This window comes from Cetorhinus maximus, chromosome 26 (genome assembly GCF_964194155.1).
Source record: "Cetorhinus maximus chromosome 26, sCetMax3.hap1.1, whole genome shotgun sequence".
Classification (NCBI taxonomy): Eukaryota; Metazoa; Chordata; class Chondrichthyes; order Lamniformes; family Cetorhinidae; genus Cetorhinus; species Cetorhinus maximus.
The window spans coordinates 21,631,404-21,775,582 of NC_135904.1; the positions used below are offsets into that span (position 1 = coordinate 21,631,404).

The following is a 144,179-nucleotide window of genomic DNA, read 5'->3' on the forward strand; positions in this document are numbered from 1 at the left end:
AGTACTGGCCTCCAGTTGCTGTTTTCATTCATACCCATACATTGCTGCTCACCGATCCCCATTATTCACACGACCATACATAGCTGCCCCCATTGCTGATGCCCTCCAATCCCTGCCAATCACTCATGCCTATGCCTTGCTGGACCCGATTGATGTTGCCCTCCAACCCCTGTCATTCAGTCATTCCCATGCATTACTGTCCTGTATTGCTAATTCCCATCAATCCTGGTAATTCACTGCTGCCCAGACAGTTTTGCCCCCCCACCCCCACCCCCACTCCCACTTGCTGTTGCCCTGTTTATCCAGCTGGTCCTTTGGCTTCTGGCAAAAGAAAGTAGAGCGCGTGCGTCGCCCTGCTGCGGATGAAGCCGCCGGGCTCGGTGCTGCGGCCGCCCGGAGCACCGCCGCGCGTGTCTCCTGTGAGTGGGTGCGCGTGCGCGGTCGGCAAGGAGTCCGCAGTGAGTGAAGGCGGAGGCGCTGGAGCTGCGGCAGATTAGAGACTGGGGGGGGGGTGGGGGAGAAGAGTTTCAGGGTGAGGGCTTCTAGCATGAGCAAAGAAACTGTGGATTAAATGGCGACTTTCCAAGGGAGAACTTGTGGTGGGACTGCACTGGTAGCTTTGCTGTTGCCTATTTCAGGTGAGTGGGTTTTTTTTTTATATGGGTTCTTTTATTTTTTTGCTGCTGTTGCGTTTTGGATGAAGAGGAGCTTTGATGTCCGGAGTGACCAGTGTCCATTGCCCCTGTCTCCGGCCTCTTGCTCTCCGACCCATTGTACCCGGGGCCACTGCTCTTGGCTCTCTGCCTCTCCTAAACCACGGAGTGTAGGTTCCTGGGGGGGTGGGAGGGAGGTGTATTGTTGTCGGTGTGAGATGGTTTACTGAGTGAGAGGGGGAATGGGGAGGGTTAGTCATCTCTGTAGCCACTTCATGGCCGGCAGTGTCCGCGCGCACACACACCGGCTTTTGTGTTGTCCACCTCCAGGGCGCCTCGTATCCCTTGTGCTCACAATGTTGCCACACACACAAAAAAGTTACTCAGTCTTTCTCTCGCTACAAAATGTTTCTCGCTCCAACATTGTATCGGCTCCTTGCCCCCACGTGTATTTATTTATTCCTTTCCCTTCTCCCATTCACTTTGAGATAAGAGTGAATCTCTTTCTTCCCCCGCTCTCTCTCTCTCCCCCCCCCCCCCCCAATAACCCAGCGTGGGGTTTCTGGCCACGCTGACTCCTCTTCTTTAAGACTTGTTTTTTTTTTAACTGGACAAAAATGGGGAAACTATTTTGAACTTCTAAAAAAAAATATATATATATATATACACACACATCAGTTGATCTCCGCTGTGAGGTGACGATGCACATCACTGAATATTTGTAAACATTGCCTTTAAATTGATGCCAAATATCAATTCGATGAATCTGTTGCTAGCTGAAAGTGTATTTTTGTTCGTTTTTAGAAAAAAAAATGTACTCGGGCGTCTTAACGATTTTTTTTTTTGATGAGGAATTGCAAAAAAAGAGGCGAAGTTTCCCCCCCCCCTCCTCCTCTCTCTTTTCAAGAGTGTTGGTGCAGTCTCCTGTCGCGTTACATTGTCCCTAACGGAAGGATTCATTTGCATCCCAGAACCTGAACTGATTAATTCAAGTCGGGGGGTTTGAAGGGGGAGGGGGAGAGAATCTGTACAGATTTGTATTGATGGAGAGAATTGATCAATTGATGAGAGTTCTTCTCGATCACGTACATCAAATTCACTCGGGACCTCTAACCGATCCCCACCGCTGTCACCATAATACGACAAATTAAAAATACGTTACATCTCTGGAATCTTTTTTTTCCTTCCCTGGGACCCGTAAACATGCTCATCGATCTCACTCCATAAAGTTAGTGTGACTGCAGCTTAAAGCTTTGCGATGTCAGCTTTTCCCCAACTCGGTGCGTGGGTTTCGACTCCACAATATCGAAGCAGACTCTTTAAAACAGTCTGAAACTGCCCACCGACTTAATGAAAATAAATTGTTTTGCCCGTTCGCAGGCACATTACCCAATCCGTCAGCGCACTTGAGTTGATTGTCAGGCTCAAGAAATGTTTGAAAGCTTTTTAAGTCGCACCATCAGCGAGAGAGACGCTCTTTTTTTTGTGTACTTCCTTTTGACTGTTGATCAAGGGAGATATGAAGATCCAAAACTAGATGTAGTCAGTTCTCTACACGTGGTTCGTCCAGTTTTTAGACAAGAGTTCAAAACTGGAAAAAGAAAGGCGGCGAGAGCTTATTGATACACAAGGACAGCCTGTTGCTAATGATTTCTCGTAAAATCAGACTTTTATGACTTCGCCTGTTCAGGCTCCTTTTTGACAAGCTTGTAAAATTAGCAAACATCTTGTGCGAAGTCCGCCCTGTATAGCAACCGGTTGCAACTTCAGATTGGAGCAAGTCTTTCTATCGGCATGGTGTTTAGAATCAAAATAATAACACGCTTTTACAAGAGTGCGCTCCTTTTAATTCGGATCTTAATTGAGTTTTCTGCTCCATATAAAAGCTCAATAAAAGGTTACCACCATTGTAATGCGCCCCTGCAGTGATTTTAACACCGGTACTTCGGTGTACTGGCTCTTCAATTTGTTTGAATTAATTAGTACTCTTGGATTAGTTTTTTTTCTCTCTCTCGTGGCGTTTGGAGATTCAGCACATGGTGCTATCCAGCCTTGTAATCCCCCCCCACCCCAGCACAGAGAGGCGCTATAGTTTTGATTGCTTTCTAAACACAGTTGCACATATTTGATGAGAGAATTCTTCGTTCACTGCTCTCAAATTTAAAAATATATTTGCAGAATTTTGATTCCCAAATTTGAACTTTCGTTTTAAATTTGAGTTTTACCTTTGGATCCTGCTGGCTCTCTGGATCTTGCAAGTCTTAAGAATTGAAGAGGTGTATTGTTGATGCCAGTAAGTGATTATAAGCAAATTTAAGTTGATAACTTGTTATATTCAGAGACTCAGTTTATTCATGGGACTAAAACAAAAAAATAGTCAGCGATTTGGTAAGGCCTACTAAATCTTCAACTTAATCATATAATTGACATTCATTTGTGGGGATGGGGGCAAGTGGAAGAGAAATTCTGAAGACAAGGAGAAGAGTGGAAGTGAAACATCTCCCAATTGAATAATGGTTGCAATATAAACTGTCTTCAAAACTTTTGGGTCTAATTATAGTGAATCTTTGACATTTTTGCCAGTGTCGTCAGTGGGAACATCATTCAGCAAGTGAACTTTGGTTGTACAGACTTTGGGATTCCAGTAGGGCTGAGATGGGGATAGAAGTTCTTCCTTGAGATTATAGACTGCAGATTGTGATGAGCTGGTTGCAGCTAATGACTGTTGCTTACCGATATGGTGGATAAGACTTAAAATCCTGTTTCAGAATTTGAGGAGCGGGGAGATTGAAGATAAGGATGGACCACAAATTCATGGGTTTGGATTGAGGACCCCTTGAATAGAAGCTTTCATCCTGATGTATTATCAGAACCAGGAGTTTATGTAAAGCGTGCCTAAATATATATTTTAGAATGTTTAATCAAACACTTGTATGCCCAATGGAAATCTCAAACTCATCTTCAGACCATTCAAATTGATGCAAAAGCAAAATTCAGAATTAGTCATGCATTATTGAGCACAACATTCCCTGACAAATTGCACTGCCTCTTGTAGCCTTGGTGCACCTGTGTGATCAATTAGTGACTGGGTTCAGAGGAAATTATTTCATTTATCAAAAACTTTATTTTATCAAAATCTGAATATTCAAGGCCTTGTTAAATTTGAGATGATTTGTATTGTGTTTTCCAGGTATTTGGTGCTTCACTGAGCTTTTTTTCACGAGGGAGCCCCAGGATGTCATTGCTTTGCGGAAAGACCCTGTGGTTCTTGATTGCCAGGCTCGTGGAGAACTTCCAATTACCATTGTGTGGCTGAAAAATGGATTGAAATTAGTGGATAGTGAGCGGATATATGTCTTATCAAATGGATCTCTTTACATCACTGAGGTTGAACATCGTAGAGGAGAGCGATCAGATGAGGGCTACTATGAATGTTTGGCTCAAAACAAGTATGGGGCCATTCTGAGTCAGAAATCCCACCTGTCTGTGGCCAGTAAGTATTTCTTTCTTTTGGTACGTTTAACCTGACCACTTTTCCCAAGATAAAGGTCGTATTTAGCAAACCATTGTTCAAAATAGTAGGATTCTACACACTCTGGTCAGGTAAGAGCAAAGGATATTTTGGGAGTTTGGTAATAACCTGATTGAGCTTTGGTGAAACTTAGGGCAGGTCTTTGTGACTCGTGCTGAGGATGACTAAGAAGCGAAGGAATAACTGGCCACGTCCAGCTCATTAGGCATGCAAACTGTGCCCGCTGCATCCCCAAAGACAAAGCCATTAAGAAGTTTGTCATCTGCAACATTGTGGAGGCTGCTGCAATTCGAGATATTTTGGAAGCCAGGGACTTTGATGCATATGTGTTGCCCAAGCTGTATGTGAAATTGCATTACTGTGCCAGCTGTGCCATCCACAGCAAAGTGGTAAGAAATCGTTCGCGAGAGGCCAGGAAGGACCGAACTCCGCCTCCATGTTTCAGGCCAGGTGTCAGCATCCCCCGTGGACCTCCTCAAAAGCCTATGTAAACACGAGTGAATCCTATAATTTGGTTTGAATTAATAAAAATGTTGGACCATTTTTAAAAAAGAAGAAACTAAGGGCAGGAATTTTCCGATGGCAGAGTTTCCCATTCTGCCACCTGAAGAATTGGAGGGGAATGTATCCACACAGATCATAGCAGCCTCGCAGTTATTTAATGCTCCTGAACATTAATTGGCTGGAGATGGGACTTCTGCCCCTCACTTGGGCAGAAGCCCCGCCTCAGAACTGCCAGCTAATCTGGTCAATTAGCTCTAGCCCCAGCAGCGCCAGTGGCAGCAGTGGCCAGGACTGGGACTACAAGCAGTCCTCAGATTCTAAATCCCAGAGTCCAGGACTGGGTACGCGGGGAGAAGAGGTGAGGCCTGGGATGGGTAGGAATAGAGGGGAATGGGGTCTTGATGGAGAGATCATTTTGGTGGTGGGAGCCTCAAAATTGAGGGTGGGTGGGAAACACCCCTTAAGTGGCCATTAAGTGCCTCAATTAGAACGACGGAGGCTGGGCTTCCCATGACCTCACCTGCCCTCCCGTAAAATTGCAGACAAGTCATGGGTGGGGTGGGTGGCCTTCCACTTGAAATTCTGCCCTTACTATGAACATTACACTGCATGCAACTGTATTTATAATCTGTAAGTATAAGGGAGTAACTTGTAGTGTTTTTACAAACATGTCAGCTTTTTAGTGTTGAGTCTTGTGCATCAGTTACAGGCAGTTCCCATTTTGTGTTGAAGCAAAAGGCTCTAAAATGACATTTTAAAGGTGAAAGAATAGTTGCTTTTCAAATGTCAGTCATATTTTATTTCTAATGGAAAATGAATTTAAATTATATTTGTTTATACATTCTGAAACATATGAAAATCAAACTGTTGGGTAAAATTCCTGAGATCTGATGTTTTCCACCACATAGGCAACAGGCATCCGAGTTGGCTGGATTTCAGCTATTGTGATTTCTGCTGTTTACTATTTCTAGTCAAGTTGTAATGTGTGTGTTAAGAATGCATTTATAATTTTGCTATTAATAGTAAATGAAATATTGTTCCTCCTTCCTTGGGTAATTTGGGAGTTAAAAAGTATTGAGCCTTAATCCTGACCAAAAACCTGCTCTTGCTTTCTTTCATGTAGATAGCATTCAGGTTTTCCTGCCAATTTTCAAAGCAGTTTCTTATTCTGTCGATATAGCTGCTTCATCTCAAAGTCAAACATTGAATGTGCTTTAATAGACCCTTTGGTCTTTCTTTATACTGAAAGATTCTAGAAAATAGATCCAAAATGGTAATTTGTAAGCATGGCACACAGTCATTGTTTAGGACTGTGATAAAGTACTTTGATCTATTGTAAGCAGATTACATTCATTGTTTCCAGTCATGTGGTGTTATCAGCAGCACCAGTATTCAGTGATACCTGTGTGGCACTTCTGAGAAAATCAAAAGTCTATAGGCAGAAAATGCTTAGATACAAGCAAAGTAATGGGAACATGACTATAAAAAGACTCCTGAAGCTGTGTAACAGCCTCATTCAGTATAGGTTCATTACATTGAACATCTTTCGCCATATGATCTTATATCTGGTACATATTTATTAGGCTTAGGTAAAATCATCATTAAAATAGTTTCATTCCTTTTGAAACTTCAAACACTCAGTTTAGCTTTTACACTTGTCAGTTCTCCAGGACTTGAGAATAATTCCATTGCTGATAATTAATTATATTTCTTCATTTAATATACTTATTACAAGCCATAGTCATGTGAGTTTAAAGGTGATGTATCTGGTTTGGCATTCTTATGATTGTATGCCTAAAAGTCCATGAACCTTCTTCAATATCTGTGCTTAAGTTAATAGAATAGTAAAACCCCAGGTTTGACCCTTGGCCTTGAAAAGTTAGCTGCTCCCAGTAAGAATACTGGCTAAGGTGTCCAGAAATGCTGGTGGAAAGGTGAGGGTGTGAATGGGTTGGTTGTGATCCCTGTCATAGGTGTTAGGTTCTCACCTTGAAGATAGATCATTTCAGGGAGATGCTTTAGGTTTGTGGACCCTTACTCCAGCATCATCAACTTCAGGTGCCTATTAGAGGGGAAAAATAAACCAACGATACTCATTGATCATAATATATAACATAAATTAACTCACAACTAACTTTCACTGTTTTGGCTAGAGTTAAAAAAGGCTTTAATTTATATATTAGGTAATCAAGTTTTCATACTATTGTACTGAACAATTAGTTTGGGTGATGAAAAATCAGTACTATTACAATATATTGATGTACCAATATGTAACATCTTTATTTAGACCTACGTTTCCGGGCTTGTTTGTTGGTTTAATGGAGGTACTATCTTCAAGTTTGCAGTCATACACAAAACATTTAAAGCAAGCAGTGAAATGGTAGTTTTAGTTTGAAAAAGAAAATGCATCCTGGACCAGGGTCCGCAGTGGGGCGAAGGAATTTTCTTTTAAGCATATTGTTTCTTTTAAGCATTTGCCAGTAAGGTTATCCTTTATCACAGATGTTAGGCGTCTGGTATAACATTTAAAACTCTGATTTAATCCATACAAGAACTGTTAGAACTGAACACACTGGGAGGTGTCACTGATTCCAAAGTTAGAAATTAAAAGCTGATACTTGCACCGTGGTCGAGAAATTGATTATTCATGTGCAAATTAAGAATTCTTTGGGTTAAAAGGTTAGAGGCTATGCAGGATGAGGTTTAGCCCTGTGATAAAGAGCAGATGACCCTTATTCATTGTCCATAGCTTTCATGTTGTTCCTCCACAAAGTTCGTGATTGCCAGGAATTGTTCTTAAGGAATGCAGGGAATCGTATGCCTTGCCTTTAGTGTTACTGTGGAGCCTTATCACATAAGGACATCACAGCAGGTCTTTAGGGACAGTTTCTAGCTCTGAAACCCTTAAGGCTCTGTTTTCTGGTGTTCATCCATGCATAAAGGAATTTAGCTAATTTTGCTTTCTTGAATTCCCTTAAAGTAACTTTGAACACCAGTGTTTAAGGAGATTAAGATATAAAGAAAGAACTGTACATTTAATAGATTTTTTTTCTACTTGTAACTAGGAGACAATAGGAAGTTCTTTTCACTGCTGTTGTGTTCTTTGTGGGGCACCCTGCTGGGGAAAATGCCAACTAAACAATTGAACGCCCATATGGGTTGCTTCAGGTCTGAGTAAGATCACAAGTGAAAAGTCCTTTGCTACTGATAAGGAGTATGTTCAGAGTGAAGAAGGATTTCATTTTTCCTTTAAAGAATTCTGGCTGTGTTTTAAGAGGACACTAGCAATTTTTTCCAACTCCAGAAAATTACTTTAGAATGTGTTAGTTCTGAAACTCTCAGACCGTGCACACAGTGCATGATAAAATGCAAGCTCGTAATTGTACTTCTGGTGGAGGAAAAGATTTACATCTTTGTAGAATAAGAAATGAAAATCACGGAGTTTAAATTGTTTCAACACTCCATTCTTTAGATTTGTAATTTTCAAAGGTGGAATATATTTGGCTATAACGTCAAGTAAAGTTTTGGTTTGCATAACCAGAAACTTCGTTATTTGACAATCCTCTTAAGAGGTTTTCACTCTCTTTTAAACTAGCTCTGTTTAATTCAGCCTTCCCTTGTGATGGGATCATTTTGACATGTTCGTGTTGAAATGATCTTTTTCTTTGATTAAATAAAGTTGATATCAGGGTTAATTACTGTACTTTTGGAGATAAGTTGTTAGAGTACTCTCCAACCCTTTTTCCTGAGGTTCAACATGTTTTGCAATTCACAGAGCAACATAAGTGCGTTTGCATTATCTATAGCTTTGAGCGTTTTTGCTTCACTTGCACCAGTTTTGATGATGCTTGGGCTGCGTGAGCATATTGCAACCTGTGGATATGGACATTGCCACATATATTTGTATATTGACCTACTTTGCATTAAATGCATGATAAAACTGTCCTGATAAGAATGGGCTTGTCTGCAAAACTGCTTTCTCTGTTTCCTTTACCTGTGGATCATGTATTAGCATCAAACTCATTAAGACATTTTGTTTCTCTCCCTTCCATTGTAGTCATTACTGAATTCTTTAACATCTACTGTTATGTATTGCTATTGATGGCAGTTATGTTATGGTTTGGCAATCTGTTATGTTCAAACTGTAGTTGATAAAAGCTGCCTGTGGGTTTTTTTTTTACAGGTTAGCTTTACTCCCCTGTATTGGAAGTTCTGTCCAAAAGCCCATGAAATTTGCACATACCTGAGAAATGGAAAGTGGGTGATGGGGATGGGGCTGTATCTCCTGACCACATTGCCACCTTTTCTTGTTGTTTAGCATCCTGCCAAAAGTTCCCTGTGTGACTAAGTGTCTAAATTGTAGTGCTTTATTGCAAGGCAACTCGCTGAAGCGCAGGATAGTTCTGGTCCTGCAATTGTTTTACAGTCTAATACTCCAAGGGGCTGCTGAAAAGAATTGATTCTGGTCCTTTTGTCTGTTCTGATTATCCTAAATAAAAGGGATCTTTTTTCTTTGCTTCTGTTTGTGCAGGGATTCTAAGGTCTCCATAATTTAACAGCTGGACCTATTGATTATGTGCAGGACAATCAAGGTGATGATTAAAGAGGAACTAGAAAAAAACCTCGTAATATGAATTGGGACACATTACCTTTTAAAGATTTAGGAGAGACAATGTTTGAAGTAACACTCAGTTACTTTACAAGGATAAAATTGATGTGAAATGTAATAAGCTGGACATTTGAATGGCAGCTTAAATCTGTTTTCCAAATAGCTCAGCCCCTTGAGTGTGTCAGAAGGAAATTTTTGACACATCCATGCTATTGTAACATAGGATAAAGAAAACAGTTGCTTAGTCCCCAGTGTGTAGAAGGGATTTTTAACACAGAAGCATTCAGCTCTGGGTAATCCAGGATTCTCCCTGAAGGAGCAGCTCATGCAGCATATCCGAATGGTCTTTTTTTTTGTTTTATCTGCATTCTTGTTGCAGCCTAAACTTCATGCATTCATTGGTGTCATCAAATGACCTTTTGCTATGTTGTGAAAGATGGCTTTTCTAAACTTAATTTTAAGGGGTTAAGAACTGTGTAACAAGCACATGCTCAAAATAACAAAACTTTCATTTAATTGTTTATCACTGTGTTTGAGCCTTACATTTTATTTAACATTCTTTATAAAAAAGAGAAAGAAAGACTTGCATTTATGCAGCACCTTTACCTAAGCACTTTGAAGCCAGTGAAATACTCTTGAAGTGTAATCACTGTTGTAATGTAGGAAATCCAGCAGCCAATTTATGCACAGTAAGCTCCCACACACAACAATGTGATAATGACCAGATCACCTGTCTTTGAGGTGCGGTTTGAGTGATAAATATTGACTAGGAGACTGGGGATAAATCCCCTGCTCTTCTTTGAAATAATGCCATGGGATCTTTTACATCCAACTGAGAGTAGACAGGGTTTGGTTTAATGGTTCATCTGAAAGAAGGAACCTCTGATAGTCCTGTGGAGTACTGCACTGTCAGCCTAGGTTTTTGTTCTCAAGCCCTGGAATGGGACTTGAACCCACAACCTTCTGACTTGGGTGAGAGTGCTGCCAACTGAGCCCTGGTTGACACAAAAAGAAAATAAATATGACCAAATTTGGGCATATAATTGGGTCCCTTGTTGAATCAATATAGTAAGCTCATATGAATATCTTGCCCTTCATTGCAAAAGCTATGTTTCTATTCTTCCCCCTCAGCTGATGGTGCATTGTTGTGATGGGATTCTGTTTCATGCATGCTGGATGCTCTACATTACCTCACCCAAGTGGCCATTTTTGTGTGCTGTACTCGGACAGTGAATGCTCGCAGACTATTTGTCTATGGGGCATAACAGTCGACAATGATCCAGTCTTTGGATGTGATCAAGAGCAGGAATCATGAGCTGATCATTTTTAATCTGTCCCACCTCATTCCCCATTTGGGATCCCTGAGGTAACTGTGTTCCCATTAGTACCCTGCCTGAAATTCGCTAACTCCGCGCAGGCCAAGAATGGGATATTTTACATTTGCCTCTTAAGCCACGGTGGGCATGTGTGTTTAGGATATGACCTGTTCCTTGGTAGATATCTTGAATTCAACATGAACCACACGCTTGAGATTGAATGTGTTCCATTTGGAATATGAGGAGATTTAACACCACCAGTGACTCAGCTGGTTGAGAGTGTCCCATATGGGCTGAGCAGGTCTCACATTGACCCTCCTTCTGTGCTGACTTGGTATAGCTCAGTCAGGAAGCAGTGGGGTCTGCTATAATTTACTTCCCCAGGTTAGGGAAGGGAAAAATGTCGTCAGCGTTTCCGTTCTGGATGAATCGACACCTCACAGCTTTTGCTGGAATTGTATGTGTTGGGAGGCATTGCTTTCATGCCCCCCTGAATCAAATGTCCTGGCAGCACTCATTGTCCAGTATCACACATGAAAAATAGCCATGAGGGTGATACACCAGCAGGAGTCCAACAGCTGTGATGCTGTACCCTAGAAAAGATGGTTTCAGAAGAAAATTGATGGAGAGAAATCAGATTCCAGGGGTGGGGGGATTGGGTGGGAGGGTAGAATATAGGAATTAAGAAATTCATGGTATAGTCGTATTTTAGATAGAATATAACTTTGTAAAGGATTCATTATTTGACATAAAGTAGGGATATACTTTTAAATCCACAATTGTAAGGTGGGTGGCATAGTGTGTATGGGATGTGGTTTGGAATAAAACCCAATTTTGGGATTAACGCATGCTGTCTGTCGAATACTAAAGTTGGATATGAAATGAATTTGGGGCAGTTGGGATCCAGTTCATTGAGGAAGCTGGCATGTATCTCCAAACTGAGATACAACTTGACTCTAAAAGGAGACTCTATAGGTGGAGGAAATTGAAAAACCTTCTGTGATGCAGAAGGGTCCAACCTGCCAGTGTTGGTTAAAGTGTACCAGTTGAGGTAGAGTAGCCAGAACAATAATCTTCACCTGGAGCATAAGTGGGACTACTTTTTATTGACATTGCTTATCTTGACAGGGCACAAAATTAACTTTTTGAAAAAGAAACACAATGGATTAGATTTCTCCCCATTCATTGTCAAAGGGACTAGAAGTTGGTTGTTAATTTCCTGAAAAAACACTATCTTCTTCTTTTGGTAGATTTCAGAGAATGTTTTGTTCAGGCACACTTCTTGAAGTCATTCTACATTCAAGTTGTTTGGGGGATTGGTAATTAAGATTGCAAGAATGCCTCGTAGAAGAGATCTGAAAAGAAAATTGGATGGGCTCTTAAGGGAAATAAACTTGCAGGACAATGTGGTTATAGCAGGAGAATGGGACTGAGTGTATTGCTCTACAGAGAGACAGAATGGACGAGATGGGCAGCATAGCTTCATGTGCTGTTATGACTCTTATGAATTTGCTCATGTTGGGGAACTTCAATTGTTGTGTTGCTGGTTTGGGAACTTGTCTTGTTATGACATCACAACACAAATTAAGGTCTCATATCAGATCGCTGCTTCCAGCTCCTTAGCAGAACTTGCAGCTACTTCTAATTCTGCCTGTAACCCAATTCCAGTCTGAATGGGGAATCCTCACTTTCAGTTAAGCTGAGTCAGAAGCAATCCAGATGAGTTCTGATGAAAGGTCGTCGACCTGAAATATTAACTCTGTTTCTCTTTCCACAGATGCTGCAGACCTGCTGAGAATTTCCAACATGTTTTCTTTATTTCAGATTGAAATATAGTTTTGGGAGGGCAGGGAAATCATTACAAATTAAAAGCATTTTCTAGTTGTGTTTAGTTACTACTTTGTTTCATTAAATTATTGTAATGTTTGATCTGTTGTGTAGGATTGAATTTAATAATTTAATTTCTGGTGCTGATGAAGGTGCAGTGTTATGTAAGAGAGCAGTCAAATGATGGTTGTTTTGAATCAAATAGTTGACACAAGTTGAATAATTTTATTTCGGAACTGGTTTGAAACTGGCAGCATGAAGGTGTTGATTGATTTTAGACTGTTTTACAAAGCAGAACAAACAAATTGCTGCTGTGTGTGTATGTGATGTGTTTTAATTCAAAGCAGCTGTGTGTGTATGTGCTGCAAACTGAATTAGCAGCTGCCATGTAAATGGGATATTAGATTAAATGTGAAGATGAGCCAGTAGCACCTGCTTGTTATAATAGCAAATCTGATAGATTTCCTTTAGGCTTATTGGAAGATGCACAACTTTTCCCCCTCCTGCTGGTGGGGGAGAGCAAAACATGAAAAACAACTATAACCATATTTACTGCTGTTATTTTTTTAATTGGTTTGTCGCTTTATGGTACCTTGTATTATAGTAGTATTAGGAATAAACACACACTGCACATGAGACATGTTCAGAAAGATGGTTAATATTGGTCCCTTTTGTAGGATCAACAAAGTCCAATTGATCTGCTGGGTTACGTTTGCCAGCGTGTTGCTCATGGTAATTTGTTTTAATTTTCATTTTTAAGTAGCTGTAGGGCTCTCCACAATGGTGTGTAACCTGCTTTCCCCTCGTTCTCAAAATTGCAGTTGCATCTTCTGGAATTTGCAGGTGCTCTGGGGCTTGAAAGGTTGAGCACCTGGACAGACTCTGCACCTCGTTTTGGGGGGCACATCTCAGTTTCGTCACTGGCTTTCTATTCTGCCTCAATTTTAAAAGAACAGCCTTTGCTTCACCAGTGTTACATTCTTCCCTTTTGCCAAGAGGCTGGATTGAAGTAGCACAAGCTGCACCTTGTGGCCATCAGTCAGAGGGGACCTTCACTCTATTGAATTTGAACCCAAATCACAGATAAAAAGCAGGGGAATACCTACAGTGCAATTCTACCTCTGCCATCTCATTCCCCCACTCACTCCTAAATGTAGATAAGGGAATGGATCATTGAATGTCTACTAGGGACCCTCAATAGATGATACTGAAATTTCTTGGCTTATTCACCTCTATTTTGGCATTGAACCCAGAACAGTGTCATTTCTGCAGAACTCTACATTGACTTCTCCTGTTAAGGGGGGGTGAGGGGGTGGTTGTGTGTGTGTGTGTTCATTCAGCTGGCATGAGGAAGTGCAGAAGTTAACTTTTGTTCAACTTAACCTGGAGGATTATAACATTGACTTTTTAAAGCTGGGTTTCTTTGAGGTTAGGAGACTTTAAAGACTACTTTTCGCACTAGTTTTGACGATGAATATTTTGGTACCCCTCCAGAAAAGTTTTAGAAACCATTTTTAATCTGGTTGTGTATTTAATGGGTAGTCTTAACCTTTTGAGGAAGGAGGATTATTGGTAGGACTTGTTTATGTGTGATGTGTAAACGTGGTTAGAATGGTGCATTTATTCCAGTTTAATTGAGTTTTATATCAAATAAAATAATGCTAAATCAATTAAAGAACAGGAACTTGTGCATCATGAAGCTGTATTATGGCCAGCTGTTATAAGTTTAACCCCAAAAGTCATATTCAGTGTGAATAATGCACGTAGGAAACCTAATGTAAGTGAATGGCGGGTTAGTTCAGTTGGCTGGATGGGACGGCTGGCTTATCATAATGAGTGATGCAAACAGCGTGGGTTCAATTCCTGTACTGGCCTTCTCAACCTCGCCCCTCATGTGAGGTGTGATGACCCTCGGTTAAACTCAGCCGTCTCTCTAATGAGAGAGCAGCCTATGGTCCTCTAGTGATCAGGCACAGCCGTAGCCCTATAGTCTAAAGTTGTATTAAATTAGCTGATCTTAGCTTAGCTGATCTTCGCTAAGCTGACAGTTATGGTAGTGCAGTTGCATTTGAGGTCTAGGGAGGGGAAAATCTAAATTGTGTGTCCTCGCATCCCTGCCCCACCCCACCAAGAATGAAATTTGGATGGGTGACAGGATTGGGGGTGTCTTTAAAGCCTCCTGATTAATAGTGTCTTGACACTGCTGTATAGCCTGTTACATACATAAAGGATGGCTACATGGCCAAGGTACGAAAGGGCTGCTGGTACCTGTACAAATGTGCCATTCCACACTTCAATCCTGAAAAGACAGAAGAAGGAAGACTGAAAACTCATTTGAAGTGTGGGTTGGTTTTATTTTGGAATCTAGCCTGCACTAAATAGTGAGACAACATATGGGACCTTTCACCTCCTGGGACTTTGATTTGCATCTCGCCTAGACTAATGGGATGAAAGTCTCCTGCCTTGATGACCAAAAATGGTCAGTCAAATGAGTTTGGGCAGTGTGAACTCAGCTTCTATAGGTGCAACAAAAACAAAAATTCCTGGAAAAACTCAGCAGGTCTGACAGCATCTGTGGAAAGGAAGACAGAGTTAACGTTTCGAGTCCGTATGACTCTTCATCAGATTTTTGCTTTTATTCTCTAATGCAAGTCTGCAGTGTAACTGTCCTGTTGATGCTCGAGTGTGACTGAAGATTTTACTGCTGAATTTACCCCAGGGGCTAAGAAGATGGGTAGAATAGGAAATGAAGACTTTCAATGGATGCTGTAAATATAGTCTCGTTAGAAAGTTTACCCTGCATCGAAGCCTGCTGTATCTGCCTTGGAAGTCCATGATGTTAAAGCTGCATTTGGAGTGAAAAACACTTATTTTCAACAGTAATGACAACATCACAAAAAAGAGTTCAGTTGATGTTGGATCAGTGGACATCCCAGTAATCTTTTACTGATAGTAAAAATGATAATCAAGTCATATCTGAGCACCTTGTTACTCTTTTACCATCAGTCTACAGATTTTAGTTAAACTGTGCAGAAATGTATGTTCACATTGGAGGATTTTTAAAATCTGTTTCCAGTCTGGCTAATTAATATTTACAAACATAAACTCACCAAATGGCTTGTGCCCTACAATGAATTATATAGATAAATTGTTCAGACTTTCTCCCCTTGTTGATTTTCTGAAAAGGTAAAGGAGAAATTCTGATGCAATTTCGTGTGGGGTTTGTCATATGACAATGTGCTTCCTATAGCAGTTTTAAAACTGCTAGAAAGGTAGCCAGTAGGATACCCAAGAATTAAAATTTAGTAGCCTGGATATCAGGTTACTGTGAATTTCAAACACTGATAGGGTTATTGACATTTAATCAGTGTAACCTTTTGCCCTCAGCAGGAAAAATGGCTTCCGTTTAGAATGCTGACATTTTGACGAAAACATGAGACATCTGAAGATGTGAATTCATTTTGACAACAACTATATATTTCCTAAACTAGCATTTATGGTTACATCACCAACACTTTTTTTTGAGAGCAGCATAACATTTACTTAACAGACAAATAATTTGATGAGTTACTGTACCCGTTTTTAAATTGTGGTTTTCGCTCCGAAAGCCCTCTTCATTGTTGGCCTAATAAGTGTAACATAGCCCAGAGGCTATAACTTGTGTTATCACTGCCTCACTTCAATAGCAGTCATTGAGTTTATCTACACAATGACAGGCATTCATCATTTTATGTATAAAGCTTGTGTATGTCATTCAGCCATGGGCAAAAACTGAAACGTCAAGCTTTGTTAAATCATTCATCGGCCTATCGAGCTGCTTTTTAGTCATCTCCTTCCTGCATATTGGAATCTGGCTACTAATGAATTCATAGAGAAAATATTAATTAAGTGGCAACTTCTTTGTTTGGTTCCAAACATACAAAGCTTTAAATTACTTCAAAGCACGATTATATGCAAAGGCTGCAGTCAGAATGTTTGAAATGAGAGCAGGAAGACAAAGTTATCTTACTCTGTTACTCACGATGAAAGAGACTAATGAAACCCGAGTTCTGCCATTATTTAAAATTAAGTGACGGTCTGATCCTGATATGCTGGCTGGAGTGTTTGTGCTTCTTCCATATTAAGGTGTAAGTGATACAAAATGTGACTGAACATTGTTTTTAAGTGTGTTGAATACAATGTGCTGGAAATACTCAGCAGGTCGGGTAGCATCTGTGGAGAGAGATAGAGTTAATGTTTCCAGCGACAATTAAGCACAGTTTTGTCAATTAGGGTAGAATTGTGGATCTCATGACGTGTATTATTTTATCAGAATACTGGCCTCCACTTTGGAAACACAAAAACCCAGTCTCCAGTTTTCTACTTATCTCTCTTGAAGGCTTGAAACCAGTCCCATGGGCTCTGTCTGTCCTCTAGTGTCTCTCCCAATGGGCATTCCTTATGTATGAGCTGGTAGGCTGTTCAATTGTGACATCTTGTGTGATCCTGATCCCATTCTTGTGTAAAATCCACATATGTGTATTTTTATCATTGGACAACAGTCTTGGAGAGGTGACTTCTGTTTCTACCCCCTCTCTTCCCTCACCCAGGGTTATCAGACTGAATTTCTGGTTCATTAAGCTCAGTTCCACATCTGGGGAAGCTTCTTTTTTTGGGGGGCGGGGAGTGGGGGAAGGAGAAATTATTTCAAAACAAACTACTGCATGTATAATATTGCATTTTCTGCTATGATTTCATATGTATGAAATGAAAAGTAATATAATTCATATTGTTTATACATTTTTTGAAAAACATAGGGGCATCTTCATTTGGTTTTGATATTTTTGATGATTTGTCGGTCGAAGAGGTGGCTGAGGCTGTTGACATATCAGCTGGAAAATACTGCTGAGAGCATTTTATACAAAATGGACTAGACAGCTAAAAGCAGAATTTTTATTTTGCTAAAGACGATAGTTCTTACTGTAATTGATCTGGCTATTAAAGCTAATTGTAGTCCAAACCTTGGAAATCAATTCTGATTGCACCTCTGCAATACTGTAGTACTAAATATTCCTTTTGGCCTGTAAAGAGCTGCTTCTACACCATAACTGATGTCAGGGAATAGCCTGTAAGTAGGCAAAATCTAAAAGCCCACATTGTTAAATGTCTCAAAGATCAAAATTAATTCATTTTAACACTTTTAATAAAGTAAAATATCCTTAGCTTGAATGGTATCAGGTTTTTTTTAAAAAAAGAAATGTTCTTTTCTGGAACAAAGAGCTGTAGGAAAGTCAGTTCCTTCCCCCTGTGGCAATTCATTGACATCTTAAAATGATGGTATGGCCAGCACAATAACCTGAAAACTTAGGAACAGCAACAAAGCCTTTGCAGGGGCTACCCAATGACCCCTGGGTTCTGGGGCCAGACTATTCATAGGAGAATTTGCTTTGTTATCTTTTGGCAGTGGTCAGTGAACTCTAGCAGGCTCTGCTAACCACCCTAGCAACAAACGATCGTCTCCATCTACCTCTGATTAATTTAGTTCATTCCACTGGCACATTCATTCCTTCTAGTATCTTTCTTTCTGAAGGAATCCATTTTTGAGAAACAATCATTTCATGTAAGAAAAGGGCTTGATTGATCAGCTTGTTGTTTTGCAAATGATTTAAAAGTTTTTAAATTGCTAGCATATCCTATCAACTCCCTCCTAATCAAAAAGACATGCATGTTTTGGCAGAATCTGTGTTGGAAGTTAAGGGCAGGCATGGTTTGAGCAGAGACAATTTACTAGCAAAAGAAAAGTTCACAAATTTTGCCTGATCATATGTGAGGACTGTGTGTTCTCTTCTGCTGGTTTGCCACTCTCCATTTCCCTTGATCACAGCATGCAGTAGGTTTATGGCTATTTGCATATGAAGTGACAAAATGACCCTTTTGAGTCAGCTCTGATTTGTGGAAGATCAGGCTGCATTCCACTGCAAAGTGAACTCAGTTGGAGTCAGAAAAAAGGTAGTATCTTGAGCTTTTGCAGTGGATGTGCTGGACTTAAGATTGTCTTGTTCATAAAGAAAGCAGGGTGCTAAAAGTCAGTATTTTGGCCTCTGTCCACTGTGAAGGTTTTTAAATTTGAGTCAGAATGCTGGACTACCTCTGACAGAACTATGAGGTTTATCAAATCAACTGATTGGAATAAAGGTGTTGGGAGACCGCACCATTCATGTGCATTAAAATATATAGGCAAGTATTTCAGAATATATTATTTGAATATTAATAAGACTGAACTGTATTGCCTATCTTTTTGGTAGGAATTGAGCACTATAATTAAAATCAGTAAATTATTTCTAATGTCCAGCTGTTGTTTAAAACTATTTGTATTTTTTTTCAACTTAAAATTAAAAATATACATTTAACTGTTATAGCATTATTTCAGCCATTTTTAAAATTAGGATTCCAAGCTGTGAAAATGCCCCTCATGCTTTTCAGCGACCTGGTTTTATATTTTTTTACTCTAATTTACCAACTGCTCAATGAGATCATTATTAAATGCACCATTTGCTATGTTGCTCAGCTGTACAAATAAGGTGCTACATCAAATTATTGGTCTGTCCTGATCTTGTTGATCTCAGCTCCTCTTATTTGTGAGGCATTGCAGTTGGCCTCAGTCAGAAGGTGGGGGAATCAACTACGTTTCCTGTTCCTTTCCAGGAACGTAACCTGTTACAAAGTGTAAACTATCCAGCGATTTATTTTCCCCCTCCATTTTTGTTAAAGATTCATCATTATAGCCTGGGGCTAATTCTAATCTTTTATGTAGATGTTATAACCTTGAATGTGGGTGAGGCCAGCACCAGGCTTGGTTGTAAGGGCTCCCATCCTCAAATTATGCACTGATACTCTGTCTAGGATCACACGAAGAATGACCACATGAACATAGCACTGAAGGACAATCACTGCACATAGAACCAGATCTAGCTGGAGTTGGCATCTTTAAGGGAGAAGGAACGTTACCAAAGCCACTGCTTGCATTTTTTACAGGAATAATTGGTTGAATTTGAAAATGTAATGATCAAAACACCAGTAAAAGTCTAGAATGGAAGCAGGCTTTGACTCGCTCAATCAATATAAACCTAAAGACACTAATTATTAAGGCACTTAATCACAGATTACAGTATTTAAAACATTGACAAGGATCTGATCTAATTAAAAATAAAATTTTGGGTTAGTTAGTCAACATAAGCCAATTGCATTGAATATATAATTTATAAATTGCTTAAATAAATATTGTTAGAAAATGTAGGTAAACCATCCACTTTTCCAGTTTAAAATATTTGATTCATGCTTAAAAGAATTTTCATTATCTAGTTATAATGTTCTTTGTGGATGTTGGCCAAGTAAATACATATTATGCATGATCATTACTTTGCACTTCACAGCTTTTCTTTAGAAGCTCATGTTGAATGATCACAGATGTGGTTTCGTGTAGCATTGATGAAGTTGATGTTTTGCTTAGTGTCCAAACTAATGCTGATGTATTTTATTGATCTTCACAGATGGCAGATAAGCAAGTTGCCTTTTTCCCCTTTGTTAAGCCTGAATAAACCTCAATGGCAATGTGTACTACTTGTTCACTGGTTTAGAAATGGTCAGTTGTCAATGATTAATTTCTCATTTTTGACTTTTTTTTAAAAAAAAAACTTTGAATTCAATTACACTTGCTGGATGTAACTTGCCTGAGCATTTTTGAGAAAGTTGTTGTTGGGCACGTGCACCGTATGAATCTCTTATTTTTAAAAGCAAGCATTCACATTCACTGTTGAAGTAAATTGCTTATTTTGAGGATCCCATTTCCTGCCACTTGCTTATCCAATTGGTTTCCATTTTCCAGGGGGGGCTGACATGTTACTGCTGAGAGCACTGGTTTTGGATTTAAGGAACAATCTATCAGCAGTGTCATTTGTCAGCTCTGACTGTGGCAGCAGATAGTTTCTTTCTCTCTGATGTAGGTTTCACTCGAGCAAAACTTATGAGCTGCTGAAGAAAGAGACGCTAGCTTTTCCTTCCAGTGGACCTAATGAGCATTAAAAGGCAGATCCAACCATTTAACCTCCTGCCTTTGTTTGAGTGAACCTGACAAGCAGCACCAGATGAAATATGATCTACAATAAGTTCTTTACCTGCAACATTTTTCAACAGTATGTTGCTTTATTCAGCTTATTTACGGTGTTCAACAATAATGACTAAAGCTGATATACATTGCGGTTCAGGAACTTTTTAAGTTCTGGTTATAGGACAACAGTTTGAGGTCTTATAATATCTTAGGGCTTAATTTTGTTAAATTCCTCTGCCAGTGTTTTTCCCTTACTCATTTTCCTGGGATGTGGTCCTAAAGTGACCCTCATTGCTGCCTGTTGGCAGGCATTTGATACAAGGAGCAAGACAGCCAAGTCTTCACCCAATATATAAATGCCCTTCCTGCAGTAGTTGCTGGATAGCGATGTGGAGGGCAACACACTAGCCAGTTTTTGCTATCTCTAACTTTTGTAGCCCTCGCTCTACTACTAGCTTAGCCAATAGTGCAGAATGAGGATTAAATTTATCTACTTGGACTTCCAGAAGGCCTTTGACAAGGTGCCGCACAGAAGGCTGCTCAGTACGATAAGAGCCCACGGTGTTAGAGGCAAGGTACTAGCATGGATAGAAGATTGGCTGTCTGGCAGGAGGCAGAGAGTGGGGATAAGGGGGTCCTTCTCAGGATGGCAGCCGGTGACTAGTGGAGTTCCACAGGGGTCAGTGTTGGGACCACAACTTTTCACTTTCTACATTAATGATCTAGATGAAGGAACTGAGGGCATTCTGGCTAAGTTTGCAGATGATACAAAGATAGGTGGAGGGACAGGTAGTATTGAGGAGGCGGGGAGGCTGCAGAAGGATTTAGACAGGTTAGGAGAATGGCCAAAGAAGTGGCAGATGGAATACAACATGGGGAAGTGAGACGTCATGCACTTTGGTAGGAAGAATAGAGGCATGGACTATTTTCTAAATGGGTAGAGAATTCAGAAATCTGGAGTGCAAAGGGACTTGGGAGTCCTAGTCCAGGATTCTCTTACGGTTAACTTGCAGGTTGAATCGGTAGTTAGGAAGGCAAATGCAATGTTGGCATTTATTTCGAGAGGACTAGAATATAAAAGCAGGGATGTGCTGCTGAGGCTTTATAAGGCTCTGGTCAGACCACATTTAGAATATTGTGAGCAATTTTGGGCCCTGTATCTCAGGAAGGATGTGCTGGCCCTGGAGAGGGTCCAGAGGAGGTTCACGAGAATGATCCCAAGAATGAAAGGCTTAACATATGAGGAACGTTTAAGGACTCTGGGTCTATACCCGATAGAGTTTAGAAGGATGAGGGGGGATCTGATTGAAACTTACAGAATACTGAAAGGCCTGGATAGAGTGGATGTGGGGAAGATGTTTCCATTAGTGGGAGAGACTAGGACCCGAGGGCACAGCCTCAGAGTAAAGGGAAGACCTTTTAGAACAGAGATGAGGAGAAACTTCTTTAGCCAGACAGTGGTGAATCTATGGAATTCATTGCCACAGAAGGCTGTGGAGGCCAGGTCATTGAGTGTATTTAAGACCGAGTTGGGTAGGTTCTTGATTGGTAAGGGAATCAAAGGTTATGGGGAGAAAGCGGGAGAATGGGGTTGAGAAACTTATCAGCCATGATTGAATGGCGGAGCAGACTCGATGGGCCGAATGGCCTAATTTCTGCTCCTATGGCTTATGGTCTTATAGATGTTAATTATTTTTTTCAAATCTTCTTTCCAGCAAGTTGGTTGATGAATAACTATAATTAGTGGAACTTTTGTTTGTACGTGAGTTTGAGGAAAAAGTGAACATAAAGACAGACAGTATGTTTGCCATTGTCACCTAACATTGTGCAATAATGAGACAGTGAACAGCGTGATGCATTTCCTATTTTTGATTCAGAAATGTAAGATATTAGATTAAAGTAATAATTACTAACTGCTAAATGGGCTTAAATCGAAAATGCTTTTTAAATTAGCTAAATTCATTGTGTGGTTCTTATTTGGAGCAAAATTCCAGTTAATGTTTCTCCATATGCACGCACTCAGGATTCAGCAGGCTTACCTGCTGTATGTGCCATGTTCTTTGAAGATTTGATTGAGGATGGTGACTCAAGCAGTTTGCTTACAAATTATGCAAAACTCCACTTTGCCTACCTAAGCTGTTTGCCATTGGTAAGGGCAATGTTGTGTAATTTAATCCTGAAGTTGATGCTTAAAAATCTGATTGAATTTATCCAATCTGAACAATTTCAACCTCTCAAATGTTGATATCTGTCAGCTCAGAAGTGACATGGAAAAAAGTTCATTGCAGAATTTTGGAGCACAGAATAAAACTATTCGGCCAATCATGCCTGTACTGTTTAGGTCAACATGATTTGCAAATTGATGATGTTGACCAGTATCTATCTTTCTCCTGGATTTGAAGAATAAGTTGTGGATCACATTTGTAGAGCTATGGGGAAAGACCAGGGAAGTGGGATTAATTGGATAGCTTTTTCAAACAGATGTAATGGGCCAAATGGCCTCATACTATTCTATGATTCAATGAAACTCAATGTTCAAAATTCAATGACCTCCAGCTCTTTTTAGTGTTAATTTGTAAACTACATATTTTTAGTTTTGGTTCACTATATATTTTTGACAACCTATGCCATTCTCCTTTTAAAAAAAATGCAGTGTGAAAACAATTAGAAATAAAATGGCACTTTTCCCTTCCTCTTTTCTCCCTCCTCTACTTCTAAAGGCAGCAGCTGCAGGCTAGTGTGCCTACATGGGTGCCAAGTACCCTCCCCATTCTGCCCAGTGTCAACAGACTACCTGAGTCCAGGTGGCTTGATGAATAAGGCAGATGTTACCTCATCCGGCATCCGAAAATGCATTTCTGACTGGGGTTGCTGGACAGCGGTTACAAGTTGTATACCTGTTTGCGTTTTCAAACTGAACTCTTGAGGTACTGAAAGCAATTGTACTGTTGTGTACTATTTCTGCTCTGGTTGAGATTGTTCTGGAGAGCAAATAAATAGATAAGTAATAGAAAGTAGAGTGGTGACAAATCTTCTTTTGAGCAGTTGAATTTTTTCTTTCTGTAAAAAAAAACAAATTTTTCTCCTAAATTTTCTTCCTACTTTTTAATAGAAAGGTCTTATGCTCAAGTATAATTACACAAGTATTTTAACTTTCCAGACAACCCAGGTTGGCTACCCTTGGTGAGCTGAGACAATATCAGTAAACTGTCTCAACCCTGGAGCCATCATAGCTGAATCTCACCCAAGATCCATACACATTTGGTCTCCAGCAGAGGTCGCTGGGTAGTGACCAGGTGGAGGACATTCTGATTTGCCACTTTTGCCTCCACACCCCCTCCCCCAAGCTCAGGAATCCTGGTTAGTTGTTGTGCTCCTCCTGCTGGTCTGCCTGATATCAGCTCACTCAGTGAAGACATTTCTGGTCTTAATAGCCCTGTATTCCATGACACTTAACTACCTGAGCTGTACAGTGAATCGCATGTTTTCCTTTCTCTATTTTACCTTTTCAGCAATGTGAGCCGCAACTTGTATTGTATGATATGGTGTCCCTTCTCCATTCGCATGATATCATGGACAGTATAGGCTGGTTAAACTTCACGTAAAGGTCATTCATGAAGATGAGATTATTTATGTTTTTAAAGAATCTTGCATATTGTTCTTAAGGATTTTAAATAGGTGCTTTGGGGTGATTTACTATGATAAATGTGTTGTACGCATACAAATTATTCTAAACTTTTAACATGCTATTGTTTGGGATGAGATATCCTTTTCCATTTAATCAGACTCTCCATACAAAGAATTTTTACCAATTGTACTTTCTGCATGGTGAAGTTATTCTAGGGCAGTGGATCTCAAGAAATGTGTAGAATGCTAAAAATATTTCCTGATTTATAAATGCATCTTAAAATCTAACTCACCAGTTTAAAAAGCACATTTTGTTCATCAAATGCTAAAAGAAACATTTAAAAAAATTTATTTTCCAGTTTTAACAATGGGGTTGGCTTCTTGCTGGTTTTGTAGAGATTCTTGTGAATCATAGGTATAAACACCTGAAAATCAAAGACAGTGTTCATCTACTGTATGAACTGTTCCAGCAGTCACTGAAGGGCCCCAGTAAATAGACCAGGCAGAGTAAAAGCATGTGCTTTTGCTGAATGAACAGCAGCCACACAAGTTGAAATGCTTTGATGCAGCCTAATGTGGCTTATTGGGTGTCACCCTGGCCATTTCCTGCTTTTCACAGCCTAGGAAAGAGCCAAGAGATTTTTGATTAGTGCTTCAGTTTTATTACCCTCCTCTGTGGCGAGATATTAATGCTTATTTAATATATGGGGTGCTGAAGAGAACAAATTAAAGCATTGTAGAAATTTATGTGTCAGACTGTAGAAACACTGTTTTCTCATGCAGTGATATGTGAAGAATGTTAATTTGCATGCAAATTAGCCTTTGTGGCAACGATGCTATAAGATCTACCTCCCTTATCCAACAAATGCTCTAGTTGACTTAGCGTTTATCCAGTTGTAATGGTCATTCCTAAATTATATCATCCATTTTTTAAAAACACGATTTGATTCATTTCTAGTTTGTCAGCAGAATAGATGAGTGTTTCTTGTGGGTGTAGTTAGTTGCCTTTTTTTTTTGGGTTCAGGAGACAGTATTTTTCTTCAGGCTTCTCCTTTGAGAGCTGCTGAAGCAAGAACCTCCAAGAAATGGGCAGGATGGGATACCACTGTTGCAAGAAGAATAATGAGATTGCCTTTGACATCTCTGAGGAAACCTTTGTTCTGTGCTGACCTGGCAACTGACCTCTTGTTTACTCTGTTGCTTTGCTTAGTGTTTCAGCTTCTCGGGTTACAGAACAATTGAGCAAATTAGCAGTAGAGTTTCAATGGAGAAAAAAATACTACTGTTTTCTGTGTGAAAGTCTTAAGAGATGCCTCTTGCTGTTTTCAAAGTGTGCAAGTATGAAAACAATCAAAGAATTTTGTTCAGTAAAGCTCTGAAGGGTTTACATAAGCAATTGGATAATTTAGGCAGTAAAGGGCTTCAGACGATTTTATTGAAGAAAAGGAAGGAAAAGCTGTGATATGCACAATGTGTCTTAAGAATCCCAGTGGAGTTGGGCCCCTGCTTGTGATTGATTGGCAGTTAGTTGAGAACGAGGAAGCCTCATGTAATAAGGCCTGTGAAGCAACTCTGCCTTTGGTTTACTAAGCATTGCTTCAGCAAGGATTTGTGGAGGGCAGAGGTGATGGGGCAGGGGCAGCGGAAGGGGCAGATGGTTAAATCCTCTTTCAGTACACACGGAATTCTCCAAGCGATTACCTCCTGAAAGCTTTCTGAAAAGCACTTCTGAAGACCATGCACATTTTAGACTGCTAACTAGCTCTGAAATTAACAAAGTAAAATGTGAGAGCAAGACACTAAACAATCAAGTATGCAGTTTAAAGTTAATGCAGTGAGGCCACATAAACTAATGTTAACCCAGATCGTTTCCTCAACCTTGCCCAGAGCCCCCTCTCTGTTAAAACTCCTAAGTGACAGAAAATACTAGATGAGTACTGAGAATTTTGAAGAATCTGAGTGATGAAAGTAGGTGAGCAATGGTTAACTGCAGCCCAAGAATGGTTATTGAGGATGGAGAAATATCTTAACACTCTAAATATACTTGGAACTTTCAAAATGTGTATGTTTGATATTATAGCAAACAAATATCATCCTGAACATAAAATGCAATTTAAAAAGAAAGACATTGTTATATCAAAGTAACTAACTTGAATCTGCTAAAAATAAATTATATTATTAGTTGTAAATGGCTAACCTCAATACAGGAAATTGCCCAAAATAAAATGATTAATAAGTTGCCCCAGCTTCTGAACAATACAGTCATTACCACAAATGTTGGGTTCTGTGCCTTGCTGTTATATTTGGTGATTGTTAAGAGCCCCTCTATCTTTCATTAGTGTGAATCTTCATCCTGTCTTGTATCTGTAAAGTTCTTCTGTAATAACATCCCTGTCTTACCCTCGGGGCCTGTGCTGATTTGATACCTGCCTGGTGAGAATCTCTTGTTGTGCAGCAGCAAGGAATTTCCTTTGAAGTTGATTAAAGGTCTCTACCCTGTTCTTTACATAGTGGGGTGGGGGTGGTGAACGGGGAGGGCACTGGACAGGTCTCTGTGTTCTCCCCACAGTTACGATTTCAGGGTGCTGAGAGAAATGTAGGCTTCAAAGATCATGGGACAATTAAATGACAGAAGACATTCAGAAAATCCAAAATGGCAGATAAGTGACTTAATGCTTGACTGGTAGAAAACAGGCCAAATGTCATCAACACTGCAGATACGATAACTGTCTAATTAAAGAATATCTGTGAACTGGAACCATAGCTTTCACCAAGAAATCATACCGTTTATATTTATCTATGTAATAGAAGGACTATTTGCTCGCAATTCTTTTTCAAAAATAGTAAATACAAATGTGGATTAAATCATCTCACGAGAACCCATGTGCAGATGCTTTACACAACAATATATTTTGGAGTTAACTATGTGACTAACCTCAGTCAAAAGAATCACAAATAAAATGTTTTAGAGTCAGTATAACTTATGGTGGAGTGACAATCTCACACTGCCATCGGTCAGTACTCTTGGATCTACGAATGAGAAAATGAGAAACGTTATTTGATGTGGGGATTGTTGCTTTGAGACTATTGTTATTCCTTGTAACTTGGAGAACATGTAATTTTTGGGTACATTTAAATGACAGTTGTAGCATCGGTGAGAAAGTATTTTTTAACTGTGCACTGATGACTGCGGTTGTCTTGTAAGTGTAATTTGAATTTGCAGTCAGGGCTACCAACACGTTGATATCGAAGCAGAGTTTCCACAATGTTGGAGTTGGGGTAGAGCTGAACCAACTTCACATTGCGCTAAACTCATAGCATAAGTGAGTACTTAAACTCTGAACAAAAATTATCTATTCTGCAGTAATACTAGCACCAAATATCCTGAACACTACTGATGTGCAATGTAGTTCCCATTTGTGACTGAATTTTAATGGGATTTTAGAGTGACATTGGAATTGAAGTGTGGATACTAAAATCTCTCCAAGCACAATTGTTTATATCAGAGGACAAGAGTGTCATATTGCAGACAGTATCTATAGGTAGTGTATTATTCAATAACCTACTAATTTTCCATACTGAGTGCGTACCTCGCTAAGTTGTATTTCACTGAATTACCTTCAAGTTATCTCACTCAAAAGTGATGGAAGACAGTTCTATAGTAACAGCCATTTAAATCCTAGTGAGAGGCACTGGCCAATTTTATTAGCTATGATGATTTTGTGTCAATCAGAGTTAACTGTTTGTATGCTGAATTGAACTTCTTGTGATGTAATTGCCATTGATGTAGCTCTCTGTACATTAGTGAAAATGAAGTTTGAAGTAATAGCTCATCAGCTACTTATTAAAACACCTCGCCCCTAAAAGTTCCTTAAACTGTTAGCTACCAACACGTTGAAAATATTTTACCAGAGGTTGTTCATTTTATTGAGCCAGCTAATAGATGATCTGCCCATGCTTGGATAATTTTTGTTTTTTCTCTCCCGCCTCCTTATCTGAAGGAGTGCTCCCTCACTGAGCAATGGTTCCACAGAACAAAAACTCAGCAGGTCTGGCAGCATCTGTAGAGAGAGAAACAGACTTAACATTCTGAGTCCGTATCTCTGTCGAAGAGTCATACGGACTCGGAATGTTAAGTCTGTTTCTCCCACCACAAGTGCTGCCAGACCTGCTGATTTTTTCCAGCATTTTCTGTTTTTGTTTCAGATTTCCAGCACCTGCAGTATTTTGCTTTTATCTTAATGGTTCCATGGGTGCTGGTTGTCCTTCAGTACTTGATCAATGTGTTTGCTATTTATATCTGCAATCAACAGTAGGCTATTTGACCTTGGGAGCATTGGAACCAACCCTGATCCTGGTATCCACATGCAGTATCAAATGGTCCTCCCAGTGGTCCCTGGATTGCAAGTTTACACCTTTCCAGCCCTGGGTGCTGAGGCCAGTTACAATGGTCCCATTGCTGAGATCAGCTAACTTGGCATAAAATGGACATAGAACCATGGAGTTTCCTGGTCTTGTCTGTCTTTGTTGGTCACTGTGTAACCTTACACAACTATTGGGAGCAGTGGGTAACACTGCCTACAGAAGCAACTGCCATGCTTTTTAAACAAACATTAGTTACAGCTCGCATTTCACTTAAAAATTTGTGTATATTGATGGCATCTTAATGTAATCAATAAGTAGAAGCGCGTAGTGAACAGACCATCAGGGCAGTTCTTCGTTTACTGCCTAAATAACATAATGTAAGGCACCAGACATGGGAGTGTAGGTATGGCAAAAAGTAGTGATTAGACAAATTAAACATTGTCTGTTAAGTTAACAATACCGATTTGCTGAAATATGCCATTGACTAAGCATAAAGCAATCAAAAACCTTAATAGTGCTCACAAGACAGGTAGAAACAAAGTCAAGCAAATTGCTCAATTTTTTGTTTTCAAGTTTAATAATCTGGAAAATCATTAAATCCTCCCACTATATCAGTTGGTTAATGTTAGAGATACTTGCAAGGCATTTTCTCTGTGAAAGCCGAGCATGAGTTTTACTTCAGTTCCAGAGATTAGAAATTTCATGAAGGCATTAGTATGTTTGTGTGTGTAAGTGTGTGTGAGATATACCTAGGCTGCACTACAACACAGTCAATAACAATTAGTCAGAAAATTTTCAAAATCTAAATTGTAAGGTGCCATTGATGGGGATGTTGCTTTTTTTCTTCCAAGCATTTTTTTTTGCAGTTCAAGCTTTTAAATAAATATGCTGAGCTAAAGGTACTGCTTACATGATTCTGAATACTTAAAATATTACATACATTTCATTTGAAAGCTTCATTTTTGACAGCCTAGATTTCATTAGCACTGTCCCCATTCGCAACAACAACATATATTTATATAGCAATTTTAACATAATGAAATGCCCCAAGGTGATTCACATGACCGTTATAATACAAAGTATGACACTGAGCCACATAAGATAATAGATCAAATGGCTAAAAACTTGGTCAAAGGGAAGGTTAATTGAGTAGAGGTACAGGCAACATTTAAGTGTTCTTTTCTGGTCTATCCTTTCTAAGGAGGTCAGTGGAGTGTGGGGTGGGTGAGGCAAAGAACCGGATGAAAATGAAAGGCTAAATTAAGCAAACTGTACAGGAGTGAAATTGGTCATTGCCAAGAGTGTGAAATGGGCAATCAGCAGGCCCGTTTTCCATCACACCCAACTTTCTTTTCTATTTGAAGTTGAATAGACTGCCAGTTCCATGTTGACTTGTTTCGTGCTACTGACATCACCCCCTACGTTTCTTACCTCAACTCTGCAATTAAGCAGCAGTAAGATACTGAAATTTAGGACTTCACATTAGCAAGATATTCTTAATTACATTTTTTTGCTGTGGGGAATAAAACTCTTCAGGAGCTAATGTACACCATTCTGTTCACTTCAAACATGAAGACAAGGCTATTATTCTCCAATTTCATTAATGTTGTTAGCTTTGAGTTAAGCACAACTTCCCTGGTTGAGTGATTTTTCAAGATTACAGAATACAATATTGTTGCCCTCCCACCAACACCCCCCAAGTACTGAATAGGAAAGAGGAAAGGAAATTTAAAAAGATAAATAGAGAATTAAAGTTACGGGACAGATGTAAGGAAGGAGATGGAGAGTTAAATGGAGGGTTAAGTTTATAAAAGGCAATAGATAGAGAAAAATCAAAGAAGGGCAGGAGAGCAGTGGAAAACCAATTGTATAAAACCAGTACAGCATTTTAAAGAAATAAAATGAGGACATTTGTTCAGAGAAAAATGAGAATAGGTAGAAAAATATATCAATATCAGGTCTCAGTAACTCTACATGCTAATAAGTTTTCCAAAGCTTCAAACTTAGGGTGAGTTGTATGTACTTTAATGGTTTGATTTCTCTCCCAACCCCACCCCCACCCTCTATTTAGAAATCCTCGCGTAATTATTCTGTTGACAGGAAGTAAGCTCCTGCATTCCTGAGTGCTCTTTACTCGGGACAGTTACAAAATGTTTTCAGATGCAGAAGGCTTTTTTGTCATTTGAATTGAATTGCCACAGCTGAACAATCAGACTAGATAAAATAGAATTAGTGCAACTTTCATGCATGTGAAATTCAGAAGATCCTTTAATCCCCTTTCTTGCCTGGTTTCTCTTTCTCTCCCTTCCTTCTCCCATTTCACAATATATATCCCATTAGCAGATAAACTTTGGTGGATGGCTTTAAAAAGCAAACACTGTTGAATACTTTACATTTTTCACTTAACCTGAGTTAGCTCAGATACCAGCTGTTAGAACACAGGGTAGAGGATATTTCTGATCTGTCGTGTAGATAATTTCTGTGGACCTCTTGACACTGTTGTGTTGGCTTTTTCAATCACCATTTTAAAATCACTGAGCCTAGCGCTTGCTAATCCGGACCGGTGCCATTGGATCTTGGGAGACCACAGTAGAAAAACTCAACCATTGCTCCTGCTTGAGGATAAAGCTTCTTAAAAAAAGCACTGCGATCAGATGTACTGAGGAGATGAACAATGCAAGAAGCACAAACTGATCTGTGGGTGGTTCTTTGTGTCCTTGCTGTTCGTGATGAAGGCTGTACATTTACTTGCTAATGTCCACATAAAAACCATTAATCTGCCATCTTGTTCTTCAAAAGTGGTTAGATTGCCTGTGGCAACAAGGCTGTGTTTGCAATCATACATGAGGGGTAAATTTTGCTGCTTGCAGTAGAATAAATGCAGGCTACCCTCTGCCCTCTCAATAAACTCCATGGTGTAACCTTAGATGCAATGTAATGATTGAGCATCTTTTCTAGTTATCCAAACAGTATGAGGCAATACAACTGACTGCCTCCAGCAAAAACATGTGATTTTTGGTGCAATTATTTGAGCAAGTGATCAGATAGTGAAACAACTAGTTGAATTATTGTTTTCGTCATTTAGTGCATTCTGTCTTACATTTGCTGCCTTTCTTAGATAGTTATTATGCAAAACTAAAAAATAAAGACCCAACTACCAGTGAGAAAGCTCATCTAAAATAAAAATAAATGTACATTCCATACGGTGAGGGGAGTATGCTGTGTGCGGTAGGAATAGCAAAATTGTGGACGTAACCTTTGTGAATGTATTTATGATATTGCTTCTCATAGTGCTTGGAAGAATTCTCCCACACTTGCAAATTATTTGATTTGTAGCATGTTTAGTAGCATAATTAATAATCATGCTTTTGAATACATTTCTCAGTGTATTCTATTCATTGTCAAAGAAAATTCTACAAGATTCTAGACAGCAAATAAAGTATAAGTATGGCTGTTCCAAATTAATGTTTGGCATAAATTAATTGTTTTACTTTCTGGGAGGAAATGCCATTTCAATATTAATTCTGAGCTAAACAGACATTACTGTGTCCACTTGTAGTACAAAACTCTTATAAAAATTCACACCCTTTTTTTCTTTGTGTGAAGAAAGATATAAGTTTATTTTTAAAAGGTAACAAGAAATTGACGGCAATTATACACTGGATTTGAACAGGTCAATCTAATGGGATCAACACAGTGCAAAGGCAAAGAAAGCATGAGAAAGAGTGCATGATGCTTTAAGTTCCTTCTTTGGAATAGTTGGTGCATGTTGTTAATAAGAGTGTATTGGTTTGGAAAGATGATCAAGCATTGTAGAGGCTTCTTTCGTGAACATTTGCAATAATATGCCTAATTATAGTTAGTGCAATTGCAATGAGGAACCTATTAAAGTAATTTGAAATGGGTAAGTGTATTTAAACAAAAAGAAGCACTATACAGGGAGATCATTTGATTGTCATTCCAATAATGTAAACCATTCAACCTTAAACCTACATTAGGAGTCCATAGATATTTGCTATGGACAGAGTTTCTAGTTTTCCATTGCAAAAGCTTTCCAGAAGACACAGTAAGAAAGTTAAAACAGCCTGGAATGAAACATTTACCAGTGGAAATGAATGTTTTAAGAATTGTATGGAAAAATGCAATTGTTCAGCTTGAACAAATACAGAGAACACATGTTTCTTTTACTTTATCTGAAATGTTTGCTGAAAAATGAGGTAATTTATCAAAGCAAAAGGTTGAAAATACTGTAAGCATCTGATGTATGCTTCAGTTGATGCTTCTGAGGGTAGGAAGGTTTAATTTAATAAATTGCCAGTTTTTAACTGTATAATCGCAAGTATCGGAAGCAGGTGAATTATTATATAAACTGCACCTTTTGGGATTTGCTAACGGTTTTCTGGAAACTGATGTCGATTTGTAAAAAAGATTAAGAGAGTGAAACTGAATCTCCTTATACAGGTTTGTTCTCTCGTCTGTGCCTAGGCAAGACGGTAACTGGGAGAGAATCCTGAAAAGAACTAAATAGTATAGTAATAGATTTTGACAGCTGTAGGAAGTAACGACTGTGTTTTAACTGTTTTGATTTGTAAACCACAAAGTGGATTACTGTGTTGATTGAAGGGTTATGTCTTGGAAATGAAATCCATTATAGAGGTTATTACCAGAGGTTTGGGTCATTGAATTTTTTGGCAGCATTCCAAACTGTCACTTGAACGATTGTGGCTTTGCCAATAGGTTGAACTTTGCTTCATTGGTATTCGAGCTCCTGCTTGCTTAAAAATAGTATTCTACCCTAGGGCCTGAAATACCATGGAGTCAAAGCAATGCTTTGCTGCAATTGGAAATTAAATGATGCACTTCAGAGAACATTGATATTTATTGATCAACTGAGATATGTATATTCGACAAATGATAGCAGTAGAAATACCTTATGAATTGACGTTGGTTAAAAGCATTGGAGGTATTGTATTGCTGACTGTCTGAATCTCCTGGCAAATAAAGAGGTTGATCATATTGGAGCACACAGTGCTATCAAATGTCTTAAAATCTTCTGTGCATGTATAAGTTATTGCTATGTATTGTGTGAAGTGCCATCATAGTGTTTAGACTTTGCAGAACTTGATAAAAGTGTGAATAAAGTACTCAGAAAATCTGAAGGAATTTTGGAATGTCGGAACATGGGTAATAGGTACAGGAATAGGCCGTTCAGCCCCTCGAGTCTGCTCTGCTGTTCAACTAGATCACGGCTCAACACCAGTTTGCCGCACAATCCCCATATCTCTTGATATCTTTAATATCTAGAAAACTATCGATCTCTGTCTTGAACATACTCAGTGACTGAGCCTCCACAGCCCTCCTGAGATAGAGAATTCCAAAGATTTGCCACGCACTGAGTGAAGAAATTATTCCTCATCTCAGTTCTAAATGGCTGGCTTACCCCTTATTCTGAGACTGTGCCCGCTGGTTCCAGGGCCCCCATCAGCTAGGGGAAACATCCTTCACTCATCAACCCTATCGAGCCCTGTAAGAATTTTGTTTGCTTAAATGAGATTGCCTCTCATTCTTCTAAACTCTAGAGAATACAGGCCCAGTCTCCTCACTGGCCAATCCCGCCATCCCAGGGATCAGTCTGGTGAACCTTCATTACACGCTCTCGATGGCAAGTATGTCCTTCCTTAGGTAATGAGATCAAAACTGTACACAATACTCCAGGTGCGGTCTCACCAAGGCTCTATACAATTGCAGCAAAACTTCTTTACTCCTGTACTCCTTGTGTCATGACTTCGCATTCCATTTTATGCCATAGATTTTGGTAATCATTCATTGGGTGATATGTTAAACCAGGATGTAATTTGGCTGTTAGAGTAGATGTCAAAAAGTTCCATGACACTATTTGAAGAAACGAAGGAGTACTTCTTGGCCAAAATTCCTTCCTCGACCAACGCTAACAATTAAGAGATATGTTGATTAGTCATTGTCGAATGTTGATGCAGATTGGTTACCACATTTTCCTACAAGAAGTCACATTTCTCTTCAAAAGTATGTCATTCCGTGAAGCATTTTCAGATGTCTTGGTTGGCGATAAGGCGTTATATAAATACTTTTGGATTCCTTGGCAAATATTTTCCTATTGGGCAAGGTATGAGAAAATCCTTTAGTTTCATCCCTAATTTGGAAATATAGATGCCTCATGCTTGCCTTGGTTTATCTGAAAGAAAAGCCATCCTAGAATTCGCAACTGATCTGGGAAACATGACTTTAATGTTAGGTATATTTGTCCATGCCTCCAATTTGGTTATATGGGGTTGTCTTTATGAGGAAAGGTTGAGCAGGTTGGCCCTGTATACATTAGAGTTTGGAAGAATGAGAGGTGATCCTATTGAAACATAAGATAAGAGTGGGCTTAGATAAGGGTAGATGCTGAGAAAATGCCTCGTGGGTATTTCGAGCTGGGGGGCACAGTTTCAAAATAAGAAGCCTCCCATTTAGGATTGAGATGAGGAAGAACTTCTCTCAGGGCCGTTAGTCTTTGGAATTCTCTTCCCCAGCAAGCAGTGGAGTCTGAGACATTGAATATATTCAAGGCTGAGGGGAAGAGATTTTTGATCTACAAGGGGTATGGGGAGCAAGCAGGAAAGTGGGCTTAAGGCCGTGATCATATCAGTCATGATCTTATTGAGTGGCAGAGCAGGCTGAAAGGGCTAAATGACCCCCTTCCACTCTTGTTTCTTGCGTTCATAAGTAATTGAAAAAAGCTGCTACTTACAAAGGAAAATAATCATTGTAAAAGTGGGATGGAAAGGTGTTCAGCAGTAGCTCACCAGTCACAGCTATAATGTATGGTTAATGTGACAATTGACAGTGGAGGATTGAATTTTCTTTGGGATTTGCCTGATTATCAGGTGTAACCTCAGAATTTGCATTGGTTCATTGATGCTTCTGTGGATCTTCCATCCAAGTTGTATTGCGGAAGTTGGACTCCCAACTCCAACAGGCAGAATCAGTCAGTTGTCTTTTCTGACCTGATTCAATTTTTGACTTGACATTTAAGAGACTGACTGGAAAGACAGACAGCGCTGAAGACTGCCTTATGACTGGTGACTGAGCTAGCAATGTGTTTTTGAGGGGAAAAATCTGTGCCATGTGAAGTTGCAGTACAGCTTTGTTTTATGGGGAGGGATTGCATTCACTCTGAGGTTACTGTGTAGATAAAGTCAATTCCATGAGGTGGTGGGGGAGGAGAGGGGAATTTGGTGAAGTTGATTGGGTTCAGTTGAGTCGGAGATTTTGTCGGATGGGCAGGGTGGGGGGATGGGGTCTGTTTCTGTCAGCAGAAGGAGGTTGGTTTATTTCCCTATGAGGGGCTGTTACAGCCAAAAAGGTATCTCTTGATCAATCTGCAGAATGGTTCTTGTTAGGGAAGAATGGCAAAGTGTATCTGTGTGGAGGGCATTGTCTTGAAGCGAGAAAGGCAAAATAAATGGAAATTGAAATGGTTTGTACTATAAGACCATAAGATGTAAGAGCATAAGCAGGCCATTTGGCCCGTTGAGTCTGCTCCGCCATTCAATGAGATCATGGCTGATCTGAGAATCCTCAACTCCACTTTCCTGCCTATTCCCCATAACCCTTGATGCCCTGACTGATTAAAAACCTGTCTATCTCAGCCTTGGATATACTTAATGACCCAGCCTCTACAGCCCTCTGCGGTAAAGAATTCCACAGACTCACTACCGCCTGAGAGAAGAAATTCCTTCTTATCTCTGTCTTAAATGGGTAACCCCTTACTCTGAGATTATGCCCTCTGGTCCTAGATTCTCCCACAAGGGGAAACAACCTCTCAGCATCTACCCTGTCAAGCCCCCTAAGAATCTTATGTTTCAATAAGGTCGCCTCTCATTCTTCTAAAAACTTAAATGAGTACAGGCCCAACCTACTCAACCTCTCCTCATAAGAAAATCCCTCCATACCTGGGATGAACCTAGTGAACCTCCTCGGGATTGCCTCCAATGCCAGTATATCTTTCCTTAGATAAGGGGACCAAAACTGTTCACAGTATTCTAGGTGTGGTCTAACTAGTGCCTTGTATAGTTTTAGCAAGACTTCCCTATTTTTATACTCCATTCTCTTTGAAATAAAGGCCAACATTCCATTTGCTTTCCCTGTTACCTGCTGAACTTGTATGCTAGCCTTTTGTGATTCATGCGCAAGGACCCCCAAATCCTTCTGTGCTGCAGCTTTCTGCAGCCTTTCTCCATGTAAATAATATTCAGTTCCTCTACTCTTACTGCCAAAGTGCATAACCTCACATTTTCTGTCATTATATTCCATCTGCCATGTTTTTGCCTACTCATTTAACCTGCCTATATCCCTCTGTAGACTTTTTGTGCAATCCTCACCGTTTGCCTTCCCACCTATTTTTGTGTCATCCGCAAACTTGGTGATAACATCTTCACTTCCCTCATCCAAGTCATTAATATATATTGTAAAAAAATTGTGGCCCAGCACTGAGCCCTGTGGCACTCCACTAGTTACAGGTTGCCATCCTAAAATGCCCCCCTTATCCCAACTCTGTCTTCTATTTGTTAGCCAATCCTCTATCCATGCAAATATATTGCCCCCAACACCATGAGCTCTTATCCCATTAAGTAGCCTTCTGTGCGATACCTTATCGAACGCCTTTTGGAAATCCAAATATATTACATCTATTGGTTCCCCTTTATCTATCATGCTTCTTACCTCCTCAAAGAATTCTAATAAATTTGTCAGGTATGGTTTCCCCTTCATGAAGCCATGCTGACTCTGCTTGATTATATTATGCATTTCTAAATACTCTACTATCCCATCCTTTATAATAGACTCTAACATTTTCCCAATGATGGATGTTAAGCTAACTGGCCTATAGTTTGCTGTTTTTTTTGTCTCCCTCCCTTTTTGAATAAAGGTGTTACCTTGGCAGTTTTCAAATCCTCTGGGACTTTTCCAGAATCTAAGGATTCTTGGAAGATTACTACCAGTGCATCCACTATCTCTGTAGCTACTTCCTTTTAATATTCTAGGATGCAACCCATCAGGTCCAGGTGACTTATCGGCCTTTAGCCCCATTAGTTTCCCTAGTACTTTTTCTCTAGCGATAATTATTGTATTTATTTCCTCCCCACCTTTTGCCCCTTCATTATTTGGTATTTTTGGAACACTATTAGTGTCCTCTAACGTGAAGACTGTCAACTCCTCTGGTTCCCCATTATTATTTCCCCAGCCTCATTCTCTAAGGGGCCTATGTTCACTCTTCCTCTGGCCCCTCTCTTCCTCCTTTATATATTTAAAGAAGCTCTTGCTGTCCCGTTTTTATATTACTTGCTAGTTTACCCTCAAAATTTATTTTCTCCCTCTATTATTTTTTGGTCATCTTTTGTTGGCTTTTAAAACTTTCCCAATCCTCTGGCTTATCACTAATATTTGCCACATTGTATGTTTTTTCTTTCAATTTGATACAATCCTTCACTTCCTTGGTTAAACATGGTTAGTTTATCCCCTTCCTAGAATCCTTCTTCCTCACTGGGATAGATCTTTGTTGTGAGTTATGAACTATTTTCTTAAACGTCTGCCATTGCTCACCAACCGTCTTTTCTGCTAAACTCCTTTCCCAGTCCACTCCAGCCAACTCTGCCCTCATTCCTTTGTAATTTCCCTTATTTAAGTTTAGTACTATTAATACTACCTCATGAGTTAGTTGTAAAATCTAACTAGCTTTCACCATACATTTTATAAGATTAGTTGACGTAGTTGAAAACTATTCCTTTAACAGCTCTTCCCCCTGTCCTGGATGATTCTTATTTGCCTGGTCAGTAATGAATGGGGTAATGTTGTGTGACTGTCCTTATTGATGGTTTTAAAGTTCAGCTTATGTAGACCAACTGGGAACTGCTCTCACGAGCAACAATTTTCATCAGGATTTTTCTTTACCTTTGACACATGAAAGTCCAAAATTCTCCGTGCATCATGTGACCATTTTGACTGTGGTGTTTGTCTTGCTTGACTAGCTTTGGAGGCACTTATTATATTCTTATCGACATCCTGCTTAGAGCTACTTGGCTCTCTAAACATTTAACTATGGAAGCATCCATCATACAGTGTGCACTAAAACTGTCCTGATGGTAGGTTAATAACTCAGATACAATGCTGCACACTATCGACATATTTTAAAATTTGAAATGCGGTATTTTGCACATTGCAACCCTACGGATTTTTGAAACACAGGCTTTGCTTTTATAATTAAGATTGAACTCGACAGTTGTGCTGTTTAATGTTTACCACATGAGGTGATCTCTGCTTTTTGCCAATTGTAGCGTCGGGAATTAAGGCACAAGAGTGGAAGTCACACCGTCAGTAAACAGCATTTGTAAAATAGATCACTCTAATTTTCACAGTTTAGAACTATCTTTAAATTGCAGGACAGTTAGGGCCATGGTGTTTAAAGAGGGAGACATCACCAATACTGTAGAGTCAAGAACGCCCAGCTTGTAACATTGATTCTTACTCCCAATTTTTTATATTGCTGTGTGCTTTGGAAGTGGCAAGGATGCGAGAAGAAAAACCCTACTTTGGAGCACAACTTTGAATGTGCTTCTTTTCATTATAATGGCACATGAACATTAGCAATTTTTACTAAATATTACTGGTTATGATGCCAGCAGTATGTTTATTCTGTGACTGCATCAATCATTGTTTATCTCAAGTGATACATTTTCAGGATCAATTATGGTTGAACATTCCCTTAAAGACTTTTGCACACAATAAGGATAACCATGCTGATCGCCCCAACATTGCCCATGACCACGATTTTTAAACACTACAACCACACCAACGTATGTATAGTACCTTTACTGTAGTACAACATCCTAAGGCACTTTTGTAGAAACACAATATAAAAGTGGATGCCCAGCCAAAGAAGGGAGCTATTAGGAGGGATGACCTAAAGTTTGGCCAAAGAAATGTGTTTTAAGGAGGATTTTCAAGGAGATTAGGGAAGTGAAGATGGAGTAAATTTTGGGGAGGAAACAGCAGAATTTAGGACCAATACAGCTGAAGCCACCAATGGTGGGGATGAGGCCATTGTAAGAGGAACAACAGAGTTTTGGGAGTGAAGGGGGTATGTAGTCCAGTCGTGCTTGAAATGACCCAGTCAAACCAAACAATAGATGGCTAGAACATTTGTGTGTCTGTTATGCTGAAGTCTGCACCCTCTGGACTTGATGGGGGCCTTATTAGAGGGAACAACTAGAGTGAGAGAATAAGGGTTTTATTGGGCACAGCAATATCAAGTCGGAAGAGGGGGAATGTTAGCAGATCAACTGAAGAAGTATCATGGCAAATGGAGGACCAGCAGTTAGACAATTAGAAGTTTGAAACTGCGACTGTAATTGACTCAAGTTAGTGTTTATTCGAGGGTAGATGCACAAGGAAATGGGTTTGAACATTGCAAGGGGATGTGGTACACAAATAATTTGAGATAAGAGCAGGAGAGAGGACATTTTGGTGAGAAATTCAGAGTGGGGCTTGAGTGGAGATAAAGCATGGAAGTGGGGACCAAACAACGGGGAGAGATCTGGGGTCTGATCCTGTCATGAGCATCCTCCACCACCACCACAGATTTACCAATGTAGATGGTGGAAAGCGGTCAGGTGTGGAGGCATCATCAAAGGGCAAGATGTTATTCTCCATTCTCATCAAAGCAGGGATATCAATGCAATCATCCACAGTAAGATTGTGAATGATGAGGGCTTTGCTCATGAGTGAACGAACATTCTTGGGGAAATGTGGAAATCGCTGTTGATGCACTGGTGAGGCCTAGCAACTGGTTAGAATGAGGAGGATGGGAAAGAGGTTGGCGCTAATAACATCCATTGATGCACAGGGAGGAAAGATTGTCAAGAGAGATAGGGGCAGTTGAGGTGAGCAGAGGTGATGTGACTGTCCCATCGGAGAATACCAAGAGATGCATTTGGGGTAAAGCTGTGAGCTTACCCAATATGATGTCACCATAAAGTTCGAGGTTGAAGTGGGACCCATGACCAAAAAATTCTTCTATCCAATCCACTTGTCTGGGCTGCTACAAGGCTCTCTTCAATAAATAAAATGTTGATTTGTTTCATTTCTCATAGTATTATGTGTAACGGATAACTTCTTTATTGCTTTCGATAGCTATCCTTTTCTCATTGAGTATATCATTTTTAATCAATGAACAAAATGTCAGAGATTGGACCCAATTCCGCAGGTATAGAAATTTGTCACACTATTAGGCCATTTATCAATATAACAGCATTCTCTAAAATTGAGGATAGCTGAAGGTGAATCTGAATAACTCATGCATCCCACAGATGGAATTTTGTTTAAAACATATTTGATGTTTTGCACTGAGTTGGAGAGTTTTCAGTTTTTATCATTGCAGTGCTTGTTAAGCACTCTGGGGCATTCTTTCTTTCTGAATGTTTTTGGCTCTGTCGTTTTTTTTTGTTTTGCAGAAGTATTCACTTCTGTTACATTTGATGATGCATGTTGGTTGCTGCTGCCTAACAGAGAGACTGTGTGGACATGGGGAACAGGCAATCAACGTGGGATATGTGGGAACAAATACTCTGTCACCGATTCCTTGCAGATCTTGTTTATAGATATACAACTGCAGCTGATGGCATATGGCCTGTACATCTGCAGTACTGTAACATGAAAAAGCTTAATTTGATTTGCATAATCCAAATGGGGTGAATTAAAATGGCTGTTTGTCATGGTCTTTATGTTGCATTATAAAGTATGGATCAGCAAATTTGTTTTAGTCTCTAGATGTTACATGTGCTCATCAAAATTTATGTATTTCTTTGAGTTTGCTGATAAATATAGATGGTAATACACTTACAGCCATATTACAGAACATTGACAAAAAGATTTATTCTGTGGAAAAGCAGCCCCATGTTTATGTAACAACTTTAATAACGTGAGTCTGTCTTCAGGGCTTTGTTTCCTTGTTTCCCACTGGAGTGCACTGGCCTTTTTATGGAATGGTTTAATGAGTTTCTTGTCTTGATGAGGATGAGTGCTTGCTTTATTACAAAGGCAAAGAGGGAAGGTTCCAGTGTGAAGGATTTTATGTTGAGTTAATTATGCTTGTAAAACCATTAAATAAAAGGTAAACCCAAAGGGTTAAAAAGTTAAATCAGTTTTGTCTGCAAAGCCTGTTGAAGAACCACTCTTGTGGCATTTCTATTTTAAGACATGCTCCTTCTCAAGTACAGTGCTCAAGGCTCTGTCTCTCTAAATGCTCCTAAGCACAAGTATTAATGGATGGTGAGAAAACAATATTTAGAATTGTTTGCAGTGCCATAAGTATTTTTAAAATATTGAAGATAAAGTTGGGACATTTCAGTATAAGTCTAATGATTTGAGAAAGTTTCATGTAGGAATTATAAGAAAATGTAATATGTTTTGGTGCCATGTGTTGTGGATAAGTAAGCGGAGTTCATCTGTATCAATCAAAGTAAAAAATTGATTCTAGTACTGGAAAATCAGAATTTACAGGACTTCCCTGTGAATGGTTAATTGTGAGCCCGTATTGAAAGGACGCATGAGGAGTAAAGACTGTTCAGAGCAAAAATACATTAGTAGATAAAGATGGCTGAACTGAAATCCTTTCTTATTCACTAATAATACTTTATAAGTTCCTTCATTTCTTGTGATGGTGATTACATAGTAATTTTCCTCTTTTTTTCAACTGGGTTATGCTTTTCAGAGATTGTTTAATACATATTATTCTTACTGTCGTTTAGAACAGCTTCATTGTATTAGGTTTAGTTCTGCCTATCTTATTCTAAAAGTGACTGTTTGGATCTTTGATGTAGATGTTAGACTGAGAAGGGACATCCACAGTGAAAAGTACTTTGTTCCTTGTGAAGTTATTTGGAATTGTCAGCATTTTTTTGCGCGCCAACTTTATATGGTGCATTGCTCTCTAATATATGCTCCTATTAAGACAAAAAATGAAATCTTTACCAACATAATCTAATCATCCAATGATAGGTTAACTGGTATCAGTTAACTTTCCCTTATTGTCTAAAGTATGTTTAACTGCACAGATTTCGGAGTGGAAAACTTCAACTCTGCCTTCAGATTATACCTAGTGTGATATTCTAGGTGCAGTAAGCTGACAACTGAAAGCACATCCACCTGTTGGGTAAATAAATTTATTCGGTAATTTGTGGCAGTGCTCCATATAAGTAAGGATGCCTTGAATTAAACTTGATCTCCCTGGAACTGGAAGTATAAATGGGTGCAACACTTCGTAGCTGTAATTGGTGAGTTTAACCATAGTGGTAGGCTTCGCTAGCCAGTAGAACACTGTGCATTAATACTGAGCTTCAAGGACATGAAGATGCCAGAGTGGATGGGGTCCAACAGACTAGACTGTCCGTTCTTGTTATAAGAAAAGTAATTTCTGTTCTCCAAATGTGCATCAACCTTGGTTAGAAAGTTGCACCCAAATGGCCATGTCCTTGCAGTTGGAGAGAGCTTTACCTTTGTGTGGAATTGGGGAAAGAGTAGGAGTCATTTTAAGATACCCTTTCTCAACAAATGTGTTGAGGTTATTCAGGTCTAGTTCTAACAGTATCACGAGAAGGGAAGGGAGATCTTTTTCAGTTTATTTGTGTTTGATTGTAATTCTACTAATATTGCAAAACACATATATAGACCACCCAGATATTTGAAGTTTACGGTGCTTTAACATTCTGAGTTCTTCTTGCCGCAGGCCTATCCTGTAGAGGGAACCATCCAGCAAGTGTTTGGAAAGGGAAGTTCTATCCCCCGGGATATAAAGTTCATTGTAGTTGTAAAGTTTAGTCCATGAGTCTCATTTACCCTTTCTAACTTTAGTGGACCTTAATCAGAGAATTGCGAAATGCAGAACAATCAAAGGGAGATTACCACAATATTCTACAAGTGTAGCTTTAAAATTTGAGAGCACTTGGTTTTCGAATGAAGGAATCTCCCATTTTTCAGTTTTTAAATATCAAAGAAAGTGACCTCCTGCAGTTGGTTACACCAGTGTGGAATTGTCTGATCAATGCCAACAAGTGAAATGTTTGAACTGAAGTGATAGTGTGGCAGTTTTAAGCTTGAAGATGAAATTACCTGTTCTCACTATGGACGTAAAAGGTGAATGTTGTTACAATTTGGTAAGAAACTTATTTTTCATGTATGTAAATATAGCCAGATCTAAATGCACTTATCACTGGCTTGTTACATTAGGGACACTTTTATTTTGGTGGGGTAAAAATAGTCATAATTTAGACCATTTGGAGGAGGGAGGAATTTTTACCTAAATAAAAACTTAAAAGGTCTGGAAATACCCAGTGGGTCTGGCAGTATCTGTGGACAGAGGGTTAACATTTCGAGCCAAATGTGACTCCTCTTCAGCTCTGAAGAAGTTGCGTTCGATTCAACATTAACCTTGTTTCTCTCTCCACAGATGCTGCCAGGCCTGCTGATCTTTTCCAGACCTTTTAAGTTTTTATTTCAGATTTCCAGGATCTGATTATATTTTGCTTTTATTTTATAGATTTTTTACTTGTTTCATGGGAAGCATAGAACTCAATTTTCATGGCTTTGCCTTTAGTGAATGAAGAAAGTTCTGAAAAAATAGAATTTGCTGTATCCAGAGAGCAATATCTGCAACATGCGATTGTTATTGAAAGATGACACCAAAAATAAGATAATTGTCAGAATAACCACAGGCATGAGGGAGAAAACATTTACTCCGAGTTGTTACCTGGAATGCATTGCCTAAAAGGGTGAAGGAAGCAGATTCAATAATCCCTTCCATGAGGGAATGGATAAATACTTAAACGGTGAAGATTTGCAGGAACAGGGGGAAAGAGCAGGGGAGCAAGACTAATTGGATTGCCCTTTCAAAGAGCCAGCACTGGCACCATGGGCCAAATCGCCGCCTCCCTGTATCATTGTGATTCTATGAAATATGTTGTGTCTAGATCCCATAAAATACTAAACCAAAAATACCAATATTTTATCGGTAACTAAATTTCAAATAAGTTGGAGATTGAGATTTTTAAACAGGAAGGCTAATTTTTGAGTTAAACTAAAATGGAATACTTTTAACCCATTCCAGCAGGAAGTTGGTTAGTTCCTATTCCACCAGCACCATCCCAACCACCCCCTGCCCAACCACTGCGAACCAATCACGTCACATGGAATTTCCAAGAGATGATATTCTAGCTTCTCTGCAATATCAACCATATCGGCAACGCTTTCAGAGTTGTGTGGACTTAGCTCCAAATGGTTCTGGTTGCCTGACTTGGTCCTTTTGTTGAATCCTGCTTGAGGCAATACTGTACTTTCAATTGCAACTTCTTTACTCTATTGCAGAAAGATATTGAACAGGCTTCAATTCTACTTGGCATTTAACAAGTGATTCCTTTCTCTGTCTATCTGCATTTTTCATTATGCCAACAAATGGCATTGAGTGTAATGTCTGCAAGTGTGTGCAGAAGTAAAATAATCCACTACCAGTAAATGTATTTCTAATTTGGTTCTTGACTTCAGTTTATTTTGCGGTTTATTTAATACATTATTTAATTCCTTTTATTTTCCAGTGTTTTCTCCTGCAATGAGGAGCATTCAAGCTCTCTTAGGAATCCATTGATTCACTTCTCCTATAAGCCCAAATTTGAACACTTCTGTGCCCTTGTGCCAAACCCTGCCATCTTAAAGATTGTTTACTTCTCATTTTCTTTCTCTGTCGATTGTTTGAGATGTATTTTTAGAAAGGCCTATTTGTAAGAAAAAAGACTTCATTTGTACAGTGTCTTTCATGGCCCGAGGACACCCCAAAGCACTTTACAACCGATGAAGAACTTTTGTATTGTAGTCGTGGTTGTAATGCAGGAAACCTGCTGCAGAGCAGCTAAACCTACACCTCGTGTTCATGGACAAATGCATAGTATTGTTTGTTCATCCCCAAGAATGAAGTGTTCTTTTGCACCCATTGCTTTACTTGAGTTTCCCACAGTTACTTAAAAGCCAGGAAACACTTTGTGGCACTGAGTCAACCAGATAAGACCTGGTCTTACTGCAATTGGCTTCCATGTCCCTGGGTTAAGGAGGGAGAAAGAAACCAGCCAGAGGCTCTGCTCTTGACTACTGCCTGGTGTCCCCTGCAGCAACTGTACATTGGACAGCTTGAGCATGTTAATCCCAGAGGTGCATAACTGATGGGCTCTCACCACCTAGGTACAAAAGTACATCAGACCTACCTGAGGCTTGAGGTGTGTCAGTATTGGTAAAACTACTTTCAGGAGAACAAGAGAAAGTTGACAGGGAAACCAAGAAATTTGGGGAAGAAATATATATACAATAAACTTGAGAGCGAAGAAGGTGACTGTCTGATTTGCTTTCTTCCAGGGAAGCACAGCAAGACAATTTCCCTTCTGGGGAGGGAGACCCTTCTCTCCCAAATATAGGTGAAAATCCTCTGTTCTGCACAGAGTGAGTTATTGTTGATGCACAAGAGAGATCATTGAAAGTAGGATTATTCTTCTTATTGGCTATCCTTTGCTAGTGAGGATGATTATCTTCCATGAGTCCGAAGATGACTGATGAGGCTGATTCAGGATCTGCAGATTTTATGGCATATAGGGCAATTGTCGCCATGTGGAATGTCTGGTTGTGTTCAGGTCATGGCAGCGTCTTTTCACCGATTTCACTTTTCCTCTTCATTTTGTCGCCGTTGTGTCTCAAAATTTTGGGATCCTTCCCACAGACTTTACCACCTTCATATTGGTTTTCAGCGCATCCTTGAAGCACTTCTGCCCTCCTCTGTTATGTCTGGCCTGACTGAGCTGGGAGAAGACCACCTGCTTTGGGAGCCTGGTATCTGACATCCAAACTATGTGACCAACCCAACAAAGCTGATGGTAGATGATCATAGCCTCGATGATTGTGGTGCCTATCTTTGAGAGGACACTGATGTTGGTGCGTCTGTCCTCCCACTTAATATGCCAAGATCTTCCTCAGGCAGCATTGATGGTATGACTCTACTGCTTTCAGGTGCCTTCTATACGTTGTCAATGTTTCAGCCCTGTACAGTGATGAAGGGGATCATGCTAGGGCATGAGCTTGGTGGCGTCCACTACCCAGCAACATAGGGGACCGCATCTAGGGTAGGGAAATGATAACCCTGTTTTCTGTAGTATTTCTCAAATATTCAGGTACTTTTAGAAGACCAGCCTGAACTTCTAGAAGGTGCAGAAAGCAATGTTTGGAGTCCCTGCTTTCTGTGAAGAACGGATTTTGAACACCGTTATTGCCCAAGCTGTGAATAGAACCTCCGTAACCTAATAGATCTTATTACCTGAGTAAATGTCTTGGGAATTAAACTCCCTTGTCTGACAATTGGTGTCTGCTGAGTGGCAGGCATCTGAATTACATACTTCTAAACCTTGGGTCTTGTGCATAATCTGACCATTGGATTGGCACCTGTGAAAATAGCTGTGATCTGTCTCAGATCCACTCACCTGCCATCTCACTGTACCAGCCTTAGCTTGGTTTTGGCATTCTTGCCACTGAGTCAGAAGGTTGTGGGTTCAAGTCTCACTTGAGAAATTTGAGCACAAAATTGAAGGTTGACACTCCAGTGCAGTGCTGGATGGGCAGGAAGGAATACTGTCAAAATTGGACCAAAGTTTATGTGCACTGGGTATATACTTTTTACGTTTAAGATTCTGTTGGATAAAATTTGGAATTTGTGGTTCTGTGAGTAAAGTTTTCTCATCTGTTTTTGGCTTGGACTGTATGCAGTTTGATGAGCATTCCCTGTCCATTTACATATATAATTTTGTTAATGTACTTTTTTGCTTTCATTGCAAAAATGTTATGTTAATATTATAATTTTGGTTACATTTTATACACTGTATCTAGGGCAAATTAAGGGCATAATATATTTTTTCTTATGCAGAGAAGCTTCAGCTTGACCTGCTCAAGTTACCCACCGTATTTCTTATATGCTAAAATGCAAATTCATTGTGTTTGTTGTGAAAGTAGAGGGAAGTATTTCATTTCTCATTGAAATCCTTGTATTGATTTCCATGCTGTACATCTCATCCAACATCTGCTCTTCTGGAGCATGTGAGTAAACTCTGTAATGTGCAGAGTGATCTGAGCAAGTGCCTTTCACAGTGGTGGTGTAAAATGCTGTTACATATGGGCAACCTTAACTGATTGTAAATTGGATTAGCATTGGCTAGTTTTTGGCTTTCATCTCACAGGAACTAATTGTGTTGTAGTAAGAGAGTCTGACAAGGCACTTTAGTTAAGCAAGAGCGCATCGGTGGCATTGTGCTGAGACAAAAGCCAATTGCATTTTACGTTCACAGTAAAATCAGTTGCGTCAGAAGCTCACCAAGTGTGAAAACCCATTAGGTTCTCGACATAAGTTCTTGGCTAAAAACAGAGATGAATGTGATTTAACCTCAAAAAATAGATTGAAAGTGATTTGATTTTCAACTTTGATTCTGATTTGCTTAAATTACCCTTAAAATCTGGTAATTTGTTCCTGACGTGAGAGAGATTTATTTTATGCTTCAGACATGGAGAATGACTCACCAATTCCTCTTTTTTTGGGTTTAATTTGTCATTTTAATTGTTGTTTTATTGGATTCACCAAGAAACAACTCTTAAGTGGTACATTGAATCAACTGGTGCTTCTGGAAGTTTCAAGTCGTGAAGTTTTTTTTGGCAGTTCCCATCCCTCTCTGTGTGTCCTTATGACATGAACTCGAGGTAAAGTTTCACAGATGCCAGTCATTCTCGAGCACCTTGCCCAAGTGGCCATTGTTCATATGTGAATTTTCACGATGAATGTCGGTAAGCTGTTCAACCACTGAGGTGTCACAGAAGTTCAGTTTTTATTGTTTAGACATTTCCAGCAGGAACACTGCACAGTGCTCAGGAATAGAAATTCTGACTACTTTTTCCCCCTGTTTTAACCCAGGAGAGCTGGGGCCAATAGTAATAGTACCCCTAATTGTTCCTCTCAGCAACTCGACACAAACCTTTTGGCCTGTAGGGTGTGGCTGCTCCCTGAATAGATTCCTTGGGGAAGCTATCTTGCAAACTGCTGTAACTTTATTTTTGTTCACATTGAATTTTGTGCAGTGCAGATGGCCTGGCAATTCCGAGTGTGAGGTGGGACAGGCTTTTTCATTTCCAATGGTATATTGTGTGCATCTTTCACTAAGAAGCACGATTGATCTCTTGACATTTATTGCACCCCCTATGGGCTGGTTGATTATTAATTGATTGCAATCTGTATTTTTGCCCATTGATTAGGTTTTAGGTTTCTTTAATCTTTAAAGATTTCTATTGATCTACAAACATGTCTTTGTTTATGACATGCGAACTTGGATTTAATCCCTTTTCACATATTGATGAGGTACAAATTTCCAGAAGTGTGAAATATTTATGAGTGGTAATGTTTTTCTGATTGTTAGCAACACTTGTTTGTGTTGGCTGCACGGTGAGGTGCAGAATGATCACTTATCCTGAGGGAAGTTTTGACATCTGTGAATGTGCGATCCTGAAAGAGTTTGGAGTTCCTTTCAGATCCTGGAGTGTGAGAAATGACTCTCCTCACCAGGTTCCTTTCAATTACTGCTGGCAAAACATCTGTGAGAAGGGAACTATTTGCATTGAAAAAGTCAATTTCACATTAAGTCCATTTTGTTAACCAAATGAGTGAGTTGCTACAGAATTTATTAGGAATTCACAGAAAGCATTAGGATTTTTAGTTGCTTGCATGCATTTCATCATATTAGACTGTGCTGCTGAACTGTACTCCTACAAACCACTGTCAGCTAATGTTTTACAAAATAATCTCATTTATACTTAACCATCTTTCTGCCACCAGTTTTGGTTATCTTGTCTTGTTCAGAAGTAGATTCAGGATCTGATTTTACATGTTATTAAAGGAAATACACAGGTTAGAAACTTAGTCCAATTCTGATACACTTGCCTCTATATAAATGTATAACCTGAGCAAAAATTGATAAAAAGAAATTTAAGTTATCATTTTGATGGAGTGAACTCAATTTTTTACAAGGAGGACATGGTTTTGGAATTTCAACTTAATGAGCATTAATTTAAGTGAAAATGTCAGAATACTTCCGCTTAATGTTTAATATTTTATTTTATGTTTTTTATTGGGACACCAAGCCCTGAGGGGTCATCAATTTTACGAAACATTTCAAGAATCCCCCTGTTCCCCCCATAGCTGTCAAAAGTGTTTTCCATAGGTCCAAATCATCTTTCTGCTCTTTTGCTGTTAAGAGCCATTCACTCAAATTTTTAGTGTGATTACTAACAGCTTTGTAGACGGTTGGATTCCCTGACCAACTATATGCCTAGCTTAAAAGTTGCAGGGAAGACATCAAATAAACAATTTCTTCTGCTTGATAAGTAATTTGTGGGGTTTGTCTCTATGTAACTAAGGAAAAGTTGTATGAATGCTGTTAGTTTGAATAATTTCAAAAGTTAACCTTTGGTTGTTATTTCATTCATTCTGATTATTGTTGTCTGCTGTCTGTTGATGCTGTTGAATATTTTTTTTAACTTGTATGATGTGGTTTCAGTTTGAGTTCTGAGTTCTTCATTTTGGAGTTTTCCCTCAAAGAAGAGGGAAACATATCTTCCCCAGAAACACAACTTTCTAGTTGTGTACGAGTCCAAGTGTCTAACCATAGCAATGTCCCTTTAATTTTCAGGTATGTCTCCATTTGAAGTTCAGCCAGCCCACGCAGTGGTGAATGAAGGCGCAGTAGCAAGGTTTATCTGCAAGATACATGCAAATCCTCCACCAATCATAACCTGGGAATTCAACCGAACAGCACTGCCGCTAGCTACTGACAGGTAATATACCTGAGGGGCAAATCTGTAGCTTTACATTGATATGCAGAGAGTTAGAACATAAAACTGTCTTAATTATGTTTGCACCAAATTGTTACCAGTGTTAGTGAAATACATTGGCTCGGATTTTGTGATTGTGATGACAGCAAAACTGTCAGCGATCACTGGCATTGCTGTGTAAAACTGACGTGTAGTTACAGATGGAGATCCAGAAGTTGCTTTCAGTAATGCCCTGCACCTCGACCCAGTGCACAGTTGCAACCTTCTTGATGCAACTAACAGAATTGGCGAATTGACATATATACTTCAATTTTCTAATGCACTATTCTCGCTGTAAAAACCATCGACCATGTTGAGCCTTGTTGAATGAGGTGTAATTGTGTTGTTAACGACTTAGTAAAGTATAATCTTGGGAACTCTGGGACATCTTCCATGTCCTGGTTATAACCATATGTGCACGAAGTGTCATCAGCTGCAGCAGTTCAAGCTGCAGATTTCGGAGCTTGAACAGTAGCTGGCATTACTGCGTCGCATCCGCAAGGTTGAGAGCTTTGTGGATCGCGCTTTTATAGATATAGTCACCCTGCAGCTTAGGAGTATGCAGGGAGAGAGGGAATGGGTGACCAACAGGCATCCAAGAAGGACCATGCAGATAATGCAGGAGCGCATCTCACACTCCAACCAGTATTCAGTTCTGAATATTGATGCAAGTGATGGTTCATCTGGGGAATGCAGCCAGAGCCAAGTCCATGGCACCACAGGTTTAGAGGGGGGTCACAGAAAATGAAGAGCAATAGTGAAATAGTGATAGGCGATTCGATAGTCTGGGGAATAGACAAGCGTTTCAGTGGCCACAGACATGAATCCAGGATGGTATGTTGCCTCCCTGGTGCCATGGTCAAGGATGTCACTTGTTGGCTGCAGAGCACCCTGAGTGGGGAGCGATCGTGGTCCACATTGGTACCAATGGCATAGGTACAAAGAGGGATGTTGTCCTGCGGTCAGAATTTAGTGGCTAAGTAATAAATTAGCAAGTAGGACCTCAAAAGTAGTCATCTCTGGATTACTGCTGGAACCACACATGAGTGAGTAAAGAAATAAGAGGATAGAGTAGATGAATGCATGGCTGGAGAGATGGTGTAGGAGGGAGGGCTTTAGATTCTTGAGGCATTGGGATCAGTACTAGAGAAGGTGGGACCTGTACAGGCAGACGGGTTGCACCTAAACAGAGTTGGGACCAATTTTTTTGCAGGGTGATTTGCTATTGCTATTGGACATGGTTTAAACTAACTTGGCAGGGGTGTGGGAATCGGAAGGTAATACTAGAGAGGGATCTTGAGGTGCAAAGACTACTGAGACAGACAGTACAAGAGTAGGAAATTGTAAGGTGTTAGATGGGTTCAGCATAAGAGGAAAAGTAATCAAGTCTGAATTAGGGTGGCAGTGCATGTATGTGAATGCTTGAAGTGTGGTAAATAAGATTGGTGAGTTTCAGTCACAGATAATAACATGGAAATATGATGTGGTGATGCAGTTACATTGCCCAGTATTGGCCACCAACTAGTCGGAAAGATGTAGCAGAAAAAATTTGCAAGGAAACTAGAAAGGTGCAAGAATTATTGAGTAGGTATAATGGACTTTAATTATCTGATTCTTGACTGTAAAGAGCAGAGAGGGTGAAGAGTTAAGTGTATTCAGGAGAATTTTCCAGTCCAATGAGAAAGAAGATGCTGCTGGACCTGATTCTTGGGAATGAGTTGGGCCAAGTGGATCAAATGTCAAATTTAGGGGACAGTGATCATTGTGTCATAAGGTTGGCTATGGAAAAGGACAAGGAGCAATCCAGAGTAAGAATAACTGACTGAGGGAAAGCCGATCCAATGTGGTAGGAATGGATCTGGCCCAGATCATTTGGAATCTAAGATTAGCAGGCAAAATTGTAACTACCTTAACTATACTTTAACCATCGCTTCTTTTAAGTCAAATTCCCAGAAAGGGGAAGGGTAGGGAAAATAAATCCAAACCCCTGGGTGACAAAAGAGATAGAAATTAAGATGAAGCAGAAAAAGTGTGTTTATGACAGGTGTCAAATAGATAATACAGTTGAGAACCAGGCTGAATATTGACGTTTGCTGATGACAAAACTAGATGGGAATGTGAGTTGTGAGGAGGATGCTAAGAGGTTTCAAGGGGATTTTGACAAGCTAATTGAGTGGTCAAGAGCATGGCAGATGGAACATAATGTAGAAGTTATCCACTTTGATAGGAAAAACAGAAGTTCAGAGTATTTCTTAAATGGTGCGATATTGGGTGTCCTTGTTCATAAGTCACTGGAAGCTAACAAGCAGGTGCAACAAGCAAATAGCAAGACAAAATGTGTGTTGGCCTTAATTGCAAGAAGATTTGAATACTGGAGTAAAGAAGTCTTACTGCCATTGTGTCAAGTCTTGATGAGACTGCACCTGGAGTATTGTGTACAGTTTTGGTCTCATTACCTAAGGAAGGATGTACTTGTCATAGGGGAAGTGCAATGCAGGTTCACCAGACTGATGGGTTTGTCCTATGAAGAGAGATTGAGGAGACTGGGCCTGTGTTCTCTAGAGTTTAGAAGAATGAGAGGTGATCACATGAAGCATACAAAATTCTTACAGGACTCCACAGGGTAAATGCAGAAAAGATGCTTCCCTTGACTGGAGGTGTCTGGAACCAGGGGACACAGTCTCAGAATAAGAGGTAGGCCATTTAGGACAGAGATGAGGAGGAAATTCTTCAAAACTTGGAAGTATTGTGAACCATGAGGAGGATAGTTTGGGACTTCAAAAGGACATGGTCATAGGGTGGTGGAATGGGTGGTCAAATGACAAATGAAATTTAATGCAGAGAAATGATTCATTTTGGTAGAAAGAATACAGAAACAATACAAAATAAAGGATATAAATCTAAAGGGGGTGCAGGATCGGAGGGACTTGGGTGTATATGTGTATAAATCATTGAAGGTGGAGGACAGGTTAAGAGAATTGTTAATAAAGCATATGGCATCCTGGGTTTTGTCAATAGAGGCATAGAGTACAAAAGCAAGGAACTTATGTTAAACCTGTATAAAACATCGATTCATCATCAGCTGGAATATTGTTTCCAGTTCTGGGCACCGCACTTCAGGAAGGATGTGAAGGCATTATAGAAGGTGCAGAAAAGATTCATGAGAATGGTTCCAGGGATGAGGGACATCAGTTGTGCAGAAAGATTGGAAAATTTCCTACTGTTTTCTTTGGAGAAGGAAAGGTTGAGAGGAGTTTTGATAGAGGTATTTAAAATTGTGAGGGCCTGGTCAGAATGGATAGGTAGAAACTGAACCCATTGGTGTAAGCATCAAGAATCAGAGTGCGCAGATTTGAAGCAATCGGCAAAAGAAGCAATGGCAACATAAGGAAAAGCTTTTTCACACAGCAAGTGGTTAAGAGCTGGAATGCAGTGCCCGAGAGTGTGGTGGAGACGGCTTTCAAAAGGGAATTGGATTGTGAAAAGGAAAAATTTGCACGGCTACAGGAAAAAGGCAGGGAACGGCAAGAGATGAATTGCTCCTTCAGAGGGCCAGCAAAGGCATGATGGGGCAATGGCCCCCTCCTGTGCTGTAACCATAATATGATTCTAATTACTGTTGAACACCCTCTCTGGATATGAATCTAATTTTACAAGTGTGGAGTCTTATTCCCTCAGCATTTAAAAAAAATTCCATTATTTTAAAAATAATTTTGCATGCTATTTCACCTTTTACTTTAATCTCATATGAATATTCCAGTCTGTATTTTGCTTTCTATACAATGTCCTAAAATGTGACTTAATCCTTGCTTTTTACTTGCTGCTTTGCTGAATGTGCGAATTCTTCACTTCAGTGATTAGCTGTCAGGCTGTTCGCACTGTTGCTAAATGCCAAAGTACCAGAATCACGTGGAATAGAGGAAATTGACACTCTAGAGCCTGCTAAATGTTTTTGGGCAACATTTCCTGGTAAACAGTGGGCATCATCCCTTTGTGTCCCTTGCTGTAATTTCTGGGCCAATAATTCACCACTAATGTTACTGTGATGCATGGAATTGTTACTGTTGTCACTGCAGTCTAATCAAGCTTTTTAAGACAAAATATTAAGTAGTATCTCTTTCTCTTGTCAGGATAACTGCTCTGCCAACTGGAGTTCTTCAGATCTATGGGGTTGAGGGACGGCATGCTGGACAGTACCGTTGTGTTGCAACCAATGTCGCAAATAGGCGCAGAAGTGTGGAAGCCATTTTAACCGTTATTCCAGGTATGCAATTGAGATGTTTCTCCCCCTGAACAATGTTCAGTATTCGATTTGGCTTTGCATTCAACTTCACAGTTGAAGATATGCATGATCACTACATCTGATCTAAAAAAGTGTGTGCGCATGAAAGTTATGATTGCCATGGAAATGCTAAAAGTGCAGCTTGGTTGAACGGATCAGAACATCCTCAATTCCCTGTTGCGATAGACATGCAGATATGTTATTGCTGGTCAGTCATATAATTTGTCTCAATATTTTGAAAATGTCTTTGAAGAAATGAACTGAATTATATGATTAAGATGGAGTTGGTTTCATCTCTGGCTAGGAACATGCTATTACGAGGAATAACTATTTTCACAGAGGTGCCCTTTGGATTTGACTGATCAGGTCAGCAATTAATGTGGCAAATTTTCTTTAGCCTCGATCAAATTTTCCATTGCCATGATCAAATCGCCAGCAAGGCTTTCCTAATCAGTTTCAAGATACAATTAATTCTTGAAGTGCAAGTAGATTTGTGCTGGTTTCTAATATGCGGTACTCTCACCCAATTTTGTCAATGGCTTTGTTATCCTGGTTTATTTTGAATTGATGTTCCATATTTATTTTATTCACATGAGGCCATTTTGTCAATCCTCATGTAATTGAAGCATATAAGATCCTGGGGGGCCTTGACAGGATGGACGTGGAAAGGATGTCTCCTCTTGTGGGAGAATCTAGAACTAGGGGTCACCCATTTAAGACAGATGAGAATTTTTTTCTGAAGGTCATGACTCTTTGGAAATCCCTTCCTCAAAAGGCAGTGGAATCAGAGCCTTTGAATATTTTTAAGGCAGAGGTAGGTTCTTCATGAGCAAATGGGTCAAAGGTTACCTGGGATAGGCAGGAATGTGGAGTTGAGGTTGCAATTGCATCAGCCATGATCTTATTGAATGACGCAGCAGGCTTGAGGGGCTGAGTGGCTTACTTCTCCTAATTCGTATGTAATTAAGTTAAATTCATTCATTTTAAAAGGAATTTCTGCTTACATTTCCTATTTAATTATCCCAGAGGCTGAGATCCTTGTAACATTAGCTTTCACAAAGGTTTTGTGTGTAAGTGTGATATTTTGTTATTAAAGGGAAAAAAGGGGTTGTTCCAAATGGAAGCCCAAATGATATCATTTGGTTTCATTGAAAATTGAGGTTATCCTTTGACCATTTATTGGGAATCTTAATGATTCTTTCTAATTTTCATGGATCTGATTAGTGGTGCTATTTAAAATAAAATACATCTATTAGTACACATAACTTGCAGAAAAAAAGCGATTAATTATGTTTAAGTGACATTTTCTTTAACCCCAGAATGGAGATGTGCATCTCCTCATGATGTATTTAAAACCTAACTGATCCACTTCTTTTGTTATTAGGATTATTTCTGTGCACTGGACACCATTTTACTTTCGTTCTTAATTGGTTTTGCTAGTCAGTTAAAACTTCACAGGGTACTTGTTTAATTTTCCACGCTAAATAGCAATGATTTCCATTGACTTTTTTTTTACATTAATAGCTTGGGAGCCAAAAACTTTGCAGAAACCAGTGATTGTAGCTGGTCCTCAAAATCTCACTGTGCCTGTACATCAAACTGCCATGCTGGAATGTATCGCCATTGGTTCCCCAAAGCCTCTTGTGTCTTGGAGCCGTTTAGGTGAGATGTCTATTTCCTTTTATTCCTCCTGCTTTTCTTTGCACTTATACTTAGAAACCACAAAGCAATAGTTAAACCAGGAATAACTGGCAATTTTAAAATACTGCAATTTTATGATCCAACAAATATAACTAGAAACTTTGTTCTCAATGTAACTAAATGATCTACAAGTTTTATTCCTTCTTTTGCTTTTTAATGCCAAACATTTTACAAATATGCATGTCTAACATGTACATTTTAACTGCTTAAATTTGTCTTTCTGAATGATGTTGATCTAATTTTAATGGATGATACAAATATCTGCTTTTTCCAAACAGATCACCGATCTATTGATGTTTTCAATACTCGGGTTCTGGGAAATGGAAATTTGATGATATCCGATGTGAAGGTTGAACATGCTGGAATATATGTGTGTCGGGCCACTACACCAGGCACACGCAATTACACTGTAGCCACAGCTATGCTTACTGTGTTGGGTAAGATAGTCGGCGCATTTAAACTAAAGACTCTCAAATTAGTCGTTAAGTAGTACAGTATTGCTGAAAAAAGGGAAGTTGAAGCTTTTTGTCTTGCACTCATCCGGACATTCCAAGAATACCAATATAAGGGGAAAACAACAAATTATACTTTGTGGGAAAAGAGTGCTGATTGGTTGCCAAGTAGACTCTGATTGGTAGAGACGTTAGCACGGGGAATGCACCAGTGGTTGGTGACTGACAGTTAACTGCAAGCATTGTTTGAAATTTAAACCAGGCAGCTTGACCCTGATTGGTCAAGGCATTACCCTGAGGAATGAGTCAGCGAATGCCTCTCACTTATTTTGTTTAGCTGAAACAGGCGCTATGTGTGTACATGTTCTTTCTGTCTGCAAAGAACAGGGCCCTGTGTATTAATATTTGTAGCTTCCAATACACGCAAATGCGCCACACTGCGAGCATGACTTACAATCTTAAATTGGTTGTCAGTATAATTTGGAATGACACCTAACCACCTATCTCGTGCATATTTTTGATATTTAGATGATACATTCACTATATTTAAATCTGCAGCTGTGTGTAATAATTTCCTTGCGTGTCTTAATGGGCTCCACCCTGCACTCAAATTCACTTTTGAAATTGAGCAGTCAAATGAGCTCCCCTTCCTTGATGTACTAGTTGAGAAATCTGCCAGGGTGGGGTCTCTACCATGGTTTACCGCGAGCCTACCTTCACTGGTCAATATATGTGTTGGGATTTTTACAGTTCCACGTGCTGTAAGATTGGTCTTATCAGCAACTTTGTGAATAGAGCCCAAGCCATGTGCTCACCATGCAAGCTTGATGCTGAAATAGGGCTCATCAAAGCATCCTGCGGGATAATGGCTACCCTGATCAGGTCATTTTGCGTTTATATCATGCAGACTCATGGGCTTAAGGCCATCACTTTCAGCGCTGATAAGTGCCCGGTCTACTTCAGATTACTCTGGAAGGGCAAGGTGTCTCAAAAATTTGAGCAACAGGTGAAGCTAGCTGTGTCACGCTGCTACTATGCAGTAGCAGCATAAGTGGTATTCGCCATCAACAGAATGCTGCAGCCAAGTCAAAAAGACATTCTATCTATCATACAAATAAGTAATGTGGTATATGAATTTGAGTGCCAGTGTGATCCTCGGTGTGTAGGCCATACGTCCCAAAGACTAGCAGATCGTATCAAACAGCATGTCCCAGCTGCAGTTCGCGATGGACAAGGTACAGACCGTACCCAACCAGTCTGTGTTTGCAAAACTCAAAACACAGTGTCCAACATTAGTTGTGATTCTGTGATTGGACAACATTTGCTAAATAATCCTCAGTGTGCTAAGAATTACGCTGACAACCAGTTTAATATTGTCAGTCGGGCTCATAGTGTGGTGCACAGTGTGTACTGGAAGCTACATGCATTAATACACAGGACCCCGTTCTTTGCAGATGGAAAGATCATGTACACACATTGCACCTGTTTCAGCTAGACAAAATAAGTGACAACCATTCGCTGACTCATTCCTCAGGGCAATGCTTTGACCAATCAGGGTCAAGCTGCCTGGTTTAAACTTCAAACAATGTTTGGCAGTTAACTGTCAGTCACCAATTCTGGTGCATTCTCCATGGCAATGCCTCTACCAATCAGAGTCTACATGCCAACCAATCAGCACTGTCTTCTCATACAGTATAAATTGTTGTTTTCCCCTTGTATTGGTATTCTTGCGAAGTGTCCTGATGAGTAGAAGACAAAAAGCTTCACCATGTCTCTTATCTTTCAGCAATACTCTAGAATTAATGTGTGATTGCGGTGGCTAGTACATTATGAAGGTGCTTACTGCTGCCTTGAGGAGCCAATGAGATCATTTATAACAAGGGACACAATCTAGCCAAGTTCTGGCATTCATGCTGTCCATATTTGCAAAGTTTTCAGCTGAAAGTATTTTAAACAATATTTCATTTTTGATAGTTATTCATGCACACAGGTGTTATTTTCTTCAAGCTTATGTTATTTAAGTAAAATCAAACAATAAAGAACTAGTATTTATATAGCAATGAATGTGTCATTTGGGAATAACCCAAAGTACTTGACCTATAATGAAATTTTTTTTAAGTGCAGTCACTATTGTTATTTAAGCCCTTTCACCCATCGTGCCTGTGTTCCTTGATCTACATTGGTTCCTGGTTAAGCAACACCCTGATTTAAAAATTCTCACGTTAGTTTTGAAATTGCTTCATGGCCTTGCCCCCTCCCTGTCTCTGTAATCTCCACTCTGAGATATTTGCTCTACTCTAATTCTGGCCTTTCTAGTATCCTCAATTTTTAATTGCTCTGCCATTGACAGCCATGTCTTCAGCTGCCAAGGCCCTATGCTCTAGGAATCTCCTGGTAAATCTCTTTAAAGCACTCCTTAAAGCCTAACACTTTGATCTAGCTTTTGGTCCTCTGCTCTAATTGTGTCTTGGTGTCAAATTTTACTAGCAGTCCTGTGAAACACCTAGGGGCATTTTACTACATTAGAAGTGCTGTATAAACACAAATTATAGTAGTAGAGGTAGAAGATGATGATGAGCACAGCAATACCCCAGTACAGCATTACGATGGATGGCCAGTTATCCTCTCTTTCAGTGCTATTGGTTGAGGGAGGTACATTGGCCAATCAAAACTTCCTTTGTCTCTTTTGAATGGTACCACAGGCTTTTTAACATCCATTACAAAATCTGATGAATGGTACCTCTGACAACGCAGCACTCGTTTAGTAATGTTGTGGCCTAGATTATGTGCTCAGGCCAGCATTTGAAGGCACTGTAGCAAAGCCAAGCTGACATAAATAAATGGTCTTTTGTTTACAGTTATTTACAAAAAGGGTAAAGCTTTTAAAAGGTAGTGAGCTTGAACTGTTATCCTCAAAGAATGTGAATGAACACAGTGGACATTCCGTAAGGGATAGGTGAGCAGTGGGGTGATGGCTAACTGGAGACACTTGATTTATCTTGGTTTTTGTAAAATGCTTAATGGATAATCAAAATAAGACTGTCATTTAAAAAAAAACAGAAATGCGTAGCTTAAACCAAGTTGATGACTGAATTTTCCCTGCTTTGAATGTGAGTCTGGTCACTTATGCATTCTTTTTTGTATCCTATTGTTCAACTTGTGTACCTGATTTACAAGGTGTAAACAAACAAGTTTAAACATTTTTTTTCAATTTTATTTTCCTAATGAATATTATCAATGTAAGGAATGCTGGTGCTCCAAGATGACATGTCTGCCTAATTTGGGAAAACAGCATCAGCACTGAGCTTATCAAGTCTGGTATGACATGGTCAGATGCACAATAAAGCCATCTGCACTTAGCTCAAATATGTGCATCAGCCCTAACCTAATGGCACCCCTACTGCATTTGTGAGATTTTCATTCTCTGTACCAGCCATACTGTGGTCACTAGATTAGATTGCTAACTAGTGCCTAATTAAAACCAGTTCTTTGCTGGCAGAACACAGCCATTAGGAACTGGTTTGAGACAACCCAAACATATTTGATGTAGGAGCGTTGCAGAGATGGACAGAAAAAATAATTCCATTGCTCTGGGTTGGACTTGTCTTTTGTTTCAGGGACATGAAAACAAGTTTTGTTTTATATTAGCGCTTTGAATTTACAGAACAAACGATTGTCACTTTTATCTTGCTTAGAGGAACATGAGAAGTAATAGTGCTTATGTGTATATCTGCACTGTTATGAAACCATTATAGGGTATAGCAGCAGCTCATTCATCATGGTGCACAAAATCTCTCGTGCACTACAGAGTAAATATTGGTGTTGACCTCCCTCCATTAAAAGTAGGCATCATAGCTGCTTATGATTTGAAAATGTACATGACCTTGAGTTCCTTCAGATATCATTTTTCGTCATTATCTATGACTGAGAGGTGCTTTCACCAAAGACTGTTGCACTATCTCATTTGGGGTGCCCACCAATACCACTGAAGCTGAAGATATGCTTAGTTTTGCTGCTGAGAGTGAACTTCACAACATGGAGTTTTTTTTAAATTGTTTCAGTTGGACTCATTTTTAACAAGAATATATCCTTACTAGTGTTTTCTAATGTTGCTTTGTAGCCCCACCTTCTTTTGTTGAGTGGCCTGAGAGCTTGACAAGGCCTCGTGCTGGCACGGCCAGGTTTATGTGTCAGGCAGAAGGTATTCCTACACCTAAAATTAGCTGGCTGAAGAATGGACAAAGGATTCACTCCAATGGACGTATCAAAGTCCAGTATAGCAGGTACACAGCTATTTATTTTTAGTTCTGATTTGAAAGCCCTGTCTCCCATTTGCAGAATTGAGTATGATTAAGTCATAAATATTTTTCTAAAATGCACTTGATTTTCATTGTGGCTTGCAGTGCAGCTTTTTACCCAATAATGTCGCTGTCTGAACACAGTGAATAGTAACTCCTAGTTACATTATTAAATGAATTAATCTTTATGGCCATAGTGCCTTGTTAGCCTGCACAGTATTATTAATTCTAAATTGGGATTATTCAGTATACTTTTCGGTGATTATACTTCTCACGCTGTTAGAGATTTTTAAATGTATTTAGTTTAATTGCAAGTCTATGATTGTTATTTTTCATTCAAACTATGACTTCAAGGAGGCTTGGTATAACTGTCCAGGGCATGGAGTTCAAACGAATTGGAGACACCCTAATTGGTAGATACATAACATTGTGTGGCACTCAGCCACAGATAGCAGGGAAGGTCCAGCTTCAATCACTCAAGTCTGCTGGGGCGGCTGTGGGAGTTGTGTGGTGGGTCTCAAAGTCCTGGGGTATGAGGGGAGAATAGCCAGACTTCCTACTTTTGTTTTTGGAAGTGTTGTTCTGATGGGTGAGGACAGGATTTGCCAGGGAGCTGGGGTTACACTACTGACATGCAATGTTGTGAAGTGGGGGAGAACAAAGCATTTTTCTAGCACTGCTTACTCATCCTGACTCATCTCCCAGTGCAGGACACACCATTGGCCTGTCAGTTCCATTTAATTGAAATGTGGTCTCCTGTATTGCCAGAGTTTCTTGGGGCGGTTGAGGGGGGAACTTTTAAAAAGTTAAGTTGAGGCCTTTGCACTGTTTTTCCTGTCACTAATGGGAGCTGGCACAGAATGAGGCTCCATTTTGTAAGTGCTCTGATGCAAGCAATATGGACAGTCTTATGCTACATTTGTAACACCATGTTACAATTGTCTGTCTTTTGTCTTGCTGAGTTTGGAATTTAAAGCACTAAGTTTTAAAGTAGTGAAAGCACACCTAATCTCAGAGCAGTATACTGGTGATTCAGTTTTAAATGTTAATAATGGCTTCAGAATTCCCTATCAATGACTTGGTCAGTGGCTTTGTAAGCCAGAAGTGAATCCAAACCTGGACCTGGTCTGACTCTAGCACAACCATTACAATCGGCAGCAGGCCTAGAAAGTTCTGATGCAGATGCTTAATCTGTACAGTAACCTAACACATCTCTTTGTTAAAGCAAAAAACTGCGGATGCTGGAAATCTGAAGTAAAAATGCTGCAAAAACTCAGCAGGTCTGGCAGCATCTGTGGAGCGAGAAACAGAGTTAATGTTTCGAGTCCATATGACTGCTTCAGAAGACTCAGTGTTAACTCTGCAGAGCTTTTCCAACATTTTGTTTTATTAACTCTTTGTTAGCTGTAGATCAATGGCACAGACCAAAGTATGCAGTTATCCCGTAGGCTTTTGTTTACATTGTATGAAGGCTGGTGTCATACAGGTAAATAGTTATGATTGACTGAGTGAGTACCAGACAACTTTAGTCTTTAGAGGGTTCTAGCTCCCTCCTGGATTTGAATTGAACCAGATTAATTTTGGAATTAATTTAATTTTATACAAATGAGGCTTGCATTGTAAGCAGACTCAGGCACTTTCTAGTAAATTGGTCATGTTGTTATAACTTGCCTTCAGAAATTTTCAGTTATTAAATGTACAAAGTATAGCCCCTTTTTAAGCTTTGCATTTGCCAAATCTAAAATTATTCAATTGGAGAGCTACACTTAATTAGAGATTATTGTGAGTAGATGTATGCTTGAAAATTGAGGTAATCAGCCAAATTCTTCTTCTTTTAAGCAAATTGGTAATAAACCAGATCATTCCTGAAGATGATGCCATTTACCAGTGCATGGCTGAAAATCAACAAGGATCTGTCCTTTCAGTGGCCAGACTGATTGTTATTATGTCTGAGGACAGACCTAGCGCACCTAGAAATATCCAGGCAGAAACTGTGTCGAGTTCAGGGATTCTTCTGTCTTGGGAAAGGCCCATGTACAATTCTGACAAAGTAATCGCATACTCGGTCCATTACATGAAAGCAGAAGGTGAGCCCTGAATTTTATTCATACACTTCAAGATTGTGTTGCTGGAACATATTTTTTTTCAGCCAGTAGATAGCTAGAATTGTTCATTTTAAAACCTTCTTCCAGGTAATAAAGAAACGTTCACTGCAGTAAACCTGCAAGGTGCATCATTGCTAGAACTTCAGAAGAAGCATCTGTTTAAATGTAAATTAAGTAGCTTGCTTTAAAACTAATCTGCAAGTATCATCCTCTTCACTTTTTTTTATTGTTTGGGCTTGGACATTCTCTGTTCCCAATGTCTAATTGTAATGTGAGAGGTTGACCATCTGTTGTTAATATTCTGTTGCTGGGCAGAGGTCACAAAGAGAGAATAGCCTCTCTAATGAAATGGGAATAGCAGCCTTCTCTGCACAAACAATGTGATCTGCTGAGATGATTAAAATTGGGTAGAAGGTTTACCTTCTCAAGGGAAAGGTGTTTATTATGAGTTCATAGAACAGAGAGTATAGAAATGTGTGAAGGTGTAATTAAAGTGTGTGGTGAAGTGTGTTCAGGCAGCACCACCAGTTTTCTGAAGGCATTAGAGTGTTGGCTATGGAGTGCAGATTGCAGTCGAATGGTTGCTTTGTGTTCCATTATAGTTATTTCATTAAGCCCCAGCGTGAGTTCTGTTGGAGTATTCAGCACGGTAACAAGACTGTTGAATTTTACTTCAAGGATTTTGTTTTCTAGGTCAGAAATCAGGACTTTTGAAATACATTATTAGCCGGTAATTACTACTTGTGTATGGACCTCTTGGGTTTTGCAAATTAAGCGGCTATCAAGCTTATTCATGAATGTGGGAAAATGTAATTGGGAATAATTTTGCTTTTGGCTGTGATTTTAAAATGCAGCGTTTTGCTTTAAGGGACAAAGTACTAGTGAAGTTGATGACGGGAATATCAACTGCTCGCATGAATTATGTAACTCCTTTACCCCAGTGGAGATGGGAGAAAAAGTTTATTTGCTGCAAAATGATATTAAAAGTCTAAAAAGCTAGTCATTTTGAGGGACATTTAAATATTTTGTGTGTTATTTTTCCATCACGTGCCAACCTGTAAAGAGCAGCGTAACAAGCTGCCTCAGCTAATTATTCCAGGCTCTCAAATTGAGAGGGGATTTTTCTTTTCCTAGGTTTAAATAATGAAGAATATCAAGTGGTTATTGGGAATGACACAACTCGTTATATTATTGATGATTTAGAACCAGCCAGCAATTACACATTTTACATTGTAGCATACATGCCCATGGGAGCCAGTCGAATGTCAGAGCATGTCATTCAGCACACGCTGGAAGATGGTATGTATGAAAAGCTATTCTGAGGTAGTGCTGTTAAACATTGGTTTCTGTATAATATAGAAAATGTGTAATATTAATAAATGGCTCTTGAGAGCTCTTACTCATACAGCAAAGTTGTACCGATGATTTATTTCCCCACTGAGCTACTGGAAGAGTTTATTCTAAAAAGAAATCAGGATTATTTTATTTTTACCATCCTGGAATGAACCTAAGTACCTTTTTAATGTAATTTCAACCATTTTGTACTTTTTAGCATAATTACAGCTCCATCTATGCAACCTAAATTACCTCATACCTGTAGTGCAAGAGAGTTGTGCAGAAGTATTTATTTTTTACACTTTATCGAAGTCATCAGCTTTTCACATGCATCTACCATTTACCTTGCCCTCCCACTCCAGTTGATAAATCTGCTGCATAATATTCGTTATTTATTTCCAGCTATTGCTGGAAAAGTTTTTTTTCTTAGTTCCCAGTCAGCTTTTCTGAAACCAGCTGTTAAATACATCCACCAGCTGTCCAGTAATTACACAATGTGTGAATATTGTTGGTTTCTAGTTAGCTTAATGAATCGCTTACACTTCAGTTATAGTGGACAGTCTAAACCGTTAAAACTCTCCCCATCGGTTGCATTGTACAGGATGACTTGAATTGACTTTATTGTAAAAGACAAATACGTATACAAAATGGGGAAATAATTTTAGAAGGCATACATTGAACTGTGTGCCATCCACAGCGTTAGCTTGTTAAAATAAGCTGTTAACCTCTGTACTTGGCAGTGTTTATTTTTTTAAATTCTTTTCATGGGATATGAATGCTCCTGGCTAAATCAGCATTTATTGCCCACCCCTACTTGCTCTTGAGGTGGTGGTGGTGAGCCACTTTCTTGAACCACTGCAGCCCTATCATTCATAGTGGTTTGATACAACTGAGTGGCTTGCTAAGCCATTTCAGGGAGCATTTAAGAGTCAACCACATTGCTATGCGGTTGCACGTAGGCCAGGCCAGGTAAGGATGGCAGATTTCCTTCCCTAAAGGGGAAACACATGGGTCTTTGCAACAATCGGCAATGGTTTCATGGCCACCATTACTGAGAGTAGCTTTTAATTCCAGATTTATTAATTAAATTTAAATTTGAACCCGAGCACCCAAAGCATTAGCCTAGGCCGCTGCATTACCAGTCCAGTGATATTACCACTGCACCACCACCTCCCCATAAACTTATGTTTAATTTCTATGGTATTAAATAGTGTTTCCTATGAGAAACGATTTTGCTCTCTTGTTACTAAATTTGGTGCTGCTGAAAAATAAGATCAATTTAACATGGATTAATTTTAAATAATGTTTTTCTTAATACCCTCTTCACACAGTCCCTTTGAGAGTGCCGGAAATCAGCTTGACCAGTCGTAGCCCAACCAATATCCTGATCTCATGGCTCCCCATCCCAGCTAAATTCAGGAGAGGGCGTATTATTGCGTATCGCATTTACTACCGTAAAAGCACAGAGAGTGCTGTCCATCTTGTGGAGCTTCCAGGGGCCATATCCGAACACCTGCTTGAAGATGTCGAGCCTGACAGCACTTACCTTGTACGAATCTCTGCGGCGACCAGAGTGGGTTGGGGAGAATCTTCAATCTGGACTTCCCACAGAACCCCAAAGGCTACGAGTGTAAAAGGTAATATATTGCCTTATTAAACATTGATTTTTATACAGTGATCTTTATACAGTGGAATTACAGAATCAGATCTAAAAAAATTGGTCATTGCCAGGGCTCTCTGCACCATTTATGACCTGTTGTTGTGATTGACCACATGGCCTATCAGCTGTTCAGCAAACATGCAAGTTTAGAACTGGGATGCCTACATCCAATGTAGTAAGCATATATTCAGACTTGATAGCCAAACTAGATACCTGGTTAAAATATGATTGAGGAAAGTTGAGTGTCAGGGCAATGAGTGTATTAGGCTTCGTAGACCAATGATAAGCAATACGTCTAACCTTTGAATCTTTTTGTTTTGCATTTGGGAAGTTTAGTTTTAGTGCTGCAAGATTGTGTATCCCTTTGCGATCTTAGAATTCACAGAACACATGGATTTTACATTCATTGCAGTGGTAAACGCCAGTATTCATTGTGTGTGTACAGATATTTGGTCAGAAGTTTGCAAACAACCTGGTTGAGCCGGTGACACTTGCCAGGGAGGGGGGTGAAGTCGGTGGCTAGGAAACGGAATTTGCAGCAGGGACTGAAGACAATGGGTTTGGTCTATTCAGTATTTAGTTGGAGGGAATTTCTGCCACTCCAGTACTGAATGTCAGACAAGCAGTCTGACAATTTAAAGACAGTAGAAGGATTGAGATGTGTGGTCGTAAGGTAGAGCTGTGTTTCGTCAGCGTGCTTGTGGAAACTGCCACTGTGTTTTTGGACGTTGACACTGAGGGACACTATGTAGGTGAGAAATAAGAGAGGGCAAGGATAGGTACTGGGAGGCACCATAGGCAATGCTGTGGGGATGGGAAGAGAAGCTATTGCCATTAATCCTTTGGCTGCGACTGGATAAACAAGAATGGAACCAGGCAAGTGCAGTGGAGAGACTTGAAATGAAAATGACGTGGCCAGCCATGTTATGACTCAGATGGGTTAAGAAAGTCTACCTTTGTCACAGTTAATTAAGATGTTATTTGTGATTTTGATATGAGTTGTTTCAGTACTGTGGTAGGAGCGAAAACCTAGCTGAGCAATTTAAACTTGGTGCTCAGGGAAAGATGACACAGATTTGAGAGGCAACAGCACATTCAAAGACTGAAGAGGAAAGAGGTTGGAAATGGGACGATAGTTTGCAAGGGCGGAGGCTTCAACAGTTCTTTTGAGAAGATAGGTGATGGCAGCTTTGAAGAAGAGGAGGGACAATTACCTGAGGACACAGAACCATTAACAGTATTAACTAATATAGTAGTCAAGAAGGGAAGTTGGGTGGTTAGCAATTCAGTGGGAATAGGGTTGAGGGAGCGGGACAAAAACAGAATTACCTGGAAAAACTCAGCAGGTCTGGCAGCATCGGCGGAGAAGAAAAGAGTTGACGTTTCGAGTCCTCATGACCCTTCCGCAGAACTTTACTCAGTTCTGTTGAAGGGTCACGAGGACTCGAAACGTCAACTCTTTTCTTCTCCGCCGATGCTGCCAGACCTGCTGAGTTTTTCCAGGTAATTCTGTTTTTGTTTTGGATTTCCAGCAGTTTTTTGTTTGAGGGAGCGGGAGTTGGGTCTTGTGGACTTGATGAGCTCGGAGAAGGCCTAAGGGGAGATGTGAGAAAAACTAGAGAAACTTGCGAGTTGAAGACTAGGGCTGATGGGGTACGAGATAGAGAGGGTGATGGGGTGAAACCTTAGAGAAAGCTTGACTTGGTGGGCTAGGGAAGAGAGGGAAGCAACAGAGGCTGATGGAAGTCCATGTGTTCGTTTCACATGTTGGATGTAGGAGATGACTACAGATGTTTAAAATAATTTGCAGAGGAGAAAATAAGCCATGGGGTTATCTTTTCATTTTAGGATGGACCTGGAATGATGAGCAACTTTGGCAGGCGAGAGCAGGACCCAATAGTGCTATGTGGTCCAGCCAGGTATAGGCTTTTTATTAGTGATGTGATGAACAGTGTAATTTGCAATGCTTTGCAATCCATTTAGTTTTGATCAGTACACAAAGACTTTGTCTGATGGCTCAGTTAGTGATGGCAACATGTAATTAAATGATATATAATAGAAGGCTGCAGATATCATGCATGGTGTGTTAACTAATCTCGACCAAGGTTCCAACAAGGGTGGGTAAAATTGTCATTTGTACACGGGCTAAGATGAGTAAAGGTCAGGCTTCCTGCTCCTGATTTCTAGCCATTGTCACTGGCTGGATTTTGTGCTCGCAAGACGGTGATTAAGCTGGAGACCTAGACATACAGCTTTACAAATACCAATCTGCGGCAAGCTGCTAAGTGTCACAGTCCAGCTCTTTCCCCTCTTCATAGCGAAGCATTACATGTCATTTGTGTTCAGGTAAACTTTGATTGCATGCTGCAATAAAATGCTAACAATTGCCTCTTTAAATGTGTATATTTAAACCTTAACCTCACCCGTGCCTTGCTTTTGTGGGCACAGCTCATTTCATTCCGCTTGTATCAGCCAGGAGATGTCTATTAGGACCATGCTTCCCATCACGATCCATCAGTGCCATTGCGATTATTGGACAAAAGCAACTTCAGTTCTGCTGGCCTGACTCATCTTAATGCAAATGAGTGCTATGCAACATTGAAGTACACCAGCATGGCTTTGCTGAGAACTAAGGGCACTTCCAACCAGACGAAGCAAGGTCGGATGACTTGTACTCGGTCATTCAAACTGGGATTAGAAATCAGATACTGAACAATTTGATTTGTGGGAGGCCTGAATTTCATTTTTCTATGACTAACTTAATTTGTTGGGCTGTATGTAAATAATTATTAGCACATGCATCTAAAAATACCAGTCTTGGATCCATTGCGGTAAAGGAGAATCAGGCCTAAAGGAGCTTATCCTTAAGCAATCATAAGTAAAATAAAGCTCCATATGTAATTTTAAAAAGTTATATTTTGTTACTCTGGCTTCCCTCCCCCCTTCACTGATCTTCTCCAGATCTCCTCTCACCAATTACCTTACTGCCGGGGACTTTTCCCTCGGGGCCCTGACAGTGGCCTCCTACCTAGTGAAGTCTGCTGGCCATCTTGTCATTCTCGCCAGGTCCAGGCAGGAGTGTTACCTCCTACATGCTAATGAGGCCTGGGAGTTTAAATAGCCTGAGCCTCACACCAGCAGTGTCGTGGGCTCCCTGCCCAAACATAAAATCCTTGAGTTAGAATCAAGAGTTTTAAAGTTGAAATTGTCGACAATTCAACTAAAGGCACAATGGGCACTGCAAATACATATTATACTTCTATTTTAGTCTTTCCCATGGACAGGGTTGGCATCGGAATTATCGCGTGTTGCGACTCACTGAACATTTTAAAATATATAATAAATTGTGTCTTATTCCTCTTGGCAGTGTGCACAGGGTGCTGCATAAAAATATTGCAAGTTGGGCCATGTGATGACTGAACCATGTCTCCTGAAGGGCAATTCTATCATAGCAATGCAGTCAATAGATGCACTAATACAATTTTTCATTTAAAAATGACACACAATGTGCGCTGTGGGTTTTGTTACTTCAGCAAAGGATAGATGTGCAGTGTACTCTTTTCTCACTGAATTGTCAAATGTGAGAGCTTGGGAGTAAATTGATAAACGAGCAAGTATTTGAGGCTGTTAACCTAGGATTAGTTTTGTGCAATGCTTTTTTTAAATAATTGAGGCACAAAATGAAGTGCTTGCAATTTTGAGGAGGAAAATTAAAACCTCCGTCCTGAGGCAGAGAGCATATGGTGATCTGCCTGTTGTTCATAGATTGTTGCAATAATCTTGTTAAGATGTTGCTGGTGTTACCCGAGTAACCTTTGCCCTTGTGCCAGTAACATCAGAATGGGCCCCAAATCAATGGATCATAAGGTTTGCAATGGTCCGCTAGCTCCAATAGTAAAGATGAGCCTGTGTCTAATAGGAGCTGATTCTGCAACTGTGGGAGGAGAAAATATCTTGTGTTTACCTTTGATTTTATTAAATGGTATCCATCCAAGAATAATTCAGTTTGGGCACAGACAAAGAGATGGTGTGTTTATGTTTGCTGATACATCCAAATAAACAGTCAAAGCGCCAGTATTTCATTCTGGTGCCTGCTATCTTAAACCATCAATCTTGGAGCTGTCAGGCTTAGAGCAGGACATATCCCTGTGGGGCTCCAGGCCTGTTGTTTTCATCAGATTAGGGGAGTAAGCAGCAGGGTAGACAACATTCCTTCCCTTAAAAGAAGAAAAGCAAGACTTGAAAAGGCCCATCCTGAGCTCTGCTACGCTTGTGTTTTTTGTCTTCGTTTCGTGTAGCCTCCTGTCTGTCATCCCCTGGATTTCTTTTTCTGTAGCTGTGCTGTGTTTTGAGATTTTTCTCAGCACAAATCATGACCTCCTCGGAAACTATGACCTTAAAGCAATGTTTTATTTGGGGGGGAAAAAAAGCCCTAAAGATGCATTTAAAAAAAATCCTGAAAGTTGAGTTGCCAATTCAAATGTTTATGTAATGGACCAAGTTTGGCTGTTGGGAATCCTCAACTGGGAGCTATAGGATACCGCTTGAATTCTTTGCAGGAGTGGCTTTATTGACAGAGATATTAAGGCCCAATTTAAGTCGCAGCTGAACTTCCATTGCTTCTACTTTAGAAAATTAAAGCGCTTCCTGAATTTGACAGCAATTTATTTTCGAGCTTTCCTTTTAGTTTCGAACCCTGTGAAATGTGTTTTTTGTGTATGGCAGTAAAGCATTCTATAGTGACAAAATAAGGCATTATCAATTAATTGAAGAGTAAGAGGTCACTTGATTGAAACATATAAGATCCTGAGGGGTCTTGACAGGGTGAATGTGGAGAGGATGTTTTCTCTTGTGGGCGAATCTAGCACTAGGGGCCACAGTTTAAAAATAAGGGGACGCCCAGTTAGGGACAGAGGTGAGAATTTTTTTCACCTGAGGGTTGAGAGTCTTCGGAACTCTCTTCCTAAAAAGGTGGTGGAAACAGAGTCTTTGAATATTTTTAAGGCAGAGGTAGATAGATTCTTGATAAGCAAGGGAGTGAAAGGTTATCGGGGGTAGGTGGGAGCGTGGGGTTGAGGTTACAATCAGATCAGCCATGATCTCATTGAATGGCAGAGCAGACTCGAAGGACCGAGTGGCCTACTCCTCCCATTTCATATGTATGTATGTATATTCGTATATAATAACTTTTAGACCTACATGCAATGTTCTGAGAACAAATGCAAATGCCATGACACTCTGAGGGTGAAATTAATCAGTTTTTTTTTACAAAAAGGTTTGTGTTGTCTGTTGGCTCACACCAGGTGTACAGAAGTAATTGACTATGCTTCATGTATAAAAGAGAGTCACGTTTGAACAACTTTATGCAACTCAATGAAACTTGTATTCTGATAGGAACATTTGAAAGGACATAAATGATGTTTTCCATGTCCTGTTTCCATAGTCCCCTTGGCCCCAGAGCTGCGTTTGGAGCCATTGAACTGCACAACGATTACAGTAAGCTGGAAGCAAGCGGAGGAGAATAGTGTGCACATCCAGGGATATAGACTGTTTTACAGGGAAGAAAGTCAGCAAGAAACTGGGCCAATTGGACTCGGCATGCAAGATTCCCATTACACCATCAGTGGACTAGGTACGTGATGTTCAAGCATTTAATGTAGTCTTAACTTGCAGTCGCTACTTGCAGAGTTTTAGTGCTGATGCTTCTAACTTCCCACGTTTAGATTTCTCCGATTTATTTTTTAAATTCTTTGCCTGGGTGAAAGCGTGGATGTTAAAACATTTTTTTAGCGATAACCAAGTCTGTTTGGAACATTTGCTGTGGTTATGTTTTATGTTTACTTTTGGAGGTTTTTCAATCTTTTTTCATTGCACACCCCATTATTACCCTGTTAATAGTACATTTTGCTTCATTGTACACTTACTTGGCTTCAGTTGTGCTGGAAATCCCCAAGGATGGGGGAAGGGTGAAATTTAATTTTCCCTCCGGATCAGCTCCACCGTAAAGTTTATTAACAACAAATAAGTTGCTTGACACAGGGTACGAAAAGGGTCTGAGAAAAAATAACCCAGTGCTTTGTTCAGGGAAATCTATCCAGTGTTTCTAAATTGAAAACTTAAAAATCATCTTCAGCCAGTGGCCAGAAATAATTTTAAAAATCTCCACTGAAATGGCTACGTTTTTCTTAGACATCTAAGGAAATGAAACTCAACATGTAAGTCACATCTGTGTTGTGAAGGTGTAAACAAACTTTAAAGCATTTACTCACATGGTGAAGTGACTGCTGCTACTGTATAATTGTCATTAGTAAAAGTTCAAATTTTTGAATGCTATACCTGTTTTTCAGCATAAGTGTAATTGGATTTGCTAATGAATTTGAACAGTATATTTAATTCCTTTCCTCCCTTGGTTCCACTAAAAGTGGGAGGATTTGAATCAGGATATTATCTGTTTCTTCTTCTGTCTGGGACAATAACTTGTCACTTTACAAACTGCAAAAGTGCTCTCCCTTCATCTGCAAATACCACTGTTGAACACTTATATCTTCCTGTTAATGCTCCATTACATCTGTTTTAGTGTTGCTGCAGAAATAATTTAAAATTATTTTTCTTAATTTAGCGGTACAAAAATAGTGTGACTTAGAAAAAAGGCTTTTGTATCACATAGTATCATTTACCGTCAGCCCTTCCTCAAGGGATTTTTTTTTGTGTGTTGTGAATTATTTACACAACCTTCTCTGTCAACACAATCCGTCAGCACAGTTGTTCTGCATTTTTGCTTCCAGACCACCTGAAATGATCTGAAATCTGGTTCCTGCAGAGCCACGTAACCATTACGAGCTTTTATCAAATTGTGCTAAATCAGAGCCAAGGTTTGTTCCAGCTTGTGCAGAACTGGATTGCAGTAAAGGTTTAAGTTGGTATCTGTGCACATGCAGTAAAATGTTTCACAGGCCACTGTAAAGTCCCAGACTTGATGTGATGGAGGTAAGCACTAGACCACTTCTAGTTTACATGAATGCACACTTCCTAATGGATGTTCGGATACAATTAAGATTATGTTCAATACCGATCTTTGTCTATTTATAAGCTTGAGAAAGACTTTGTAGTTTTGTTCAGTGCTTTCAAATGCAAGAGTTTTGAATATTTTTAGCATATTATTGGAGCTGCTATTCTTATGACTAAATAATATAATCAGCATTTAAAATGTGATCCTTCAGCAAAGAAAAGAAACAATAATATCTGAATGTTATTACATTTTAAATTCTTGGTTTGAATGATCTATAAATGTAAGTCATTGCAGAATTATTAAGTCTGACCTCAGTCACTGTTTGGCTGTGGCCCTTGACTGTTGCCAGGTGATGAGCTTAGATTCACTGATCCCTGTCAAGGGCCTCAATCCCCGTGTGATGTGGGAACAACAGCACATTCTTAACTACTAACTGGACAACTGACCATCTGTGGCCATTCCAGCCATAGCAGGTGGCTGGCAGCTGACCATTTAACCAGGCAAAAAACTGTCCAGAACAATGACCCAGGAGAGTAGAACAAAACCTGATCATTGATTGGATTCTGTTCCTATTCCAGTGTTTTGTATGTTATTTATCTTTCCTGAAGTAGCTATTTTGGCTATGTTAAAGAGACAAATTAGATCGATCATTACAAACCAAAGTAAATGTAATTTTGCAGAGACACTCATTTTGTACAAGCTCTGCCTTCTGGGTCCAATTCTTCCCCTAGTTAATGGTTAGGCTTTTCTGATTCAGTATTATGTGGATTTAAAAAACACTTTCTGGTAGATACCTGTCGAAGCTCAAACAGTATTCCTTTATACCTTAAGATTTAAAATTACCTAATCTTAAAAAAAAGTATGGAAAATCAAGAGTTTCAGTTCAGCTGGACCAGCTGCTCTGTCCATGATTTGTAAACATGTTTGGAGTATAAAGTTATTAACTGTAATAACTCAACTTCTGCAGTAGAGTATATGATTAATTGTGTAAAGTTTTCAGAATAAAACATTAAAAAACAAAAATTAGATGGAAAAGTAAAGCAAATAATGAGTATTAAAAAAAATCCATCATTTTGCTCCACACCCCTCTATCTTGTAAAGATACAGCTCAGGAAATATCATCTTTATTATATTCATTTTTCACTCAAACTAGTCACTGGAATTTGAAAGCATGTTGTTGAACCCAGGCACCTGCGTTTACTGTTTCTTTATTAAAAGTTGTTTTTGATCTTTATTTTGGCATTTTATTTCTGAAAAACCAATTCATTGCGTTGTTAGGCTTACTGAGGGGAAATGATGTCGAGGGTTTATTGAGTACAAGCCTCTTTTCAACATGCAAGCCAGTTTATTATACGCCAAATAAGTTTACTTCCTCAGTCTGGTCACGAAATTCCAACTGGAGGTTAGATGGGAATGGTTTGCTTAAGGCACTTGTCCCATTCACTGCCTTTTGACCTCTAGGACCCCAGGATTTTATCTCTTCCCTGTGAACCGAGATAAAGTTCTGTCGCTGCTCTGACAGGCAGTGACGATTTATAAATCTGACTTTTTTTTTCAGCCCTGGCCCACTTTGTAAATAAAGTTTAATCAGCCAAGACTCGAATTAGTACTAAGAAAATTGAATGTTATACTTTTAGGTTTAATTGCAGGCTTGACTAGCAAAAGGGCATATCACTAATATTTGATATTCACCACAGTGGATTACAAATGAATGAGAGTGCATGAAGTTCTTGTACACTTATTCTTTGGGATCCCAGAAAAAAGTGGAGCTATTTAAATTTGCTAATGAAATTGGACCTGCAAATAGCTGTAAAGTGAAAACAAAAGCAAAAGAAAAATTGGTTGGTTTTTTGAGCTATGAAACTAGCTTTACCGTTTTAAAATATTTTAATTGTTTCAAAAAGGCAACACCTGCTGACGAGAAATGGTACTGCAGACTGAAAACTGCAGTGAGATCTTTATTTTGGCATTTTATTTGTTTTTTCAATACTGTCTTACAGTATCTTCTTTAACCGTGTTACACTAGGAAAGTGGGACACTTCTTCATGATGTCCTAGATGTTTAGACACTTTGATTTGTAGATTGTTAAATTGCCTACCCTGAACTGGAGAGGATTAATTCAGCTCAGTCATGAGTATTGGAATGGTTGGAAAATTTAGAAGACCATAGTTGCCTACGCCACTCAGCATGGCACTTAGACAACAACGAATGAGTACTGATTTATGAATAGTCATTTGGGAATGCAAAACTTGAGAATTGCTGAAAAAAAGAGACTTTTTTGTCGAAGCTTTTCATCTTGCATTCATCAGGACAGTTCGCAAGAAAATATCAATGTCAACATTTATACTGTATGAGAAGAGAGTGCTGATTGGTTGACAAGTGGATTCTGGTAGAGGTGTTGTCATGGAGAATGCACCAGTGGATGGTGACTGACAGTTAACTGCTAAGCATTGTTTGAAATTTAAACCAGGCAGTTTGACTCTGGCCAAGGCATTGCCCTGAGGAATGAACCAGCAAATGGCTATCACTTATTTTGTTTAGTTGAAACAGGTGCAGTGTATGTATATTGTGTATATGGGCCCTGTTCTTTGCAGGCAGAAAGATCACGTACACATATTGCACCTGTTTCAGCTAAACAAAGTAAGAGACAGTCATTCGCTGATTCATTCCTCAGGGCAATGCCTTGACTAATCAGAGTCAAGAAGCCTGGTTTAAATTTCAAATGATGCTTGGCAGTTAATGGTCAGTCACCATCCACAGGTGCATTGTCTATGGCAATGCCTCTACCAATCAGAGTCTGCTTGCCAAACAATCAGCATTCTCTTCCCATACAGTGTAAGTATGTTGTTTCCCCTGACATTGGTATTTCCTTGCGAATTGTCCTGATGAGTGCAAGACGAAGCTTCAACAAAAAAGTATTTTTCAGCAATACTAATTAATGCATAATCAGTGTTTAAGCACATGTATTCATTTGCATACTTATGCCTCAAGAGTAGCAAAATTGCTTTGTGATGGTAAATTGAATTCCAAAACAAACTCTAATTCAAAGGGTGTATTAAGGTTTGTAAACATGTTCACATACAGGCTGTGGTCAACACAACCATTAAGAAGCTTTACAAATATGCTCAGTTATTGTGAAGTGATTTAAAAAAATTTTTTTTTCCTTTTTGTAGTAGCTAAGATTTTTTTTCTTCTGTTAAAATTCTGACTGCGTTGCATCGGTTTGGGTCCCAAATTGACATGCCTGCAAAATTAGAAAACAAGAAATCCAGCTCTCCTATAAGCTTTGCAAGCTTATCAAGAGAGGAGGCTTAGATCATTCGGGAAAAAGGTTGGTTTGTGCTGAACTAGCTCTTCCTACCATGTACTTGCCCTCAGTTGAACCCAAGCTAGGAAAGAAGATTCCGGACCCTTAGTGCTATCCCGTAACCTCTAGCTCATGTTCCAATGAGAGGGTAGGCTCAGATGTGATAGCCCTTGAAGTTGGATATTGCGTTGACATTCATTGTTGAGGCTCACAGGAATACGGTAGACATTGATGTACAAGTCGACCTTTGAAGCCTCAAAACCCCTCCAAAAATTGGATTTGACTTACACACCGAGTATAAAAGTGAACCGCCAACATAGGTTTGGGTGGTCATCATTTTGAAATGTCATCGGCAACCAACGCAAAGCGTGAGCTTGTCTTAAACTCCACACATCTTCGCAGCATAATCTGCATAGCCTGCTTGATCCCTTGTGCCTAGTTAATGAGGTACTGGTAAGTAAAATGTGCATTTGTGGTGTGAAGAATTGAGGCTGATTACTAATGTGAATGCAGCATGTAATAGCTGAAAAAGGGGGGTTGACTTGTACACTTGAGCATATGCAAAAACATGATTTTTGGGCCTGAAAAATGGGGCTATTTTATAGGCCGCCATCTACAGTAACGGATACCAGGATGATGCGGCAGAAGGCGCCCATGGAACACTGCCAGCAGTGTGTTAATGCTACCCTGAACTGGAATGGTTGGAGGGCTTAGAAGACCATGGTTACCTGCGCCCCTCAGCGTGGCACTTAGACAATGACGAATGAGTACTGATTTATGAATAGCTGTTTGGGAGTACAGAACTTGAGTATTGCTGAAAAAAAGAGACCTTTTTTTTGTTGAAGCAACTGAACTAAATGGCCCATTGTACTTCTCACCTTGTTAGTGGGAGAAGGAATCAGACTTTGAGAAGCAGCTGGAAGAAACATTATGTAATAGCTCTGGAGAGAGTGCAGAGGAGGTTTACAAGAATGTTGCCAGGGTTAGAAAAATGTAGCTACGAGGAGAGATTGGATAGGTTGGGGTTATTTTCCTTAGAACAAAGAAGGCTGAGAGGTGACTTGATTGAGGTGTACAAAATTATGAGGGGAATAGATAGAGTGGACAGGATAAAATTGTTTCCCTTGATTGAGAATTCTAGAACCAGGGGACATAGATTCAAGATAAGTGGCAGATGGTGTAGGGGGGACATGAGGAAGAGCTTTTTTACACAGAGGGTAGTAGGTGTCTGGAATTCGCTGCTCAAGTTAGTGGTAGAGGCAGAAACTTTAAACTCTTTTAAAATGTACCTGGATCTGCACCTAAAGTGCTGTAAGCTGCAGGGGTATGGGCCGGGTGCAGGAAGGTGGGATAAGAAAGGGCACCTGGGTGTCCTCGGGCTGGCATGGACAAGATGGGCCGAATGGCCTCCTTCTGTGCTGTAACTTTTCTATGGTTCTACAACAAAGTGAGATTAGAAAGTTAGGTTTTGTATAGGTTGTTAAAGGTAGATGCAGATGTATCTAGATTGAAGGAGTTAAGGAAGATAAATATAGGTAAGGAAGATAAGTATAGAGTGCAGGATTTTGATAGCTCAAGAGCCTAATGGAGTAAACGGATGGAAGGGGCCCATAACAGATTAGAATCAGAGGAACAGAAATTGAATTGGGATCTTGGGCTGGAGAAGGTAGCAGAGGTATCAGAGTGATTTACAAATGAGAATGAGGATATTGAAATCAACACATGGCAAAATGGGAAACCAATGCATTATTAATGAGAATGGGTTGGTGGATACGTATAGGTCTTCAGATCAAATAATGTATGGATATTAGAGCTCTGGGTGCATTGGAAGTTTCTGTAGGATGCAGCTTGGAATAGCATTGGATCAAACTAGCAGTGGAGACACGAGGGTTTTACTGGTGAGTAGTGAGGTCCAAGTAGATGCATATGATCTTTTAGAGAGGGAAACAGGTGAAATGGCTAATGGATTTGATAAAAGGAAAGTAGCAAATTTGGACTGAGATCTGTGGCAGTGTGAATACGTTGTGTTTAAACCTAATTATAGATTTTTCCTGTTGGAAATATTAAGGTGGTTTTTGCAGTGGTTTTGAGAGTAGTAGGTTTTAATTTTATATTTAAATGTGTTTCACTCTGTTTAAAAATACCACGTGCAATCTTCAGACAGAGGTCCCCATTGTGTTAATGCTGATTTTATGATTTCATTCTTGGAGAAGCATCAGTTTATCTTGTACATTAACCTGCTGCCTGTTTACACAGCAAAATTCTATTATGTTCTCTTAAATCTAATTCTATTATGTTCTTTTCAATCTAACATTTAGACCCAGAGCCAATCTTTTTGTTAATTTGCATATTTTTGTTATGTCCTGGTATGGCATTAATCTACCAATTGAGCAACATTGCTAAGAATAACATTATCAAGCCAACACTGGCCAAGCCATTTGAATAATGTAATATATATGGTACAAACAGGATTGAGGCATCCGGGCTTCAACCATTGGATTTCCTGAATTTTGAGAACCCTATGTTGTCCTATAGACAACACATTAAATCCCCCTGTTTCAAAGTAACCATGTGGAAAGTGCACCGTAGTGGTTAAATGTGTAGGTGCACTGACTGGTATTGTGGTGAGCTGTGCAGATCAGAAAGTCCCAGGTTTTGATCCCTGGTTTTTGCTTGGCTGATCTCAGTTGGTCTGTCAATGGTTGTTTAGTTCTGACGGTTATGTGCTGGAATTGGCTGAGGCCTCAACATTAGGAGGAGGAAAGAAATCGTCCAGGGTTGCCACAAGATTGCTATCGAATAACTCCAGCTGGAAAGCACATGTACGTGTAGATAACAGGTGAAGTTGGGATTGGGTTCTACTTTGATGCTGCATGGCTGAATAGCAAAACAAAAAGCAGTTTCTCGACTTCTACCTGAAAAATGGTCACTTGAACATAAATACCTAAGAGGACCGCAATATGAACCACTGCCTGTTGTAGGAGGAGAGGAAGTGTACAGGCAGACATATTTAGAAAAGCACAACACAGTATTGAGAATTATACTTCAGGAATTAGCTATTTGTTACAGGACACTAGATTTGGGCTCAGTTTTGTTTGTTACTGTGGAGTGATATTTTAGTGTTTGACATGTTTTCAGGTGGGATATGATAACAGGAGCTGGATACACGCTGGGGTGGAGCTTGTGTTCTTTTGGTAATTTCAGCCTATGCACTGGAGGCCTGCTTTAATGGTGGTCTCCCAGGGTGCAATAAAATTATACAGGCCAGGGTGGGCCTGAAAGACAACACAAATTGGGCTAAGTACTATGAAAAGGGGAGGCAAATTGGTAGGAAATGGAGTCTTTTACTAGCTGTTTGTGTTTAAATAGTTGCTGCGAGTTAACAAGGTGTGAAAATGTAATAAAGTTAAGAACACCTGTATGGAAGTGTGCCATTTTATAATGAGAGACAACCCTTTATGGTGACCATCTGAAAGCTCAATTTGAAAAGTAGTTCCATTTTGAAGAGTGTGTAAGCTTCAAGATGTGTATTAGATTTTTGAATAGTTTCAACATAAAAATTTAATCAAGCAAAAACTGTATATTTGTTTTGTTTTAAATGTAGCTGATGATCAGTACTTTTTATGGGACAATGTCTAGTAATGCCATGGAAGTGACTGAACAAATGAGCCAGCTTAAATTTTTATTTACTGCTTTTATTAAGATGAACTGTTTCTTTACATAAATAGAATGTAAGACATTAATACTGTTAAGTGTCCCATCTTTGAACTTGTGTGCAAATATCTTGATTATATATTGATAATATTCTGAGGGAAATCCTACTTTAAATGCAGGTCAAAATGTTAGATATTTTAAGTGTTAATGCACGGATGACTGGAGGAAGTTGTGGTTATCTATTTCTAAAAATGTAATGATTAACTGCATGCGTTTTACTTAAACATAACATTTTGAATTCAGTAGTCTTAAATGTTTCCCCATCTCAAACAAAATCCAATAATTTGTTATATTGTAGTTCCTGTTGCCTTTTCTCTTTTTGACATTTGTGCTGTAACCATGACCGTATATTTCTCAGTTGAAGTCCAGGAAACTTTCCAAGCACATGATTGCACATTGTATTTTGCACAAGATTGAGAAAGTAACACATTTAGGACTGGTAAATAGCATTCCCATATATAAAACCATAATGTTAGAAAATACCTAAAATCACATGGACTAAAGGTGAGAAAATGCTTTGACATAAATATTTAATACAAAAACAAGCCACTTTTGAACTAATTCATCTTCACAACAAAACCTCTGGACTCTGTTGGTAACTTAGTAGCCTTTGCTGGATTTCCATGCAAGCGGTCATTGTTTCTGGCACTTCCATTTCGCCAGAGCATTTTGTGCAAGTTAAATATTCACCTTAATGTTAGAAAAAATGCCCAGACCACAGATGGATACTGGTGGGCCCACACTGCCTACCCTTCTAACTGAAGGACATGAGAAATGAGAAGTCTGAAGTAACAGAAGGTTAGAAATAGATGTATGGTGTATATGTTAATACTTTTTGTGTGACAATGCCATTGCACAGGAATGTCAATTGTCAAATAATTTTTTAAAATCTGGCATTAAAACAGATGGGACCATTCTAGTAATTGGCTGCAAAATCCTAATGGCCCTGTTAACCAAGTGAAGAGCTTTTGTTTTACATAATTGCTGAATGGACATATACTATTCTGTTTATAGACAAAGAGTGCTATGTTACAACTGAAGAGAAAGCCATTGAGGAATCTTATCTCAGGGGAGCACTAAATTTATAATGGAATGATGAGTCTTAAACGCAGTGAGTTATCATTGGACCATGAGCTAGAAGGTTAAGGCTAAAGAGGAACAGATAATGATAAACATGATGTATTCTCTGTTGTGAGCTCAATGGTATCAGGGTTGGAATGTTTGTAGCTTTTTAAATTTGGATATAATTCTCCTGTCATTTTACCTATGATGACTCTCTAAAAAAAATGTATTGCAGTTTAATGTTATTCAAGATGTCCATCCAAAGCTTTAGTTAATTTTACTAAGCAATTGGTTACAGAGGTCAAGTACGAATAGCTGAATCACTGAAGCCATTGTGTTGAGATTTGCCTTATGTACTTATCTTCAAGAGAGTTGGGCACTGCCTGTAAACTTGTTGACACTAGATGACACTGCTTAGTTTGTTCTAGTTTCAGCTGCTAATGATTTTTCAGCTTGAACATTGAGTAGGGAATGGCCTTCTGAAAACCAGGCAAACGGCTCTTTTATAGGTTTGAGAAGGCTTTAAATAAAAAAGATCTATGAATAAACCCAGCAACTACAGGCCGGTCTGTTTTACCTTTGGTGGAGATACTTTTAGAAATGGTCATCCAGAACAAAATTAAGAGTCACTTGGCTAAATGTAGATTAGTTAAGGAAAGCCAGCATTGATTAGTTAAAGGCAAATTGTGTTTAACTTGATTGAGTTTTTGATGAGGTAGCAGAGAAGGTTTATGAAGGTAATGTTGTTGATGTGGTGGATATGGACTTCCAAAAAGCATTTCATAAAGGGTCACTAATAGGCTTGTTAGCCAAGTTGAAGCCCATGGAATAAAAGGGACAGTGACAGCATGGATATGAAATTGGCTGAGTGACAGGAAACACAGTAGTGGTGAATGGTTGTTTCTTGGGCTGGAGGAAGCTATACAATGAGGTTCCCCAGGGGTCAGTGCTTGGACCATTATTTTTCATGATCTATATTATTGACCTAGACTTGGGTATGCAGGGCACAATTTCAAAATATGCAGGCATGAAATTTTGAAGTATTGTGTCAGTGAATAGTGATAGCCTTCAAGAGGACATGGACAGGCTTATGGAATGGATGCACTGGAGATGGCAGGACAGGTTAAGAAAGCAGTTAATAAGGCATACTGGATCCTCGGCTTCATAAAGAAAGACATAGAGCACAAAAGCAAGAAAGTTATGATGAACTTTAATAAAACATTGGTCTGAACTCAACTGGAGTATTGTGTCCAATTCTGGGCACCACATTTTAGGAAAGATATGAAGGTTTTAGAGAGGATAGAGAAAAGATTTACAAACATGGTTCCAGGGATGGGAGACTTCAGTTACATGGATAGTTTGGACAAACTGGGGTTGCTTGCTTTTTAAAGAGAGAGTTGAGAAGAAATTTGATGGTCTTCAACATCATGAGGGTTCTGGACAGAGTAGATAGATAGAAACTGTTCCCATTGGCAGAGGAACCAGAGGACACCAATTTAAAGTGAATGGTAAAAGAGCCTAAGGCGACATTAGGAAAAAAGTTTTTATGCAGTGAGTGGCTAGGACCTGGAACGCACTGCTTGAGGTTGGTGAAGGCAGATTTAATCTTGGCTTTCAAAATGGATTTGGATCGTTATCTGAGGAGAAAATATTTGTTGGGCTATTGTGAAAAAATGGGTGGGACCTACTGAGTTGTTTTTAAAGAGCTGGCACAGACACAGTGGGCCGAATGGCCACCTTTGGTGCTGTAACCATTCCAGAAATCTGTGATGATTGAATAAGAGAGCATTATTGTTAATTGGCGTGCTTTATTCTGGCAGTTTGCCATTATTCATCATGTGCTTTATTAGTCTTGATTATAATAAATAAAGTAATACTCATCGTAGCTTTATTTCCTTTGTTTTAATTATAATCCAGTTTTTTTAAAACACAATTAAATTTAAACTTTAATGCCCAGAATCATATCTAACTGTAAGGACTACCAACTATGCAGTTGAATAACAAGTAAAATGTAAGCCAACTTTTGATATGAGCATTAACATTTAATTCAAATTATTTATGCCCCTTGAATTTTTACCCTCTTGAAACTATCAATCAAAAAAATCTATTTACTGAATTGTGATATGCTATTCAAATTCTTTATACCTACATAACAGAACATGTTAGAAATTCCTAAACAGTTAAACGAAATTGAGGGAATTCATGCTGGTTTGACAATTTTTTTAAAGTGCCCATTCTTATATTGAGTTATTGAGCCTCTAAATTATTAATAGCAGATTATTCTGTTGGTTTTATCTTGCACGTAAAATACTGAAACTATGTTGTATTTTGAAAGACCTCGCGTGGCCAAGGTATCAGTCTTGCACAGTGGCCAGTCTCCTCCTGAGTCAAGATTGTGGATTTGGTCCCACTCCAGAGATTTGCTCATATAATCTAGGTTGATGCCTCAGTACAGTGCTGAGGAAGTGCTGCACCGTTGGAGACGCCATCTTTCAGCAGATCGTTGAACTGAACCTCCTCGGGTGGGTGTAAAAGATTCCACGGTGCTATTTTTTTTCAAAAGCGCGGGGGAGTTCTCCCTGGTGCCTTAGCCAATATTTATCCTGCAACCAACCTTACTTTTTAAAAATAATCTGAATATTTGCTCACAATCTCATTGCTCTTTATGGGGCTTTGCTGTGTGCCAACTGACTGCCACATTTCCTATATTACACTTCAAAAAAACTGTACTACATTGGTTGAAAAATGCTGTGGGATATACACTGAGGCCGTGAAAGGTGCTGTACCAATCTTAAGTTTTTTTTTATTCTTTTCCCCCTAAAAGGATAGCTGTGAATATAAACTGTAGTAGATGTTCTAAGAGGAAATGTGGCCAAATTGTAGTAAATCGTCCCTGTGCAGGTTTTGTAAGATCTGCTAACATTGTAGACTGTAGGGCACTTTGTAGCAGAAAATGAGGGCAGCATTGAAGCAGCTGCTGTTCCGTGCCTCAGAAATGAGGCCATATGTTTGTCAGAAATCCAAAGGTCACAATTAGTTGATGAAGGGACATCTTCAAAACATTACACTTAATTTATGACAGTAGGCTTTCACAGCACAGTGAGATCAAAAAAGGCCTAATTTTATCTGATTAATTATCAGCAAGACTGTAAGATCCTGTTTGAATAAATAAAAGATAAGACCAGTGGATGAGCAAGTAATGATATAAGTAAATATTAGAATGACTTGTAAACAGTGTTAATAGCTTGCTGTATTTATCTTTGGTGAATCATTAACGTAATACACTTTTCTTTGGAGTGACCCAAATGCCTAATGTATGGTAATGCCTATCAGTAAGTGCTCTGGCTGTGGTTAAACCTTTAGTAATGACCTGCTGCCATATTAATTTTACACATTGCTTTATTAATGCAAATCTATACAGTGAATAGATGTATGCATAACCAGAAAACTGCAGTAGTAGTTCTGTGTAGGAAACCAATCCTCTTATCAGCTGTTAAGCACATCCAAGCAAATCCCTCTTTGATTTAGTTGAGCCTGGTTTATATAAAATTCCTGCTGGATAATCAGAAGAAAAAGTATTTACTGCCAAGACAGTGAAGTAAGTGTCGGTAATGAAGGCTCCCATCTTAAGCACCCATTCTGCTTTTGCATAAACAGCACATTCTAAGAACATAGAATTTTTGCTTTGGACATTTTTTTTATTCGACATTCAGAGTGTTTGTCTATCCTTCTCTGGAATCTGTTGATTTTCTACATTCGAAGTGGAAAGCTATGTAATGTAGAATCTCTCAAAAAACTTCAGGTTACAAGAAAATTGCAGTGAACAGTTTTAACGAGCTTGAGAGCAACTTTGAAAACAAATCATTTATTTTTAACAATTATTAAAAAAACAGGTGTTCGTTTAAATGTGCAGTTTGAACTGAATAATTTCTCTTCACTTAATCAAATTGTAAGGCAAGATGTATCTTCTATTGATTATTCTCAGAAGAATGAGAAGCCCTCAGATGTGTGAGGTCCTTCAGGGTGTAACTAAGTCACTTTGAAAAGATGCTTCAGCTTATCACAACAAAGGTTCTGAAAGCTGTTCAGAAATAGAAACTGCTCGGTTGAAAAGCTAAATTTGAATGCTTTCACAAAATTGGATCAGAATGTTTGTTAACATTATGGATTGAAAAATTAAACTGCCATTAATTTATTTTCATCCTTATTGCATTGCAGTGATTCTTTAAAGTCCTTTCATTTGCACCGTATGCAGTTAACAACAGTGTTGCAAAATTACAAACCTTTCAAAAAATGTGCAGATATAATAGTGCCTGTTAAAATGTTTTAAGAATTGCATGAATTGTTTTATTAAACACACTGGTGGAGAAATCGGGGCAAGCAGCACTGTGGGCCACTACCTGGATGGCCCACCGAGTGTTCTTCAATGAAGAAGATCGTGCAGGCAGCCTGTCTGCAGGAAATCGACGCAAATCTGTGCAGCAACATTACGCAAACAGGTTTTTCCCCCAGGGAGCCTAATTTTGTCCAGTTGACACTGAAGCTGTCAACCAGTGCTGCTGATTCTGTCCATTATAAATCAAAGCATGTACCATTTGATAAGCATTTACTCTCTGCAAGTAAGAGCTAATTTTACCATGTATTTTCTAGGCTTTTATGCACCAAGGGGAGAGAGAGAGGGAGAGACATTGCCCTAGCCCTCTACCCAATATTGAAATAGCCTCCTCCTTTGAAGGAGGGATATTTGTGCAATTGTGTTCATAGTCTACAGATCTCAACATTCACCTCAAATTTTAACCAACGACTTATCAGTCTCCAACCCTTATCAATAAAAATGGAGATTCTCCATTATCCACACACCCCATTATCAAAGCGACATTTTGTATGGACCTAAAAAAAAATTAGGTTCATAACTTTCTCTGCAAGTGACTTCACATTACTGCCAGGTGATGGAAAGCGGGTCATGTGAAGGGGCTGCAATTCGAATTTACCAAAGTTATTACAGTAAACCTTCAACTTCAAATGTCTTGGCAGGTCTAGCAGCATCTGTGGAGAGAGAAACAGAGTTAACGTTTCGAGCCCGTTATGACCCTTCTTCAGAGGGTCTGCAGGATGGTCATACGGGCTCGAAACGTTAACTCTATTTCTCTCTCCACAGATGCTGCCAGACCTGCTGAATTTTTGTTTCGGATTTTCAGCATCTGCAGCATTTTGCTTTTATTCAAATATCTTGGATTGAGTTGAGCTTTGATAACTGGTTCCCCTCACTCCCCCCGCCCCCCCCACCGCCGCCGCCGCCAAAAAAAGAGATATTTGAAAGGATTAGAAAAAAAACGGGTCAGGAAGTTACTTGTAGTGCAGTGTTTTTTTGGAAATGGCTGGAATATGCAAAACTGAGACACTAAACTGCCACCACTGGCAGGTGGGTGTAATTACAGTGCATGAAGTTTATGTAGCTTTCCTGTGATGAAATGTTGAACAAAAGCCTACCTCACTGCTCAGGTGGATGTAAAAAAAAACTCCATGGCACTATTCAAAAAGCATACAGTTCTCCTCATACCCTGCCTGACCTGCATTTTCTGTTTGTAAATTAGTCATTAACCTTAATTAAAAGCAAAATACTGCGGATGTTGGAAATCTAAAACAAAAACAAAATGCTAGAAAAATTCAGCAGGTCTAACAGCATCTGTGGAGAGAAAGACCATTTCAAATCCGTATGACTTCTTCAGAGCTCATTTGTTGTTTGTGGGATCTTGCTGTTCACAAATTGGCTGCTGTGTTTGCCTCCATAACACTAGTGACTACGCCCCAAAAGGATCTAATTGGCTGTGAAGTGCTTCGGATTGTTCTGAGGACATAAAAGACACTAAAGCTGCATAAGCCACTAATGTAACAAATTGGAATGTGATGTTAATAGCAAACTTAAGTTTAGCTTTTCAGATTCAGTGGTCTATTTGGGCGTAGGCAGCATTCAGTACAGATCATATCCAGGATTCCAAATCAAGGGCAGTTTCCTCAATTGCAATTTCCATCCTCACATTGACCCGAGATCATTAGAAGTGTCTGCTTTGGACTATGGTATGAACACGGATATTAGTTTTTGGAATGACTTTGTTTTTAGTGGTGAGATATGAAATTCCTTGTTTGCTATTTGAAGACTTCACATTCTGTAATTATTGGAGCTTGCTATAGAAATCTTACACATGCTTGTTGAGACCTCTCGCCCCAAGTTCAAAAAACCTCAGAGGAAAATGTTGACATAAAATTTCCTATTGATAATTCTAACATCTATTTTTAAATTTAAGGAAGCATCTAACTCGTATGGGAGAGTTTGGAAACACTGGTCATTTGTTTTCTTTTATCTGACTGACCCCATCAAAAATGTCACTCTTATGTGCTAAATGAAATTGACCATTATCTTGCAGTAAAGCAGCTTTGCTGTGTTAGTTTGACTTGCTCTAATAGAGATCTGAAATAATCTTTCCGGGCCGATTGTATGAATGTCTGCTGCTGCTTTATATACATTAAATATTTTTCGGTTCAGTAAACTAAACAGCCAGGATATGCCAGGGAGAATTATGGTCAGAATATTTTTTTAATTCTCCTGCATCATTTTCTTTCCATTGTATTAAAAAGACAGAAAAGTGCCCTCTGTTGCCTTCTCAAAAGTGTCAAGATGGGGAAATATTTGAGCCACAGACCAATAGCTATTCCACAGCGCCATAGTCTTCAAAGGGTAATCTTTCGTCCATCATGATTTGTGCAAATTCTATACACGTGTGTTTAAATAGTAGAAGAATGTTATCAAATTATGTTTTTTTTAAAAAAACATTAAAAAAAAACACCATCTGTAGTTTCCAAGTTACATAAATCCCTCAATTGTGTAACATTCAAGTAGCCTTGATGAGCAGCTTTGAAGCTCTTTGCAAGAGTTTTTACACCTTGTTCGTTTTGAAATCCGTAAGCTGAACAATGTAGAATTAGAATTAGAAGGGTCATGTGGACCCGAAACGTCGACTCTTTTCTTCTCCATCGATGCTGCCAGACCTGCTGAGTTTTTCCAGGTAATTCTGTTTTTGAATGTAAAATTACCAGTTATCCAAAATTCACGAATATATAAAAAATACACAATCTTTAGTTTGGAAAATATAAAGCAATGAATTGAGATGGGGGAAGAAATGTGCCCTGCCAATAACTCCCCCCTCAATTCAGTTTACCTGCAAAGCCAAATCCAAACACAGATTGGCAAGTGTGCCTCCATAGGCCTCAGAAAATCTGAACAATGCTTTCCATCCCTTCTGCTGCTGGTAAAACGGATGAAGACAAGTCACCTTTGAACATTAGAGATTGAAGATACCTGCAGCACGTCAAGAGAAATGGTTTGCTTTCACCAATGCCGGTAATGGCCCTTGGCTCATTTGAACTGAGTTTTGGTACAGCCAGAATTAGGCCCAACTCCCAACTGTAACACCAAAGGATGAAAGACTGTTTTACTCATAAAAGCAAAATACTACAGATGCTGGAAATCTGAAACAAAAACAGAAAATGCTGGAAAAACTCAGCAGGCCTGGCAGCATCTGTGGAGAGAAAAACATAGTTAATGTTTCGAGTCCATATGATTCTTCATACGGACTCAACATTAACTCTCTTTCTCTCTCCACAGATGCTGCCAGACCGGCTGAGATTTTTCCAGCATTTTCTGTTTTTATTACTGTTTTACTCATGTAGTTACTTGAGAGGACACTGAGAACTAGTTAAGTCTAAATTAACTTTAATTAAAAGGAAATATTAAAAGTCAACATTAAAAAGACGAACTTCTTCAGGTTGAATGTTTGAGATTTGTTCATTTGATATAACTTTCATCCCTTCTCAGTGAGGTGATTGTACATAAACTACATTAAGTGAAAAACACATTTCCATTCAACAGTTTGTTAAAAGTAAAACTACAGACCTCTTTGTACTGTTAAATCATTACAGTACTGAACTACAGAACAGGTCACAGCTGTGGAGAGGCAAAAGTATTGTTGACAAGAAGGTTACTGCAGCCAAGGAAGTTGTGTAGTTATGTTGAAATACTTCTGTCCAATAGTTCTGTTCTTTGTATCAAGCACAAGGTTGTTGTCTTAATTTAACCAGTTTGATAAATATAAGTTTTCATTCTATTACAAGGTCACAATGGTAGTTAACCCATGAAAACTAATAGAGCCATGCTGATTCTAGAAGAAAATGTATTTCTAGGCCTGAGGGCATATTTTGGGCAAAACAGATATCATCTCCCTTTCCCAGTATCTTAACACTGCTACTTACAATGGTTTATGTTAGTTATTGAAATATCAGCTGGATCTCAATAACTCTGTACTGGATGAGTTGCTTATAATGTTGCAAATTATTCTGTCATTTCTAGACCACCCTTAATTGTTCGTTTACCCTTTTTTGGTATTATCTTGATTAAGATTTTTCACCTCCAAATAACACTGCCCAGTAGAAAAAGAACCATTTATTTTGGAGATGGGGGTGGGGTGGAGGAGTGAGGGAGTGTTTGACCCGAAGGTCTTCAAAGGGGGCAGAACAAAGGCTTGAGATCGGCAGGATTACACAAATAAATCATAAACATCAGGTGACCATGAAGAAGTGGAAGGATTTACAACGGGAGCAGCAATTAAATCTCTCAAACCTGGTTTGCTCTACAATTGCAAATTTGACTTTCTTGATCCACAGTAAATGGTTTGATGTAGAGGGAGAGGAATTATTTGTTCCAAATTTGATTTGAGGTATAAAACTTTGACTGCTGCTGCCACTTGCTGCCATCAGAGAATTGTATTCGGCTCACTTTGCAACACCCGTATCTCATTTGAATGCTCAATGTAAATACAGTACATGTCAACCTGATCATTTTATATCGAATGAAGACAGCAGTAAAAGTCAGATAAATAGCTGTACTTAGTTTGAATCACCTAAATGTGAATGGAATGTGGCCTGCTATGGTGTGAATATATCCCAGTGTGCTGTGAATGTTTACTGTGCTGCAAAATATGGGAATTGTTTTAATAGCTTTTTATTAGTGGATAGGTTGTTACTTGCACTGATAGAACCTAGATATACTTGCACTGATTGCATATATTAAATGCAACAATATCTTTTGTCTAGCTGCTACGGGTAGGAAAACTAGCCGTTCAGGAGGTTTCTGTAATATCATACAGCTTACTTTTGGCTTTGTTGTGTCACTTCTCCCTTTGCAGTCCCCCAGACTTCAGTCTCTCATTGCTTCAAAAGCAGACTTTAGTCAAGGCAGATTCTAAGCGTGTCAAAGGGCATGGCCCAGATGTCACCATCTAACATGGTTGGATTCTTTCCTGCATAATTGCTGTAGCTTTATTGTGTTCTAAGAATGGGCTTGGGGCACTGTATTCACCCCAGCAGGCTAGCCCACTGGACTGTTGCAGGACATTATACTGTGAGCTCACCAGGTACTGGACAACAGCAAAGGCAGCCACTTTTTGCTTGAGGTCAAAACTTTAGCCTGGATCACAGACAAATATTTTGCATGCCTTACTCTGATAAACCCCATCTTGTATTAAGTAATCAGAGCTTTTTAAAAAAAACAGAGCTATAAATTTTCTGCACAGGCACACTGTTTTTGTCTTGTCTAGCCAGCCCTTATCTGTTGCTTGGTCCCAGAGGGGACCTTTTTAGAACTGAGAGGTCTGGTTTTTCAGGGGTTTGTCTTTGTCTTTATCACCACAAAATTAAGGTTTGTGTGGGTGGAATGACCCTTCAGAAAACCACTTCTCCATGGTTTTGACCCCAGATTTATCTTAGTTTTTTCCCCCTTACTGGTGACCTGCTAGCCTTTTTTTTTTTGAAAGACTTTTAAGATTCGCAAATATTTCGAACAGATGAGGGAATTGCCTTTTTGAAGCAAAGCTATTTACAGCTTGTCATTGGTAATGAATGGTCAGCAAACATTTGCTGGCAATGATGCATTTGGCATGTAGCCCAAAATGCTTTGCTGACATGCTGGTGTAACTTTTTAAATGAACAATTAAGGTTACCAATCCTCAAGACTGTGCAGTGTGATACTTTGCTGATACCAAAAGTGAAAAGTTGAAGTACGCTGTTTTTATTTGTATAACAACTTGAGACTCTTGTTCACACCATTCCAGTTCTTTCATGATGAACAGACCAGCTGACTTCAGTGTCTGAGAGTTAGGGAAAGTCAATCAGAGTTCCTGCTTCTGATTGACCACTGCTGAAAAATGTATGTGGATATCGGACGATGGGGCTTTACTGTGATGGATCCCAACAGTATTCCCTGTTGAGGTATATGCTGCATGATAAGCCCTTGGACGAGGTACTGGAGAACTGCCCCTGCTAATTGTTTCTTGTGTGGGTGCAGTACAACTACTTCTGGGGAAACCAATGGGTTAAAAGGGAAGACCAAAAAATCACAACTGATGGCTTGGGCACATCTTGGTATAGCTAGAAGTATGTTTAAACTGCATGGGTCACTGCGTGTGAAAAACATCTATGCTCACTGCTATAGCACCATTTCTCTCTCCCAGTTTCTGCCCTGTCTCTCCAAGCCAGAGCCTTGCTGAGATCCAGCTCTATGGGTGCCAGCAAGGCTTTGCCACCCAAAATTAACCATCCTTCCATTTGGTAGCATGAATAGTGAGGTATGACAGGCCGTGGAGGTCAATCCTGTTCCTATCCAACACTAAAAAACCTGAACTATTAGACACAAGTCGTTGGATGGTGATCAATAATGGGAGCTCTGACTAATTTATGCACTCCTCCCCCAGCCCCTCCCAACTGCGCTCACCTAACTGAGGGGCGCTTGGCACAATTGTAGCATTGCAACTTGTACCGTGGCTGAAATCAGGAGCTGAGCACAATCAAACATGAAGCTTTTGGGTCTCTGTTGCTTGAGATAATATTTGGTGATATCTTTACCTACTGGACCTGTGGGAGAGCTTAAAACTGAATTTTTCCAAATAACATTTTTTTAAAAGTGTGGCTGTAGCCTTCTAATCTGGCAGACTGGTGCCACAAACCATGCGCTGTGTCACTGTGGAGTATTGAAGATAGTGCAGCAAAATGTTGCCTTAGGCCATTGAAAAGATCATAAATGACCACACCAGCAATTATATACCATGTTTTCACACCAGTAGGCATTTCATAGAAGCCTTGCTGATAGTGCAGTTGAAAAAAAAGTATACCATGTGAAAATTTTAATCTTTTTCAAAAATCTAACGTTCTAAGGAAGATTTTTTTAAACTATAAATTGCAATCATGCAGCAAATCCTGTGATTCAGCCTTGGATTATTCCTGACAGTGCTTTAGAAATGCAAGTTTTTTTTTGCCCTATGGAAACTGCAGTGCAGTGTAGCATTTCCATCTTATCCAGCTGAGATCAACTCATTCTACACAGGCGAAGATTCCTGCATGACCCATTTACCCAGCAGCTTTATCCATTGACTTAATGGGGGACCAGTATAAACTTCTCATCTAAACCTGGGATGGTGTTAAGAGCAGCGACCAAGGCACTTCTCTAAATAAGAGGGAGTATTGGAGTGGTTGCCTGGGGTGTGGGGCTAGTTTAGATGTGAAAATGGGGGAGAAGTAACCCAAAAGTGGACATGAAGCACTGAGCTTTGCATGTCTTTGTGTGTTTCTTTAATTCCCATTTGGGTACAGCATAACAACTGGCAATCCCAAAAATAGGCCTGGGCAGATCTTATCCTGATTGTTGGGTATGCACCAAGGCGCTGAAGTATAATGCTAGAAGCTACTGGGTAAATGCATTGTGTCACAGTTCGGGCTTGTTGATTATTTCCCTGTATCCAATTGGGAATTATAAAAGAACCACATGGAGACTTGCAAAGTTGATTTTTGCCGTCTATTGACTTGATTATTTTCAATAAATTCCAACTTTTTCTACTTGACAACAAATGGATAATGGGTTAATTTTTACACAAGGTTTTGTTTCTTTTAAAGCAATGGGATAGATATTTTTCTCTCTCATATAAAATCGTGCCCCTCTCATTAAGATTGAAGTGGTATATTTTGTGAAAAAAGGACAATGGGAAAGATAGTGAAATAAATCTTATAAAGCTGAAGAATTGAGAGTTGTAGGGGCACAGATGCACCAATCTTCAAAAGCAGGATTTCAAGTAGAAAAAGCCATAAATAGGACAAGTGGCTTTACGCATAGGGGCAGTAAATACAAAAGCTAGGAGAGGGTGGTGAATTTTTGCAGGACCATTATTTAAACTCTGCTGAATACTGGTGTGCAGTTTGGGGTGTCCCATTAGAGAGAGGATGTTGATGCCATGGGAAAGATGGAATGTGAATGAGTTTGAGAAGGTAAGATGGTGCATGATTATTACTGCTGACCAATAATTAATAGCAAGAGGGCACATATTTAGGACTAGCGCTTGAAGCATGGAGAGGAACACTTTAAAAAAAAATCATATAATGCACTATTAAAGCTTTGAATGCATTATCACAAGTGGTTATTGAAACCAACATGATTTGCATGTTTAGAGAGGAAGTTATATAAACACTTGGAAGAAAAAATATCAAAGGCACAGGAAAAAGGAAAATTGTAGTTGTTACCTCTGGTGTGGAGCTGGCAGGGCCTAGGCACAGTGATGTTCATATGAATATTTAATATTTCCATCCTAGTTTGCATTAAAAGCAACATTCGTGATTTTGGGTCTAGATTTCTTTTATAAAGAACTAAAGTACAATAGTTAGTAATCTGACCTTGTGTGATCTGTTTAAGTTGGCTTGAAATGTTAGCGGTCCTTGGGGCTTCACTTACAGAATGGACAAGCAATTAAATTTTGCCTCTGCTGTACTGATGCTCTAGATTGCATCCGAGTGACTGAATTCATGCAGAAGATTGTGCTTAATGAACTGCGACATGCTTTAAAATATTAAAGACTCTTAAAAATCCTTTGAGACTGTGTCTCATTAGTTTGAGAGATTTAACAGACTGTTGAAGTCTCAGGAGTGAGGAAGCAAGCAACTTCATTCTGCAACTCTAGAACACATTATCTCCAATGTCAGATCACTCTCTGTAGTCTTGATGTTCGTTCTCGGTTCTCAGAATCCACATATTTAGTTATTTTATTTAAACTTCAATACTTCTTTCCAAATGAGTTGTCTGTCCCTTTAACTGAGTCTAAAATCTGAACAAGTGGGAAGAAACGTTTTAATTTGGAATTCGGTAAGCAGTATTATGGTAATAAAAGTTTAATTGTAAACCAAGATCCTAAGTTTGCTGCTGGATTTAGTAAAAATACTTTTTGTTTTCATTATATACATAAAATTCTCAATTAGTGAGATCTACTGTGAGATGGTTGTGCGCAACACACTGAATGTGCAGTTCTATGTTTGTGAGAGTCTTGCTCTAATCTGGGATGATACTGTTGGTACTTGATGGCAGGAAAGTTCTGTAACTTCAGCTGTTGGAAAGATCAGTGGGATCTTCAGTGATGGCTTTATTCTGGGTTTTTTACACACTAATAGCGAGATGCTGAGCTGTGCAGAGATTTGTTGCCGCACACCAGCTGGCTCAGGAATTGACTTGTTTCTTTTAATCAATAGCTTAGGTTTGTGCTTCCCAAACTTTTTCCCACTGTGACCCTATTTTCAGGCTTGAAAATTGCTGTGATCCCAGAGTGTGAGCCAGATGGGGTGGGGGGGTGGGGGGGGGGGCACAACTGTGAGAGCAGTGTGGGTGGGAGGGGGGGTGGGGGGTGGCGAAGAGCTGTTTAAACTGCAGGGCTTTTAAATAGATAGCACCTACCTTTTCACTGACCTTTTTTTTGGAGCAGAAATCAGGCCTCGAGGATCGGTTAGGCCAGTCCCACCATTAAAAAAACACACGGATTTAAAGGGGCCTCATAGCTGTTAACACTCGGCCGGAGCTCCAGGGCAGCCAAAATTTTGTGTCTCAAACTGACTGGATATCACGGCCCACGGTGTGGGAAGCCCTGGCTTAGGTGTAAACTGTGTATGGTACTCCCTCATTGAAGCGAAGGACAGCTTGTGGACCTTCACTCTTTTTAGCCAGTCTCTTTTTTTTTAATCTGACAAAATAACTCTTTGTGGACCTGATAGCAAATTGTACCAGCTGGCTGGCTGAAATGATAAAGTTACTTTGTTTCTTCTTTAATTTTCTTGGCTTCTTGCTAGAATATGGATTTACTTTCCTATTGGTGCAGGAGGGATGGTGCAAAATAGATCAAGATGATGTTGGGGTTGATGCTGCTCTGTGCTGAGGTGACTGATTTCATCAGTTACTGCAAGGATGTGCAATGGTTGCTGTTTGCAAGACAAAACTGAGGGGGAAAATACATGTTCCTGAGCTCTATGTGTTGTTGCCTGGGTATGACCTGCACACAAAAAGCGGGACAAATCCAACCCGGCCAATTACTGCCCCAACAGTCTACACTCGATTATCAGTAAAGTAATGGAAGTGGTCATCAACAGTGCTATCAAGTGGCACTTGCTTAGCAATAACCTCACCTGACACCCAGTTTGGGTTCCACCAGGTCCCCTCAGCTCCTGACCTCAATTACAGCCTTGGTTCAAACATGGACAAAAGATCTGAACTTCTGAGGTAAGGTGAGAGTGACTGCCCTTGACATCAAGGTAGCATTTGACCAAGTGTGGCATCAAGGAGCCCCAGCAAAATTGGAGTCAATGGGAATCGGGGAGAACTCTCCACTGGTTAGAGTCATACCTAGCACAAAGGCTGTAGTTGTTGGAGGTCAGTCATCTCAGCTCCAGGACATTACTGCAGGAGTTCCTCAGGGTAGTGTCTGCAGCCCAACCATCTTCAGTTGCTTCATCAATGATCTTCCTTCCATCATAAGGTCAGAAGTGGGGATGTTCGCTGATGATTGCACATTGTTCAGTGACATTCGCAACTCCTCAGATAGTGATCAGTCCATGTCCAAATGCAGCAAGACCTGGACAATATTCAGGCTTGGGCTGACAAGTGGCAAGTAACATTTGCACCACACATGTGCCATGCAATGACCATCTCCACCAAGAGGGAATCTAACCATGCCTCCTTGACGTTCAGTGACATTATCATCACTGAATCCCCCACTATCAACATCTTGGGGGTTACCATTGACCAGAAACTAAACTGGACCAGCCATATAAATACTGTGGCTACAAGAGCCGGTCAGAGGCTAGGAATCCTGCGTTGAGTAACTCACCTCCTGGTCCCCCAAAGCCTGTCCACCATCTACAAGGCACAAGTTAGGAATGTGATGGAATACTCCCCACTTGCCTGGATGAGTGCAGCTCCCACAACACTCAAGAAGCTTGACACCATGCAGGACAAAGCAGCCCGCTTGATTGGCACCATGTTCACAAACATTCACTCCCTCCACGTCCAATGCACAGTAGCAGCAGTGTGTACCATCTACAAGATGCATTGCAGGAATTCACCAAGTCTCCTTCGGCAGCATCTTCCAAACTCACGACCACTACCATCTAGAGGGACAAGGGCAGCAGATAGATGGGAACACCACCGCCTGGAAGTTCCCCTCCAAGCCACACGCCATCCTGACTTGGAACTATATTACCGTTCCTTCACTGTCGCTGGGTCAAAATCCTGGAACTCCCTCCCTGACAGCACTGTGGGTGTACCTACACCACATGGAATGCAGCGGTTCAAGGTTCGCCACCTTCTCAAGGGCAACTAGGGATGGGCAATAAATGCTTGCCCAACCAGCGAAGCCCACATCCCATGAATGAATAAAAGAAAACTAGTTTAACATAAGTTATAAGCCTCTGCACTGCATCTTTCACTTGAAGGCATTGCAGCTGCCCGCCCACTATTTCTCCTTTCTCCTTTTATAACTGCACTGATTGCATTAAGTTCTACTTCTTACTGTTTCCATCCTGTGATCCTCAAAACTCCTGTATCTCATTTTTACTACTGTCTTGTCTTGGTGTGTCTTTATTTTTTTTCCCTGACCTCCTGTTCCATTCATATTTGAGCTGTGCTTTTCACAGCTAACTGCCTTTTCCTTTCCCCATAGCTCAGTTTTCTTTACACAAGAATCTTTGACCCAGAGAAACAAATTCAGTATTGCACCAAGCACAGAGTCCCAAGAACATCAATATCTCAGTGTTACCACCGCACAAGTCATTTCAATAGATGACTCCAGTTTGAACTGAAAATTATTAATGGTTAATTAAATGATCGTTAAAAGTGATCTGTGACTTTATGTTCTCCTGCAAAATAAATCATACCTTGTCTGTATATTCCTATGTCACTTGGTTTATTTTTAATGTGCCTTTAGTTTAGAAATGTAGTGCAGGTTCCACTGGCTACTTACAATGTTTCTTATGTGTAACTGTATGTTGGATCATTCGGAACTGTTTTTTGTTCCTTTAAAGTTATAGTGTGCGGTTTTGAAGTAAAAGCAACAAGGGGACAAAGATAAAAGTAAAATACTGCGGATACTGGAAATCTGAAATAAAAACAGAAAATGCTGGAAAAACTCAGCAGGTCTGACAGCTTCTGCGGAGAGAGAATTAGAGTTAACGTTTCGAGTCCGTATGACTCTTCTGTTTTTATTTTCTATATGAGGACAGAGGATCATCTCCAGCAGGATTTAACAGAAAGGTCATCTCCGTAATGGTGGAGACAATAATAGTGCAGCATTAACTCCATAGTCATTTACCTTTAAGATAACACACCGTCTTAAGTAAAGATTTCCACTGTTACCACTGTTTGAACTTTTAACAAAGATGGTGTATAATAAATAATGGTCTCTAGTAGATCGCCTGATAAGTGATGGCTCTCAGGTTTTATGGGGATTATTTGAACGCACTACAAGTGTTCTGCATCTAAGCCCTCCTGTAGGTTATCTGGTTACCAGAAACCATTAAAACAGCAAAAGCTGCACTTTTGTTTTAGATGATCCATTAACAGCCGCAGACGTATTGCTGTGTAATGGGAGCTCTGCATATCCAAGTTAGAGGAAAAAATCAGCCATTTTCACACACTTATTTACTTCAGCTGATTTTTATTGGGTGTTTCACTATTGCCATTTTTTATTGTGCTCAGAAAACCTTAAAAGGAAAAACTTATATTTTTGATGACTTGTATCAAAACTGATGTGAGAACACTTCTGCTATTCTGTTAGCTACTGTACTGATTGTTGCACTTTCGCACAGCAATATATTGCTGGTTTGGCAATTTTATATTTGTTGTTCATTTGTTTCAATGACAATTTAAAAATGTTACAATGTACTTCTCATCCACTTCACATGCCAATAATTATCTTTAATTAAAACATTATTTTACCTAAAAGCTAAGTAGTGCTTTGCATTGTAGAATGTGTAATTTGTCAATATAATTATTTAATCTTTTCAGTGAAGAGAATTTACACAGACATGTACCCTCCAGTTTTCCCAACATTTTCCCCATTATGTCCTTTTAAGCCGATATATCGAAAGGGTTGTCTGCTTCCAGACATTGTGAATCAGCAGCCTAATGATTCCTCCTCCAGTTTTCTTTCCCTTGACTAGATTGGCTAGATTAGGACTGAATGCCAGGAATGAATCTGCACCCTCTCACCCTGTGGAATTGCCTGAATAATCACCAACCTGTTAACTTTTTAAAAATTATAATTGAAGACCTTTGCAGAGAAAAGAAGTTATGATAATCTGAAAAGTTTCAGCATTAACTTTGTACTGTTAACCAATTAATCCTGCCATTCATTATGACGGTGATAAGTTGTTCAGTATAATTAATAGATACGTAAAGAAATTTAGAACACAGCTTTCTCATCCAGTGGCTCGTGGTGTTACTGACCATATGGACTGTGCTCTGGTTAGCTTATCTTAGTAAGCGTGGTACTGGGGGTGCTACAATTATCCTCAGTGCCTCTGGCTAAGGAGGAGAAATATCAGCTAGGTTCGTGCTCCTGATTGCTATCTAGTGACCTCTGCTGGAAAGTGCTCCGGCATGGATATTCTCATGATCAAGTACCCTATTGACATTTATCCTCGAGTCTCACTTTGCTGAGGTGCCAGAAGGCTGCTGACACTGATGGACCTGTGCCCCACCGAGTGTGCCTGACTTGAGAAGAAAATGAGATAAAATTGGTTTGGGGGTGGGGTGGGCAGAAAAGAGAGAAAATCTTAATTTGTTGTCAAGCCAATTGGGATTTATAAACTATTTTAAGCTTTAAGTTTTATAGGATAGCTGTATTTAAAAAATCCATAACACTTGCTAATTAAATAAATTTGAATTCATTAAGCAGCCTTGAAGTTTCTTTGAGGGGACCATGTGTTTCTTTTTTGTTTCAGATAGCTCTGCTTGATGAGTGCTCGCTGTATTTCAGTTACAGCTTGTTAATAAACTGATTCCTTACCCATTTTGTATTTTCTAAAGAAATTTGTATTCAAAGTGGATGTTGTGTAGGCTTCAGTTTCTACAAATACCCCCACTATAGCGTGTAAAGGTCATCAGAATGATAAATACCAGTGCTTTGCAATCGTGGATAAGAAAATCTTAAACTTTATGGAGCTGTGGAATGATGGATTGGTTGCATTTACAAAGAGAGGCCTCATGTGTTAAGATGCATTGTGTAAACTATTGCTGTGAGCAGTATCTCTCTCTGAGGAAGGGCAATTCTGTGTTGACATTAGACCTTCACTTGTCTCCATTTAATGGAACAGTGACCGGTTCTGGATGACCACTCAGGAGGCCAGCAGACATTTTTAAGCCATTTGACAGTATGATAAATGGTTAGTGGGGCCATCTTCTGGCATTCAACAAGTAGCAGGGGTCCCTTGTAGATAAGTTGTTTTGTAGACAGATCCATGAGCTAGTTACCCATACTTTTATTTTTTATTTATTTCATACTTTTAAGAACAATGTTTTAGTTTGATAGTGAGAAAAATGGTCAAGTACGCAGATGCTAAAGATAATTTCCTAGTTTATTTAATGTGATTGTTTGTTGCTAACGGCAGAGTTTGACTTTTTTTGCATGAATATTCAAGCTAGTTTTCTTCATAATTCAGGAGACTCCTTGAAAGTATATTATGTTTGAAAAAAGTTATTTGCAGCAATGCCTAATAACGTTTTTCTTGGAATTAACAGACTGGAACTCAAAATTACACCTTTACTGCTATAAATTCTCTCATGCTAAACCAGCAGTGATAGAGGAGACACTAGTGCTGATTTGAACGCTCATTCATACCTGCCAGCTTAAAATGGCAACAGGACTTGTGATTAGAATACTTCTTATGTGCAAATAGCTATGTTGTATGTACACTCTGCTTTTGCATGAATTTTTTTTTTTTTAAGTATTGAAGTATTTAGATGGACTTTTCACCAGAATTCAAATTTATTTAATTAGCAAGTGTTATGGATTTTTTAAATACAGCTGTCCTATAAAACTTAAAGCTTAAAATAGTTTATAAATCCCAATTGGCTTGACAACAAATTAAGATTTTCTCTCTTTTCTGCCCACCCCACCCCCAAACCAATTTTAGCCCATTTTCTTCTTAAGTCAGGCACACTCAGTGGGGCACATATGGATTCAAATGCTTATTCAGGATGCACCACTGGGTCTCAATATTATGTTTGTTGAAAGCGAATTGCAACTGATGTGCCTAATAAATAGTGCAGTGAATATGAATGAATTTGAGAAAAATAGGCAGTTGAACTGATCCCAACAAAGCCCCTCGATGTTCAGTGCCATGCCAAATGAACCTACTCCATTTTGGTTATTACAAGCCAGGGTCTCCCATGAGTTGGCAGGGATGTTTGACCTCTTCAGGGATGCTTTGAGGACAACCCTAAATCGTTTCCGCTGTCCTCCTGGGATTCTTTTGCTGCAACAGAGTTCTGAGTAGAGCAGTTGCTTGGGTGTCTGGTGTACGAATAACATGTCCTGCCTAGTGGAGCAGGTTTTGAATAATTAGCGCCTCAATGCTGGGCAAGTTAGCTTGGGAGAGGATGCTGCTATTGGGCCGCCTTTCTTGTCATCAGATTTTAAGGACCTTAGTTTTCCGGGTGTTTAGTGAAAGGCCCGTTTTCTTGTATGCTTTGGCAAAGGAGTCAACAGTGACCTGGAGCTCAATTTGTCGGTGAGCGTGCACACAAACATCATCTGCATACTGAAGCTCTGTGATATACTCCGTATGATATATTCTATGATACTTTCAGTGTGAGATATAGTTGAGAGCAGAGGAAAGTTTGACTCTCAAAAAGCAGAAAATAGCACATGTTAAATATGGAAGGACACTGAACTTCAGGACCATTGAGTTTTTGTAACTTTCCTTATGTTTTTGATGTTTTTTCCCTGTTATAGACCATGTTTAGATTATCTATGAAATGCCATGACATCTGAAATCGCTTTTTTTTCCCCACAGAAGTTATACTTTTTTAGCTTATGGCTTTTATACTTTCCAGATTAAACATGTATATGAATTACTAAAAATTATTCTGCAGGCTAAATGATGCTGAACAGCAGATATTCTTCTAATCTATGACAACAGGACAGAGCGTCTAAGCAAGCAGATGCTTGACAATACAAATACTTGGTGACCCAAAATGGGAGTGTACAGAAGTCTTTAATAAAGCAACTGTGCTTTTCAAACTTTAGATCCTCGAAGGAAGTATCATATGCGTTTGCTGGCGTACAATTATATGGGGGAAGGCTACCAGGCAGACCAAACTGTAAGCACCCCAGGTTGTGTCTGTAAGTGATTTGTTTTTAATTCTACATTTAGAATTGTGCAGAGTATCAAACATTGAACAAATTATCTCCAGAAAAATCCAGTAACCTTTAAACTTGGAATGCTCTATAATTTAAGGCAGCGTTGCCAGAATGCTACTATCCTCTTCCCCAAATCATTAATTCAGATAGCTAAACATTAAATGAGATTTCTTGTCACTAATGCTATTTGTAAACAAAGACACCCTAACAGCCATGACTAACTGGCTGTTAGTTATTTCAGAATCACCAGCACTTCTGGTGAATCATTTCTGATTTATATGAACCTGTTTTGTGTTTTATAAATAATATTTTAATTTTGGCTAAGCAGAAAACAAAAACTGCAGAAAATAACATTTTGTGGAAGAAAATTGGTTTGAATTCTAATTCTTAAGCTGTTGAGAAGTGTAACTTGTCGCAAAACTCCAAATCCAAATTGTCAGCAACTGAGTAGTACCCAGTGATTCAGTAAATTGGAGACTATTTTTGTCAGAGTTTAAACCATTTCTGTATCTGCCCTTTGCACGACTTTCAATTTAAAGAATGCTTTTACTGTTTAGTAGGCTGGCAAAATCTTCAGTATTTTACTAAATATGTTCCATCTTTTTAATCACCCTAAAGTTTCCTTTAAATGCATTGGTTTTGCTACAGAGCTTGATAATATGCTCTTATCGTTCAATATGTTTGGATAACTGTGATGGATATTTTGACCAAGGTGCATATGTGGTTCCCATTCAGCTAACCAACACACATATTTTAAAGACCTTTCTTGATGAATCTGTTGGCCATTTCTGAGGGGGCTGATAGCATCTTGTCCCCTGAGTACAGAATTTGCTTGCAGCTGTTCTCCATAGAAACAGTTATTCCTTTTTTCAAGTTGATAAATACTTGTGGAAAACCCACACATTTTTCCTGGTGTGAGGCTTCAAATGAAAATTTGAACCACGTTTCTGATTTAATGAAAAACTGCAAGTATTAAATATGTTTTTAAAGCCCCAAGTAGATAAATTAAGCTATTTTCTTATTTGATAGCTGTTCGGGATCGCATGGTGCCTCCTCCACCTCCACCTCATCACTTGTATGCAAAAGCCAACAGCTCATCTTCCATCTCCTTACAATGGGGGAAGCCAGCCTTTACTGCTGCAGCAATGATCAACTATACTGTCCGCTGTAATCCTGTGGGGCTGCAGAATGCTTCCCTTGTCATGTACCTTCAAACGTAAGTTAATTTGCAAATCTATATTGCAAGGTGATTCAGTTGTTTTTGTAACAGTTTATGGTTTGGGGTTATTAATTGTACAGTAGAATTGCATAAACTTCCCAAGTATAGTGGTGTGCGTCACCAAAAACAAAATTCTGCTGCAAATTCTCGGCAGATCTGGCAGCTTCTGGGGAGCAGAGAAACAGTTAATGATTCAGATCAATGATCCGATGAATTTTCTTCAGAACTCAGTTCTGATGAAAGGTAATTGATCTAAAACGTTAACTCCTTTTCTCTTTTTTCTCCACAGTTGCTGCCTGACCTGATGAGTATTTCTACCATTTTCTGTTTTATTTCAGGTTTCCAGCACCTACAGTATTACTTTTGTAGCAGGGTGTTACTGTGTTCTTGCACAGCTACATTTGAGCTCTGATGACGTGACTGACTTAAATTCTATTGCTTTTGGAGATTGTCTCAATGTTTAAAATTAAAGTATTGTATTTAATTTAGATCTCTCCTTCAGCCTTCTCCCAAATTGAGAGGTTTGGAAGTCTGCTGAATATAAACAACATGCTCGGAGTCTAGATGAAACTTTGAGAAAGCCGTTTAAGATTTACACCGATGTATGTTGTACCGCAACAAGATACGTTATTTCTTTTCAGTGAACACCTTTAGGCCTTGCCAATCATATTCATTTTCTATGCCTTGCATTTGTCTATGTCTGCCCAAGGTGATTCTAGATAGTGCTGTTCAGTATCAATCTTCAATCTAATCACACAGTAAACAAGAATGCCAGATAGGAAAATTCTAGTCCCCATACTGCTATCCTTTGTTGTCTAGCAATTTAAAAGAGGTTATTGGGTCCCTCTGGCATGACACCAGATAGTTGTTTACACTATGAAAGTATGAAAGCTTCAGCCAGGGTGAATGAAGCTTTTAACTAAATAGAACTTTTATAGACAAGCACCATAAACTTTCACTTCTGATTTTCTTTAAGATATGGTGCTAAACTAGCTTTTGTTTAACAATCCAAAGCTTATTTTTATTACAAACTAACAAGCCACGTTATAAGCAAGTTTGTGATTGCTGTGTGATCCTTTTCTCTGGCGGATCAGATCAGCTTTTCCTTTTCTCTGTCCCTCATGCCTTTTACTATCCATACCAAAGTGCTGGAGTTAGGTGACTTTTCATGTTGCTATGGTATTGTTACAGCATTGCCAGTGCCACAAGTACAAAATGCTTGAGAATTTTGCCTTATGAATAGTTCCAATCTTGAAAATTTATTTAGCAATTGCCAAACATTGTTAAAACTGACAAAAAAGGATACATGAAAGCAAAAATTAATATTTGGCTGTTTCAACTCATCGAACTGTCATCTCCAGCCATTTATGAAAGGTGCTTAAGAGGTCGAAAAACTTTGTTTTTTTCTTTGAAGTGCTATATTTTAATCTGACATGCATGGAAAATTAGATGATATATTGTCAAGTTCTAGGTGCTTTGAAGGAGACTATTGTTAAAAAATATACTTTTAACACAAGCCACAATAAATTTCAGACTGCGTCATTGAGCGTTTGGGTTGGCATAGTGGGATTTGGCAGATACAACAGCAGTCACAGTTAGACTGATAATACCTGGCATTTTAGTATGAAATTTCCGGTTGCGAGTTTAATATTAAAAATAACTACAATCCGTATTCCTGTGATACAGTCATGATTGGGCCATTTTGCTTTTACAGGGTATCACCCTGCCAAGCTTCTTCCAGAGTAGAGTACAATAGTTTATGTAATAGGTTATCTTAATCCTTTGTTACTTGCTCTGTGTGCCAGTGACGTAAGATAAAAATTTTCCTGATCTAAGTATAGAATTGCAGTTCTCCAGACTGCTTTATATTTACTTTTTGATAGAATTTAACTTCCAAGATTAACACTTAAATCCTGTCTTTAATATGCGAAACACTGAGCTATCAAATTTCATCTTCACACACCAACAGATTTTGCAAGTCACTTGAATGAATTATACCCACTTTTGGTTCATATTGAATTGGTGAATGAATGATAAAGCTATTTATCTGCAGTTTATGTTAAGTATCTCCATAAAACTTCACTTTTGCACTGAATTCAAAGTCACTTATAGGCTGATTTTAAGAAGTTTAATTATGTTGCAAATTGCTTGGCATTTATAAGTTTGCTCAGAAAAGCACTACTTATAATAGGTATTTCAGGCTTCTAGCATATTAATAGCTCCATTTTATTTTCACTTAAATAGGTCAGAAACACACATGCTTGTTCATGGCTTACAACCTTTCACCAAGTATGAGTTCGCTGTGCGTCTTCATGCAGACCAGCTCTCCAGCCCCTGGAGCCCTGTGGTTTATCAGCTTACATTGCCAGAAGGTAAGAACAATGTCAAACTCCCTCGTCCTCCAGAAACTTTACTAAGTCTATGGCACATTACATAAAAACAAATTGCTACCTTGCTTTAAGCTCTTCTTGGTTATACACAGTGCAATGGGGAGTGTTTTGAGAAATGAATAAAGCATTAGATTAGATCCTATATCAATGATAAATTATCTGGAAATTTACTGAAAAATAGCATTGTGTCAAGTTAACAGCTAATTTACCAACAAAATATAACCCCATCCAAAGAAAATATTTAGCCAGCCTATCTTCACAACTCATGAAATCTATTGGAGATCTTTTAAGTTGCATCAAACTGTTCATCAACCTGGTATCTGCTCATCAATCTGTTCTCCATGTTCCATCCTTAACATTCCAACTTAATTCATTGTAATGTCAAATGTCATCAATGTTCTGTAGAAGCAACTGTTCAATGTTTCTTGCTGCATTTGATAACAGAATGGAAGTGAAAAGGTCTGTTAGTCCTGTGACATAATTAGTGCATTGCAGTAATGAACGGTTAGCATGATTTTATAAAAGCTGTAATTTTATTATACTGTTCTTATTTTATACACCTTCAAAAGAACAGCCAGCCCTAGAGCCAAAATCCCTAATTCTTGCATAAAATACTAATCTGTGATTTTTTTTTGGAGGATTCTATTGAGTTTCTCATAAGTTAAAGAAAGCTCTCTTGAAGTATTATGTATTATGGATGTTTTTGAATATCCCTTCATTAACTTGTTTTCCTACTATAGCTCCAGTCAATCCACCTTCAAGTGTAAAAGTCACTTTAATAGAAGAAGGAACTGCTCTAATTTCTTGGAAGCCCCCAGAAGGTACCAACACAGTCATCACTCGTTACACCATTCTTTATGCCTCCAGAAAGGCCTGGATTGCAGGAGAATGGCAAGTGCTTCACAGGGAAGGTGAGCTTTACTCAGACCACAACAATTCCTTTGACCTTATGTAAATCTAACTCTGGAAACTATCGAATCATCAAATAAACATTTAAATTAATGGAATTTATTATCAGGAAATTATTATGCCTGTATGAGAATTGTGTGATTAGTAACAGCTAATATGGTTTTTAGAGGTGATGATCTTGCCTGCTTAACCGCCTACACTTTGTTGAGAATTACCATCCCAAGTGGACAGTGAAGATATCACACGATAATTATGGATGACGAAGGCACTTAGACCCAATCTGGTTCATCCATTCAGTAAGGCCCTACATTTCCCCCATTGTTGGGGTTATAGTACCTTTCTAAATGGATCTTTTGTCATTCTTTATGTGAAGAAAATATTTCTGATATTAGTCCTAAATTTTCATTTTACTAATTTGAACTTGTGTCCCCTATCCTATTGTAAGTTAAAACTTGGGTATGGATATCGAACTGGCTGAAAGGAGAAAAAGTGAGAACTTGTTAGGACAGTGACCTCAGGCAGGATGGGGTGTGTGCTGAGTGGAGTGCAACAGGGCTTGATGCCGGACTCCATACTGTTCTGAATCAATGTTGTGGACTTTGGTGAAGAAACTCATACCCTATAATAGTGTACCCATATCTGTCCAAGTCAGGTAACCAAACCTTTGGTTTCTACCAACAGTGCTCTTGAGTTAGCTAGTAGGAGACAAATTATATTCTCCAGGACTTTTTCTTATATATGTTTCCTTTGTCTGGATGGTCCGATGCAGAACTGTGCAAATTGATACTTTTCCAAACGGGAATTAAAATAAGAGTGATATAAGGAGATGTGGAACTAATAGATCACTTGTTGTGCAATACACTGATGCTGCCATCACTGCATTTGTATTCTTGATCCATTAATGCCATCTTTGATTTTAGGAACAATTACTATGGCCTTGCTGGAGAACCTCCTTCCAGGAAATGTCTACCTTGTTCAGATATCTGCATCGAATGAAGTCGGAGAAGGGCCCTTTTCAAATGCTGTGGAACTAGCAATCCCTGCTAAGGAAACTGTATACTTTAGCCAGGGGCCTAAGTGGGCTGACTCTCACAGCAGTGGAGATGCCAAAGGTCAGTAAACAGTCAGCTGCCATTAGGCAAGTGTGTAACTAATGTAATCTCTTAGGCCTTTCTGACAAGATCTCTTTAAAAGTAGACTCAATGGGCATACTTGTCAGTGAAATGCTGTTAGTATGAGATACAAAGAATCTAAACTGGGCAGTTTAAAAACAGAAGATGCTTTTAACATTATCCCACTGGAAATTAACAATTATGTTTAATTATTGTGACTAAGATAGAACTTTTAGATGTGCAATAGTTTCAATTGTAACATTTTTTGCTGCCTGTGCAGAAGTCTTTATCGGAGCAACTGATTTTTATAGCTCTATCATATCATGTGATTGCACATCAGTAGGGATGGGAAATAAAGCAACATATTGGAATTATCTGAATGGAAACTGACTGGGACATAGTGTTGGTAAAAGCTAGAGAAAAACCTGGTGGCAATACTCTAAAACGTATAAATCCTGTGTTCTTTGCTTCTACAAACATCCTACTGCATATTGTCTTTATCCATGAATTTAAACAAAATAATACATTTCTGTCCAGATGTGCTACATGGATTGTTGCTGCTGACAGCAGAAGCCTTTTATGTAAATTATTAACCATTACAATTTACATATGTAAAATGCAATTTTTATAAAGATTTAACAGTTTGTTTAATTGCTTTGTATTTATCAATAACAATACTGATGTTCACATTCTCAATAATATAATGCGATAGATTGTCACATCTGTCTGATCCCATTTTATTTTTATCATTGAAATCAGTAGTAGAATTGTGTTATACAATGACAACTGTGACTGAAAACCTTTTGAGGCACTTCTTATTTAATTGTTCCAATGTCTGTTATCAATCTGTTTTTACTGAAGCTAATTCAGATGTATTTTACCACCTGGACCAAAAGTCAATGACTGGAATTATTGTCGGAGTTTGCATAGCCCTAACGTGTATCATCATCTGCATCCTTATCCTCCTCTACCGAAGCAAAGCAAGGTATCATTTTGAAAGTACAACTGTTTAGGGCAAAATAGCATTGTTAAAAGAGCAATAATTATATTAGAACTTATTGTAAATGTATGTAATGTAATTGTGAAGGAAAATATTCTGTTAATCAAAATGTTAGCCTCCTGCTGAAAATACTCAACTCCCTTCAGTCTTCAACCAGTATTTTATTTTAGGAATTGTCCTCTTCTGTAATAAGCTGTACTTACCTCAGTTCACCCATTTTCAGTTAAATCGGGGATTAAAGTCACTATATTCAGCATTGAATACATATCAACAGATATTATTAGATATCACATGATTGCCAAGTTAATTTTTCATGGTGAGCTTTTGTTTGTCCAGGAAATCATCTGCTATCAAGACTGAGCAACAGGGAAATGTACAGTTAGCACATGTGACAAGACCACTGGTCAATGGCAACCATCTTGCTAAGGGTCAGAATGAACAGGAAACTGTGGAAACCTTAATGCCAATGATGCCTGAAAATGTTTTTTTGGATACCAAGGTAATACATTTTATATTTACTTTTATTTCTACTTTGCCTACTTCTTGCCTTTTATAGTAATGCGCTATTTTGATCTAACTGAGGAAGTCCTTCAAAACTTTCAACACCAATGCACGTTCCATTGTATTGAAATTGTGGGAATTCCCATTTTTCACCTCCTAAACTCTGATCACGGCCATCCAAGTCAGACCATTGCGCGTATATTGAACTTCTGCCCTGAGAGATCCATTTCTGGTGGCATCACAGCCATTCACACTGCATCAGCTGAAGCTGTTGAATAGATTGCTAACTTCAACGTCGAACTGTAACTATTTCCGTAGTCATACATTTTAAAAATCGCCCAAATGTGTATACATGAAGGAGAATAGGAGGGAAAATGGAAATTGCAGGGTCCGTCCCTGGCGCAATATGTTTGTTGGTTCCTTCTAACAACTCTTCTTGCCAAATTTCTCCCTTCCCATCCACTTCAATATGCTAATTCCTTGACAATATTGGGCTGTGAATAGGAGATATTGGCCTGAATTTTACACTCCCCAACCAACAGGTTTTTAGGCGGAGGAGGGAGTGCTAAATTGCAGGGACGGGATTCCCTCTGGGTCCCCATCAGCCCCGGCCACAGATTTTATGTTGGGGCGGGTAAGGCCTCGGATGGGAAGCCAGCATTCAAGTGGCCGGTTAAGGGCTGTTTCCTGCCCTGCCTCAGTTTTTAGGCTGGCAGGAACATTGTTTCTTTCCAGCCTTTCCCCACTGAGGTTCAAAGTTAGATCTTGAGCAGGGTTAGGGGAGGTGCCCTCTCCTAGTGACCTCTGGAGCCCCCCCCCACCCAATTGATTCCCTCGCAATCCCCCAGGCCTTCGCTGCCCTGGGACTCCTTACACTTACCTTATCTTCCAGCTCTGGCATTTAGGTTGGTGTAGTGTAGTCCTCTACATGGGCATTGCTGGCATTTATTGCCCATTCCTCATTGCCCTTGTTCAGAGGGCAGTTAAGAGTCAACCAGAAAAGTCACATGTAGGCCAGACCAGGATGGCAGATTTCTTTCACTAAAGGGCATTAGTGAACCAGATGGGTTTTTATGACATCATCAGACTTTTAATCCCAGATTTTTTTATTGAATTCAAATTTCACCATCTCCTGTGGTGGGATTTGAACCCAGGGCCCCAGAGCATTACCCTGGGTCTCTGGAATACTAGTCCGCTGACAATACCACTATGCCACCGCCTCCTGTGGAACTTTCCTAGTTTGTAGTTTATGCCAGTTTCAAATCAGAGGAGGCTAGAAGGACCCTGTCCAAGCTGCTTTGTGAAGCCAAAACCAAGATACAGAGCTTTCCTTTATAGAGAGAAATTATTGACTTTGTTCAGTCTTACAGCTTTCCTCCCACACAACCCAGTGTCCCAGCTATCCCCTATTTATACTTTTTTTGAGTACCAATTAAAAATAAATAAACTAATGAAAAAAATTAACAGCCCTTTATAGGGCACTGTAACAAAATGAAAAAACTTTAAAGGAAACTTTATCCACTATTTTATGTGTGCTCCAAGTACTTAATTAAACAATGCTCTTCACCTGGTACCTTGACAATACAATTAACATATCATTAACAGACCCACTTTCCTGTAATGTTCCCTAATCTTTGCTGTGAGAACAGAAGCAAGTGGACATTTAGCAGGGCCGATCAGCTGACTGGGAGGCATATTACACATAAGCAGGGGAGGTGACAAACACGACATGACAAAGGGGAAGAAAAAAGTCACATTAAAAATTGGGAGTGGGAAGTAACTTGAGAGTAAATTTTTTAATTGCAACTCTTAAATTCCAACCTGAGAAGAAAATGGCATGAGAAAAACACAGGATAACATGGAAGTATTTTGCATTATTTATTTGTTTGGTGTATCGGTACTTGTGTTTAGACAAGATAAAACTGATGAAAATGTTGGGGCGGGGCAGAAATGATATCCAGAGTTTTGATCAGAATATGGGAATATTATTAAAAGCTAGCAAAAGTTCAATCAGCTCGCATTACATGCTCCTCTGACATCATGGCTGAAACTGCGTGAAACTAGTCACTTTAATAGCAGGCAACTTGGAGGGACTATCTTTTCCGGGACTTGAACCTAGAACAGAAAGTATAACTCAAATGCCCGATTCACTGTAATAATAGGTGGTGTTTGAGCAAGAAGTAAACCATCTGAATGTGTTCTATTGTATCCCAACAGGGTGGGTCTGATCTGATTATTAGCAGCACGACTCATGTGAACGAAAAGGCAAAAAAATGGTCATTATTTGGGTCATCGAAGAAATCAGTGAAGATGCACAAAGAGAAGCAGGTAAGATTTGGAACCAAACTCTTGAAGCAAATGTAAATTGATGCTTTTAAAGGGAAGCTAGATAGACACATGACAGAGAAAGGAATACAAGGTGAGGCTGATAGGGTGGATGAAGGCTCATGTGGAGTGCAAACACTGGTTGAAGCATTTATTCCTTTAATTATTGTAGTATAATAAATCTGAGCATTTTGTTACATTGCCTTCTCTGCTGGGGGTGTGTATATAAAATTTAGTTCAATAATAGCTCCCTGCATTTGAGCATGTTAGTCTTCTCTGTGCCATACACAATTATCATCTACTTGTTTGAAAAATGCTTCATGGTATCCCTCTTATCGAGCTTGCACCACCTGCATTGCTATGATCTTTCCCCTCTAAAGAATTATGTTTTCTATTGCAATTACTTAGATTTATAATACAGCCATTTGTACAGATTACCTACACATAACAATGTTTATATCAATGATCCTCTTAACAGTTTACATTGTCTACTGTACGAAAGAAGTTGGCTGGAATTTGAAGTACTTGCTAAATGTAACTGGTGTAATTCTTTTGCTAGCAGCCAGTGAGAAGAAATGTACGAAGCCTGACCTCTTACCAGCTGACTGGGCTGACCTGTGAGGAATCGGGTGGCTCAATACACATTCCACCTACATCTCTGCAGGCTGTGTTCAACACTGCAGGAGACACAGAATATTCTCATAACAGTGACGGAAGCCATGAAACTGGCGATTCAGGCAGATACTCGCACGATTCTAGGGAGGAAATGGAAATGGCTCACCTTTCTTCTGTCACATGTACTACACCTACCTTCTTGGGGCCATTTGTCCAGGCAGAAACAGTCAGCGTTCTTATCAAGTCTACCTCAGAGGAAGCTCAACTCCTGTTGATCAGTTCTCCTTCTACTACCTCAGACCTGCTGGCACCACCTCAAGTATGTCAAATGCCTTCTCCAAAAACTGCTCGCAAACACGCTAACAATGAATTTCCAATTTAAGTTACCCGATCCAGTTTGACCGTAATTTATCTGTACAATGGACAATGTGCAGTAAGCCAAAGAACATTCTGGAACAAAAATCTGGGTCTTTTTTTTAATCACTCCAGGTTCTTACACGCTTTTGTTTTATGAATGTTACATTTTGAATTTTACCCACCATGAATGTCTGTATGTCAAAAATGTGAAAAGGACCGTTACATTTCTTTTGATTTTATTTTGAAAGGTATATCACTGGAGCAGAAATAATATTTCAGGCTTTCTGCTGAAAAATCTACCTCAATGTTACCTAACGGTAAACTCCAGTATTTAACATATTTGACTCCATTGCCTAATAGCTGATACTTCCTTACAGAAATACGTTGTTTTGCTAAAAGAAATGTTTGTTGATGTTCTGCTGTGATGTAGGGGTTGTAAGGACATTGCCATGAGAGTGTTTAACTAAAGCTCTGTTTACACAAGCAACTATCGTTCTAAAATAGCAACAAATGCAGCACCATTGAGCTGAAGTTGTTTTCATTCACTGTGCTTTATTTTTTTAATGTAAGGCAAAGGATCCAGTCATATGTTTGAATAAGAGCATTAAAGCCACAGTCCCAATCCATGAAACTTAATATGATCACTTTTCACAGCTGTTATGTTTGTGTATAATACAGCTTTACATAGAGCTGTGAAAAATGTAAAGCATGTTTGATCAGAGGGAAGAGGAAATGCTTTCATTTTGGATGATTTTGAAAGAGATACATGTTTGTGCAGTGTAACACTGTGAACTAAGTAAACGCGTCTATGCTGCTAATTTGAAAGTCATCTGAACTATAACAGTGTTGCTGTACAAGCAAAATGAATGAACTCTTATCCAGTCTGAACTTAAAATGTTTTGGGTACATTTCAGTTTCATTGAATATCTGTTAGGAGGCACCGCAGACAAATTGAAGCAGACCAGGATTAACTAGAATGATTACCTAAATGCTTCTTGTTCTAGAAACTGATGAATACTGTAGATGCAGAAATTACGGAAAAACATGGCTCTTGCAGTGACTCCTATCCATAACCTTGCACTGTCCCAGTTGGGTCCTAATTTCATGCATTCTAATAGATACTCCTGCAACTGCATGTTAGATCCATTTCAGTGCGCACATGACATCCATTTGGCTGGTTCATATACGTACTCATTCGAATCTACTTTTTATTCACTATTTATTGGGCAATCTTTATAATTTACGGTGGCATCTTTTTAATGTTAATGTAGAATCCCCTTCCATTTATGATGGTTCATTTCTTGTGAAAGATACTAAACTGCGTAAAGCGTTTAGTTGAAGTTAGTGATTTGTATCAAAAATTTATTACTCCAAGGGAGTTTCCTCCTGTTCACTTATACGTAGATTTCAATTTCATTTCTTATTTGCAGCATTGACAAGTGCTTTTTCCTCAAACTGATGTCCTGAAATCTGTGCATAATCGCGACCAGCTTCAGAACTGGAAAAAACATAAGCTAAAAATACACATCTGCCCTTGGTAGACTTAAGAGAGTGAAGCATAAACAATTCCTTTCAATAGATATCACATTTCCACTAATTCTACTTATTGACTGAATACTTTGTTTTTAATTTCGTTTAACTCTGAGCACCTTGTTTCTCTTCCCAAATGACAGCCAAATATCTTATCGCAGTTTTGGACAGAATACTTAGGCCGGAATTTTCAGGCCACTCCCATCGGCGGGATCTCCTGGTTCCGCTGAAGTCGGTGGGCATTTGAATGGCTGCTGCATCCGCTGCGGGGGGCGGGGTCCTGCTGTGGGGGGGTTGGAAAATTCCAGCCCTAACTTCTGTTCCCCATTGTGCGTGGATTCACTTATTTCAACAACCTGCCAAATACAAGGAGGCAATGGTATGATGCCATTTGTCACCATATGCAAGAAAATAATTGATTTAATAATTAAGATTCCTAACATAAGAATAAGCAGAATTCTATTTTTTAAAAATTTGATTAAACTGTTTTAACATGACTGCTTCTGAAACACACGAATCCAATATTAATTTTAATTATTGTCCAATTGGATGGAATACCAAGTTAGTTCTATAAACATGTCAAAATAACATGGTACGTTTATAGTTGAATTTGCTGTGGATTATTACTGTGTTGGTGTGTGACTCTACGACAATTTGGACATAAATTTTTCATCTTCTGATAAAAACAACTTCAGCTTATGGGTATTATATTAAATAACTCATTGGAGAGTTGCAGTCCAAAGACTATAATTTGGTGCCTCACTATTTCTGTTTTTAGAATGCTTGCATAAAACAGAGCTTTATGATACCAAAAATGTTCACAGGGAATAGAAACTGCTACTCTCATGTGCTCTAGCCTTGCACCTCCTGTTTGATACTACCTCTTTTAAAAACCTATTTTAGTGTTATTCTTTATCTAACCTCAGGGATCAAATAATTACATTTGAACTGCCACATTGAAATGTGTGGTGTACTGACAGGGTATCTTGTTGAATTTTTGATTTTTAAAATAGTTACTGTGTAGCTTTTAAGAGTTAGAACAGATCACTAGAAATATGTGCCAGTAAATGTTCACGCCTACGTGACGCCGATATATCAAAACTATTTTAAAACAAGCTTACCAAAGAAAATGTACATAAACTTTTTTTTTCTGTGAAATTTCTTTTTGGGCCATTTAATTACAATTAAGTCTCTTAATTTTATGATAGTTACTAATCAATCAGAAGTAGTGACTTGTATGTATTTGAATAGAAAAATTGATTTTCTAATACAATATTACAGTCGTGTAATTGGAAAACTGATTTGGGGAGCAAACTATATCGATGTGTAAACATCCAAGGTCTATTATGGTTCATCCTTTACTAGAAAAAATAGAATTACATTAAATAGATATCCAATATGTTTATGTCCAAAATTAGTCGCAATCCAAATCTTTGCCCTATCCAAATCATTAATGTTTTAATGTTTGAGTTAAGTCCTTCTATCGGCTCATTAAAAGATCCTTAGTACTATCTACTGAGTACTACTTCTGGTTAGCTGCACTCTGCTCTTTATAGTGTAGATCAGAATTACAGTAATAGTCAGTTTAGCACTTGTCTTTCAGATTAGTGTCATCCTATAGTATTAGGAGTCGGCGGTATACAAAGGTAAATGATGTGTGTCTATATCCAAAGATTTACTTTCCTTGTTGGATTTTTTTAATATATATATATATATATATATATATATCTCTATATAATATATATATATATATTTTGACAGGGCACTGTGTCTATGCAGTATCTGAATTCCAAACCTAAGAACTGTGTCACTTTTCATATAACCTACAATAGAGTTGATGAATGAAAAAGAGAATTTTCTTGTAGTCCAAATGTAATGTAAATGCGCATTACTCCTTAATATTGCAACAATTAATTGTTTAGTATCACTGAGCGCAAGAGGATTCTCTTTTTCTGGTTAATTATGAAGCTTAAAATTGGATGCTTTAGGCATCATTGATTATTTGGCATTTTTAAAAGAGGCAGACTTTTTCCCTGATGAACCTAGATTCTAATTTAAAACTTTTTTTTAAAGAAATACCAAATTCCTTTGCGCAAACCAAAGTGAAATACTCCAGCTGTCTGTACTACTCACTCGAATTTCTTTAACAATTCAGTTGAATTGCGACTATGTAATTTACTGAGGACTTCTCCAAAGATGACTGCATATTCCTGTGGCTTAGAGTCACGTTGTCTGCAACAGTTACTTACAGTTACATACAATAAAATGGCAGTTCTGGAGTATGTGAAAGAAAAGGGTCTTGTAATAGCTTTAAAAAAAACTAACCAATGTTGAGCAATAAAGAGAGTCCTGTCTCTTGGCTAGTCAAGTTTCACAGAGTGAAGGAGAGTAAATAAAGCTGCTTCCTTAATCAATATATTCAGTGTTATTATTTTCAAATACAGCTAGATCAGCTGCCCATAAAAACCAAAGATTTTTTGTTCACCTTTGTGTATCAAAAGCAGGAATTTAGCTCTTCACTCCGAGAAGAGTAGATTGTTGTCTTCTCTTAAACGATGTTGTTTAAGTGCTTGCTTTTTATTTTAATGCAACAACAAAAGTCCATGTTAAACATCCTGAGTCAAAACCAGCATCATTTCATTATATGCAGCAGTCATTTTGAAGTACTGTATATATTAAAATCATTGCAGTGCACAAAATAATAATTATGGCCATCGGTTAAGATTTTTTTAAAACCCGACTTGTTTCCCTGTCCCCTCATTCAGGTATGAGTTGCTATGTATGGTTTAACCCATGGATGGTATTGGTGTCACTGTGCTCAACATGGCAGGCTCGATATCTAGACTTCTTCGTGTTATTCTAGTTTTTGATTGTGCTGTTAGAAATTTTGAACTTGTAAGTTCACAGAACCATTCTTAAAAAGCCCATTTGTCCTACATCCTTTTGTACCTCATGATGTGGAGACATCATTAATCATTTAGAATTTCCAATTAATTTTCATCTTTGCAAACCTAAGCGATTGGACCATTGCCCCATTCCTCATGTACCCTCGCCCTATTTCTGTTCAGCTTTGGACTTGGTAAGATCGTCCTATTTCAGGAAGGCACCAGTCAGGGTAATGCCATGTTCTCCCCCATCCATGGCATGACCCAGGCTAGCAGAATGGATCTTCCAGAAAATACTATGCAAATCTTGGTCACTATTGGGATTTGCTATTGTGATTCCAAGTTGGAAGCCTATGTTTTTTTTCATTGTAGCTTCTGTACTACTCAGTCTTTTTAATATCGGCCAAGAAATACCCAGTCAGCAGAAATGTATTACAAAAATAATACATTCTGAGACGTAATGCACAGTACTTCAAGATTGATAACTGCTGTTAAAAGCCGCCAGCATATTTTCCTCTCTTTTCAAATGTGTTTCAGATGTAATGTAGATAGACACTGATATTTACTGTATGTAATTAAAAGGTATAGAAGCTTCCGCAGACAAAATCCTTGTAAAATACATCTTGCCCAGAAAAAGTGCTGTGTTGATTGCTGGGGAAGCTTGTGATGCATCAAGCTGCGTCCACAGTTACATCAAATTTTACAAAATGCTTTGGACAAATTATATTCATTTGTGCAACTACCTTTTTAGATTTATTAGGGGGCCTGCAATTCATGTCTGATAAGTCTCTGGTTGCTGACGACATCAACACATTAGAAAACATTAGCACGGTGTTAGGAAATAATCATGTCCGTTAGTCCAGTAAGGCAGAGTGTGGAAAATATGCTGGCCTGCTAATGAGATTTAGCTGATACTTTTGAGGTTAGAGATGTTGACGAAATAGAAACTACTGCCTCATTTTGAATTTAAGTGTTTGTTGATGCACATTAATCTGGAATTGTGTGTTAAACTGTCTGAAATTGTATTTTCATTTTGACATGTGTTAAATTTGTGAGACTGCTGTGGTGGCTGCTTGGATGACATTTACTAAATCCACTTGAGGTAACTGATGTAGCAGTGCCAAAGTGTGTCATGTAAGCACACACTACATCAGTCCGGCAGGGCAGAAGAAAAAACTCTTTTCCTGCTTTTGTTTTACTATTGCATTTTTTTTTCTTTTGTGATGAGAACAATAATAATGTTAGTTTTTTTTTTGATTTAGAGCATACTGTTAAGATGTGAACTAAAGGGAAGAAGTGGAAGGTCCAGTCTAATGATGTATCTCAGGTGTTCTGAACCTTCTATCTTCAATTGCCAATTGTCTTGTAAAGGCAGTGTTTGTGATCCTGCCACTGGATGGTGGACCTGCATTATATCAAATTTTATTTGTCTCAGGGGATCAGCTTCACTACTTGTCCATTGCTGCAGGAGAATGAACGTTTGCCTTGATTTGTGAATGTACCTCATTTATGTCTTTAACTACTTTTACTGAGAAACTGTGTTTTCCTATTTTATAATAGCATTACGGTGAATGCCGCCTACAATTCAGGTGCCTGATCTGTAATTTTGCTAAGTCATGCCAAAAATATAACTAGTCTAAAAGCCAAAATGTTTTAAAACTGTTGTAAAATAGTCTGAATTTTGAACAATTGCACAGTTTAAATAAAGTTTTTCCATTAAAAATATACTGACGTCCATTTAATGGAAAAAATAATCTTCAAAACAATTCAAGGTATTTGAACTCATCAGTGATTCTCAAGTGATTAACTTCATTCAGACCTAAATCCCCTGAAGAATTTCTAGTTTCATACCAACTCAGTCAGTTTAAAATAAAATATTTTTTCCATCAAATTTTCCCCCAGCCTTCTCTTATCTGAAGGGCACTAAATCCATGCAGAGATGCTGTTCCACAGGTGTCCTCTGATACTTAGTTGAGTGCTTGTTGCTCATGTGTGAGCTCAGACCATATCATACTAAAGTCACCATTGGCAGCAACCCTTCTTCATACCTTATATCCACTTGACATGTCTAACAAAAGTGGCTGCATAGCAATCGGGAGAGAAATCATCTTCAATAATCTCATTGTTAACCAAGGAGCACTGAAGCCAATTACTGTATCACTCCTACTCAGATCAGCTAACTAAGCACAGATCAAGATTCAACCTTTCCTGGTCTGTATGACAACTAAGTCACTTCTTTATCCACTTGGGAGAAGCTTATTGAAACCAGTTTTCAAACAGACTAAATTGTAGCAGATTTGATTTGATCCAATATCATTTTGACGGGAGCTAGCTAAACCAATGTTTGCTGTCCAAACCAGATTTTTTAGGAAACTATACAGATAAAACTTAGTGACAGGGACAGTTTGGCTATAGCTGAATGGTTGAGCTGGTCTCAAGTGAGTATCATGCCTATTCTTGGGACTCTGATTGAAATGGCGTTGATTTCCTAAATTGATGGGCAGTTGGAAGAATTGCTTAAGATCATTAATTTAAATATTTCAACAATTTCTCCTGTCCTCAGGTGGTTTCTTCCCCATCGTAATGTAACCTTATTTAAAAAAAAAATTATCAGGTTACAAAATATCACCATCTTACTCCATATAAAACATACAACACATTTATCTACTCTTAATATTGACGCAAATAAATGTAATGGCCCGGATTTTGCGATCTGTGGATGAAGGATGCTAGCCATTTCTTTCTGTGGGCTTTTGCACTGGAACTTGTGGCGAATCAAATTCCAAAAGCGTGGTGTTGTCCACACAGATGATCCGGACCTATGTGAACAGGGCAAGCAATGTGTGACTCCTTAACCAATCAGATTGAAGGATCTTTACTGAGACATTCACCGCCTGAACAGTAAAAGTTAGAATTTTCAATTCATTGCCCAATAAGGTACAGAAAGCAAAATAGGGAGAAGGAAAGATAATAGAAAAAAACAGTTTCTTTTGCTGTGTGCAAATTGGCTGCCACGTTTCCTACATTACAACAGTAAAATCTTCAAAAGTACTTAATTGGCTGTAAAGTGCTTTACGATGTCTGGTGGTCATAAAACACAGACAGGCTTACATTCATATGGCTTTTAATTTTTTTTCAATCTCCCAACAATAGCTAAAATATAAAAAGAGTGAGACTACACAATTGTAAAAGTAACACCTGAATGTCAGTGGTTGTTTGGTAATATAAAACATACCATTTCATTCAAAATTCACTTACACTTGAACAGCCACGCCCCTAGCCAAGCTGTTTCAGTTCAGCTACAACACTGGCATTTACCCAGCTATGTGGAAAATTGCCCAGGTATGTCGTGTACACAAAAAGCAGGACAACTCCAATCCAACCACAATTACTGCCCCATCAATGTGTACTCAATCATCAGTAAAGTAATGGAAGGTGTCATCAACAGTGCTAGCAAGCGGCACCTGCTTAGCAATTAGCTGCTCACTGATGCCCAGTTTGGGTTCCACCAGGGCCATTCAGCTCCTGACCTCATTACAGCCTTGGTTCAAACATGGACAAAAGAGCTGAAATCCCAAGGTAAGATGAGATTGACTGCCCTTGACGTCAAGGCAGTATTTGACTGAGGGTGGCATCAAGGAGCCCTAGCAAAACTGGAGTCAGTGGGAATTGGTTGGGGGGGGGAAACTTTCTGCTGGTTGGAGTCATACCTACCACAAAGGAAAGATGGTTGTGGTTGCTGGGGGTCAATCATCTCATCTTCAGGACATCACTGCAGGAGTTCCTCAGGGTAATGTCCTCGGCCCAACCATATTCAGCTACTTCATCAATGACCTTCCATTGTAAGGTCAGAAGTGGGGATGTTCGCTGTTGATTGCACAATGTTCACCATTTGTGACGACTCAGATACTGAAGCAGTCCATGTCCAAATGCAGCAAGATCTGGACAATATCCAGACTTGGGCTGACAAGTGGCAAGTAACATTTGCATCACATAAGTGTCAGGCAATAACCATCTCCAACAAGAGAGAATCCAACCATCGCCTCTTGATGTTCAATAGCACTGCCACCACTGAATCCCCCAATTTCCTGCGGGTTACCATTGACCAGAAACTGAACTGGACTAGCCATATAAATACTGTGGCTACAAGAGCAGGTCAGAAGCTAGGAACCCTGCGATGAGTAACTCACCTCTTGACTCCCCAAAGCCTGTCCACCATCTACAAGGCACAAGTCAGGAGTGTGATGGAATACTGCCCACTTGCCTGGATGAGTGCAGCTAACACAACACTCAGGAAGTTTGACACCATGCAGGACAAAGCAGCCCACTTGATTGGCACCATATCCACAAACATTCACTCCCTCCACCACTGATGCACAGTAGTAGCAGTGTGTACCATCTACTAGATGCACTGCAGGAATTCACCAAGGCTCCTTCGACAGCACCTTCCCAACCTACGACCACTACCATCTAGAAGGACAAGGGCAGCAGATAGATGGGAACACCACCACCTGGAAACTCCCCTTCAAGCCACTCACCATCCTGACTTGGAAATATATCGCCATTCCCTCATTGTCGCTGGGTCAAAATCCTGGAACTCCCTTTCTAACAGCACTGTGCATGTACCTATACCACATGGACTGCAGCAGTTCAAGAAGGCAGCTCACCACCACTTTCTCGAGGGCAACTAGGGAAGGGTGAAAAATGTTGGCCCAGCCAGCGAAGCCCACATCCCGTGAATTAATTTTTTTTAAAAAAAGGACAAGCCCTAAGATTTTCTGCTGTGCTTAGTGTGTTTATTATGCAAGTACTCCAATGTCATGCCCTTCAAGTATTTCAATGTTGAGTTGCTCAGCAAGGTACCAGTGTAGTGAAGCTTCTTGAGAAGCAAGGCAACGTGGACATATTCATCACGGCCTCTGTATTGCAGATTAAGAAATCTGTTGCTTCTGGTGCTAAAGTCTAGAATGTTTATAGCAGATACCATTCCAGAGAAGGGAAGTCTTAAGAGTAGCTGACTGCAGCTAACATAATATATATTTCACAAGAGGCTGAACAATTTCCCAGAGCGAGATATGCTTCCATCCCTGAATGCACTTAACCGAAGCAACCTCTTACTTTGCTTCAACATATCAGTGCGTCACTCAGAAAAAGGGTATGGTTGACATTGTACACTTCAGTATTCATTCAAGGACTAGATCCCCACAATGTGACCTGTACCAACACTTGAAATGAACAATAGCCAAAGCTTTAGAACTAACTATCCTGTAGCTGTTCACAGTTTCATTTTGCCTCCTGGACATTTGCACAAGTTATAAAAAAATGAAAATGAGGTGGCCCTCTCGAATTTTTATAATTACGTTGTAATCCCATATATGCGTGAAAACACCCCTGCATGTTGCAGGTTTCTATTGCTTATATGCTTTCTCATTCACAAATGCTGAACCAATTTCTTTGGATTATAGCTTCATTCCCTTTTCAATCATCTCCTTTAGGGTATACCATATTTATCACCTGTAGAGATAGCCACAGGACACATCAAAGCCAATCTCCTATACGGCTCCCATTTGGAATTATTGATTTTGGTGACATTTTTCATGTCAGCAAATTTATTCAGCACATCTTGATTCACTATGAACCTGCTGCGTCATTACCACTATTCCCTGCATGAAGTGGCAGGCCAATCCAAAAATCAGTGGCCCATGCTTTCCTTTGACAAAGAGATGCTATATGCTCCCAATTCCTACACTCCTCAGCTGTTTTAGTGATCACAATCTCTTTGCCCTTCGTTTATCAGGACTTTTAAGATGCTACAACACCCAACACAGGTTGTTTATTCTTTGACATGGGAATCATAGCTAATTAAATTATCACCCAGTGGAGAGCGAGCTGGTATATGCTACTTATTTACTTTATTAGCAGTATTATTGGGAACAACTCCAAAGTAATTGGTTTGTGTAAGGACCAGACTCGACTTAGCTGTGATCCACCGCAAGGTTAAATTAGCCTCTGACATTCCCCTGTAACCCTAAAGTGCAAATTCCACATTTATGTCTCACTTTTATTTTCTCTGGTCAGTGAACCACTAATCTTATCCCCTCAAATTCTATACCAGTCATAAGACAATAGTAGGAATACTGTGCACCATTTTAGACCAACACAATAGGAAAAGGCTTGATACCGTAAAAGAGGTTACAGAGCAAATTTGCCCAGGTAGTGTCTAGGATGACATAAGACATATCAGAAATAGGAGCAGGAGTAGTCCATGCAGATCAATGAGCCCAGATCCATCATTCAATATGATCATCACTGAACTGCCCCAACCTTGGGGTGTTTTACTCCATTAAAGGTGCTATCTAAAGTTGTCACTACATTTCTCTATGCCTTGGACCAGACTTTTGCCTCCCAATGGAAGTCCAAATCAGGTCATGAAATGCTGAACTTTTTTCCCTGGAAAAACAATTTTCCTCTGACTTCCCAGCCCCATGCCATTTTTGTGTGGGGTTTTCACAAGTCTGGAAGGCTTTGGATGCCAAAATGCATTCATACTCTCTTACAAGGTTGGGGTCCCCATTGTGAGGGCCACATAAAATTGTATTTCCTCCTGTATGCTATTTTCATGTCCTGGTGTGGGTTTTGGAAGTCCTAAAAAGTTCTTAACTGCTGGGGGGGAGCCTGGAACATTCTGAAAGGTAAGTGTAAAGTGTTTTGATGCCTTCAAATGTCACTATTAGATACTGGATTGTAATGTAGATGTGTTTTTAATGTAGTGATTCATCAGAGGGACAGTCCTGCAAAGGTAAGTTAACGGTTACATTGGCCACTATTGTATAAGCATTAACATGTATTACAGTACTTTTTACTGGAGAAAGTGTGATAATGCATTCAAAAATGTGTTGGTAAACTCTGCTTGTAATGTTTGGCACTGGGATTTAAATGTACAGACAGCTGCAACTGTGGGAAAAATATCCCCCGCTTTTGAAAGGTAAAAAAAAAAATCTGAGCACCTGCTTCCCCTCCTTTGATTGATAGGAATGAAGAGGACACCACCTGTTCTTTCAATTTCGGGCTCTGCAGTTGCAATATTGTTTCAATGGCTGTGGCCATTATGAACACTTGGCTGAGTTCCAAAATCTGTTGGAGTACTCCGTTTCTATTGACACAGCCGTTCAGGGAAATAATGACAATTTTACGAGGTTGTAATAACATACTCAGCCTTTGATGCGGTTTGAGTACATGGTTATTTGTTTACACAATTTAATGGCCACTCAAAGGATTAAAAGTTTCAATGGAAGAGTTGTTTTTGCAGTATTAATGACAGTTTCATTACGTTGTCATAGGCTTAATTTTCCTACACTTATAAAATAATTCCTATTGTTATTTCATGGCTCCTGAGGACTGTATGCAGTGTATGCTGGGTGAATAGTCATGGAGGATACATAAGAGGCATGGAGATGACATGGATGAACTGAGGAGGCATGAAGGTGGCGTGGGGATCTGGGGGTATGGAGGTGGCATGGGGATCTGAGGGGCCATGAAGGTGGCACGGGTGATCTGAGGGGTCATGCGGGTGGGTGGAGGGGTAAGGGGTGTGGTTTAGTGGCCTTTAACACAGAGCTGGACTGTTGTGTTGGAGAATGGAGTCGGGTCTTCTAACCATTCGCCTCTGCACCCACACTCCTCTAGTACTCAGTCATGGCCGCAAACCGCACTGTGAACCCAAACCCTGTATGAGAATACAAAAGTCCTGGGCAAAGTCACGCAGGGGTCGGGTGTGCTGTTCGGAAGCCACGTAAGTGTGCAAGTTGCGTTTTCCTGAATCTACATGATTACTACATTACCTCCACTATTAATATAATCAGTTTAAAGTATATTTCTCTTCTTTACAACAAGCAAAAATATTGCAGATGCTGGGAACTCTCAGCAAGTCAATCAGCATCTGTGAAGAAAACAGATGAATTGATATTTTGGGAATTCTGTTGTCAGAAATGGAAGATGTTAGCATTGGACGGCATTTTAAAAAGGAACAAAACAAAGCAGAAGCAAACGTGCACACACAGGTAAAGTGCTGGAGTGGAAACAGAAATTTAAGTGGTAGAAGCGATATGAGCATGAGTCAATAGAGACATACAGCACTGAGAGATCAAGGAAACAAAAGAAACATGGGACACAGAACATGTGCATAATTGAGGAATGGAATTTGGCAGGTAGAAATAGAATCACATTTAACTAATTTTCCCAAAATTGATTACGCTTGTCTATCACAGCTCTGTCCACTCCCCTAACCTGGCTATACAATCTCCTCACAGCTTATTACCCATAATGTGGCACCAACAGCAAATTTTAGAGTAATTTCCTCTACGCTAAATCCCAGCCAGTCATGTTCAAGCTAAACAAGAGTCTTCGGAATATGTCAGCAGATGTATCTGATCAACTCAAGAAGCATCCATTTATTTCTAATCTCTACCTTCTATTGATCATCACCACAACTTCGCTTTTAATACCATAGAACATAAGCTTCTTGTGTGGCACTTCACCAATGATTTTTAAAGACTTAAATAAATGACATCCACTCCCTATGGAAAATTTGACAAAGTTGTCCTCAGTAACTACCTGTTAGGCTGTGACTGATTAGCTGATACATTTTAAATGTTCACTATTATTCTTCATTATGATCCCCAGCAGTTTTGCTGCTCCCTTGACAAGGTTATTTGGTTTGTTCTTTTCTATTTTCATAGAGGTGTGATATTCATCAATCACTGATTCTTTGCCACAATTTCTTGTTTCCATGGGTGCAACCACTCACAATGACGGTTGTGATTCTGACGGCCTGTCCCCACAACACGCCCATCTACACCGGATCACTCAAGTTTCTTAAAGCCAATTGGCATCCTTGGCAATAGAAAATAGAACAAAACCAACCACAGCCTCACACATCCTCCACTGGCCAGGATGGGCCCAATTTTAACTTAGTCAAAACCCATTCATTTATGCAAAGTTCAAATTGGGCCTGTCAAGCCTGTCTCCCCCTTTTCACTTCAGATTTTCACTGTTCTTGCCTTGTGATTTCATTCTGTTCTCTTCTATTTCCTCTCTCCTCCTCCAAGTTCACTTCATTCTCCTTGCCTTCTGTTTCTCCAGCTCTTCCTTCACTTTTTTGGCTTTCCACTTGTTTTTCTTGCTGTCTTCCTTCACTTTTCTCATTATCTTCACTTCTGTTTCTGCTCCACTTTTCTCACCTCCCTCCATGTTTATTTCTATCCTTTTTTTTTATCTCTCCTCACTCATCATCTCTTCTCCCACTTTCCCATTTCTCCCCTTTTTGCCTCGTTCTCCTTCATCAGTTTTTTCTTTTCACTTTACTTTCTACGGTGATGGAACTGCTGTTCTAATTAATCAGGAAGAGGGATTTAAAACAACTTGGTGGGCAGAAAATGGACTAGTTTTGCCTCAGCTCATTGTTGGCCAGGTCTGTCTTAAGTAATGGCTTTACCAGTACCTGTCTTGAAAGAATCCTGTAAGATTATGAAGGCTCTGATATTTCGTCATTAACCTCCCTTCATATTCTGGAATTGTAGACCGGCTAGGTCTAGTAGCTTAAGCTTAATGGGACATAAAGTTAATATCAGTAACAGCTTCTTTCAAAAGTTCATTCTATTAATTGTTCCTTCGTGCCCTTCTTTGATACTCCTTTAGTCATTCCTTCAGCCTCTTCTGCCAAAAACTGAGGTGAAATATTTGTTAAGCATCTCTGATGTTCTTTCATTCTCCTCCTTCACCCTTTAGTGGTCCCACCCTTTCTTTGATGTGCTTAGAAAAGCCTTTTCTATTAGTCGCTGTGTTGGCTGAAAATCCTTTTCTTGATACTCTCTCTCAGCCATTCTAATCTCCCTATTTTGCTTCTTTTCTTTGGTTGTGGTTTTTTTCCTGATATTCTTCGGCTAGCCTAAATTTTTAGTGTATTTCCTTCTTAGACTTTATTTTTGGAACAAATCTCTTTATTCACTGCTGGAACTCTGGTCTTTGTCTAGTTAGAATATTTTAGTCTGTGCCATTACCATCTCATGCTTCATCTGTCAACTTTTCCATTAATTTGGGCAAGTTCCCCTCCCCCACTCTAGAAGTTGCTCTTTTCCAGTCCAGTAGCACTTTGGTTTGCACACTGTTTTATTTTTTATCTATTGTGACAGTAAAACTAATGATTGCACACCCCCTTCATGTTCTCAGCCTGAACAGACTGGAGCTCTGATCTCTAGAAAAGGGTAGGAGAGATGACCTAATAAAGGTCTTTAAAATTATGACAGGGCCTGATAGGGTAGACATGGGAAAGTTTCCACATGTTGAGGGGAAACCAAAACTAGGGGCTAAAAATATAAGATAGTCACTAGTAAACCCAATAAAAACAAATTCAGGAGGAACCTCTTTGTTCTGATGCATTTAAGGGGAACCAATACAAGCACATGAGAGGGAAAGGAATAGAAGGATATATTAAAAGGGAGAGAAGAGGCTCATGTGGAGTATAAATGGTGGCACAGACCAGATGATGGAATGGTCTATTTCTTTATTGACTCTGAGACTGTGTAAAAGTGAGTGGTTAGAATCCAGGACTTACTACCACACAGTTCAGGTCCTGATGCTGTGGCAAATATCAAAGTTGCCTTTAAGAGGAAGAGGAAGCTAGGTAAGTAAATGAGGAAGAGGGGAATAGGAGGATATGCAGCTAGGATTAGAAGGAAGTGAGGTGGGAGGAGGCTCAAGTGGAAAATAGACCGGTTGGGCTGTTAAGCCTATTTCTGTGCAGTAAATGATGCCATTTTATGTAATGCAGCTTCATGCAATCATGCATAGCCACTTTTCTGTGGTAAAACCAGTCCCAATGGCCATGCTTTTGAAACCCTTCATCTTATACCATGGATTCAATTTTAACTCCACTTACCTGATGGAATTGCAGGGGGCGGAGTGGGTATCAGTTGAAATAATGTTCCTTTCTTCCCACTGTTAACCTATATTAACCTTTTTTATGAACAGGATGTCCATAGGAAGAAGGTGGGGCTGCTTTAAATATGCAGATTGTGTCTGATGATTGTTGTAAGATGGCGTGTGTAATTCGGTAGGTCTCTTAAAGGGGTTCCGAGTCTTGTATAGTTTAACAGTAAGTGTTTATTAACTATTAGTAACTATATTCAGTATAAGGTCTAAGCTAGGAACTGTCTCCATGCTTGCCTCTACACACATCTCTGTCCAATACAAGACAGCCCTCTAGACTTGGGTCACATGTTCCTTTACATCATAGTGTATGCGGTACTATATCCAGTCCCATGTTAACTCTTTCTATATTAGACCCTTAGTCTACAACGATGACATCAGAACCTGATCTGTAATTGCAAGTTGAGTCCTGAGTAGCCAAGATGGGGGTGTGGGCAGGGAGGTGGTAGGGAAGGACGGGGATGGGAGAGATTCTCTGCTACTTCAATTCGCACTTTCCCCAGATGGTGGGCAGATCCTTCACCCCTCTCCTGCTCGTCTCTGGGGGGTTAAAACTCCTCCAAGTCATGATCACAGGAATACCCTGTTTGCCTCCCAATCGCTGAATCTCCTACTGTTACCTCCTGCATTTTCCTGCACTCACTGACCTTTCAGATTTGAGCATAATTCATCTTAAACATTGCTATCAACTTTTTCTCTCTCAGAAATAGCCTCTGGAGGAAGTACAAGGTTACCCTTTGAATACCCGTCCCTGGAGTTAAAACCTGCAGATATTCCAGTATAAGCTGCTTGTGAATGCTGTTGCGGAACTTGACAAAACTTGGTTAAATCTAAAAGGCTACGAGCAAATTCTCAACCAGCATAAGAGGCCATTTGGCCCCTTGAGCCTGTTCTGGCATTCAGTGAGATCATGGCTACTTACAACCTAACTGCATACTCGCCTTTGCCCCATATCCTTTAATACTTTGGGTTAACAATCTAGCAATTTTAGATTTAAAATTAACAAATGAAGTTACATCAATCACTATTTGCAGAAGAGAGCGCCAACTTGTACCTTTGCACGTGGAAGTGCTTTCTAACTTCATTGCTGAACCTCGCTCTGATTTTTGGGCTATGTCTCTAGTTCTGGATTCCCTCACCAGCAGAAAACTTTCTCTCTATAAAGAGAAAAGAGAAACCACCGTACAATGCCTACTGTCTGGCCCCTGCCGCTTGCTGCTCAACATCACTGAGAGAAACAGATTATCGGCCATCTTCTCAATAGTGTTTGTGGGAGCTTGCTGTGTTTTTAAAAAATTATTTCATGGGGTGTGGGCATCACAAGCAAGGCCACCATTTGTTGCCCATCCCTAATTGCCCTTGAACTGAGTGGCTTGTTAGGCCATTTCAGAGGGCAATTAAGAGTCAACCACATTGTTGTGGGTCTGTGGTCAATGTAGGCAGACCGGCAGATTTCCCTCCCTAAAGGGCATAAGTGAACCAGATGGGTTTTTACAATGATCGATGTCATGGTCAATATTACTGAGCTTAGATTTATATTCCATTTATTAACTGAATTCAAACTGTTGTGGGATTTGAACCCAGCCTCTGGATTACTAATTTAGTGACGTTACCACAGCGCCACAGTTTCCCCTCCAACATGTCCTCCATCTTCCTCTGTGGCCGCCAGGTTTGCTATTTTGTAACAGCATCTACAGTTCAAAATATTTCATTGGTTATAAAATGCTTTGGGGTGTGCTGAGATCATGAAAAATGCTGAATAAAATGCATGTCCTAACCAAATGCTGTGAAATGGCACATATTGACTAATAACGATTTCCATAAGAATATTTTGAAGTGCAAGTACAGAGAAATTCTCATTGTTTAAGTTAGAGGCAAATTCTGAAAAGTAAGAGATTAATGAGAGGAAGGAGAAGCAGGGTCATCAGCGTTAAATGAGAGGGATAAAAGACAAAATGAAATAAGCAGACAGACCAGGTTATGAGGGCTCAAGCATGGAGTCAGCTATTCATTCTACACTGCAGAGTGCTTCAAACAATACATGGGCAAGTTCAGAGGAGGAGCTACACAATTCTGAACACCACAATAGGATAGTAATTTTATGCCGGAATGAGTAACAGAGATTGAACGTAGACATTAAGCTCTGGAAAATCACAGCATGTAAGTGGCTGTGCCCCTTTAACAGGATGAACATGTAATTTTGTACAAGCTGATGCCCACGATCATTATTGTTTTTTTCAGCATCTGGGTTAGAAGATCATTTCGGTCCTTCACTGGTGGTGATAAATCTGATGGACTATTAGTGTTGCGCCTAAATGCAGTGTTTTCAGTCACGCAACCCCATTGCCCCCCCCACCAATTTGTTCTTTTTATATATGTTTCTGTTTGCAGATGAGTCAAACAATAATTTTGAACCCAAATATTTACTCTGTAGGCATTGTGTGAGAACAGTCGGAACATGGCAATTCATTGAGGCTGGCTAATATTAATTTTCTTATTGACTAATAATGATTTCCATAACAACAACCAAAGGTCCTGCTGTGATAGGTCATTGCCATGGAAGCCACTCTAGAAATGCATGAATGCATCCGCACGTGTAATCATCAGCTTCTTATTCAGTCCCTTTTCACAGGAGTTTATATTAACTTAAGTGGGTTGGTAATTGTATTTTGGTTTTCCTTTAAATGATTTCCAGACAAAGTGGAATAGTTTTAAATTTCACACAATTTTAAGATGGACAAGAATTGCAACAACCAGTAGCAATATACTGAATACAACTAAATTACACTTCCAATATGTAAGCATCCCAGATCATTTTCTGTCTTCCTTTCGATTAGCAACAAGCCTTCACCTGAAAGAGGGAAGAAAGGCAGACTTAATTTATATAGCACTTTTCACGACTGCAGGCCCTTCCAAAGCACTTTACAGTCAATGAAGTACTTTTGAACTGTTGTAACTGTTGTAATGTAGGAAACAATGCAGCCAATTTGTGCACAGCAAGCTCCCACAAACAGTAATGTAATAATGAGCAGATCATGTCTTTTTGTGATATTGATTGAAAGATAAATAATAGCCAGGATACTGGGAACAACTCTCCTCTTCTTTGAGGCTGTGTCTAAAGGTGTAGTTTAGGTTAACAGCTTGCCATTTTGGAAGAGCTAAAATATATATATATTTTATTTATTTACAGGATGTGGGCGTCACCCATCCCTAATTGCTGCTGACTTCTTGAACCGCTGCGGTCCATGTGGAGTAGGTACACCCACAGTGCTTTTATGGAGGGAGTTCCAGGATTTTGACCTAGCGACAGTGAAGGAACGGCAATATATTTCCAAGTCAGGATGGTGAGTGGCTTGGAGGGGAACTTCCAGGTGGTGTTGCTCCCATGTATTTGTTGCCCTTGTCCTTCTAGATGGTAGAGGTCGTGGGTTGGAAGGTGCTAAGGAGACTTGGTGAGATTCTGCAGTGCTTCTTGTAGATGGTACCCACTACTGCCACTGATCATCAGTGGTGGAGGGAGTAAATATTTGTGGAAGGGGTGCCAATCAAGTGGGCTGCTTTGTCCTGGATGGTGTCAAGCCATTGAGTGTTGTTGATAAAATGATATGATATAAATATCATTGAGACCATGTGCCAATGTCTTGATCCTTGTGACGATGTTTATTGATGTGACATCCAGCTGCTACCTCACGCCCATAGTGCGTTCAACACAATTGAGTGGGTTATCCACAAGCATGATTAAGATAACTTCATAGTCATTGTAGCTCAAGTAATGTAAAATTTTCAGGAGAAGTACAGTCACACCAGGCTCCCCTTCAAGGGCAGATTTTACTGCTTTAGTTAAATTCTTTGCAGGACGGAGGAAGGGGCAGGAGGGGAGGAGAAGTGCCCCTCCTTCCAAATCTGTCCCCTAATACAGTGGTTTCCAAATGTTTTCGTCCATGGAATACTTAAGTGGGGCAAAAGATCCCACAGACCATGACAGCCTTAGCCCACCCACTTTCACTTGCCACTGCAAAAAAAACATCAGAATTCATGGGAAGAATGGTGCTGCTTTTTATTTGATACCAGTCAAGTGATGTCTGGTTTCAAGCTCTAGACTGAGCTTCAGTCTCAAGCCAGGTTCCACAATCAGCTGGTCCTTCCTCTTTATGTTCAGCCCGACAAATGCAGTTCTCTGTTGTAACATTAATATAAGTCTTGCTCATAATATAATATTGTTGCTCGCGCTACGATCACGCATGTGAGCGCCAGTCACTTAACCACTGTTAGAATCGTATCTCTCAAGGCTGAATTTTTTGTTTACAAAATGGAAAGACATGGCATGATCTGGACGTTTGGATATTAAACTGGGATTTTTTTTTAAAGGAAGGTCATAAGTTCACCTTGGAACTGTCAACAAGCCAGCCTCTTCCAAGAAATCACCTGGCCTTTATGGTACTTGAGGAAGATCTGGTTGTTTGTTTTAAACTACAATAATTTTAACTGAAGAAAACAACTGAAAAGGAAGGTTGATAACTTGCTGGGAATCACATGGGAGAGAGGGAAAAAGCTTCAGTTGTGAACCTGCTTGTTTTGGAGTCAGGCTTGCTAGAGAACAAGCTGAGGAAAGAAGGACATTGATTGGCTCGCTCTCTCTACTTTGCCTAAAATGGTGTGTGGCTATCAACCTGTGGCCAGAGAACCCTCTTCTGAGTGTAACCAGTCTGCATTTGGACCTACAAAGCTGGACAGTTGGTGGGAACTTCTAGGCATCTACCGGGACCAGCAGACGGCCTACACACAAGAGAATGCCAGGTCAACAGCGTCAAGACCCTGCGGACTTTATCCTTTATTTTATAACGCTCATCCTCCAAAGCCCATCTCTGGAGAGAGGCTCTGTTTGTCCTTTGTGTGTGTGTGCTGGGGGAATTCTTTAGGAAGAGTTAGATAGTTATACTTCCTGATTACAATTGTGTGTTAACCAGTACTTGCAACTTGTTAAAAGAAGTTTTGTTTTAAAAATAAATTAATCATTCTGAGTTTTTGAAAGAAGCCTGGTCAGAGTCTCTTTTCTTCTGGGTACAAGAGGTCTCGGTACACAATTGGCCATTTTGGTGAGAAAATTAAAGATTTAGATTAATGGTACGGTCTGCTGAGTAGTCGGGTTTGATAATTCGCGCACTCCTCCCATCCTGGTTATAATACCGCTCCCAAATAATACCGCTCCCAAATGAGGAGAAAAATATGGGCTTGAGCAGCTTGTAAATTATTCAAAAATCATCTATAACTGTAAAAAATGCTGCTGCTCTTAGATCTTAACCTTGTCTACCTTTTGTGTAGCCTCGGTATTCCGGTCAGAGAGTGGATTAGCACCCAAAGGCAGAACTTCGTCACGTGGATAATATCCTTAAAATGATAATTATTGTGTTCCTAATACCTAAAGATACAATATAAATGCAAGTTATTGTTGTATTTGTCTTGTCCCCCCCGCATTTTGAATGTCACCAAGACGGTGGGCAGTTCTAATTCAACCACTGGGCCATACAGGCCATAGATGTTAGCACCAAAGATGCAGATTATTACCTGGAGCAAGCCCCCTCTCTCTCTCTCCCCCTGTGATTTGCTCCAGGCAAATTCATTCCATTCTGCATGACAACTACTCACACAAGTAGCACAGATGACAACTAAAGATAGCAGGTACCACACACCCATTTCACTGTACAACGGGAAAGCTCCGCGTAAGAAGTTCAGTGACACCACCCCACATTGCACGTTCACATTCGTCAGCCTGGGATACAACATGTGCTGCCCCCGCTCTCTCTATTGCAGCATCCTATTCAGTTATCGTCTATGGTTGTTTCTTTTTTCCACCCCTCGAATATTCGACTGAGGCACAGGATTGAATTCAGCTGTTGTTATCACTTGTTCAGCAAACCACTAGTTCAAATAATTCAAAGTAACTTTATGGTACAAGCCATCAAGAGATCTGAAATTCTGCCTGTGTTAAATGTGTTGTAGTAAAAATCCAGACATGAATCTGCAGTCCTGTGTCTCCTTCAGAGAAAAACATTTTAAAAAAAATATCGGGATATTAGTCAGAGATAGCTTTAGTTAAAAAAAAAATATCGGGATATTAGTCAGTTAGAGATAGCTTTAGTTAAAAAAAAAATATCGGGATATTAGTCAGTTAGAGATAGCTTTAGTGGTGTTTTTTCCCCCCATTTCTGTCCTTGTTATTCAGAGGGATGGATCTGGGGCTGATCCCTGCTGCAAAAGTTGTGTTGAATGTTTTTCCAAAGATCTGGAAGCATTTGTAAATTTGACTGGAACATAAAGAGCTGTGTCCCAAGCTGCAGATTCCTGCCCTGCGCTTTGTTTCAGCAGCTGCTTTTTCCTTTTAATTTACCCCGTCGTGGACCCTTCCCACATCACAACTCCTAGGGCTGAGCTTGTACAAAGAAGCCACTGACGATGGATCAGGTGCCATATTAATGGAGTCAGAGCCAGGTACTGTTTACTCAGCTCGCCCTCCTTTCCTCAGACATGCAGCAGAAATGTATCACATTACTGCAGTGACACACACACACACTCTACTGGCTACAAGTGAAGAGGAAAAGGAGAATGGTGATTTGAACCCAATCACTTCGGAGCTGTTTAAAAGACACCGACAAGGAGGGGGGAAAAGCTTTACATGAAGCTCACATTAGAAGTTAATTTCTACAATTTACTAGGGGACATTTTGATTGTGAACAGCTGCGAATTGGGAAGAAATCTGATTGTACAGCTGTGGGTTTCAACAAAGCTTTTGATCCTGCTGGTCGGACTGACCTCTGTGCTCAGACAGACTGAGGCCTACTTGCTGTGTGATGATAGTGTGGGACTAGACACACAATGGACGCTGGAAATGTCTCTGATTGATTGAGGTGGAGGTGGGGGTGGGGGGTGCAGTGCGGGGATTGGGGGAATGTCCAGCCACAGTTATTTCCTCTTGATGTGGTGCGGTCTGCACTCCAGCCATCCCACCCAAGTAGGAGAATCCTCTCTGTGTCAGGGACAACCACTAGCTTCAGCCAATTTAAGTTTTTTTGTCTCATCGCCAACCTCATCCCCGCGGCTGCTTTTGTTCCATGCAAACTTGTTTTTTAAATACTGCCCTGATTGACTCTGACACTAAATTTGATGTACAATGTAATGTACTGCAACTGCATGCTGAGAACTGAGGGGGCAGGCCCTATACAAATGATGGGAACTTGAATGTTGTAATCCGAGTTAAAAAAAAACTTCTCCCAGCAGTTTTTACAGAGCATTTCTGAGTTACACCCAATGGCTCAAAGAACTGTCCACAAAGTTACTCTCCTTTCCCGAGGGGCCCAGGGTGCACGGTGTTAAGAGTCACAAGTTGCCATCACATTAAAATCAAACCTCCTTGGGAAAAGTACTTTCATGTGACTGACGAACCTTTCATGCACCTGCACTGAAATTAAACATGACTCAGAATTCAATTAAGCAACGCAGCCAGCCGCCCTCTATTTGAGAGTTTTAAACGAGTGTGAAACTGGTGTGGTGTGTAAACACAGGCTTGTTCAGCCTCTGGCATCTGCCTCTCCCTCTGCACCGGGATGCTGTGCACTTATCATCCCTTATCCCATAACGGACCTTCTTAAATTGCTACATGTCTTTGATATTGCACAATCGTCGGTTAACGAAGGTGCTGCTGGCCTGGGAACAGTGTCCAGAGTGAGCTGGGAGTCCAGCTGTAGATTCCGTTTCTGTGTAAAAATGTAACTTCCCTTCTGCGGACTTTCACTTTACTTCAATGATGACCTCTGTGAAAGATCATAGTAGACAATCAGACTGTTAATCTCTTAAAAAGAATGCTTCCTTTCAGTGCATCAATAACACTGACGACACAGTTTGTATATCCCTGTTATCTGTTCACTGGAAGTGAGCCTTGTATCAACTCAATCCTGATAACTAGTATGGAACTGGAATGCTTGACAGTTGTGCCTGTTTAACAAAGGTCCTTTTCATCTACAAAATACTTAACTGACTAGACAATCCATACTTCAGTATTAATTTACTTTCAATGCTTTATTAAACTTATTTATTTTGCATAAAAGGTTTTTTTGTTTTTTTTATTCATTTATGGGGTGTGTGTATTGCTGGCTAGGCCAGTATTTATTGCCCATCCCTAATTGCCCTTGAGAAGGTGGTGATGAGCTGCCTTCTTGAACCGCTGCAGTCCCTGTGGTGTAGGTGCACCCACAGTGCTGTTAGGAAGGGAGTTCCAGGATTTTGACCCAGCAACATTGAAAGAACATAGTCCCAAGTGAGGATGGTGGGTGACTTGGAGGGGAACTTCCAAGTGGTGGTGTTCCCATGTATTTGTTGCCATTGTCCTTCTAGATGGTAGTGGTCGTGGGCTTGGAAGGTGATGCCTAAGAACCCTTGGTGAGTTTCTGCAGTGCATCTTGTAGATGGTACACACTGCTGCCACTGATCGTTGGTGGTGGAGGGTGTGTGTATTTGTGGAAGGGATGCCAGTCAAGTGGGCTGTTTTGTCCTGGATGGGGCCAAGCTTCTTGAGTGTTGTTGGAGTTGCACTCATCAAGGCAAGTGGAGAATATTCTACCACACTCCTAACTTGTGCCTTGTGGATGGTGGACAGGCTTTGGGGAGTCAGGAGGTGAGATACTCACTCCAGGATTCCTAGCCTTTGACCTGCGCATGTAGCTACAGTATTTCACAGTATATAGTCCAGTTCAGTTTCTGGTCAATCGTAACCCCCGGGATGTTGATAGGTTCAGCGGTGGTAATGTCGTTGAACGTCACGGGGCAATGGTTAGATTCTCTCTTCTTGGAGATGGTCATTGCCTGGCACATGTTTGGCGCAAATGTTACATCATAACTTGCCCCATGCTCCAGCCATTAATCGGCCAACTCATCCCTCCTTGTGATGTATTGCCTTCCTATGCCAAACAGAAAGCAAAAAGACTCATTACTCAATTGGATGACTTTCAGCCAAACAGCCTTTCCCTTTTTCAATATTTTTATATTTTATTAAGAGAACTGTTCAAAGAAAATGACAAAAACTCTTTTTTAGGTGTCCTGATGATTTTTCTCCAGGGTTGCACACAGCAGTGTTCCTGGAGATTGATCTTCAACTCCTGGATCTCCAGGCCAATCCTGGAGTCCTGGCGACCCTACCTGCCTTATGCCAACTCACATGAAAGGGCATCACTGAATACCTTGCAAAATGAAGCTAGATATTGAACAAGAAAAGCAGGAAATAGGGAAGCCACAGGAATCATTAAAGCACTTTTATAGGAAAGGGAAGGGGTCGAATGCAGGAAAGAAAGCGGTTTGGTGAGAGATTTCCTCACTGAGCATCCTGCCTACCTGAGTAGAGAGGGAGGGTAGCAAGCAGTGAGAAAACCTCCCAGGGAAGTTGTAGTGAGGTCATGGAAGGTTTTGAACAATTTGGAATCAATGTCTTGAGACAATAAGCTAGTGGAGCTCGTCAGTGATGGGAACATTGGACGTGCATGACTAGCTTGTGAGAGGACATGTGCCATAGATTAAATGTAGCTTTTGAAAGGTGAAATTAGGTCAGCAAAAAGAATAGAGCATCCAAAGTTTTGAAAGCAGAAGAATGGGACAGCAAGTGAGAGTCAGTCACTTGGGATCTCATTAGTAACTTTGATCAGGGCAGTCTCAATCCTGCTGGTGGATTAAGAAACAAGACTTCAGGGAATTGTATGGGAAGTAGTGCCTGGGTTACAACAAAGTGTTCAAAGACGCTGGAGAGACATGGTAGGTTGGAGTTAGGGAAGTAGTTGAGGAAAAGAGGGGCTAGGGGAGGGTATTTTAGAAAGAGGAAGAATGGAAAAGAGAGAAATTTGGGATTTTGGCACGAATGAGGCAAGTAACTAAGTCAGCGCAAATAACGTCAGAGGAGGAAGACAGACATTTATTTCCAGATGCTTTGCCCAGGTTCAATAAGGAAATTAAGATACTTTTTACTGGGTTATTGAACATTATTAGCAGCAGATCATCAGTCATCCACCATGGATAGGCCATTGCTGGAGGATTAACATAAAGAGCTAGGTTTTTTTGTTAAAACAAAGGGAACAAATGATAAATAATCTAACTTATCCCCTTCTGTTAGGGCATCTGCCACTTTGAACAAGGTGAGCAGCGAAATTGACATTGGAAGGGATTCAAACCATTAAATTTATCGTGACATTAAAGAAGTAACAGAAGGTCAGATCTATTCCTACGGTACTATTATTTGAATAATTAAATATCTTCCTTCAAGGGGTGGAGCTGCCTCCAATTGCAACAGCAAGTTACAGCAACATAGCAACAAGAGGAGGCCATTTAGCCCCTCTAGCCTGTTCTGCCCCCTCAATGAGATTATGGCTGATCTGCAACCTAACACCATATCCCTTAATACCTCTGGAATTTAATCCGGATAAGTGTGAGGTGATGTACTTGGGCAGGACAAACAAGGCACGGGAATGCACGATGAATGGTAGGGCCCTGGGAAATACCGAGGATCAGAGGGACCTTGGTGTGCATGTCCACCAGTCCCTTAAGGTAGCTCTTTTAAAGCTAACCAAATAATCCAAAGGAGGGATAAAATAAAACACAGCCCCTAAATTAGGTTAGCTGTAAAACCAAGGACAAAGTTTAAAGAAAACTTATAAACATCAAATCAAATTGTGATTAAGAGGGTCGATAAAGCACCCCAACCCCCGCAGTGCCCACCGGGCACGGAAGCCTCAACAGTGCCAGCAGACACCGCGTGCTCCCTCTCCAGGGACACCCAGCCGTGAACATAGCCACGGAAGAGGGGCAGACAGTCGGGTCAGACGACCCCCTCGATCGCCCGCTGCCTGGACCTGTTAATGGCCAACTTGGCCAGGCCCAGGAGCAGGTTCACGAGGAGGTCCTCCTCCCTCCCGGTCCCTCTCCGCACCGGGTGTGTCCCTTAAGGTAGTGGGACAGGTAGATAAGGCAAGTAAGAAGACATATGGGATACTTGCCTTTATTAGCCGAGGCAAGGAATATAAGAGCAGGGAGGTTATGCTGGAACTGTATAAAACGCTGGCTAGGCCACAGCTAGAGTATTGCGGGCAGTTCTGGAATCTGCATAATAGGAAGGATGTGATTGCGCTAGAGAGAGTGCAGAGGAGATTTACCAGGGTGTTGCCTGGGCTGGAGAGTTTTAGTTATGAGGAGAGATTGGATAGACTGGGGTTACTTTCCCTGGAGCAGAGGAGATTGAGGGGGGACATGATTGAGGTGTATAAACTTATGAGGGGCATAGATAGGGTAGACAGGAAGAAACTTTTCCCCTCGGTGGAGGAATCAATAACCTGGGGGCACAGATTTAAGGTAAGGGGCAGGAGGTTTAGAGGGGATGTGAGGAAGAATTTTTTCACCCAGAGGGTGGTGGGAATCCGGAACTCTCTGCCTGAAAGGGCGGTAGAGGCAGAAACCCTCATAACATTTAAGAAGCATTTGGATGTGTGATGCCATGGCAAACAAGGCTATGGGCCTAGTGCTGGAAAATGGGATTAGAATAGTTAGGTACTTGTTTGACCAGCGCAGACTCGATGGGCCAAAGGGCCTTTTTCTGTGTTGTGGACCTCTATGACTCTATAACAAAAACCTATCAACCTCAGATTTAAAATTAACAATTGATCTAGTCTCAATCATCATTGGAGGAAGAGAATTCCAAATTTCTACCACCCTTTGTGTGTAGAAGTCTTTCATAATTAGACTCCTGAAAAATCTGGCTCTAATTTCTAGTCCATGCCCCTTTGCCCTAGATACCACAGTGTAAATAATTCCCCTCTACCCTGTCTGTTCCCCATAATATCTTGAAAACTTCAATCATTTCACTCCTTAACCATCTAAATTCCAGGGAATACAACCCTAGTTTGTGTAATCTCTACTTGGAATTTAACCCTTGGTATAGCTGAAACAGAGCTGATTGTCTGTAGCTGAACCACCAATCAAACTGAGGTCCACAAGGGGCCCCTGACATTATCAGCTTTCTATCCATTACTCTGTCCATTATCTCCTGCATTCATGAACTCACTCGCATCTTATCTCTCTCGCTGTATACTAATAAAAATCAATTTCCTGCAGTGATTGCCTTCTAGAGTTTAGCAGACTGGTCCCCAGTAGTTTATCTGTATTTGGAGCACATCTCCCACAGAGAACCAGACAGACCAAACTATGAACCCACCAATGTGTCTCAGTGAATGTATCTGGAGAAACAGAACATGTTGGGAATGGGATCAGTTCTGGGTATCCATCTTTCTAAGTCATTGCCTTAATGGAGGGTGTTAGCAGAGTAAAACTTACCAGTGTGCTGTGTTGATAAGATGCATAGTTTTAACTGGTTAAACTCCAGTCAGCACTCATATTTGGGTATGTTAAATCCTGGGCAAGTGGAAAAAGAGTGTGCATGAAGTGCAGTAAAATGAAAATTCTTCTGTGCATTTCTCAAAGAGTTTGGTTTGGGCTATGCTGAATGGGTTTCTCCAAGTGCCAGATACACAGGTTCCAGACTTAGAGGGCAGTACTGACCTCTACAGGTTATCAGCAGAATCACATCAGTCTAGCTTCTAAAAATGACTGGATTTGCAGAGCTGCTGCCAATGATACCATCAGATTATGAGTATTCTGTATAGGGAAGTGTACTACCTCTTTTTAATGTCGCATTAGATTACCGGATTATTCTGCAAATTCCAATCATCTGATGTGCGTTTTGGCAAGTGCGGACTTGATACCCACACCTTTGGAGCCTGAATAGTGGTCTTTCCTCTGACTGCGCTAGTGTCCTGTAGCTGACCTATACTTTGGCTCAACAGTCTTCAGGTTAAATTTAACCGCTACCTACAGATGGTGGGAAATATGTGGGACAGACTGATCATGGAGGTATTGGAATCAAGAGAAGTGATCAAGGATATGAGATGGAGCAAATGGTGGTATTTGTTTATATCTTGGCCCTCTAAATTCCTGTCCTGTCACACTCTTATACTGTTAGATTACTATGTGGTTACATTCCTATAGAATAATTCTCCCATAACATTACACTCCAATACTGTCCCACTCCTTAGCTGTTACACCCCTATATGGTTACATTCCTATAGAATAATTCTCCCATACTATTACATTCCTATAATGTCACATTGCTGTACTGTTACACTCCTTTAAAGTAACACCACTATACTGTTAAACTCCTATACTTTCGCACTACTGTCACACTCCTGTACTCTTGCAGTCCTATACCATTGCAGTCTATATTATCAGAAGAAATCAATAAAAATTTGATAAATTTTAGTCTGTGAATTCTGGCCCCTTGATATCTGCCATCCAAATTGTCTGATTCCTTATCTTTGAGATCTGTTTGTATAGAAGTGATTCCTTTAGATCTGTTGTTTACACTAACAAAGGTTTTTGATCATATGGTGGAGGATAGGAAGAGATAATTACTGTGAATGGAATTTAAACACTGGGTGTAGATCAGTGGAGTTGAATGGCCTGTTCCTGTGTGGTAGATTCACTGTAATGCTGTGTAACTCCCTTAGCAGCATGATGGGTGGACAGTTCAACCTGTCTAGACTGACAGCAAAGACCAAAGGTGAGACATGTTCTGATACATGAACTCCTGTTTGCTGATGATGCAGCTTTGGTGGCGCATTCAGCTGTAGGCCTGAAGCCTAAGTAGTGGCAGAGGAATTTGGGGTCATGATCAACCTACAAAAGACAGTGGCAAAAACTCAAGGTGGTCATCCCGAGGAAGCAACACAACTAAACAACAATCAATTGAAAATGTAGACAAATTCTGCTACCCGGGGTCAACAATCAAAGTGAAATGAAGCTTGATGAGGAGATATCAGTTTTTATTGGTAGTGCTGCTGTACCGTTTGGAAAGCTCCAGGTAAGAGCTCGAAAAAAACCCCCAAACCCACAGTTCCCACATGACTAATAATCCATGATGCCTGTACACTAAGTAGGCTGCTGTACAGTGCTGAAACTTGAACTATACATCTGAAGCAGGAATGCAGATTGAATTAATTTCATATGCATTGCTCGAGAAAGATCCTTGGAATCCATTGGCAGCATAGAGCCCCCAACATAGAAGTACAGCAGCTTTTTAACTCTGAAAGTATTATGGCAATGCTCAAGCGATGTCAACTATGATATCTTGGCTATATTGTTAGAATGGATGATGGTTGTCTACCAAAAGTTGCACTGGATGTGAAGAGCTTGATGGTACCAGGAGACCTGTTGGGTGGCCAAAACTAAGATACAAGGATTCATGCAAGCAATGTGTCATTTCACAACACATTGACTTCAACAACTGGGATCAGTCTGCACATGACTGGCACTCTTGCCGTCAAAGTCTCCACACTGGAGCAGAGAAATTTGAAAAACTACATCTTCAGATTGCCACAGAAAAGTGCAACTGCAGGAAGGAACATGCAGCCAGCAGCCCCTGCATCGCTGATTGATGACCTATGATGCTCCCCCTGCAACTGATAACGTCTCGCTCAAATTGGACTGTATTTGAAGACTCACGACAAAGGAGCAGCAGATGTGAATCATCAGCAAGACCGAAGAAGAGGGGGGTAGATATGATTGACTGTGGCACCCTCTAGTGATCTAACCTGAGGTAAAATTGCCTGGGTGATTTTTAGTGCGATGGATTGTCCCTGATTTGTAATCCAAGACCATGCATTATAACGTAGAGAATATGTTGTGTATGAAATTTCGAATCGGATTAAAGGTAATTCTTGAATCCAACCAAGAGTGTTTTTTTCCAGTTAGACAGTAATATTCCAATATTATTATTAATAGTAATGAGAGTTAGATTGCTCCACATTGGAAAATACAATAACAATCATAATCTGATTATAAGGAAAAAACAAATGGAGTGGTCTTTTGAAAAGAGTTTGCAAATCTAATAAAAAGCCCTGTTAAAATACATACTATGTTGTGTTATTGCAAATGCTGTGAGTTTTATTGGATTAGAGAAAGAAACCGTTTCATTCATTAAAATCCTAACAATTTAATTTAACAGTGGCCCTGATCACGAGAATGGTTCCATGGATGAGGAACTTCAATTATAAAGATACATTGGAGAAATTAGAACTGTTTTGCTTTTAGAAGGAAGATTGATAGGAGATTTGATCCATCTTCAAATTCATGAGGGTTCTGGACAGAGTAGATAGGGAGAAACTATTCCCACTTGTGAAAGGATCGCAAATGAGAGGGCACAGATTTAAAATAATTGGCAAAAGAAGCAAAAGCATATGAGGAAAAGCTTTTCCACACAGTGAGTGGTTAAGGTCTGGAATGCACTGCCTGAGATTGGGTGGAGGCAGTTTCAATTGAGGTATCCTAAAGGGAATTCAACTGTTACCTGAAAAGGAAGTATGTGCAGGGTTACAGAGGGAAGGTGGGAGAATGGCAATAAATGAATTGCTCATTTGGAGAGCCGGTGCAGACATGATGGGCTGAATGGCCTCCTTCTGCACTGTAACAATTCTGTAATTGTAACCTAATAATAGTTGGTCACTGGAGGTCTCTTTGACCTCATATGTCCTCAATTTTGCTCCAGCTCCCTGGTCTAATGGTCAAACACTGCTTTGGTCACAAAGACAATTACTTTTGCCTCTCCTTTGACATTCTGCTGTTGCATCCCGTTGTTAGGAGGAGAGGCAGGGTGCTTTAAAACAGTTCCTCAACTCATAATTATGGCAAACAAGCAATTTGCACTCAATTTAGAAGCTCAAGATGTACAAATCATAATAATCACCCAGTCCCTTTCCCGTTGTTACATATCTGAGAGTAGGAATTAGAGCAGTGCTTCCCAAACTATTTCCGATGTGACCCTAGTTTAACACTTGAAAATTAACATGACCCCAGAAGATGCCAGCAAAAGCAAACAGCAAAAAGCGGCATAGCAACATTCAGTATTTAGTTATTAAAATTCTTCCATTATCAACATATATTATTACACCATATAAAAATGAAAACTTGTGTTTTTAAAGTTCTTGTAAAAATGTTATTATTTTATGTACTCATGCAGGTTTTAACCAAGCTTTCTATATTCCCTGGTGACA

The 144,179-nt window shown here is 39.6% G+C and overlaps 1 protein-coding gene and 1 pseudogene across 1 annotated transcript; both read left to right on the forward strand.

Annotated features, from left to right (window-relative positions):
• The first annotated feature begins 516 nt into the window (after positions 1-516).
• prtga (protogenin homolog a (Gallus gallus)) lies at positions 517-112,715 on the forward strand. Its single transcript, XM_078529910.1, has 20 exons — positions 517-638; positions 3,844-4,146; positions 50,344-50,488; positions 54,655-54,788; positions 56,331-56,468; positions 56,786-56,944; positions 61,080-61,242; positions 63,097-63,344; positions 64,497-64,661; positions 66,029-66,334; positions 71,801-71,989; positions 102,107-102,202; positions 103,250-103,436; positions 105,684-105,811; positions 106,570-106,740; positions 107,659-107,850; positions 108,712-108,835; positions 109,187-109,349; positions 111,569-111,679; positions 112,236-112,715. The coding sequence occupies exons 1-20, from the start codon at positions 572-574 to the stop codon at positions 112,671-112,673; spliced, it is 3,627 nt and encodes a 1,208-aa protein (XP_078386036.1). The 5' UTR covers positions 517-571; the 3' UTR covers positions 112,674-112,715.
• On the forward strand, positions 4,346-4,676 carry LOC144668177 (small ribosomal subunit protein eS26 pseudogene; annotated as a pseudogene).
• Positions 112,716-144,179: the final 31,464 nt, after the last annotated feature.

Coding starts and splice junctions, on each gene's coding strand:
- prtga (XM_078529910.1), top strand. CDS start 572: ATGGCGACTTTCCAAGGGAGAACTTGTGGTGGGACTGCACTGGTAGCT. Junction 639..3,843: donor TTTGCTGTTGCCTATTTCAG/GTGAGTGGGTTT, acceptor TGTGTTTTCCAG/GTATTTGGTGCTTCACTGAG. Junction 61,243..63,096: donor ATCAAAGTCCAGTATAGCAG/GTACACAGCTAT, acceptor TCTTCTTTTAAG/CAAATTGGTAATAAACCAGA.